The sequence below is a fragment of the Homalodisca vitripennis genome, chromosome 2 (genome assembly GCF_021130785.1).
Source record: "Homalodisca vitripennis isolate AUS2020 chromosome 2, UT_GWSS_2.1, whole genome shotgun sequence".
Taxonomy (NCBI): Eukaryota; Metazoa; Arthropoda; class Insecta; order Hemiptera; family Cicadellidae; genus Homalodisca; species Homalodisca vitripennis.
In genome coordinates this window covers 81737134-81851167 of record NC_060208.1, presented here as the reverse complement: position 1 = coordinate 81851167, position 114034 = coordinate 81737134, and the positions used below count along the sequence as shown (strand labels likewise).

General features: G+C 33.9%; 3 protein-coding genes across 6 annotated transcripts; 1 reads left to right on the top strand and 2 right to left on the bottom strand.

Annotated features, from left to right (window-relative positions):
• Positions 1–9300: 9300 nt before the first annotated feature.
• LOC124354266 (NHP2-like protein 1 homolog) lies at positions 9301–15810 on the bottom strand. The gene is given in 5 exon segments (XM_046804596.1): positions 9301–9466; positions 9468–9487; positions 10129–10266; positions 12931–13048; positions 15520–15810. Coding segments are annotated over 5 exon segments (387 nt in total). The 5' UTR covers positions 15523–15810; the 3' UTR covers positions 9301–9358.
• A 16474-nt stretch (positions 15811–32284) lies between these two features.
• On the top strand, positions 32285–113458 carry LOC124354263 (ATP-binding cassette sub-family C member 3-like). Of its 4 annotated transcripts, XM_046804591.1 has the most exons (31): positions 32285–32488; positions 60260–60436; positions 65499–65624; positions 66766–66903; positions 69145–69270; positions 70365–70558; positions 71738–71923; positions 74159–74333; positions 75554–75722; positions 76419–76570; positions 77022–77159; positions 78786–78932; positions 83395–83479; positions 84028–84227; positions 84895–85071; positions 90272–90439; positions 92537–92717; positions 94887–94995; positions 95834–95921; positions 97240–97459; positions 100218–100438; positions 100932–101021; positions 102021–102111; positions 102223–102331; positions 105892–106018; positions 107558–107656; positions 108206–108352; positions 108844–109002; positions 110742–110908; positions 111480–111674; positions 113296–113458. In XM_046804591.1, the coding sequence occupies exons 1-31, from the start codon at positions 32444–32446 to the stop codon at positions 113405–113407; spliced, it is 4518 nt and encodes a 1505-aa protein (XP_046660547.1). In that variant the 5' UTR covers positions 32285–32443; the 3' UTR covers positions 113408–113458. The 4 variants fall into 4 exon arrangements, with proteins under 4 accessions (XP_046660547.1, XP_046660548.1, XP_046660550.1 ...); XM_046804592.1 differs by lacking the exons at positions 32285–32488; positions 60260–60436 and adding an exon at positions 60466–60539; XM_046804594.1 differs by lacking the exons at positions 32285–32488; positions 60260–60436 and adding an exon at positions 60799–60854.
• LOC124354265 lies at positions 34398–45005 on the bottom strand. Its single transcript, XM_046804595.1, has 2 exons — positions 44646–45005; positions 34398–35081 (listed from the first exon to the last, which is right to left on the bottom strand). Exons 1-2 carry the CDS (start codon positions 44970–44972, stop codon positions 34599–34601), a joined length of 810 nt encoding a protein of 269 aa, XP_046660551.1. The 5' UTR covers positions 44973–45005; the 3' UTR covers positions 34398–34598.
• Positions 113459–114034: the final 576 nt, after the last annotated feature.

Here is a 114034-nt window from a genome sequence, read left to right as displayed (position 1 = left end):
CTCGTTTTAGTTCAAATAAATCATACAAATTACCTTCATTACAACTCGTAAAAGTTATTTCTCAAATATGAGAATCAACTTATATACATATGCCGATCTTCAACATTTTGCAATAATGTAAGATCATCAAAACTCAAATTATACAAGTAACTTGCTTTTTTGAAGATTGGTGTTTGTTCCCATTTACAAAGGGAGCAATAAACAATGTACAGGGTGTATCAAAAAGAATCATCCAATTTGGCATGTCTATATTTCAAACAGTAGTAAACATATACAATTACTAATTTTTTTGGCTGAAAGGGAAACTCACTAAGTTTTTTTTCATACCTTTTCAAAGGTGTTCAATATGTCCACCTTTAGATACACGGCAAATGTCTATGCAGTATTCAAATTAATCCCACACTGCAGCGAGTATGTCCTAAGTTACTGATTCCACTGCTGTTGTAATGCGATTCCTCAGCTCATCCATTGTTGTTGGTAGCGGAGGCACATATACAGAGTCTTTGATGAAACCCCACAAGAAAAAAATCACATACAGTAAGGTCCGGTGACCTTGGAGGCCAGAAATGTAAGGATGCGTCATTTTGTCTAGTGCGGCCGATCCACCGGTCACGAATTCTTTGATTTAAAAATTGCCGGACTGCCAGATGCCAATGTGGCGGTGCCCTGTCCTGTTGGTAAATGAAGTCGTTCGAATCAGTCTCCAATTGGGGGAAAAGATAATTCTCAAGCATATCGAGATATGTTATTCCTGTAACAGTGTTCTCAGCAAAGAAAAATGGGCCGTTTTGTGGGTTTTTCTGTGCCCCATATTCTAACGTTATGGCAGTTTACCTTTCCATTGAAATGATATGTTGCCTCGTTACTAAACACTATGCTTGATACAAAATGTTCATCGGCCATCGTCTTATCAAGAACGAAGCTACAAAACTCCACACGTCGTTCTTTATCACCCTCACGAAGAGCTTGCAGTATCTGAAGTCTGTATCCTTTCATGCGACGCAACATACGTCAGAAGGATATAGGAGGCATGTTGAGCTGTCGAGCAGCGTGGCGAACAGAAGATTTCCGAGGGCTGCATGTGAAACAATGGCGGACGTGCTCCACGTCTTCATCGGACACTCTGGGACGACCCGGTGACTTGCCTTTACACAGACCTGTTTCTAGAAATTGTGCTTACCATCGTCTAATGCTCTGTGATGAGAGAGAATAAAGGAACAGGTTTTGAACTGACAAGCTCTATAATGTGGTGTCTAATATAAGTAATTATATAAAATTGTAGTTTTCCATTGGTCTATAATTCTGTGTTTTTGTGAATATTTCACTATATGACATCCTTGAAGACATGGATTTGGACTGTAAGACTATTTTTAATTGAAGTTTTAAAATTGTATAATCTTCTCACTCTTATTATTAAAAAACTTAATTGTATTGACTTAATCACATAATCTCAATAGTTTGAAAGATTAACAGTGGCATTTGAAGTTTGACAGATATTAACCTAACAATAACATTTTGGAAAGCCCAGTGACTGTTTTAAGACAAGAAAACTCTTTTCTCTCTTGCCAGTTGGATAAACTGAACTATCAGTGTTTAGTTCTGATAACTGATTATCAATATCAAATAGCTCATTTGATAAGGTGACTGACTCCTAATGTGACAGATCTGGGTTCAAATCCCACTGGTGGCATATACTTTTTTGCAACCTCAATTCTTAAATTTTATTATTAATCTTGTCTGAACGTAATAAACATTTTATATAAGGTTTTTTAAAGTTTTTTAAAATTTTAATTTAATTTTAATCTTTTATCTGACTGCTATTTGACTTTATTTAACTAATTGTTATATTTGTGTATTTTTATTATTATTTTAATGTTTAAATGTTTTGTATGTATGCATTGTAATTATTATTGTTGTAATTGTTATTGTCACCTTTTATGCTTATAACTTATCTGGCTTACAACTTTTTGTATTTTAATATTTGTAATTTATTCACAATTTACTTTTTATTGTTATAATAACTATTTATAAGAGTCTTAATTACTTTTTTTTTTAACCAGTCTTAATTATTTTTAACCTGTCCTGAACGTTGGCTTGTTCAATGCCTTTGTTTCGTATGAGTATAGCCCTGGGGTTCTGGAAATCAGTGAAATACAGTAGCTATACCGGACATACGCTCAAGTGGCCAAACTCAATTTCTTGAACTTAAAAATTTTCATTAATTATTACCATTTTAATTATATATATGATGGAGGAAATTATTTATGAAACTCCATTGCACGATGATAACCAGGAAGAAATTCTACTTTCTCTGTCGGGAGAATTGAATATTCTTGCTGCCAAACAATCCTGACGTTGATTTTGAAGCATTATTTGTACATATTACCAGTTTGCTTCGTTTGTTGGACCTTTTTAAATGTGGAGTGAAAAAATAAACAGGATGATCTCCAGGCTCTAAGTGCGGAAGTGAAAGTGCTAGAGTCAAAACTCAATTTAGAGAAGGACGTAAGACAGGAGGAAAAGGATACGTCTTTCAGAATCCAGGACCAAGCAGCGTCAGAAAATGCGTTCACTGAGCCAGCGCATTGAGACACTGCAGGCTTCTCTGAGACCAGCGGGATCTGCACATCTCATCTATCACTGCCGAAAAAGACTCTTACAAGCTTAAGTTAGATGACACGTCTAATAGTATTAAGACTCTTAAGTTTGAAAATGAAAATAAATGTATAGAGAATCTGAACCTAAAGTTTGATTTAGCAAAGAAAGAAATTTCTAATCTTAAACAAATGACAAACTGATAAATGGTTAGATGATAATATCATCCATGATTATTTCTCATCTATGCAAAGTAGTGTAGGTGATATGGGGCAGTGCTTATTTGTCAGTCCCTCCGTGTCACATCTGATTAAAAAAGACAGTAACACTGCTTTGGATCTTTTAAAATCTCCATCTTATCAGGCATGCAATTTATGTGTTTGTTGCTGTCAGTGATATCCTGGGTGAGGCTAATGGGGGGGAATGGTTCTCACTGGTCTCTTGTTTTTATTGACAAATCTAGACCACCAGGCTTATCATCTAGATTCTCTAGTAACATTTAAATGACCTTCCTGCTCTTACAACTGTTACCAACTTGAAAATCCCACCTGAAAATTTGATTTCTGTTAGTTGCACTCAGCAAAAACAATAGTTTATGAATGTGGGATAAATGTAATCCTAAATGCAAAGTTCATTTTCAACTATTTTTGTTGTTCTCATGTACAAAAACCATTTCTCGAATGGTTCCATGATGGGTTGAGTTTGCTTGATGACTCTGTAAATAAAACTGATGTAGTTGATCTTCCTGTAAATAGGAAATCGATCTGTCAAAGAGCTGATAGCTTTAGTGACAATGCCGAACAAATTGTAAGTCCTGTAATACTCAAGAAATCAGCAGAAAATTGCTGGAAGTTAGTTAAAACAAAAAAAACTAAAACTAAACGGAACGAAATAAAACTCATGCCGGTTGCAAAGCAGTCAGGCTCGCTTTGAATGTAGTAATAAGTTTAGTAGTTTAGGTTCACAAGAACCACTTTGATGTACAAGTGTCTTACATAAGAAATGTATCTGGAACATGGAAACAAAAATCTCAAAGTTCAATGTCAAAGCATAAAAACATTTCAAGAAAAGACCATGTTAAATTAATGCACCACACTAAAACTCAGTCTGTGACTGAGAAAGAACAGGTAATGACTCCTATTACAATGACTAAAAATCAGTCTACTCTTCAAAGTGAGTTGTTGGGTCGAAGATGTGAGTAACGGAAGTAACAACTCTAGATTTAATGAAAATGTGTTATTGATAGGTGACTCAATTATTCGATATGCAAGTGAAAATAAGCTTTTAAGAAGGGAGCAATAGTGGAACTTTGTCCGGGTGGCAAAATTAAGGATATAAAAGAGAAATTGTTAAAGTACACTGGTGAAAAAATTTCTGTCATATATTTTCATGTGGGAACAAACAATCTTAAAAGATGGTATAATGGAGGGGCTGGCTATAACGGTGGCCATGGAAAGCGTGAGGCCCTCCATGACATGGCCGACCTTTTGTTCACCACCAAAAACCCATTTTCCTAATACTATGGTTTTTGTTAATAGCATATTAGTAAGGTCTGATATAACATATAGAGCTTTGTTTGATTTTAATGATCAGCTGGATGTCATGTGCAACAATTTTTGGTGTAATGTTTGTTGAGGCAAATTGTTGGGTGAAAGAAGCAACATCTTGCCAGAGATGGTAGGCATCTGAATAGAAAAGGTAGCCATCAGCTAGGAACTCTGTTTTCAGAAGTGTTTTCTGTTGCCTTCGGTCTTAAAAAAGGGATATGACACTGTTAGTGTAATTCCTGGCTTGGAGGAAAATGCCTCAAAAGAGCCAATTCTGCCCGAGGAGGTTCCTTGCAGTCCATCTGATATCACCCAAGGAGAAAATTTTTTAGAGGATCTGTCTCAAATGACCCTACCACTGTAGCTGAGCACAGTTCACCTTGCAAACTAAAGATAGTTCACCATAATGTTCAGGGTCTTTCAAGTAAGTTTGACCATTTTCAAAATGTTCATTGAATCTGAAGATCCAGACATAATTTGCCTTTCGGAACACACATTTAAGAGACTTTGAATTTGAAGTTGAATCTTTCTACGGATATAAATGGCATCACAGCCTACTGTCGAAAAACTCTTCATAAGGGAGGTGTATGTATTTATGGTAAGTCTTCAATCAATCTGAGGTAATAGATGTCTCACGTTTTTGTCTGGAAGGCAGGTGCGAGCTTGCTGCTGCCAGGTTTCACCTTAGTAACACCTCATTTTTGATAATCACTGCTTATAAGCCACAGCCTTTTTCCTCCTCAATACAGGAGCCACGAGACATTTTACAGGTGTTTATCAGAATGTCTGGAAAAAAATTATAAGTCCAGATATCAGAACCATTGTTGTGGGCGACTTCAATGTCGACTTGTCCTGTGTCTGATGGTAAAGTTGATGACTTGATTTACACCATGGCTTCTCATGACCTTGAAAATAAGGTAAAATCTTATACCAGGGAATTTAAAAAAACTCCAAGTCCCTGATTGACCATGTTTACACCGATCTCCCTGATGACGTTTGTAGTTGTTTCCGTTTTAATTACTGCATTGTCCGATCACCATGCACTGGTGATCAGTGTCAAACTACCCACTTCAAGTGACTCAAGTCATCCTAAGTATTATCTCAAGCGATCGTTTCTGATGATAATATCCGTATTTTCAAATATCTAATTGGCAAAGAAACGTGGTCTAATGTTTACGAGGCTGGAACTATAATGATAAAATGCGTCTATTCCAATCTTCAATCTCCTTTTATTTTGAACAGGCTTTTCCTGAAAAGAAAAGAAGAGTTTGCAAAGGTTGCCTCACGCAGCAAAGTGTCCTTGAGTATCACCAATTGAAACTTAGAGATATGGTTCTCCAGTGGTATTGCTTCACTAAAGATTTGGATTCTTCTGATCTGAAGAGAAAGCATTATTTATCATTGAAGAGAGAATACAGGTCTTGTATTAGGCTTGCTAAGTCATCTAAGGTGCTTGATGTTATACAAAAAATCTTCTAATAAAGTCAAAACTATGTGGGAGATCGTTAATGAAAGTAGAGGGAAGAATCAGTCTCCATGTAATGTCCCCCGCACCGTCAAAGATGACAAGGGAGTTGATATCAGTGATCCAAAACTGGTCTCAAACATGTTTAACAAATTCTTTATTGATGTGTCTAGTAGTGCATCAACCTCATCCAGTATTCCTCATTCTTTATGTGCAGCCTGGATTGTGTAACATCTTCATTTTTCTTATCACCAGTTACTAGGAGAGAGATAACAGATATCATCAGGTCTTTTGAAGCCAAAGACGTCTTCTGGCTGCGACAGGATATCATCTAAATTGCTTATGTCATGTAGTGAATGTTTTGTTGACCCACTCGTTCACCTTATTAACTGTTCATATCGAAGGTGGAGTTTTCCCAGATTTGTCGAAGCTTTCTGTTGTGAAGCCCTTGCTTAAAAAAGGAAGAGAGGATGAACTCGATAATTTTAGACCAATATCTATCACATCAACGTTTTCAAAGATATTTGAAAGGGCATTCTTAAATAGATTATGGTCTTTTATTAATCACAACAGTATTTTGTTTGAAAATCAGTTTGGGTTTCTTAAAGGACGGTCAACTGTCAATGCAATGTTTACGCTCATCAACAAAATAGTAAATGCCTTGGGTAGAGGTAGGTCTGCTTCCGGTGTCTTTTTCGATCTTTCGGAAGGCTTTCGATATGGTTTCCCATGACATCATGTTGGAAAAGCTCGAAGGCATTGGAGTTCGAGGAGTGGCGAACCAATGGCTTTCATTCTTATTTGAGGGATCGTCGACAGGCCGTAGAAGTGTCCTTCATCGATGCTGCAGGCACTGTGAGGCGATGCTACTCGGATGTGCTGAGCGTTAAGGCGGGGGTGCCACAGGGCTCCATACTCGGCCCTCTTCTGTTTATTATATATGTAAAAGACCTCAGGAGTTGTATTGCGGAGGCCCAATTGTGTTTGTTTGCAGACGGACACGTCCATCGTAATGGAAAACCAATGTCGTGAGGCCATGGAGGTTAGCACTTTTGTGGAGTTCTAATAAGATTGTTCAATGGTTTAGGGAAAATGGTATAGTGGTAAATGCTGCTAAAACCGCAATTGTTGAATTCGCAATCTCATCTAATAGCATTAATAATCCTCAGCGTTTGGGTCGATGATATGGAAATCCTTTCTGAACAGCATGTGAGGTTTTTGGGATTGTCTATAGACAGAAACCTGAATTTTTCATCCCTCATCGATTATGTAGCACGTAAGCTTTGTTCTGGAATCTTTGTGCTTCGTAAGACTGGCACCTTTTACAAACGCTGCGATCCTCTTAACAACCTACTACGCTCTAATTTTCCCTTATCTTTCCTATGCGGTGACAATCTGGGGATCGGAAAGTTGTCGCACAAAACGGCTTTTTGTCTTGCAGAAGAAGGCAGTGAGAATAGTAGCTGGCATCCGTCGAATGGAGACTTTGCAAGCCTGTTTTTTAAGGAACTTAAATTACTTTACCTTCCCAAGCATTTATGTTTTTCACACCTTGATTTTCTTACAGCAGAACCAGGGTGTTTTCCGGTCCCTTGTTCCTCAGTCGGGATACAGTCATCGACAAAAACATAAACTGAATATTCCATACCATTCCACTACTTTTTTTAAACATCACACCTTTTTACAATGCCACGTCCCTTTTTAACGCTCTTTTCCTGATGCTCTTAGAGCTGAAAAGGATTTATTTTGTTTTAAAAGAATGCTTAAAGCTTATCTTATTGAACACTGTTTCTATTCTGTAGATGACTACATTAATAGCAATACGTAATTTATTTAGTCCTTCCTATGTATTTTGTTCCTATGTAAATTGTTCTATACACATGATTGTACTAAGTTGACGCAAACCAATGCATTGTAATTAATGTTATATGGAATAAAGGATGTTTTTGATTTGATTTGATGCAGGAGGATCAACACCATACTTATTAAGAAAGTCACGCTGAACAGTTATTACAGACTCACACTGCGAAAAACGTAAAACACAAAACGCTTTTTGTGATGCAGATGCCATTTTCACTAGAAATGAAGTAGGTGTTCACTCAAGCGCGCTGCTGCTACCCAGGGCCTAGTAACAGCAGCGGGAACCATGTAAAACTTTAAAAGATACTCTTTTCAACAATACGTTGTTGGCGCATTTAGCTCAACAAACAGAAGTGTAAAACACTTATATCCATGAAATAACTTTCTCTGCGACATTCAATATATTTGATTGAATAGATTTGAGTTAAGTAACATATTGGAATATTTTAAGCTAGTGTGAAGGAATGATAAAATCAGTCTGTAGCTTTTCAGCCAAAGCACTTATGATGAGACTGTCATGATGAAATGGAAGTAGGCGTATTTTAGGTACATATTATTTTAATGCCCATACTTAAGAGCTTCAAATGGCAAAACTGCAACTGGCTCATATTTTAGGCTTTGCACGTGAATAAGCTCTTGTGATTTGAATGAATATTTTCAGCATCATGGTTGTTTGCTTTGTTGCCTTGAAAAGAAAAGGCATATGAGGGCTTGAGGAGCTTAAAAACAGGGTCAAAACATGTATACTTGTTTCCATTATAATCTACTCTAAAGTAAGTCTGATGAGAGGCCTATTTCGGTCAAATAAAAATGTCTACTTCTGGCCATTGTTAATTTATTTCGGGTCGAAGGTATTTATTTATGCCATAGTTGAGTTTGCTTTGTGACCCTGATCAAGAAAATATATACATACGCAGGTATGTGAAGCCTACCAAGTTTTTCAATAGCATTTCCAATGCATTACTGGTCAAAATTCGTCACTGCTAACATCATTTAACAGTAGTAATTCATGGTTAATAGTGATGTAAACAATGAAAATTTTTCTGTGCATTAAACAGTTAAAAGATTACATCTACATTATTTCTTGGTATGTTTTAGGTGTCTAATGTTTGTAATTAGACTAACTTTTTTATTCCTTAACGATTTTCACAATCTTAGTTTGTACAGTATTTTAGCTCTAAAAACAACCAATGCTAATGTAAGATTAATTATCTCTTGAATTGAGACTACAAGAAAAACCCCAAATCTGAGTTTTATATCTTTACTGGTTTCTGAAATAAGACACATGTACAAAGACGGACCACAATTTGAATTTGGTTCTTGGCTCCTCTTGGTCCATAGAAAGAAATCCTCAAGTTTTTGTAAAGAGTTGTTACACCCTGTATACACAGAGCCTCACAAACTTCTGTGGCTGATGGAGTTTATCATTTCAAACAAAAAATGTCATACGAGTATAAACATAGGTTAAGAAATTACTTGTTTAGCCGCCGTTTTGTATAAAAAATTCTTGTCTCTAAATCTAATTAAAATAAAGAAACCAAATTTAGCACATGAGTTTGAATAGTTAAGAGGAAAGATTGATAAGAATCGGCAGATCTGTATGCCAATTTTGGTTTCTTTAGCTAACTAGGTTCAGAAATAAAAAAAATACAAAGTAGCGGCTGGCGGCTAAACAAGACATTTTCGACTTATGTTTATATGACATTTTTTGTTTTAATTGATGAATACTATCACCCACACAAGTTTATGACATCCTGTATAGGCACAATACAAATCACATACTTAATTTAGTCACAAGAAAATTGTTAGCAATGGGAAATTAATCACACAATATAGTTTAAAAACTTATGTTTATTAAAAATTATACTTAAATGGAACGTCTATTTAGTATTTACACAAGAAGTCTTTCTATCTCATGTTTGATAGATTCAATCTGAGGCTTGAGTTGGGAGCCCTCGTTCATTGTAACTGAGCATGACACAACCGGCCTAGACACACACACCGCAAGCTCGACCAAGTGCTGTAACAGAACAAAAATATTAACAATAATTCTCCCCTATTTTCTTATGACAAGTATTTCCTAGCTAATTGATTTTATAATCCAACAGTTACCATGAAATAATTAATTACAAAAACAGTTAAAATTAGAGCTGAGTGATATAGTATGGAAATATAATCTCTTAACTGAATTGTGCATTTAGTATAAAAAGGGTTCTCAGCCAGAAAAACTAAATATTGAAGGGAACGAGGAAGATTTATGGTTGGCCTAATAATTACCTTAACCTAAACATGTGTAATAACAATGCCTATTCCCTTAATCTAAATAATAAAAGCAGAATTTCTTCTCTTAAATTTATGGAAATTTTGATAGAAATACTTGTTAAACCCTTTGAGAACAGACTACAAAATTGTAAGTAAAAAGCTATTAATTTCCATCCGGTTTTGGAATTGCTAATATTAGTATTATTCTTTTGTATGGCTTGAAGCAATTCGTGAAGTTGTATATTCACGTAATGTGTTTCTCACTATTACAGCATTGTCAAATAACTTTATAATCCTGGAAACATTACCTATGAAAAATTTTGTCATAAGAAAGTAGTAGTTTGTCTCAAAACAGTTTCATCACATAGTGTATGCTAGAAGAATATGTTTACTACAAACCTTGCTTGGATCTGACAAAGACGTAAGGCACGTTCTTGTCCTCACACAACAAAGGCAAGTGCAGAAGAATCTCCAAGGGAACTGCGTCTGCTGCCATCACAATGAATTCAGCTTGTCCTCTATTCAGTGTCTTTGTGGCTGTAAAACAATTTGTAATTTTATAAAAAGAGTTAACAAATCAGTCTAGCCCTCAGTGTTGCGTTAATGATTTGTCGCAAAACTAAATTTATGGAAAACATTTGTTTGAATAAATGTTTTGAAATAACTCAAAAGAAAGAATCTAAAAACAATTAGTAAAATTTGAACAACCTACATTAAAAGTGCATTGAGGATAAGACCATGACTTTCAGATTTGATATGAGAAAATAAACACATTTGTTATTATTTTCTGAGGGAAATTGAAGAAAAGCTGTGAGTAGAAAAAGCTACAGAATCCTTACGAGAGCAGCTGCATAGTCTCATTCATGTGATTTTGTTCAGATTTCTGTATCATTATGGACTACCATCGGGTCATTCCATTTCAAATCAATCAAGGAAAAAATAATTTTGGATCTTGACTCTCAGAGTTCAATGATTTTTTTGTATAGAAGCTGTACCAAGCTGCTTACACCGAACCGGTGTGTACTCGAGTAACAAATTTTAAAAAAAGAACCCATTTGTCTCATTCTAAAATTTTGCATATATGCAAGTCAGTTATAGTACAGGGAGCGGCAAAATGATCTGACGGTTTTATAATGTAAACAACTCAAACGTTTTAAAGTGGTACAAAGTGTTTTATTGTAGATTTCAGATTGGTATTTATGAACATTTATAAAAATAACCAAAAAAGGGCGAGTTGATCCGTTTAAGATTTGAATATATCGTCTTTCAAATGATGTCCGTCTTTGGCGATGCATTCTTCCAATCTTGCACTGAAATTGTCAAACACTTTCCCTAACATTTCAGGAGAGAGGTTGGCTATTTCTTGGCGTATGGTTTCCTTCAGTTCATCCAATGTGCGGGGTTTGTTTGTGTATACTCTAGATTTCAGCAGTCCCCACAAGAAGAAGTCACAGATGCTGAGATCCGGGGAGCGAGGTGGCCACGCAATGTCCCCGAAACGCGAGATGACTCGGCCACGAAACTTGCTTCTTAAGAAGTTTATTACCACATTGGCTGTGTGGGCAGTTGCTCCATCCTGCTGGAACCAAATTCTGTGGAGGTTGAAGCGATTTATGCGTATTTCGGGGATCAGGAAGTTTTTCAACATAGTCAGGTATCGTTGTGAATTGACGATTACAGTTAGACCGTTCTCTTCAAAAAAGTATCGGCCTATAACACAATTTTTTGTTACGCCACACCACACAGTGACCTTGGGACTGTGAAGAGGTCGTTCATGCAGTTCTTCTGGATTGTTTTCTGACCAATATCGGAAATTCTGTTTATTAACATAACCATTCAAATGAAAATGAGCTTCGTCGCTCATAATGAGAATTTTTTTCATCTGTAAGCAAATCAATCATTTGCTCTGAAAATTCAATGCGTTTTGCATAATCACTGGGCTTCAACTGTTGCACGATAGCCATTTTGTACGGATGAAAGTGCAGGTCGTACCTTAATATTCTTCTTACCGAGCGGTCAGACATCTGCAGCTTGTTTACGTGCAGGCCGCCGAGGACTGGCTTCCACAGCTCCTCTCACTCTCTCGACGTTCTCTAGCGTCCGGGCTGACCTTGGACGGCCTGTTGATTTTCATTTTAAAGCTGAACCGGTAGCTCTAAAGTTACCCACCCACAGCAAAATGGTGTTTCGAGTTGGCACTTTCCCTCTTGGAGCCACATTAAAACGTCTGCGGAACTGCCGCTGAACAGCAACAACACTATCGCCACTTTTAAAAAAATGCTTCCACAACGAACGCACGGTGCTCAGCCGTCCACCGCTCCATGGCCACTAAAAATGTCCGCACGTAGGCTCTGCCACGCCCCTATCCCCACCACTCACTCGCTTGACAGTGCGGCAGCGAAAACCGTCAGATCATTTTGCCGCTCCCTGTATAAACAACATATATTTTGCTAAAGAATTGAAGGGAACGTATTTTGCGTTTTTCAAAAAGTTATTGGAAGGATAAAAAAAAACATCAAAATATACATAGTCATGAGGGGATATTAAATTAAAGTGCATTTCAAATGGAAAAGAATACCACAAATTTGAGCTTTTTAGCTTTAATACTTTTTTAGCTATGTTGTTTAGAAAACACTAAGACATGCCTTTTAGTGGCTTTTTAAAAGCCTGTCACTCAAAAACCAAAACAGAAAAATGTAAAATTTTGTATTTTATCTAATCTTGTTAAGTACAATTTCCATAAAATAAAATCATACAAATCTGAGATCAATTTAGAAAAATTGGTTGATTTGACATGGAATTACCCTATCCAGACTTCCATATTTAGATAGTCTTACATTTAAATATAAATAACACATTACTAAAATTACTGAGAAGACATAATTACACGTACATCCAGAGAGTGAGTCTCGAGTGTCAGCGGTTAGTCAAACAATACTATACACTACCTGATCATACAGAAAGTGTAACTGTGGGGAGAAACGGATTTTCAAATGTCTGAAGATTGTATCCTGATACGCAACGGCGTGGCCTAAGAAATATTCCTCAATGATAGCTTGACAAACTATTTGACCAGTAATGTACAGCTCAGAATGTCTGGTAAGATAAGTTAGTGTATAGAGATTTCATACAATTTGTTTTAACTATCACTATTCTATTGGTACTGCAAATTACAATCACAAGATAATAAGCTATACATACCTTCATTAGCGCCTTTCCTCAGTTGTTGGTAATTCAATGCTTGTTGGATCAAATTTAATATTTTAGACGTAAGAGTTGGATCAGCAAGAGGGTAAGCCTTCGGGTTCACTTCTTCCGTCTGAAACAATGACAGCAATAATAATATTTTGCATTTTGCGTTCATTTGGTTGCACCTCATACATCCACACTAACTTAATTAATCTTCTATTCCCTTTAGTTACAGTTTCTATTAATCGTAACACCCAAATTCCTTTAACTAATCGCTCACGGTTGTACTTTCTTTTGCCTATGAATTTTTTTTACATTCATGAATTTCTACTGCAACCCCAGGGCCCCCAACTTTTCCTTCCTGTCAAACATCATCTAGCCGAATGAACTATACAGAAAGAAAGCTAGTCACAAATGGATTTGCTAAACACATTATACTTTTCGTCACTGAATTCTAACATCAAAAAGTCATAGTTTGTCTGGTTCACAGAGAAATAGTACATGAGAGTAACTACCTTAATTTTACCATGCCAAACTTAGAACCTTGAAAGAAAGTGTTACCAAAAGCGGTTTTCGTAGTATGAGCATTTTTTTATTTAAATACCACCATGTTTGCACCTCTGACATGATCCTTCATTTCACTTTTGCAGATATCACAAGATGGGTTTCCAGGAGCTAAACCCACATCTTGCAACCACTTAAAACAAATATTGTCACTTTGTAATGACATCTTACACAATTTTTTCATACTAATTGTTATTTTCAAGTTGTTCAAATTCTTAGAAAGATACTTATTGTTGTTTATTTTTTTCATTAAAAGTTATTAATCAATAAGGTAAACCATATGTTAAATTTAATTAATTGCAGTATCAAATTATTCTTAACCCTTTCCGGGCCAGGAGGCAATATATTGCCGCCATCATAGATCATGCCTGAAAAGTGCCAGGCGGCAATATATTGTCTCCTTGATATTCACAGTTTTCTTAAATAAATATGACGTCAAATGATTAGTTTTGTTTTTTTATTTCCTGGTATATTTGTAGATAGTTAATATGAATATAATTTTTATTTTGGAGGTCTATGCATTTTTATTTCGTAATTGTCACATGACACTTATAAAATGTTGCGAAGTACAATTATGCGTATTTCTAAAAAATAAGAAGTGCTCTAAGGCATTGTAGCAACTCATAATAAAATAGAAAATACACACACACAAGAAGCAAGAATCTATCGCACAGTGAATAATAACACAAATCAAAATAATGTCGCGGCCGAACGATAACTAACCTAGACGAAAACTACAACAAAGTACAGCGTGGCGAGTGTGGCAACAGATGACAAAATCAGCTGACTGTTATTTTTCATTCTACTCAAAGGCTTACAAAATAGAGCCAGTAGGTAGAGAAATCTATCCTACGTGGTACTATGAAAATTACGGAATAATTAAATGAACCGTTTTACGGCAATTTAACAAAAACGAACATATTGCATAGTGCGATAGTAGCACTTTAAAGTGGTTCGAACATATCACACTCTCACAGTTACTTCTTTCCCATAAATTTCACATAACGGGGTTTTCGGTACGAGTCCAACATATTGAAGCCACGAAAAACAGGTATTTTCATCTTTCAAAGCAATGTTGTGTAGTTTTCTAAAATTGACTGCCATTTTTAATAATCAAATGCTACTTATGTAAAATTGAAATATTACCTTACATGTATTATTTGAAAGTGTTTACAGCTCTTGATAAACATTAAGTTAATTGTTAAAAATAATTAATCAGTAGGTACATCGATGGTTATGATTAAGTAACATTGTTTACCAATTTCAATATAAAAAACCGGGTCCGCTTATTGTACCCTACCCAAAATGTATGCTGTAGGAATAAAATTATTATTTATTTTAAATTTTTTCCTTGAGTAGTGTCCTCTTGAAAACTAACAGTTACTTGTGAATAGCTGTGGGCAATTCAGATCGTTATGAATCTAGGGTTAATCGTAGCCGACACCTGATTGATGTAGGCTAATGCACAAACCGGAAAAAGTAAGCCACAAGAAGATTATGTCAACCCTGCCCTTGACGTGTTGTTATAAACTTGAAAGTTATCAAATGTGGATTTAGGCCTATGTTAGCATAAGCATACAAAATTAATTCTGTAGGCTACAGAATTAGTCTATGAAACCTTTTATGATTGAAAATTTAAAGAGATGGTTATAACAATGTGTTCACTCTGGGGTTTGTCGGTAGGCTACAGAATTAGTCTATGAAACCTTTTATGATTGAAAATTTAAAGAGATGGTTATAACAATGTGTTCACTCTGGGGTTTGTTAGCTAACTATTAATAACTTAAACATAAGAGGTATGTCAGTGAAAGGGTTATGGTACAAAGAGCCTGGACAACATACAAACATCATTCCAAGACATGGTAGCATGTGTGCAGACTATAGACTAAGACTAGAATAAACAATTTGGAAAATGTTAAATGTCTCACTTCCCATGATTTGTGTCCGGACTTGAAAATTACAAGAAGTATATTTAATGACTAAAATATTTGTTATTTGATTACTAAATCTTCAAGAAACATTGAAATTGTTACTTACCATTCTGATGAATTGTATTTCTGTGCAGAGCAAATATCAAGACCTCTCGGCGAAAATCGCTTCACTGAGGGGCAATTTCGAATTAAGTACGAACAATGATATATATCGGCGTTTATGATCCCTCGAAGAACGTATCTTCTAATATCTGTTTTGAACGAATTGCAAATTAAAACCACGAACTATACGATAAATCTCCTTTCAACCTTTGAACGTTTAACTAACGTTACTGCTGTTTGAGGTTAGACTGAGACTGAACCCAGACCCAGCGTCTTGTCTTGTGTTTTCTATCCGGCTTGCCTTATTTCCGCTTCACATGTACTCCGCATGGGAAACCGGATATTAAACACATCTCGGTGTGTTTTATATTTAGTTTACTGGCAGTCCTATAATTTGTTCATTCAACTTTAGAGGCGATCTGTATAGAAAAAACTTAATTAATTATAATTTGATACAGTACTACTATTGTCCAAAAAAGTTCGAAGAGAAAAACAACAAATTATTATTGAAGTATTAATACTGAAACATTATAGACATTAAATTGGTTAGCCCTTATTAATACGAATGTATTATGTATAGTCTTCCCGTACTTGAACACCTAACGACAAAAGTACTGAACATGCAAACAATATAATTTTGAATCTTCTTAGTGTGCTTAGTTCAAGGTTGTAATAAATTGTATGTTGATTTTAAATAAATGTATAATGAACATTTGTTTCCGATAAATACCAGCAAAACATATTACTCCCTTTTTTAAAACTGTTCAAACACTTGTCAACTGGTATTTTAATAGTTGTGATTTGAACTGTGGACTCTTCTACAGTAAATCGTGTTCTAAAATAAGGAACAAAAATAAATTATTTATGACGAATTTATTATATCTACTTTTATAGAGATTTCGAACTTAATATATATATATATATATACATTACATTTAAATGTATTTTAACCATTGTATTTATTGACGAAAATATTCTTTAAAATTCGTATTTTTACTAAACTATTTAATAATCTCACATTTTAACTACAGCTCATTTTGTTTAAATAAGAAAACAAATCGTCATCTGTTGAATAAACAAAAAAATGGAAAACCCTCATATTATTGATAATAATTATAAGTACAGCGAAAGCCATGTTTTGAAGAACGGTGAAAAAGCTTGGCGATGCCTTGGAAGGAGTTGTGGAGCAACATTGAGGACCAGTATTAATAGTACACAAATTTGATTTTGAAACTAAAACCATTATAATGGACCTCATCCTGTGACCATGAGAACACTAACCTTGACACCTACTTAGCGATCTTCACCAACTGGACACCTGTGGATGAGAGTGATGCAGCTGACGCATTATATTTAGTTCTGTCGCACCACCCACGCATGTCGGTGGCGCTCCGTTGTCGACTGCGTCCCAGGACATTGTCGAGCTGCACTGTCGAACTCCACGAGAGCGGCTCTTGCAGTAGATATGGAGAATAAGGAGTTACTCAGCTAACATGTCCTCCTCAAGCCGTGGTGTAACCATCAACAAAGTCCTGGAGTTTTGTAAACCAGGAGCTGGCCTGCTAACGTTTGGATCCGGCGATACCCTATCTTCAGGCCATGTGTTATAGTAATCGCCGGCACCGACGACGTGGCAGACAGAGATGATAAAATCCTCTATGAGCCTCTTGAAAGACACGTTAACCTCCTGGCCTCTTCTTCTAGAGTTATTATCGCTTTCCTTCCACACCGCCATGACTTGCCATCATCCCACCCGATAAACCGGCAAATTCTCCTGGTAAATGCATATATCGAGGAGATTTGCGAGAAACATCCCTGTGTTGACTTTTCAATTTCGTCGACATCCCATGACAGCATTTCACAAACCATGGGATGCATCTTACGTCTCGTGTATCTGCAGTTGACGCCTTCAATCCGACGGAGGAAATAAATTGACTCAAGCGTCACGTTCGCTGCCGCCATAAGTAGACATGCAGAGACAAAGGCCTCTTAGTTTTCTAACCCCTCCATCGGAGTTTCCATCCACTCGCACCATTAAGACAACAGACCGACTCTCTGATGACGAAGTTCCTCATGTTTTTTTAGGGTTCCCACTTCAAGGTTACGAGCAAATTTGATATACTCATATCAAATTGGCAAAACAAATTTAAAATTTCATAATTAATTTGTATTAAGGCTGCTCCATTAAAACAAAATTTTCAAAATTTTAATTTGGCTGTCATATTGCCGTCATTATTCTAAAGGTGGGGTGTTTTGATCTTATAATATTAATCAAAACCCCACAAGAATAGCAGCAACGACACAATTGGCATTCAATAATATCATAGTCAACTTTCCAAATGCTGCAGTGTCTGAGATTAATACAGAAATTTCAGATCACTGTGGTCAAGAAGTTATAATCAGTGGAGAAAGATTCAAACGCGAGCCCGAAATTGTTAAAACAGTAAAAGACACAAGGCCAGAAAATATCTTCATACTCAATCTTTCATTTGCAAAGAAAAGTGGGACTTCTAAAATTCTTCTCAATATTTGGAGCAGCAGTTCAAAATTTTCATGTGTATTCATTTTCATTTAAATCTCTGCTGGGCTACAAAAACTGCCAAAGTTGGCCAGAAAAACATAAACCATAAATGGATCAAAGGAACCCTGATCTCGAGAGAAAAAACAGCATATAAAGTACCCCATTGAAAGACAAAGTTATGTAACCGTAATAGTCCTGACACCCGTCATTGAGGAAGAGGTGGATAGAATCATAGCTTCCATCGAAAATGTGCAATAATACTAATTTAATGTCAATGTGGCTCATCAAGCAATGCTCCTATTATATTGTAAGGATTTTGACTGTATTAGTTAATCTGTCACAGGAGTTTCCCCCTCACTCTTAAAAAGAATATATTTTAAATTTTCAAAAAAGACGACCCTACACTCATCAGTAATTAATTGCCTGTTTCAATTTTGTCAGTATCAAGAAAAATATTCGAAAAGCCTTTTTTTAAATACGAATGCTTGAGTTAACGCTCGACAGACTGTGAATATGGCCATCATGTTGAACGAGGCCATACTAGAAGAGGTCTGTTCCTTGAAATCCATTGGAATCTACCATGATCCACGTTTGACATGGAATGTACATATGGCATACGTTTGCTCCAAATTAGCCTCAGGCATTTATGTTTTGAGGTCTCTAGCTAAATATTGCCCTATTCAGGTTATGATGACGGCTTATTGAAGCTTGATCAATCCACATCTCACCTACGGACTAGTGCTGTGGGACGCAAGTGCAAGTAACCAATTTATGAGAGCGTTCAAGCATAAAAAATGAGCGATACGCATCATTGCAAAATTAAAATTAATAGAGCCGTGCAGGCAGTTTTCAAAAGATGGCAACTGTTGACATTGCCAAGTCACTACATTCTAGAAAGAACGTCATATTGTTTGTTTAAATGTATCTTGACTAACGGATGGAATTTTCACTCGTACGAGACAAGATGCATAGAACAGTACCGAACTGGGAGACACAGGACGTTAGTTCATGAACGTTGCCCTCATAGACAGGGGTTCCTCTCATCAACAGCTTGCCAAATGAAATTAAAAATTTGCCTATGCTTTTAAAACTGGTTTGAAACGCTGTTTAGTTTTGAACGCGTTTTATGGCCTGAACGAGTTTATGGCGTATAACTGGTAGACCACATAACAGAAGACTTACTCCCGAATTGAGATGGGAAAAAAGTGGCGATGAACGGAGCAGAGTGAGTGTAAAGATGTATGTATAAATGAGAGTTCGATGTGGCACATGTGTCAAAATTAATAAACACCTGACGTTTGCTATACAAATATACATTTTATCTCCGCAATAAATATTTTTTTATTGATCATTTACGATAGTCACTAAATCTGGCTAGAACTGTATCAACAGTTACCGAGTTTTGGTGTTGTTAAAGAGTCCCTCAAAATTCGATAAGACACCCAAAGCCGCTATCTTTATGCTATAAACGCTTTCTTATCTTTCAAAACAAAATATATAGGAGATACACAAATTTTCATCTAACATATAAATTCACATGTACAATGCGCACTAAAAGAGTACATCACTTATAAACATTGCGATAAGTTTCTGAAAAGACAAATACAGAAACTTATTATAAAGTCTCTCTGTATAGCTTTCTTAGAAACTTGAAACAAAATTTGATCTTATAAATGTCTTACCTAAGTTCGTTGGCCGTTTTTAACTTTAACACATTGAATACGGAGCCCGAGTATAGGTCGGGCTAGCACGAACGCCGTTGAATACGGAGCCCGACCTATACTCGGGCCCCGGTACTTAATTCAATACGGTAAAAAATCGGGTTTAGTTGTTTCACACTACTTCCTATGTTATATTGTTTATATTTATACGTCTTTTTATGACAAGTAACAGTTGTGCAGCTGTAAAAATAGTATTTTCAACTATTGCACAACTGCTTAGTTATGTAACCGACTGACGACGCAGTGATGCGAGCATTGTTATTTATAAACAAAGTTCTACTGTTACTGAATAAAGTGATAAATGTTGGTTTAGTGATGGTTTAGTTTATTTTGATTGGTTACTTAGTGATACAAGTTTTATTTTTCTTGATCATTGTGTAAAATGAGTAATCATTTAGACAAAATAACGATACGCATGATATGTGATATGATGTCAGATTCTGCTTATTCTGATCAGTAATTTTTAATGAAAATAAAAGATCATCTGCGATTCAGTTTGAAAGAATCTTGGGTCAAATATACGGTTCTGGATCATAGGGTGAGTTTCTCAATGACATTGATCCTGATCCAGATTTTGAGGTTAGGCCTAATGATCAAGACGTGAATGACGCTGAGTATGATTATGATAGGCCTTCCATTACTACTAACAGGAATACTTTCTTTCTTTTATGTTAATTTTATATCAAAAACACATTTGTTGAACATTAGGTGGTTAAAAAACGTTTATACAACATTAGGGGGTTGAAAAATAAAACGTTTATAATAAGTTACAATTTTTCAAATTTTATTTTTTTCCATAATGTTATTTACTTTATAATTTTGTTCAAATAATTATTTTATCATAAAAATGCACATTTTCTAAAACTGCGTGTTCTTCTCTTTAATTTGATACATAATATGTTAGGTTAAAACAATGTCTTCATAATTTAAAAATTTTTCACAAAAAAACGGTCTGTATACTAAGTAAATTCCATGTTATAGGCTTAGGGTTCAATGTGTTAAAAATCAAAACTCTGTTATTTATGAACCTAGAGAAAAGTTGATTACAAGATTTATTATATTGAATATTTACGAATGGTTTTCAAGATATTGGTTACATGTAACTCCTATAAGAACCTTTCTAAAACCAAGAACTGGTGATATGAATGCTGAAACAATTTCGAACTTGGTATACAAATTTACCTTTTAAATAACTTGAGGAAGTTCATTTTCCAGCTCGATACGTCTTTTCTTTCCATTAGGCCTGCTGTTGAAATGTGTTTTAATTCAAAACTCCGTTATTTATGAACCCAGAGGAAAAACTAAAACTGTTCTGTAATGTTTATTACATTTATTAAACCTGTTTATATAAAAAGTTTTTGTATCTCGAACGGTTTTCGAGATATTGAGTAGATACCTACTTCTTCCGACTGGGACAGAAGTACTACTATATGTAGTTCAGAATAGTATTACATACAAACATTACGTTCATAAATTTGGAAACAGTCTTTATTCTCTATTTTAATTTGTATATTGCACACGAAGCAATGGGTAAAAAAATAAACGAAGCTCATGTTAATGAGGTAAATGAAACGTATTTTAAATACTACTGTTGAAATCAGTGCATACCGCCACGTTAGATATAGAGGAAAGTACCCAAATACGGACCCCTGCCTTAATGTGGACCCCCATGGTTATTGTCTCTGATGAGTGCTGAAACCTAGCAACAAACAGTTTAAATACTAGTGCAAGGTTCCACCACAAAGTAGAAGAGCGCTAGCGTCACCTTGCTACTCCAGTTGCTTTCTTGACAGTCGGCCATTACGTGTTTTTGCAATACTAAAAGTTTTTGTGAGTGCTCAGTTTTTTTTTAGTTGGACGCGATAAGTGACAGGTAAAGCCTTACAACCCTTATATATTCTTAAATGGTAATGTTGAAGGAATCACGTAACCATGTAATTATTTTCCATGGGATATTTTTTTAATTAAATATGGCGGTTTTTTAAAAATTCAGAAATGAGGTGCCTAAAACGGACCCCCAACAGTTGCCTAAACTGGACCCCCTGCATAACGTGTGATATTTTATTTAAAAATAGGCCTAAGTTATTTTTTTCCAGATTATATTCCTTATTGTATTGTTTTCAGATTAAAAAGAAGAATGGGGAAAATAGCCCCAGCGAAAATGGAATGAATCTGACATGATAAAAAGCAATAGACGCAGTTCGTAAAAAAATATATGGGATGGAAAAAGGCTAGTAAACACTTCAATGTGCCCAAAAAACTACTCTTATAAGATTATCTAATGTTAAGTACGGCACATCTGAAGAGGCAGTAAAAGTAAAGAGGGGTAGGCCAACTGTTTTTGAGTAAAGATATTGAAGAGGAGCTAGTTAACTTACTGTCTTGCGATGGAGGCATCATTTTTTTGGTCTTACTCGTGCTGATCTCCGAAGAATCGCTGTCCAATTGGCAGAAAGAAATCAAATCGCACACCCTTTCAAAAAATGAAATTGCAGGGAAAAAATGGGTACGTCTTTTCTTACAAAGGCACAAGTCTAAGTTATCAGAAAGAAAGCCAACTGGGACTTCTTATAGCAGGGCTCTTGGGTTTAGCAAGGAAAATGTTGAGATGTTTTTTGGCCTTTTGGATGAAGTTTATGAGAAGGAAAAATTTACTCCTGATAGAAATTTATAATGTTGACGAGAGCGGAATAAACCGTTGTTCAATCAAAAGTAGCAAAGGTTGTAGGTCTAAGGGGAAAAAAACAGGTTGCTTCCTTGACTTCAGGAGAGCGTGGAGCCCTAATCACTGTTGTAGCTTGCATGAGTGCTAGTGGTTCTTTTGTGCCCCCGTTGGTAGTTTTCCCTAGAAAAAACATGAGTATGAACAACTTACAAAAGGAGCTCCAGCTGGAACTATCTTTTCCACACATCCTTCAGGATGGATTCAGACAAATTCTTTCACAGAGTGGTTTCGACATTTCATTAAGTTCTCCAATCCCACCAAAGAAAAAAAACCTGTGCTCCTTTGTTGCTGGATGGGCACTTTAGCCACACACCCAAAACATAGATTTAATTGACCTGGCAAAAGAAAATCATGTGACCATTCTTTCTCTGCCTCCCCACTGCTCTCATAAACTCCAGCCGTTGGACAAGACCTTCATGGGTCCTCTGAAAATCCATTACAGTGATGAAATAAGACAGTGGCTCAGAATTAACCAACGTCCTGTCACCGCGTTTGATGTGATGGAGTTATTTGGTAAAGCTTACATCAAATGTCAGAGAGCTGAAGTAGCGATCAATGGTTTTAAAGTAACTGGGATATGGCCATTGAACAAAACAATATTCTCGGACGCTGAATACATAGAAGAAGCTAACAAACAAAGAGATTCCTCTTTTTATGAAGCTGTAATTGAAGAAAAATAAACCTAAAGGCACAAACCTAAGCCCACCAATAAATCAGAACCAAAGTACTTCGAATGAACAAGGTGGTTTTCAAGAGATCGATTTAAATAGGCCATCAAGCATCAACAAGTTCAGTAGTTGGTTATCTTCCTTTGCCGGGATGAAGAACTCGAGATGAGCCCTGCCACATCTTGTCAGATCAGCCCATTTGACATAACCCCACTTCCACAAGTCAAGAAAAGAACGTCAAATAGAGGACGAAAAGCCTGCAAGTCTACAGTCATTACTTCTACTCCTTATAAAACTCAATTAGAGGAGGCCAAAAAAGCTAAAGAAGAGAAGGAAGCACAGCAAAAGGCAAAGAACCGTATTACTGGAGGATGTCGGGGGAACCGGAAAGAAAGGAAAACAACTGGTTAAGAAACGTCTTTCTTTTGATGAACGGGATGAAAAAAGTATCCGGCAGTGAAGCAGATGAGAGTGTCTCATCCGGAAATTCAGAACTCGAGGTACCTCCTGGTGTAATTCCAGCCAAAGAAGACGACGCGGCTTGTATGTTTTGCGACAGAAAGTTTTCAGAGGACAATAAAGGAGAACTCTGGGTAATGTGTATCATGTGTTCTATGTGGGCCCATGTAGATTGCGCAGGAGCTGATAAGGACATTTATATCTGTGATTTTTGCCTTGCCTTTAATAATCTACAACCTATTCACTGAACCCAATGTACATTTTCCCAACCTTGAATTTTCACATTTTCAATTTTCTACGTTAAAAAAATGTTCAAATAAAAAAACTTTTCTGTCAAACCGTTTTGCAATTGATTTTCAGTTTTATTCCCTTTCCTAGTTCAGTAAATTAAGTTTTTTTGTCATTTTACCCAGGGGTCCAGTTTAGGCAACCTTTTTGAAATTCACTGAAGTGTAAGGTTTACAAATTTTTGTATTTACTCCTGTAACTTATATATATTTTTGGCATAAATAAATTACAAATAGTACACGACATAGTAAAGTAAATATTACATAGTTTTAAAACAGGTTTTTTTCAATAATTTATATATTTTATAATATAAAAACAAAATGGGGGTCCGAATTTGGGCACTTTCCTCTATCAATGTTTATATGCTATATGACTGTATTTGATCAAACCTGGAAATCAAAACTGTTCTAAATGCATTGTTATTTTAAGCAGCAATGAAATATAACATTCATTATTTGGGCTAAAACTGATTTCCACCGAGTAATTAGATTTTCTGTGTTCAGCTTCGTCTCGCACGTAAGATATTATTGGATACCGGAAAAAGAGTACTTTCGGGCCCATCGATGCGATATAACTACTATTTTTGAATTCATTGTTTTCGAGAGTAACATTCAAAACTTGCGTACCATGTACGAAAATCTGCATTACTCAGTTCATATAATTTTATTGTATCTATATATAGATGAATGCATAATTACCTCTTATTGTATAAAGATGCAGCCGTAAGATTCAAATGTTGTGTGTAGATTGCGTATTAACTGCTTAAAACTTCAATACGGTTAGATTCACGCAATGTGAATTGTAAATGTTTCATACTCTCCAATATGTAACAATTACTGAATCTCGTAGCTTGTGTACATACGTGTACAGTCTGAGAGATTTTATGTGGTTCTCGGCTCGACGATGCGCAGTAGCCTACTATCTATAAGGAGTAGAGGGGGAATTCGCGAGCCCAGTCTCCGAGCCGTCTCCCCTCCACTGCTGCCCCCCTCCTTGCCAGCCGCAGTTCTCCTCTTGCGCATCTAGGAGACCACAAGGAATCTCTCGGCCTGTACCCTTAAGCATGTATGTGAATTGCGCACAATTTAATGTTGCATTGATCCGTAACAGATACATATTGATAGCTCAACACTGCTCTGAATCTTATAACCTCTTGGTCCTGCTTACCTTGATTAACATCTCCTAAGAATTCTTTTATTTAATAATTGAAACCTTCTTTGAGCTAGCTACTAATAGTGTGTATTAAATTAATACTTTAGATAAATATCTTTGTTTGTGTGTTTAATGTAGATTATCATTAGGTATATGGAGGAAAAAGAGATAAATTGTTTAATATTTCTTTGGTATTATATTCTGAAAAGAAATAAAATTTGTCACTCACTTTTTGTTCCACTATTATATCTAAAGCTGGAAACCAGGTCCGTTCTGTGAGAAGGAAGTAGCTTCTCACAAACCTGAGTGTCCCTCCCGTACTGAATTGCTAAACTTTATATTAAAGATACCGAAATCTTCTGATCACAATTATAAATAACTAAAGAAGGCATTTGCCTTATTTGTGTTATTGAACATTATTTAACAGACATTATTTAACAGACAACATTATTTAAAGAAGACGTGAAATATCTCGTTGTGCCTGGTTAAAAATAACTTGGCATGATAGTAAACAACGTACAGCTTCATTAATTATAAAGTTTGCTTAAATTTCAATAACATATCTTAAACGTCTGTGTAATACAGGATGTATTGAAAAGTAGACTGAAGGGTTAAAACACCTGGTCAGTAAATGATAGAATAGTTGTAATTCTGTAGTTGAAGTATAAGACTTTTAGTTTTGCAGTTGCAGTTTTCAAATTTTTATACAATTTATAAAAAGGCTTGTGAATCGATAATGATGAAACAACCATCGAACAGATACATTTGTAAAATCTTTCACATTTTGCTGGAAAGCTCTAATGGTTGATACAAAATGCGAGAAGCACTCAATCAGTCCAGTTTAGCATCTACAAGGAATACAGGGAATTGAAAACTGAAAGGAATTCTTAAAGGGAGGGTTTTAACAGCTTCTTTTTTAGGCCCTTTTAAAATAATTCTCGTAAAGTTGCTTGATCCGATGATGAATTCGGAATAAACCGTTCTCGTTAAGCTACAGTCACTAGAGGAAGTTGGTCTTCTAATGCGATTTTGGATTCTGAAAGTGACAGAGAGTTTACTTGTATCGCGCCTAAATCAAATGCTGAAAACTCCAAGGCTACTATCCAAAGATAACTATGAACTTAGTAGGAAACTAACAAAACTTTACCGAAGAGCAGTCCAACTTCGGTAAGATTGAATCAATGTCATAGTTGACAATAGTAGGCTAACATTCATCACGGGAAAATAAGATGGAGGGCATAAGTATTTCAAGATACAAGGATGTAACACCACAAACCATAGTTTGTATGTAAAGTCGCAATACACCAATTAACTGCAATAATTAGTTATTCATCAGTGGTCAAAAGGTTACTTTCTTGAAATACAGCTTTGTTGACCATCCTTATATCCACTCATAATTTAAACACTCCAGAATTGTTCTCCTTAGTCTGCAAGTACAGGTGACAATAAAAGTGAAGATAATGAGCAGAGTTTATTATATGTTGTTTTGAAGACCGTTAAGCTCTTCCAGCTTGATAGACTTTAAATGGAATATAATATGTATTTGTAAAATAAGAGCTGTTGGACATTGATTTAACTATATTTTGACTTACAGCAATCTTTTATTTCAGCATCAGCATACAAGATTACTTGATCGTCATAAATTGTATTGTATACTAGCTGTTACCCACGGCTTCGCACGCAATCTTTAGAACCTTTATTACTTATTAATTATTTATATAATATAATATATATATATATATATATATATATATATATATATATATTATATATATTATTTATATATTAATTATTTATTACTTAGTAAAAGCAATTATGATGTAATATGATGGCAGTCCTATAAAATTCTTAAAACGTAAGTAGGCATACATCAGGTAAATATTATTTAAGTTCATGGTAAATAGTATGAGAGTTTAACTTAATTATTACATCATGTTTGGCACGTATAGGAGCATTTCTCGTTCTAATTAATTATATACATAACGTCACAGCTGAATCTGCCTTGTCATCCCGATCAAGAAAACACAAATCTCTGAAAATCTCTGATCACACAGGTCTCGAAAACTTAGTTCGGCCGAAAAGCGTATATTTCCAGTCCTTGTCATATATTTCAAGTCTAAGGTATTTCCATAGTAGAGTTTGCCTAGTTGTTCTGACGAAGAAAAAAAAATATATATTTACGTAGGACCGAGATGCCTCCTTCGGTTACAAAGTGCCTACTTAAGACCGTTTAAATTCACTTACCTATGTCACAGTTTAGCTTGCCATATTGCCTCGATCAAAATACTATATACGTTCGATTATCTAGTTCTCAGAAATCTATTTTGGTCAAAATCGTGTTGACATAGTTGAGTTTACCTTGTCCTGATGAAGAAAATATACACATAAGTAGGACTGAAAAGCCTATTACGACCTAGGGGGGAGTCCTACCTACTTCTTTTGTTCTTTCGGTATAAGAGGAAAATCCTTATTAAAGGTTATGCAACATTCCAAAATAATCGTTATTAAAGTTTTGCGTTACACTTGTTTTTTGACTGTAGCCAGGGAAAGAATGAATAGTTGAGGCATGTTAGTATTTATTTCTCTATTTTTCCATAAGCCATTGTTAAAATGTAATATCATAATAATGTCAAGGAAGCCCACCAGTTTAAAGTAACTTATGAGAAAACATTCATAACTTTGTTCATTAAGGTTAGTTTTATAACAGTATTTAATGCATTAGATGATTTAAATTCGTCACTGGCGCAATCTGGAGTAAAATTTATATATTAATGTTTTATTTACTATCTGCATTACACTACCGATCAAGCACTGTTTACTGTTTAGCCTATAGTGCAGTCATTGAAGCATTATTGCTCCGAATTTTTTTTTACTGTTGAACCGAATTGCATACAATTTTGGAATTAGGTTTCATCCTACCCTTAACTTCAAAAGTGAAAAAGATTTGAACTCCGCAACCGCACCCTGGGAGTGGTTGCCACCCCTTCTCAGGGTTGAATTTTTTCTTTTTTAAAATAACCCTCGGATATCGATAGAAGGTCTAATTTTAAGCATAAAATCATCTACAAAGTTTTTTTCGAAAAATTTAGTACTTTTCAAGTTATTGGCAATTGAAAATTCGCAATTTTTTCACGTTTTTCATCGGTTTTTTTGCAAATATCTCCAAAAATAAACGTTTTATCGAAAATTTTATAAAGAAACAAAAGTTTGTAGGTTAAAAAATAAACAATTTGGTTTTTTATAAAGATTTCTAAGTGCAATATTAAGCTAGATATTAAAGATCAAAGCCGATTTTTATTTGTCTGAAATTTAATTGATGTGGTCAATGCCATCTAGCGGCGAGCAGATGCATTTTAGGCATTCTAATAAAAAAAAAGGGTTTTGTAGTGCTTGAAATAAGCTTTAAAATGAGCACTATTAAAAGTCTTTTGCACGTAAAATAAGTGAGCTGTATTGCGAATAAGAGGAGCATCTAATGTGTTTTCTTTTAAATCAATGGGTTTTCATAAGTGCAATTTCCGCCAAAATTAAAAGTAATCGTATTCCGCCTAGAATTAACTTTATTATGAAGAGTTTGATGGATTTTATCAGTTTGGCTGCTTCAGGACACATATTTTTCAAAAAAAGTCATGATTAAAAAAAAAATTCAAGTTTAAAAAAACGACCTTTTTTTCATAATATCTAAAAAATGACGACAGATACGTATAAAAGTGTAGGGGTGACAAATTTAGGCATGTTTCTGACAAACAATTTGGTCTTTTTGTTTTTTATGTCAAACAAAATTGACGGAGATATGATTGTTTAAAGAGCGCGTGGCAGCGCAATCACAGCCTCTCTTAAGCCTTTTAACCCTTCAACCGTTTTAGAAAAAGGTTTTTTATATTATATATTGCAATAAAGAATGTTGTAGCTCTCTTAATTACCTTTACAATGGTTTTTTTGTAAATTGTGATAGCATGAAAATTGAAGGAGTTATGGTCCAAAAAACTTATATTTTTTTCTACTTAGTAACTGAACATTTCGGAGTGTGAATATTTGGAGCAATGTGAAAGTACGCAGTATAATAGAGACCCAAATACTATTGTAATGTGTATCTATATACATAATATGGCTCATATATTTTGGAAACCTAGGCATGAATACGTACCAACGTTATATATGTAGGCTATATATAACACATTTGAGTGAATTTTATATAATTTATAAATATTTTATTCAACAAATGGCAATTTTTTACTCTAAATTAATTATTTTTAAATATGTAATCATATATATTTACTGTTTTAATTTAGGGGTAGTTTTAATGGGTAGAAAAACTTAAAAATATGATATCATATTCGAGAGTGTGGGATAATATTTATATCCTTTTCATTTTATCAAAAACATTTTTTAACAATTTTTTATCAAGGGGTAGTTTTTCAAGGGTTGAAAGGGGGCTAAAAATTTGATAATTATTATAGAGAATATAAAATATTATTTACTCTATACTTACAATCTTTTTGTGTCATACCAAAGTATTGTTTTGTGATTTTTTCAATTTAGGGGTTGTTTGCAAGGGTTTTAAGATTTTCAAAGGGGGTTGAAAATTATTTAAATATGAGGTAATTGTGTTAGAAAACACTTTACAATTTCACCACTTACTATTAGACATGTTTTTCTAGCGATAAAATGACTCAATGTCAATTTTTCCATTAAGGGTTGTTTACACCCTTAAAAATAATAGGCGGAGTTCAGATCATTTTCACTTTTGAAGTTAAGGGTAAGATGAGCTTAATTCCAAAATTTCAATGCAAATCGGTTCACAGTAAAATAATTTCGGAGGTAAGACCGTATTTTTCGCTTCAATGACTGCACTATGAATGTAAAAAGACGTCTCACCGCTATATTTTTTCATCAGCTATATTTTTATGCATGAACTATTCATACACATCTTAACTGGTCTTATTTCATGAAGACACGAAATTAGAAAAACATTAACTGTATTTTCTTGTTTTCATAATGCAAGGGCTATTTTAAAAAGATATGACTAAAGAAATAAAAATATAATAACCTAATGGAAACCTGCCTAAAGCACCTTAATGGGTAGGTGGTATGAGCGAATTATCGTAACAATGCAGGATCAGTTTTTACTGCGCTATGAGTAATATTATCAAGATTCAAACATCTTAACGCTATAAAGATAACGGGCTTTAAGAGAACCTGATCAGCCTGGCTTGAAATTGCAAGCATAATCCGTTCCTGATTCGAAGCGCTCACTTGATCTGCCTTTTACGATTCATAAATCATCGTGCTTATAATATTGTATATAATAGGCAGATGATCTCTAAGGAGGCGCACCCCAAATCAAAAATTTCAAAAACGGCAAAACCTAACTCATGTGACATATTGTTGGAAATTAGATTAAAAAATATTGAAGTGTAAACCGGAAGTCGCTATCTATCACCTTTCCAAGATGGCGCCAAGTGTGAGTCAAAAATCACCTACTTCATTAGTTTTACGAATTGCCTCTTCTTTTCCTAGAAGGTGGCATCAAACAAAGGGCGCGGGATGGTTATACTTCGACCCCCGATCATTTGTTGGCGGATTTGAATGAAAATCGGTATCTGGAGGGTTATCCAAAGTTCCACAGCACAAATGTTTAATTGGTTTTCAAGAATAGCTACGTGTTTCCAAGGCGGTAGCATAAATAGATCATCTCATGTGGGGGTCGCCATTTAAAAATTTTTGGTTAGGGGTGCGCCCTCGCATGGGGGCTACCTCAAACATTTTTTGATACTACAAAAAATAGGTTTGATTGACCTACAAATATACGATGAAACTTTCTAGGAATTACAAGGGTAACCACTGATTTTTTATGACGCTGTATAATCACTGCAATAAATAATTCTAATAATCTTTCAATATTCTGGGTTATATTCTGTAATATTACGTTTTTCCATTCGTGGCATTCAGTAAAAAGCTTTTCACGTCTTAGTATATTTAATTCATACTACTAGTATCTTTTATTATTTTAAATTTTATCAATATTCGAACTCTAGCAAAACATAAATGCCATAATGCGATGAGAATAAATAAAAAAACGTGAAATATCTCAAATTTAAGAATGAATGTAAGTATATGTATTATCGTGTTTGTTGTGATTTTTTCAATTTAGGGGTTGTTTGCAAGGGTTTTAAAGATTTTCAAGGGGTTGAAAATGATTTAAATATGAGGTAATTGTGTTAGAAAACACTTTACAATTTCACCACTTACTATTAGACATGTTTTCTAGCGATAAAATGGCTCAATGTCAATTTTTCCATTAAGGGGTTGTTTACACACCCTTAAAAAATAATAGGCGGAGTTCAGATCATTTTCACTTTTGAAGTTAAGGGTAAGATGAGGCTAATTCCAAAATTTCATGCAAATCGGTTCACAGTAAAAATAATTCGGAGGTAAGACCGTATTTTTCGCTTCAATGACTGCACTACTACTTATTATTGATAAAATTCAAATGTAAGCAGATGTTTCAGAAAATTTTTCGAACTATAGCTGTCAACAGCTGTTTAGTGCCGGTTTAGGCCTAATTTGAATAATGAAACGTAAAAACTACAATTTTTTCTGAATACCAAAATATTCCAGGTGACTTTTATTAACTTTTTTTCATAAAAACCTTCCTCGGATTTCAATGGACATTTTACTAAAAGAATGAACCGCATTGGTCCAGCCGTTCTCGAGATTTGCGCTTACCAACACATTTTGCGATTCATTTTTATTTATAAGATTATTAGCTGAAGCTAATAAAATTATGTTTTACATGAGTGTCACTTGGATTTAAGCCTATCAAGCTTTAAAGTATGGCCTGTAAAAAATGTGTCATTTGATATTTTTAATCCCGTTGTTACTCCACTGTCGATCTTTTACTTGCTTAGGAGAAATTCCTCCATCAATTTTACGAAACATTAGGCAATGTTCTTGTACGACTCAAAGTGGTTTTCGTCTTCGAAGCTAAGCGCTCTACGAATAGCAATGCAGAAACTTAGATTCACGGGCTTGGTACAATGAGTTTTTATCATAATCAATTTACAAATTTGCCGGGTGTATTAATTACTCATTAAATGACGACGTCGGAGAAAGTTATTGTATATGTTGTGCAATGACAGATGGTGAGATGACAGATGTGCGGATTACAACGATGGTGTTATCTGTGGATAGCTTATCTCTTCTCTCGATATGAGAGGTAGTTGTTGTAAGCTCGCCATTCGTGAACACTGGATTGTTCAGTTCGGGCGGGTGTCCGGCTCAGTTTGAATCTGTTTTCTCTCTGCTTAAGCGTTCCTTATTTCAGTTTGTAAGTTTGTCTGTTTGGTTGTATATATCATAACGATTCAGTTTATTATATTGAATTTAGCAACATGTCATCAGCAAGTGAGGTTGGATTTTGTAAGTCATCATTCTGGGTGAGTTTGTTGTTAGTGAATAGTCATAAAAATTGAGAAAGTAAATTTTGACCTAATATCTGTTTTACATTGTTATAATAAATGGAATAAGTTTGTAGCTTAAGTGCATTGAACATTCAAGCAGATTTATATTTTTATTCAAATCAGACGATCGTTTTGCTTTGGCATCAGAAGTTGACGATCAAATTCCATTTCACATTTAAGATAAAATGACTAAGTATGAATACGTAGAACGAATAAATGTGAATGCGTGACGGTATTTTAGGAACGTGGGTTATAGATTATTGCGCAATCGCGATTGACCGATGGTTTATTGAGATCCATGAATTAAATTTCACATCTCGTAAGATAAAACGTGACTATATTTAAGTAATGTGGGTTATGTAATAGACTGACCAGGATTACTTTTAGAAAAATCATACATATAACTTCTGTATAGATTCATGTGCAATCGCGATTGACCGATGGTTCATTAAGATCCATACATTAAATTTCACATAAAACGTGACTACATTTAAATAAATCACTGTTAGTTTTGCCATAGTTATTCATGTGACCTCTCCTTCAATTCTTTTACTTTTTATATAAATTGAGCGTTTATTGAGATCCATAAATTCAGTTAATTATCTTTGTTACGGTAGTTTTATGACATCTATGAGCACGAAGTGACACCAATTCTTTGGTCCGAATTTAAAAAAAGATATTTTTCAGTGTAGTAATAGTCAGTAGGTACCTTAGTGTTTTGCAACAGTGTGGTACACCTTAGAATTTGAATTGCGGAGAGTTTGCACATCATCTGTTTTTGTGCGTGCTATTAAAACTTATAGGCTTTAAAGGTATATTGTAGTGTACAATTTTGTAATTTCTCACACATAAACATTGAAGGAAAAATTATTTTACTGTAAAGAATAATTTGGATTTTAATAGAAAATATTAATTTTGGAATCCCTGAGTAAAAAGGGGGTTACGCAAAATTGTCCGTCCATATGTGTACGTGTACGTAAGCATCAGCCTTAAAAACAATCCAAGCACAAGAGTAATCTAGATGTTACATACCTTAGTATATCTTACCGTTATAACGTGAACGTATAGATTAATGATATTATACCGATATAGTATCGTTACTCTATGGTGAGAGCGTGCCACACAGCACACAACATTAATACTCATGTATGTAATGCCGTGACAAAATAGCTAAATAGGCTGCATGCGTAAACAATAGGTGCACGTCTAGAAACTCCTCTTCAAAGGTATAAAAGTTAAATTTCTATTTTTGGTACAATAAAAAAAAAACAGTCTCAGTATTCTTTCAGATAGTCTGATTTCAGTGGAATTTGGGAAGAAAGTTCACTCATAATATATTGAAAATATATTTAAATAGAGTTTTGACTTTAAGAGTCTTGTACAAAACTCTTGTAAGTTGTGGTCCTTACTATTGTAAAGCCATATTATTTTATTTAAAAGCATATATTAAAAGCGATTGGCGATTTTGATTACACTTTTCCATGTACAACATATTAAGTAGTAAAATGCCCTAAGCCACACCTGCAAAGGCTTTAAATTATTTAAATTTTATTTTGGAAAAATAAGTAAAACAACGGGGATTCAAATTACGCCCCGAATTTTTCCCCATCTTACAGATTATGCATTGAAGTGATAATGCTGCTTCTGAATGGTCGATTAATACGCTATCCGCAGATAGTATAATCAGTATTTTGATATTATTTTTTTTGTTTCAAGTTGCAGTAAGCTCTCATTAGTTGAGTTTTATAGACTTATCACATCGCCATCTCATACCCAGAGGCTGCCAATGTTTATCATTACTTAAACATAGAGATTCTACCAGTAAATTTCTGAAATGTTCACATATCCAGTAAAAGAATTATGGAAAAATTAAAGGAAGTAGAAGTATAGTTCGACAAAAAAACATTATTCAAGAAAAATACTGTAAAATACAAAGGCTGTTCTTAAGTAAATTAATAAATTAAATAACTGTTTAATTGTAAATTAAAAAGGTTTGTAGGGATTTGACTGGTTTCAAAAATTGTTAAGTTACTAATTAGTATCATAAATATATGCTTGTTTTATACGTTGTACAAATAATAAAAAACTAAGAATTAAAGTAACAGTACTCAATCGAAAACACAAGAGAAGAAAATGACAGTCCAATAAGGAGTAAATAAAACACAGGATGTAGTTTCGCCAAAGTCAGTCGCTCTGGTTGATTGAACTCCTGGACATCTTTTTCTGCTAGAAGTTGCTTCCTGGTGTAGTCCTCTCCAGTAAATTTACGCACCCAAAAGGCCCACAAACCGTGATCAAGAAATTGTTGAATGGTTCTAGTAAACAGTTTGTTGAATGAAAAGCGTTTCCTGAAGGAGAATGATGTGTACGCATACCTCGTAGATCCACGCATAACTCTGAAGTTCCCCAACAATTGCTTTTCATTACGCAAGTCGACATTTTGCAAAATGACCCAATCCCCCCATCGCTGGCTAAGAAACACCAGGTTATGGTTTTTATTGAGCTGTTCCTCAATTTGTTGCTGTTCTATATAGGTGTACCTATTTTCAAACTGTTGATGCCAGGTATTCTGAAACATATTGTAGTTCTATTGTTACAATTTAATATGAGTAATCAATATTTGTAATGCTTAATTCGAGATAAATAGTGGTATTCATTAACGTAAGTAAACAATAATTTATTGTCATCTGAATGTGTAAATATAACAAGCTTTGACTACGTAATATTCTATGAGAAGGTTTTTCATCCAATGCTAAAATCTATTGCTGCCTTGAAACATTATTATGAATACAATCTAACAGTAAACCAAAGAAACAAATTATTTATAGGCTAAATACATTACATAATAGTGCTACACATTTAATGCAACTCCGCTAATGATAACAAGATAAATTATGTTTAAGTTCTATTCATAAAATGATTAAAATGCAATTTTCAAATATGTTACGCAATAGTCCTCCGAACGTACAGATTTAACATGGTAACACTATCTAAGCACGTTGCAAATATACATATAACATAACATATGTTGCAATATACTATGCACTGCTTAGATTAATATTTTGTCACATAATTCTTAAATGGATGCAAGGTCTAGTATTTTGTAATATATGTGTGCACGGATTTAACAATTTTTCTTCATGGTTAATAAACTATTGTCTTTTACTTTAGTTAGATATGTTTGATATTATAATGTAAACATATACTTTTTGATACAATTTCTCAGTATTGTAATATTATATACATGTGAAGAGCATAATGTATCAAAGAAAAACATGTACAAATGCAATTATGAGGTTGAAATAGAATGCCAAGTTTGTGTCTTAACGCTTTGTCTAAACCACACGAACACTACGAATTAAGAAAAAGTTTAATTCTAGTAAAATTGGAGCTGTTGTGTAAGAATCGAGCAAAAGGCAGATTGCAAGAATGGTATGCTGTAAGACAACTCTATTTTAAGTTTACGTAGCACACAAATATAGGTACATAGATAATGGGCAATGTGGTTATAATGTTTGCATACGCTACAGTATCGGCTACATTCAAAATATAGATTAAAATTTATTTTGTTTTCAAATAATGCTTTTTACGAAATATTTTTATTGATACAACAAATCTTCAAGCAGTTTGACTCAGGAAAACTAGGAGCACATAACGAGCATTTATCAGTTTTTCTGCAGGCATGATTTTAAATGCAATTTTCACCACAATTCATGTCAATGTCAACAACTCTTTATACAATTGTCAAAATACAATAATTTATATTTTTTACAATTTAAGAAAATATATTTTAAAAGGTTATAACTATTTTGTTGATTTAAAACTCAACTTAAAATCGATTTCACCATCTTATTTAAAGGAGAAACGATGGATATAAGATTACCTTTACAATGATCTAGTAATGAACTTGAACCAAGATAAGGGAACGTAACAAAACCATGACCTCGGCAATGAGTTGACAATCTGATGACCTTTATTGAACGTCCGTGCAGATTAAAACAGATGGTGTATCGTTACCCTATGTCCGTAACTATTATGTTCGTATGTCTCTGTGTGTCTGTGTGGCGTAACGTGCAGCACAATGGAGCGGTATTATTTTTCATAACAACTATTTAACCATATACTACTTCAAGTAACAATCAACATGCAACCAACGCGTTGGCAAGCGACAGTGCCTTGTACAGTTTTGAAACTGGTATACAATAAAATCTACAATTGTATTTATCGAGTAACATTAGTTTGAGCAATAGTTAAAAACAATTCTTTTTGAGGAGGTAATAAGTCTCAGATGTCACAGAAAAAGGCTTTCTTTACTCTACGTTGGTACGCAAAGCTTAGCTTATATAAGTAAAATCGTAATAAAAATTGCTCAACTGTTTTTGACCTTACTTTATACCAATCGACCTAATATAGAACAAAACTTTATTGCTGCAAATAATTTCTTAGACCGAGTTCGTTTGTTGGTATAGTATTTTACTTTAAACATGTCCATGTTAATTATTATAATTATTTATTATTACATAATTAATATGGACATAATTACTTTGGAAATTAGATGCAGCAATGAAGTTTTGTGTGTGTACATATGAGTTGCACAATTTCGCACAAACACGTTCACACAGAGATGACGTCATAATAGGTACGTTGTGTCCGTTAAACGACGATAACGATAAAGCACCTGTATTAGTCTGCACGGACATACAGCGTAGGTCGACAGATTATCAACTCACTGTCGAGGTCAGGGTTTTATTATTTTCTCTTATCTTGGCTCAAGTTGTTTACTAGATAACTGTAAGTTTACAGGTGTATATATCTATCAGTCAGTTCACCTTTAAGTTAAGATGGTGGAATCGATTTTAAGTTGAGGTTTTAAGAAAAAAGTTATATACAATTTATTAAAAAAATATAGTCTTAAATCTTAAAACTGTAAAAATTAAATTATTGTATTTTGATTATGCTATGAAGGGTTGTAGACACTTAAAGAGTGTACGGGGGAGATAGCATAGTATTAAAATCAAGCCCGTAGAAAAATAGCTTAAGCTACATATTATATACGAGAGTCGTTTGAGAATTCCATGCAAAAATAAGAACGGCTTAATTTTGTATTAGACTTTTTTCATGTTTAACATAGTCTCTTTTTAAGCTTATAAACTTCGTCCATCGCTGTTCTAGCTTGTTGGTTTCTTCCGAATAATATGATTTCTCCAAGTCTGCAAAATAGCTATTTGTTTCTGCTATAACCTCCTCGTTTGAATGAGGTCTTCTTCCCGCAAGCCATTTCTTCATTTTAGAGAACAAATAATGGTCCGACAGAGCCAGGTCTGGAGAATAGGATGGATATGGAATGACTTGGAACCCTAATTACAATAGTTTTGCAACCGCAACTGCTGAAATATGAACTGGTGCATTGTCATGATGGAAAAGGACTTTTTTGTGGGACAGTCGTGGACGTTTTTGTTGCAACTCGGTTTTCAAACGATCCAATAACAATGAATAATACTCACCTATAATGGGTTTACTTTTTTGTAGATATTCGATGGAAATTATTCCTTGCGCATCCCAAAAGACGGTTGCCATAACCTTCCGCCGAAGGAAAGGTCTTTGCCTTTCTTGGTGCAGATTCCCATTTGGTAACCAATTGTTTAGATTGCTCTTTTGTCTCAGAAGTATAGTGATGTATCCATGTTTTATCAACAGTGACAAAACAGGTCCTCCAGCTTGTGCTGGAGCAGCTGATAACCGTGGTTACAACACCACACGTTGTCGTTTTTGGTTAACCGTGAGAAATCGCAACACCCATCTTGCGGATAGTTTCCTCAAATCCAAATATTGGTGCAAAATATTATTTACCTGCTCACTCGAGATGCCCAAGCACTAACAATCTCATGCACCTGCACTCTTCTATCATCCATCACTGTATTATAATGTTTTTAATGATTTCTGGAGTTGTGACCTCAACAGGGCGTACAGAACGTGGAGTGTCTTTTGTACTCAAAATGGCCAGTCCGAAAATGTTAAAATTACTTATAAACTGTTCTTATCGAAGGTTAACAGTCTCACCATAATATTTATCAAGCTTCTGTTTAATCTTCTCAGGCGTTTTGCCTTTCATGAAAGTAATGTTTAATCAACACACGAAATTCTTCTCCGTTCAATTCTGAAAAATCACTTGACTTCCTCAATTCTAACGAATGTCTACAGATACCGATCAGGCTGAAACTTGGTGTGCATTCTTCCAAAAGATGCTACCAACTGAAAATAACCCCATTATTACGCACCGGTAGCACACACACACACACACACACACACACACACACACACACACACACACACACACACACACACACACACACACACACACACACACACACACACACACAGTTGTCTGGCCAGCTGGCGTAGTGGAAGGTTGTTTTCCTTGTAGCTACTGCACTGTGTTTCGTTATGAGTGATAGCTGTATTATTTGTAGTGATCCAGTTCCATCTGATGATGAATTTGCACTTTGCTCCATCAATAAATGTAAGTTACACTTTGATTGTGCTGGCATATCAGAAAATACATGGGTTACTATGGGAACTGCTAGACAGAAAAGCTGGAAATGTTAAAGTTTGTAGAAGTAAAACCTGTGGGCTTCTGAAGCAATGAGTAAAATGCATGAGGAATTTTTGCAAAAAAATGCAAGAAACAATTAAGGAACAATTCAGTATCCACAGTGAAAAATTTAATGAAAAGATAAATGAACTTACTAAATCTGTTGAATTTGTTTCTGAGAAAATTCATGAATTTGAACAACACATTCTTTGTTTATGATAGTAGAGTAAAAAGATTTAGAAAAATCGAATGAATCTCTTATTGCTCAAAATCGGGAACTGCAAAATAAGTTTACATTGTTGCAAGAGCAGTTTGATGGTCTTGATCAGTATAATCGTAACCGAAACATTCAGATTGACGGTGTGCCTTATGATGACAGAGAGGCGGTTTCTAGTATTATCTCGAAAACTGGGTGATATTATCGGAGAACCTGTTAATCATGAGGTAGAATATTCAAGCGGCTCATCGGATTCCAACTCACAGAAAAAAACTGGAATAAAACCTATTGTCGTGCAGTTCTCGAGTAGGCAAAAGAGAGAGACAGTTTTTTGAAGAGCGCAAAGCAAAAGAAATTAAGTCCACCCAATTATATAAACTCAGCCCCTGACGCATATATCTATATAAATGAACACCTTACCCCACGCAACAAGGAGTTACTTTACAAGGCAAAGCAATTAAAGGAGAAAGGATTTAGGTACGTATGGCCCCAAAGATGGGGAAAAATTTTTGCCAGAAAAATCTGATTACCCCGAATCACAAAACTATTTGGATAAAATCTAATATTGAGCTGGAAAAAAATCCTAAAGACATTGGAGGGTTAAAATGACTGTTTTAAATATTTTTCTTAGTACAAATGTTTGTCTGTGTGTATGTCAAGTAATGTAAGTTTCAAGGGAACCAAGTTACATATTTTCCATTTAAACATTAGAAGTTTGAGGAAACATTATGATGAGTTTTGTGTATATTTATTAAATCAAGAAAAAAGCAATATGATATAATAATATTATCTGAAATATGGATTAAACATGGTGAAGAGGAACAATACCAACTACCAGGATATGACATGCTGGTTCAGCCAGACCAGACAACCAGGCTGGTGGCATTGCTGTGTACCTGACCTCTGGACTGCAACACTCTCTTATCAGTTGCTATTGCTTGCCCACTGCTGAAATTATTCACATTTCCTTCAAAGTTGAAAATGAAGATAAACTTTCTTACAAAATATCGCTATATGCTATTTATAGGTGTTGTAAATTTACCTACAATGCATTTAAAGTAGATTTTGAAAATATACTGCAGAATTCATGTGATCCAACCTTAATTATTGGAGACTTAAAACATATGTACAATAAAAAATATAGGGTCTGGAAAAAATTATTTAAGTTTAGTTTCTGCTTATGGATTTAAAAATTGTATTACCCTTCCGACAAGAATTTAGTAATAACTCTGTAAGCTGCCTTGATCATATTTTAATTAGAAATTCTAAGAACATACGTTTTGATTGTAGTGTTCTAAATCTGAATATAAGTGATTCATTTTGCTGTAACTGTTGAGTTATCTGCTCACACTAATATCCATAAGGAAGCCAATAATGATACTGTTCCGTATTATAGAATTGTTGATGAGGGAGTAATGCGCAGACAGCTATGCACGGCTGATTGGGAAACAGTTTATTCTACTGATGATGTAAACGAATGTGTAAAGAATTTTTATGGCATTTATAACTCTTGTCTTGAAAAATCATATAGATTGAAAAAGATAAACAGTAAAAATAGAAAGCGTAAACCGTGGGTAAACTAATGCATTAGTTTCACTAATAAATAGGAAGAACACATTGTTTAAAATGTTTTCTATGAATAGATTGGATCAGAATATTAAAGTAGAGTATACTAGTTTATCTAAGCTTGTAACAAAAAGAATCAGGGGGAGGCAAAAATAAATTATTATTCTTCCATCATAGAGAGAATATGGTGATAGTAAAAAGTACTGGTCTGTTGTAAGGGACATAATGAAAAAAAGAAAGCATGAAATGAAAAAAAAGTCAATGTTAACAATGTAATTTTGCCTGTTCATGAAAATGAGATTCTTATTAGCAATTATTTTAACAATTATTTTGTAAATATAGTGAATGATTTAAGATATGAGTCTTTTGGGTGTGACATGTTTATTGGAGAGTCATTTAGATAGTGTTGTTTACTTTGATAAGTTCACCATAGGTATTAACGATGTGCTTAGGATAGTCTCCAGTATGAAAATACAAAAAGTTCTGGTCTCGATGGTATAAATATTTTATCAATAAAGAATAATATTGATACATTTGCACCAAGTCCTTTCAACCATTTATGAAAAATCATTGAAAACAGGGTGTCTTTCCCACAAGCTTCAAGGACGCAGTTGTGGTGCCTGTTTTTAAGTCGGGTGATGATATGCTCGTCTCCTCATATCGGCCAATCTCCCTTATAAACACTATTGCTAAAATATTTGAGGTATTTATTAAGGAGGAAACTTTTAAAATATTTTTTAAACAAAAGCATTTTTTCACCACAGCAATATGGGTTTTTGCCAAATCGTGGTACTGATTTGGCAATTGAAGAACATATATGTGAAATAGCATCACTAGTTGATCGCAGTAGGTGTACTTTAGCTGTATATTTGGATTTTAAGAAAGCGTTTGACGTTGTAGATATTGATATATTATTAGACAAAATTAAGGGATATGGAATAGGTGGCCTTGCATATAAATTACTAGAATCCTTTTGCAAAAACAGAAGACAAACAGTCAAAATAAACAATACATATAGTGAGTTATTGCACATTAGGTACGGTGTTGCTCAAGGTGGGGTGGCAGGTCCGTTAATGTTTTTGATCTATATCAATGGATTTATTGAGTATTCCATTGAATTCGTCCATATTTGCCTATGCAGACGACACTGCTATTGTGTGTTCAGCTGTGAAACCGATATGCCCTTAAAGCTAAAATAAATAGAGATCTAGAGGTTATTTCAAATTGGTTAATATTAAACAGGCTTTTGATAAATAATTCAAAGTCTAAATGTATTTTGTTCACTGGTTCTTCATGCGATGTAGATAATCTCACGTTAGAATTTCAATTGGTCTGTCACAATCATCAATGCTTATATGAATGTACATGTGAAAATATTGGTTTTGTTGACTCAGTTAAGTATTTAGGCGTTTTTATTGATAGTAAGTTAAAGTGGAATAAAACATGTGGAGTACTTAGAATCAAAACTCAAAAAAATCAATTATGCTTTATATTATATAAGGAACTTTTTAAGGAAGGAGCATTTAAATTCCCTTTACAGATCTTGGTTCGAAAGTACAGCTCGTTATGGCATCATTCATTATGGGGGGACTTACCCTACAGTATTAAAATCAAATTGTAATGATACAAAGGTTTGCAATAAGAACTATACATTTTATTAAAAAATCAGAGAGTATGTCTTATTTATTTTCGAAGAATGATTATTCTTACAATTGATCAGTTGTATTTGTTGACTGGTTTGTTGCATACATATAAGTTTTTTGGCAAATATAGCTTGAAACAATTTAATGCTCCTACGCGAACTTCGCAAATTTATTACTATTTCAACGCCGAATTTCAGAAAAGAATTTTGTAGAAGACAGTTTTGTTTTGTTGGAAAAGAAAAATTTCAATAAGATTATTGTACACTTTGGTAACGACATTTTAAATGAGGGGAAACCTCGTTTTAAAATGAAAGTTAAGAGCGCAATTCTCAAAAACGAAATTAATATATAGTAATGGTATTAGTCTGCATCTCAGAAGCATAGCTTATATATTTTGTGTATTTTGTGTATTGAAAAAAATATCATAATTAGTAAATCGTTTTAAACTTTGTTTCGTATTAAAAATATATTTATTGAATTGTTAATTATATATGGTTTATTGTTGATATTTCTGTTAGAATTTATTGTATATTGTTGTTGATCTGTTAGTTGTTTTCTGTATATTATTGTTGGTTTGTATTTGTTTATTTATTGCAGATGTTTTTGTTAGATGTAGCTTTATAAAATTTATTTTTGATTTTTTTAATAGTAGTTTATTTATTTATTGTTGATATTTTTTGTGAAAATTGGTAGTTAAATAATTTGGCACGGAATTTACTGTTCAGATGCGTGTTCTGTTAAATATAGAAAAATGCATGTTGTTACTTGAAGTTAATAGTGTTGATATAATGATGAACTAATAATTGTTACAAGACTGGCTGATAACTAATAAAGTATGCTGTAATTAATTTTGTTTCGTATGTTAATAGTATTTCCGCACGAGCTCTGTGAGCTCTTGGAATGTTTAAAAAGTATTGTGAACTTTCTTGAAATAAAGCATTTGTCTACTGTCTACTGTCTACACACACACACACACACACACACACACACCACACACACACACACACACACACACACACACACACACACACACACACACACACACACACACACACACACACACACACACACACACACACACCACACACCACACACACACACACACACACACACGCACACACACACACACACACACACACACACACACACAACACACACACACACACACACACACACACACACACACACACACACACACACACACACACACACACACACACACACACACACACACACACACACACACACACACACACACACACACACACACACACAACACACACACACACACACACACACACACACACACACACACACACACACACACACACACACACACACACACACACACACACACACACACACACACACACACACACACACACACACACACACACACACACACACACACACACACACACACACACACACACACACACACACACACACACGCACACACACACACGCGCACACACACACACACACACACACACACACACACACACACACACACACACACACACACACACACACACACACACACATCACACACACACACACACACACACACACACACACACACACACACACACACACACACACACACACACACACCACACACACACACACACACACACACACACACACACACACACACACACACACACACACACACACACACACAGCCAACTGATTGTTTCTTAAGTATGTTTTAGTATAAAAATTATTCCGCGCGAGTTCAACAGAACTCATGGAATATGTATGTCTTTCTATATTACAAGAAAATAAACGTTTTTGAACTTGAACTTGAACTTGAACACACACACACACACACACACACACACACACAACAGTAAATAGTCTTATCTTCAGCCGTTTATCATTGGTAACGTTAACAAATTCTTCCAAATTTATAAAATAGGTTTGTACATATAACCAAATCAGTTTATATATGTTTTCTGTATTTATCCTCAATAAAATGAGGCCGTGTTCCATGTTTTGGCATCTACAATGCCACATAGCCAACAGGTTAGTATTTTATAATATATTAAATATACTTACAAATTACGTAATTTGATTTTGATTTCAAAAGCCACAAGTTCCTTCTTAACTTACGTGCAAGTCAAAGTAGAACTCAGAGAGAGTAGCTCGTCGGTTGTGGTAGTCAGGTTGTGTCCAGTAGTAACCACCCTCAACCAGCTGCTGTACAGAGTCCACCCTCCGAGTGTAGAGGGGGAGGGTAAGGCGGGTCACGATGGAGCTGGTCAGAGCCGTTGTGAACAGCAGTGTGAACAGGAACCAGCAAATAATGACCAGTCTCAGTTGGAATGTGGAGGCGTTCTGGTACGAGGTCGAGATTGTCAGTATCCCGAACATTATGAGAGCACTCCCGATCAGACCTGTTTGAAAAGGAAGAACCTTTCTTAAAAGTGAATTCTTCATTAAACAGGAACTGGAACATAATTGCCGGTTTTAGCTGGAATATGGAGGCGTCCTGGTTGGAGGTCATGATTATCAATATTTCGAACATTATGAAAACACTCCCAACCAAACCCTTTTTGAAAAGGAAGAAAACCTTACTCGAACGTAGATTTTTCAATGAAACCGTCTCTAACGTAACTTAAGTAACGTAATTCTACGTGACTTGTCTCCAACCGTCTGCAAACTTCGGTTATTCCGTTTAAAACATGAAAACTGCACTCTTTTGATATTAAAAATGTAATTGACGTTCTACCTGTTTAACCGAGAACTATATTTTCCACATCGCAAGGAACCTCATCTACGAAGGATGAACCATATGTAGCACTTTCTGTTTGCAAAATTATTTGCAATGAGAAAGTTTATACTTCATAAAAAGTTTAAGTCGTCTGAGGTTAATAGTAGGTGGAGTGGCTGTCAAAAGTGGTTTTAAACGTTAAAGTAACTGAACCAGGCCTTCTCTCAAATAAAATTACTGTGTTGAGGTTAATAAAATTACTGTTACAATACGCATAATCCTCTAACAAAGAATTTTAACGTCTCAGAGTGTTGAATTCAAAATAAGTATGGTTCATACACCGCATTTATTCAAAGATATCACAACTAGAGAACCCTAAACTGATCATGGAAATTTAAGTTAGAGCAAAGTAATCGTCTACAGAAAGCATTACCTACTTCGTTTACCTCTTTCACTTGTGGGAGTAAAGAGAATATGAAGGTATTAGAATTTTGGATTCCAATGCCCTTCCTTTGAATTATTTTCTCTCATATTGTTATGATTTTATTTCTGAATGCTACTAATCCTCTTTGTATCAAAGTTGAAATAGGAATACGACACCTGAGCCTGAAGCCCAATCTTGAGATTTATACGCACCAAATGTAAAACTTTTCTTATAAGAAACATCGTAGAGTCCTTTTATCATCTCTCCTCAATGGCCTTAAAATATAAGAAAAGGGAAAACTTCGAATATTTATAATATTCCAAACCTAAAACTTTACTTTTGTTCCAAATTTTACTCTAATTGCCCATTAGAGAAAGACTCATTTAGTGAATAAATCTTGTCAGCCTTAAATTTAAATTAACTCTGGGTTCTCTATTACCTTAGTCATCAACCTTAGAAAATACGTCAGCTTGCCTAACTCACTATCTTTTTGGGAATAGTACTACATGATATGTTTGGTATCATTAGTTGATTTTTTGGTAGAAGTAAACTGGGGCATATACTAAATAGTATATGTTGTATATGTTGATTGTTGTGGAGATATGTTGAAATAAATTGATATAATTTAAAACTTTACTCTAGTATTATTAATTTAAATAAAAATGTCAAGGAATACCATGCATTTTGTTACTTTTAAGAGAGTTTAGGCCAACTTACTAAACTAAGTTTTTCCAAAACTTTGTCATATTTATTTTTTGAGATGATAAGATTTTCATACAGATTTAGATTATTTTTTTAAACAAATATTCTTTTCGTACCTCACAATATCTCAAAAACAGGATATCTTTAACTCGACAAATCATTCTAGTACTTTTCGGAAGTTGGAATATTTAAAAGAAATTAAAGATTTTGAATCTTGTTGGAGACTACATATTTTACACTATGACAACCTTTGTATATTTTAGGATACAAATAAATCTGTTCAATTTGGCACGCCCCAGAGGTACGTATTGGAGAAATAAATTTTTGAGGACCTGTTAACTATTTTAACCATTTCCACAATTTTATTCCTTAAAGGCTAGTTTAACACTCTTCTAGGCCGACTAATGTATGTAGTAAAAGTGTTAACAGTTTTGTTGCAGGAGTCAAATTTGGAGTTTTAAAATCGAGAGTATTTTAGAATTCTAAAGAGAAGAACCTTTATTTTGGGACCTTACTCGACTATATCAGTTAAGTGTTTAAGACTTTCCCGCGTTCTATATGTGTTTTCTCAACATCCATCACAATTAAGTATTACGAATACTATGGCAACGCATATTTACACGCTTAGTAAATATAACTTGAATAGTTTAGAAGTTTCGAGAATACCGCATTTCCGGTCCAGTTATATTACAATAAGAAGCACATAGAAACGATTTGGCTCAAACAGCGCATTCAAAATTAAAGAACGATTATTTGGAGACCTATTAGCAGAAATGACATCTACAAGTGGGCAAGCATTAGCTACTTATAAGTTTCAGATGAAGCTAGTAATTTATCGTATATTTTGGGTATTTAATTTGCCTTTAAAGTTTGTTTATGTATTGGAGTATAAGTACTACAAATCCTTTGAATATATTAATTACATATAAACTGATTGGATGTTTAGTTTAGAATAATACGTTTATTTGAATTTTGATATTCTTCCTTTTTTCTTTACCAAGGTTAAAATAGAGGCCATGGTATTATTGACTTTGTCCGTGACTACTTCTCAGAACAGTAAACTGTACCCAAACAAACATCTGTTGACCGTTAGGTAGTTTACACGTAATGACTTCAACACAATTTATGCCTGGAGCTAATAGACACGCCAACAGCTATCATGTTCTCATAGGATAGAACAGTTTTACAAACCGCTATTTTTGCTAGAGCAAATAATAGGCTGCATTTTTATGGAGTAATTTACATACTTTTCACGCGCAAACATAAATAACAATCTATTACTTGATATTAAACCACGTTAACACATACATGTTGATGTCGATTTGTCATGTGCATGTTGCATGGGTAGTTAAAGCCCATCACACTCATTGAAGCCTAGATGTGCACAGTGTTTTTAAAATGCAGCCATTGTATAAAAATTTCCTTCTTAAGTTTTTGATCTGTTTGTAACTGTTTTGAATTATTCTCTTACCCCTATAGCTCCCTTCTACTCTCCATAGAGAATCGGCGCTTTAGAATATTGTAGGTAGTGTTTTTACTACAGCAACCAACACGAAAATAATCCGATGGTGGTTGGCGAGTTTTAACTCCCCCTCCTCCCCCCACTACTACACACAGTGCCCAACACTGTTGCGAGTTTTAGTCTATAGCAAATTACTGATTTGTCTCAAAAGATCAGTTTAAAACAGATTAAATTTAAAAAATAAACTTTAGCAACAACGAATATTTGCCAAACAGTAAATTTTACTGAACCCGAAGAAAGAATTAAATTAGGATTCTTTATCTGAAAATAAGTTAAACTAGATTTGTTTATAAAAAAGTTAAATTTTCAGTTCCTTATTTTTAAACTTAGTTCATGTTAAGAAGAGCCGGTATCCCCAGTATATAAACTTGTAAGAGGTTGTTGTAACGTTGCTAATAATATTACCCATTTATTGAGTTCAACTGGTTGCTAGATAAACTGCTTATTGATTTATAATTATATAACACAAAACAGTATGAAATTAATTTTAGATTTCAAGGACCTTTTGACTATTATTATTAGAAGTACCTGGAACAGTATTAGGAATTTATTTTATAACAATTAAAAGCATAAATACATCCTTAAATAGTTCAGACTGTATATTATTTAGTAGTACTTATTTATAAAATTACATTCAACAATTAATTCTTGTTATGTCTAATGGTACAATTGTAAGCAGTGCAACTCGAAACCAAAACAGAGATATAATGTAACATTATCAACCGCAAAATTAATCAGTGAAACAATAGCGAGTGCTTGAATAGATTAGTGAACAGCAAGAACAGTGATAGTCGTCCAGTCAATGACGGTAAAAAAGTGTAAACTGAATATTTATTACATACAGCACAGATTTTCATGACAGTTGGGGTTTAGGTTCTACTTGTGCTCTATTTCAAAGTCTACTCTGCGCCGGGGTTTGCTTTTTCCCTTCCCTGGAGGTGGACGCCACCCTTTCTATTTCGAAATTTTTATTGAAAATAAGCGCTAAAATAGATAAATTAACTTATTATAAACAACTTTTTTCTATGAAGTTTCTTCTGAACGTCATTAATTTCCGACTTATTCGCGAGTGAAATTCTCAGTTTTCAGGAAAAAACCACGTTTCCAGACGACTTTAACTGAAAGATATGCATTTTATCGATAAACCTGTGAAGAGCAAAATTATAGCTTATTAAAATATAAAAAAAATTGTGTTAATGATATGTATTTAATGTTTTTGCGCCGTTTCTGCGCCTACAGCCAGCGATCTAGTTCTGTTTTACATCGATGGTCTCAACATCTGTTGCAATAATTAATTAAACACCACTGGTTTTTTGCCGAGAATACATGCACGTACACATTTGATATCATTCATATGTTTTGCACACAACGTGTAAATCAAGCAAACATTTTTTAACCACAGCTACGTCATAGCGGGATGATCAGAAATGATATACTAATACAGTTTCAAATCATCAGACTCTTTTTGTATGGATTGCATTAGCAACAAATAATTCCACATATAACTATATGAATTATTTGTATCTCGGTTTGATGTGTTAGAGTACGCTGTGGACTTCTAATGTCACGAAAATAGAAGCTTACATACTTACATTAGTAAATTTTAAATTAGCTGCAACATTAGTGTTTTTTAAATACTTTCATAACAATTATCTTAAATATCATAAGAATAATGATGAAATTATTTTATGTACATTTTAACTAGACCTTTGATGTTGAGTATAAATAATCAAATAATAATTGTGTAACGTGTGATAATAAAAATTCCTTACAGAAAGAATGTTCCGTATTGGAATTGATAGAAATCAAAAACATTAGTAGCCTTAAAAACATTAGTAAACAACTAAAGCAAAACAGTATCTTCATTAAGGAATTGATTTAATATGTTGACAATTCTACGACAGCCCAGCTTTTTATTTCATCCAGACAGGCGTTACTGATAATAATACACATTTACTGTAAAATATAACTGATTTGTTAATGGTGAGCAACCTGATGTTTTCACGATAGAGAATATATTGTACTACCCCACTTCCCGTCAGTCAATCACATAACTCTTAGAGCAGTGTGCAGTAGCAAAGTCCTCCTAGCCCAATCTAAGCAAGATCACGTTATCTCGATTGCGGTGTTCTCCCATATGAGAAGAGTCTTTCTTCCAGTTTAATTTTCATAAATTTTTCAGTAAATATACCTTTTTTCTCTCTAATGATTACTTTAAAAAACAAAAAATTTATACTAAATTCTACATATTGATGCAATTCAGTTAACTTACTCGGTCTACTCTCAGCGTGCGATGCAAGGCTACGTCCTGCCCAAAATACAACACTAACTGTCACTAACGTTATGGAGGTGGCCAACCAAACTTCATTCATGAAGATTCCGATGAGGCTCTGCCATCGCCTCCCCAGTTGGTAGGGCCGTCTAACGATGAAAGTTACGAAAATCTGCAATCACCAGTATTTTTTTTAGTGCAACGGAGAAAGTGTTGGTCTAACACTTCTACGTTTGTAATTTAGTCCGCATTTCAGTTTCGAAATGATTAAGATATTTTTGTTATTTAAGTTAAACAACTGAATGTTTGTGGAGTTGGTATACCTGCTCTAGAGGAGGACCAAAGTCCATGTCCTGGAAAGCGAGGTCACGCTGCCAGATGTTGCAGAATGCTACGTCAGCAGCACCTTCTCGCAGAACTTGGGAGATGCCTCCTACAATAGTCCCGTTACTCAACTTCGTGCCATAACCTCCTGGCCTGGGCAAGTGTACCAAACTCCATGTAAAGTTTAGGTACCTTGAAATTTCTTGGAACAGATTCATTTCCAACCCGTCGTATTCAACTGAAAATACCAACTTCATATTGAGGTTATATTTATATCCCTCTGCATGTCCATGAAATATCATAGACTATGGATGGCTATTTGCCATCTTTATTTTGCCCAAAAACAAAAACACTATATTTAGACAATTGGTAACTGTCATATTTTATTTAGGTGTAAAACCCTAAACTATAAGGTTATGCTTGCAGTTATTTACGCAAATAGTACAAATATGATGAACAAAGTGTGATTTTGACGCAGCTTTGGTATCGCGATTTTTCGGCCATTCGCCTTCGTCCAGTGTTAAAACATAATCAGTAAAACTACGTTTAGAGATCTATAATCTTATTTATTCCTCAGTTGGATAGCTAACGTAATACTTAATTACAGCTTATTTTGAAATTTAAAAGATCACATCGCTTTATTATGATAAGATGAGAATCAACACAAAGGTTATTTGAAGCGTAAGGATCGAGTACTTTAAACTGGCAAAGCGTTTTTTTGAATTCTATGTGTGAAGAACTTTCTAAAATGTATGTTATTTGAAATACACTTCATAGTAAAGATACAAATATTTCCTACTTCAATTGTATCTGAAATATGTACTTAAGACTGCATAAAAAGTAAAACTAGCTATGTAAGTTGAAGAACAGCAATTAAAGAAGCTAGATTACCTGAAGTTTTTGTTTTCCGAACGATTGAAAACGGAGGACAATGGAATGTAGCAACATTGATCAGTTTATTTCCAAAATTGTGACTTAAAAATTCATTATTTGTTTGCTCCAAATTTCCATATTGTGAAGTAGTAGTTAAATGCGGTGATTCGATTACCTGAACCACATTTTTACTTTTTAAAGAAATATACACCACGTTTACACGGTACATATGAGAGGCACAATTTTTCACTGTAACCAAGTTTATTTTTAACTCTAAATTCACTAAAAAGACAGTTAAAGGTTGTTTTGGAAAATTCGTATCATATCCGGCAAACACTTCACAAACACCAGTTTCATTCATATCTAAAACTATATAACCAGTAAAGTCGTTTGGAAACGATTTTGAACTCACGTGGATGGATGTTGTCTTATTTAAATCTCTGCACTTATTTAAAATCAAGTCTAACAATTCATAAGGTTCCGTGGAAGTACATATAAAAATAGAACATGCAGGTTCCAGCATTGGGAAAAAGCGTTCCTTCTAGAAATATTTCATCTATTTTATTCTTACTGGACGCATTTAATTTTAACAGATAAAATTCTTTCGGAAATATAATTGCGAAAAATATATACTTGGTAGAAAAAGTCATAATTAATCTAAAATAAAACTATTTGTATGTCTTGAAGCAAAATGAGAGGAAGATTTAGAGTTGACCACTGAACCTTTTACAACTGACACAGCAGCAGCTACAGGTGGTGAAAAGTGCACAGAAATCAATATCAACCGAAATATGAATTTTTTATCAACTCATACAGATAACAATCAGTTAACATGAAACGTGATGTGGGTTGTCACGCACTCGTACATTGCTTTCACTTTACTTCTTATTAGGGGGTGTATTCATTACTGACCACGCCATTTATCAATCTTTCACTGAGCCAAATGTATAAACTAACATTACGTGCAACTGGGCCACAAAGTTACACAGACATACGATTAAATGTATTGGTTTATATAATATCGAGTTTACCGAGTTTTACAAGCCATTGTCATTTACAGTAATTATTTGTTTTGCGATGTCAACACCATTATCCCCCCTTTTTATTGAACAATATTTTGTTTATCTAAACCGTAATTTAATTATAATGCATTATCTGAAAATAAATTAGTTTGTTTCATGAAATATTAATTGATACACAAAACACAAACTTTGACGTGTATTTTATGTCTGTGGTTTTGTACAGGAGCAATTGAAGGACAAAAATACGAGCGTAGATGATTCAGTAATTTTTATTTACATGAGTCTTAAAAAAGTAACTGGAAATTTTAGGTTTCGTGGATTTGGAGTGTCGGATAGTCAAAATTTATTTTTTATTATGTTGGTACTCGCGCTCCTGAATACAATTCCCAGTCGTATCCATTGCCACTTTTTCAGTGGCAAGTTTAGACGTGTTTTATGAACTCAGCGATGTTCGCTTAAAAATTGATAAAAGAATTTGTATCAAAGTTTTTGTTAAAAACGAAATAAAGTATAACAAAGTGAAATGTAAAAACAAGGCTTATTTTGAGTCTGCTATGAGTAAAATGAGTAGTAGAAACATTTAAAGAATGGCCGTGAAGACATTAAAGATGACGCCGTAACATATCAACAACTGATGAAAACGTGGAAGAAATGGTTATGAACGATCGCTGTATTGAAGTAAGAGAAATCCCTGATGATCTTAGCATGTTAAGTGGCTCATGCCATGAAATTGTGACGTATGTTTTAGTATGATACGTGTGGCAGCAAAATTCGATCTAAAATTGATGAATTGTGACCAAAAAGAGCAGCGGATGGAAGTTGCTCAAGAGCCACTAAATGAAGTCAACGACGATGCAGAATTACTAAAACATGTTACAACAGGTGACGAAACATAGGTTTATGGATGTGACGTCGAAACTAAGGCTCAATTATCCAAGTGGAGGCATTCAGAATCGCCAAGACGCGCGTGAAGCAATCCGAAAAATATTCCCGGGTTTGTGGCAAAATAATTCATGGCTTTTTTGAACCATGAAAATGCACCTGCTCACACTTCATTGCGGTTCGTGGTTTTTTGGTCAAAAAAGTACTGTAAGATTGGACTACCCTCAATATTCTCCAGACATGGCTCCGTGTGACTTTTTTATTTCCAAAATTAAAGAAAACCTTAAAACACCGTCGTTATTCAAGCATATATGATATTATTAAAAGTACATCGCTAGAAGAGCTAAAGGCTATCCCAAAAATCAAGTTTGAGAAGTGTTTGAACCACAATAAACGTTTGAACCTGTTATGTAAACGTAAAGAAACTACAAGGAAACAATATAGTAGAAATTCTAAATTAAAGCCATGGATTGCCGATGAAACATGTAAACTAATTAAAAATCGAAACCTATTGTTAAAAGTAATTTTAAAATATCCAGAAAACACGGATTTGGTTCCTTATTTTAAATTATTTAGAAACAAGTTGAAGACAGACATTGAAAATATTAAAAATAGTTATTATACTAATTTGTTTAAAGAAAGAAAAAGGTAATTCTAAAGAAACTTATAAAGTTTTAAAAGAGATAAGGGGTTAACAAACGAAACCGAATTGTTCTATTTCTTTGAAAGAAGATGATAGGATTATCAATGAACCCCTTGAAGTTGCTGAAGAGTTTAATAAGTATTTTCTAATTATTTCTGAAAATTTAATATGTAAGACATAACACAGTAAATCTTGATTTGCTGGAATATAAGGATTGTTTTACCAACAAATCACTATCAAACTCAATGTTTTTAGTTCCTGTACTAGAGAATGATTTAGAAAAGTCAATAAATTTATAAAAAAAATGGAACATGCCCGGGTCTGGATGGAATAAACTCAATGATAATAAAAAGACATTATAAGAAAATTAGGACAGTACTTTTGTATATATTGTATATATTTGTATACATATATAGCATATATTTAATCTGAGTTTTCAGATAGGTGTTTTTCCTGAAAGGCTTAAAATGCCTTTATATATAAATATATGTCTACTTTGAAAACAATACTCACAGCTCAAAAACATTTTATGATAATAATAATTGAAAGCCCTCGTTTTGACCATTCGTTTCCAATTTTTTGCCCATTAAAAGAACTTCCATTGAGATATATTTAAAAGGTGCTCAAGATCTTTTATTTGAGAAGTAGGAATTGTAGAGAAAATAGTGTTTATATTAACAAGTTACGTAGTAGTACGAATGTCTTTGTACCGAAGCAAACCAATACTTATTTTGCAAAGACTTTTAATATTCTAGCGCCTTATCGGTATAACAAAACTCAAACTTTTGGATTTACATAATATATAAACATCTTTCTAAAAAATTGGCAGTGGGTTTTTAATGTTCAGAATATTGAGGATCTTTTGTTTTATATTAGTGTTTAATATATACTTACAATTATATATCTTTTTTAAATTTGTTCCACATCTGTTTAAAATATAATTTATTTTGTTTTATAAGTGCTATTGAAATGTTCTTAGTATGAATTGTTTTCTATTGTTTATTATCTTTTGTTTGTATTGTAAAAGGTTCTGGAGATGAGTAAATGTTATGATTAGCGATCTACTATGTACAAAATATATTTATTCATATTATTTGTCAACTATAGCTGCAATTTGAAAAAAAAAACACAATTGTCAAATATTAGCAAAGCCTCCAAACAGGCTGTGCCTTGGAGGAATCAAATGGTTTCTCAACTGCATATTGTTCACGGGTATTGCATATTGTTCATAAGTTGTGTAAAAGTATCTATGTGTTTATTTTCATTAATAACTATAGTAGTTGTACTATATGTACTTTGAGAAATAAATTTCTTTCTTTCTTCTTTCGAGGACTGGAAGAAGCGCTGGTACAAGCCACAAATAGATAATATGTAATGGGGACAATTTTGAAGGTGATAACATTAATGTAGAAATAATTAAATACTTTTTTCAAAAAATGAAATTTATCTTGAATTTTTAAACACAGCAAAATCCAAAAACAACAAAATATTGAAATGAAACAGATAGATGCACAACATCTAGGTTTTGAGGTACGCGATGAAAAGTACACCACAATTCAAATCTTGATTTTGCTTTGATTTGATGTAGAGAGCCATCAACAACCAACATGATAAACCAAAATTGGGATGACCGGTCATGCACTTGAGTGAATGCAACTAGTCATGCGATTTTTAATTTAACTTTTAACTTAAGATGGTCATCTATAACGAGACCCAAATATTTCAATATATTCCATCTATTTTAGTTTGATAATTTATAAATTCTCGCATTTATAAAGTCAATATTTTGGACCAAATACTGTAATTTTTCGTCAGTGTTCTCTGAATGGCCACTTGTAATTTGTTCAGTGAGCAAGATAATCTCCTCGGACTTCCTTGTTCGAATCCTCGTTCATGTATTAACACATGAATTTATTATTATTATGCCCACTTACAAATACGAGTCTGTAAAAATACAAATTAATGTGATGAAATAGAGGAAATAGCGGCGATTAAAAAAAGACTCAGAAATGATGCCTCGTTGATAAAATATCGTTGATAGTCATACAAATTCGCTGGAAAGAGCGTTGGAAGGAGGAAAAGGTATTCTGTTAAGGCTACTGGAATATTATTGATAAATGCATACAATGGAAGACGTACAAGGACACACAGTACATGACGCTTATGATTTTGGAGCGGATAGACGCACAATCACACATAACGTAGCTATAGTAGGAAGGGTTGATTAAATTGAATTTTGAGTTTAGCTCCAGTTCACCTATCTTTTATTGCAGCGTCTGGTATCTGGCGCTGGTATCAATTTTGTACCTGATGAGACAATGAGACTATCACTTCATTTATAGGTGTCTCAAATGTCGAAACGATTTAGATTTTCGTTTTGAGCTTCTTTGGCCTCGATTTTCTTTGGATCTCTTTAGAAGAACATGACTCAAGATTTCAGGAGTCAAGTCTGAGACAGCGTTAGATACCAGACGCTGCAATAAAAGGAAGGTGAACTGAAGTTACATTGTTCATAACCTTTAAGAGGAGAGGAATGATCAAGGTAAATGTTTTCTACCAGAAAGCTTGGATACAGTAATTATTGTGACATGAAGTGCAATTGTTGTATTTACCTTCAGAATATATTATACTTAAATAATAATTAATAACTTACAACTTTGGGTTTATTCAAGATAAAACATCACATTATGTAATACAATCACAACAAAAGAAACAAAAAAGGCCAAATAATCAATCCTTTTGTAATACCGTGCTGTATTGTTTGCATCAGTGGAAAAAATTCCATCAATAAAAACATACTTACTTGAGAAATCACAGATGGTATAATCAGCGTATTTTGTCTCTTTCAAAAGACTAAAAATATATGAGTATAGAAGGTTCCAGTTCCCCAAATAATGGCAATGTCAATGTTTATAAACTTGTTATGCTATCATTAGATAGCATATATTATAGGCAATGATCGCTCAGTCATTAATTGAGTTAAATCTATATTTATTTCAAAGACTCTAGATAAACTTTCTTAAATAATTTGTTCGATGGTATTGTAAAATGATATCAAAAATTCTTTTCTGTAACTATCTTGCTAACAAATTAAAAACTTTTCATTGCAATTTAAATACAAGTAAAACATATATCTATAACGCCAATAGTTAACTCAATTTAGTTTTTGGAGTATAATGTAATGGGTGGTTAGAAATGAAAGTTTAAACTTTTTAGTAAAGAGGCGATTGGAACTAGCCAACTCAATTCAATTCAATTCTTTATTCACACATATGATTTGTACAATTTTACAAAAAATATATACAAATATTGTAATTTGTCAATTAAAATAATTTAGTAAAGTATAAACAATGCAAGGAAAAGCAAGAACGAGATGTCTTAACTTTCTAAGTAAACATTGAAGGGAATTTTACAATTCAAAAATTAAACTCGAGGAACTCCTTGAGGGAATAGAACTCTGAACTCTTTAGGAGGTTCCTCAGCAACCTCTTAAACCCAGAAAAGGAAGTCGCTTTAAAACCCAGAAAACACTCAACAAAAAAGTGAGTGTTGTGAACAATTTGATCTAAAATGACACTCTAGTTCTCCATTACTATGTCGGATGTTTACAGTGTGTCAATTTCGAATAATTAGTCCGATTATTCTGCTAAATAAAACTGTAAGGAAATTGAATTACTCATATACCTGAAATTTGCCGTAATTTTGATCCAGCTAAACAATTTGCAATATAGAATTTTTCGAATGAACACCAAGTGATAAGCAAATGATCATAATGAAATGTAATATTAAATCATAAAACCCGCCAGGAGTAATAAATGTTAACATTTCATGAAAGTTAATAGGTATCGATACTTTCCATATGGCTAAATAAAACTTGCATAGCCTGGCTGTAAATTTGGAAACCGTGCTGCCGACTCACGAGTCAATATTTCAAAGCCTCAGCGCTATTCTCGGTCTAGTATTTACCAATCAAACAATCAACTTGCGAAGTGGTGGGTTGTGCAGTTTAGTGCCGTGACGAGCAAGATCTGTCGAGAGTTCTCTAAATTGGGTTTGTTACGTAGCAGAGTGTTACACACCATTGTGAAATATCTGATAACATCTTGTCAAGCAACGTAGATGCAGTCTTAAGGTGATGAAAATAGTTGAATTTGGAAAAAATACAACGATGTACATAGTTAATTTTAAGAGCTTTCAACTAAACTATAACTTTAATAGAATAGTTAGTCATCGCAATTCCAACATTCGTCCGCCGCAGTAGTCTAGCTAGACCTATCGATCTACCCTTGCACCCCTATGCTGCTACTGTCATCCATGTAAGGTTGCCCAGATTTAAGTAACACATCGGTTTTTGCTGTACCCAGGGCAGGTTAAACTGGAATGTATAGACCAACCAGGGGTAAATCCTCATAGGCACGGTGTTACAGTTTGTACTAGAGATGTTATTGTTAATACAGGCGCGCCGAGGATTTCGTCCGGGATGTGCTTACTTGATGAGTCTGGAAGATCATATATCAAGGGCCACTACAGAAAATGTTTAAGAAACGTAAATTTAACACAATACTAACATTTATAAATTGTTTCCAGGTTCGAAATTAAGGGTAGATTAAGACTTGGTTTAAAGTTGACTGGCGGTGGATGGTTTGGAAGATTAGCAGGGCTTCGAGCTTTTGTCATAGTTACGAACACACACCAATCGATGGCAAAGATCAATAACTTTGCCATCCTCTGAAACTAAGTTGTCATATTGGTCACAAACTAAGTTATCATGACCAAATTCGTCGAGGTTATTCAATAACAACTTGCAACGAGTATGCACATTATGTCTATTGCACATATTAAATAATAATTACTGGAATAATAATTAAAAGGATAATATTGTTTAATGTATCTTAGTCTTCTAGTCGGGGGGAGGGAGGATGCTTAGCAACCAAAGTACCCCTCGAGGCACGCCTAACTGTAAATGATATTGCATTGTAATAAAGGTATATTGGAGAAGCTTTAATAACGTATGTAATTTAGTATTAGACTAAATACTAATTTAGTCTTCGGACGCAATTTTTAAAATCGAAGTAATCTGATATTAATGAGAGCACATATTATGTAATACGACAAAGACCTATGGTACTCTCCAACGAAAGTATGCATTTATCACACACATATTATTACAGTATTCAAGATTAAAAATGATCGGATGTTAAATTTAATATAATTGAAACTGACTATTATATTAAATTTTGTGCACGAACATTTCTGGTACGAATAAATTATATTTCCAACACCGCAATTGAGTTTAATTGCACTATGTAACTCTATAGATAGGATGCAAGAGTTTTTCAAGTATATAAAAACGTATTTAAAAACAACGTTTGTATGTTTCGCTGTAGAATTTATTGGAAGGCCAATAGGTGTAATCTTTTAACAAACTTAGACTCTTTTAATGAAAGCTATCAGTAATTTTAGGTCATAAAAGTTGAGTTAATCTAACCAGCTATCTGTACGTCTCAGGGTCGTTCGCGGGCTGGTAGCGGTTATTTTGATAGATTGAGGCATGGTTCGAGATGCAATGGTTGGAAGCTTGAATATCACTGTCTCCAGTGTTGTAGCTAGAGAGTTATTGTAAATAGTTTAAATAATTGCCACTTTACTTATTAAAAATATTGAAACAATGAATCTCAAAAGATAAATCACCGTTATAGTTGGATTATAATGCTGAAGAATTCCACACATATTCTGTCGTGTGCTCTAAATTAGTTTGTGTTTAATGCCATCGATACAGTGGGATGAATAACTGTCAGGTATACATTCCCCGAAAGAAAAAAAAGAATAAATACAAATATATGTACTACCTAAAACAACACTACACTTCTACACCACTGCATTTCTAAATTTTACTTTTTAAACTCTTTTTAGTTTTCTTGAAAGCAAGCTATTGTTAGTGATAAAAGGGGTTTGTTATTACTTAATTAGAAAAGAATTGTCTTTGTATTGTCTAACTTTTGTTTTTCAATAATAAGTATAATGAGGCATAATGAGCATAATGAGTACAAGTAGCCAATAGCCAATAGGACTAATCTAATTCCATTATAGGCTACTCTTCATCCAATTTTCATGATTCCAAACGATATAAAATAATTAAGTGGTATTAATAGACGGATGGTTGGGGAATCTTACGTATACTTAAGTCTCTTACGTAATCTTAAGTATACTGTATATGAAGGTGGGTTTAATTGCAATTAAAAAATAGCACAATATCACAATGAATTGTTTCTAAAATCACATATGCCTTATAATAAAAATACATATTATTTTTATAAATCTACGATCATTAAATTATGCTTTGTTTCAGGGTTTCACATCGTCTTGGGATACTTCGAATCCGGACTTTTCCTTGTGTTTCGAGAAGACTGTGCTGGTGTGGACGCCTTGCCTGGTGTTATGGCTGATATCTCCTCTAGAGTTATGGCTCATATACACCAGCAAATGTCGAGATATACCATGGGGACTGACAAACATAGCCAAGTTGGTAAGTAGTGATGTTGTGTCTGCTGTCTCCTCTAGAGTTAAGGCTCATGTACACCAGCAAATGTCGAGATATACCATGGGGACTGACAAACATAGTCAAACTGGTAAGTACTGATGTTGTGGCTGCTCTATCTTCTCTAGAGTTATAGCTCGTATCCATCAGCAAGTGTCGAAATATACCATGGGGGCTGACAAACATAGTCAAACTGGTAAGTCCTGATGTTGTGGCTGCTCTATCTTCTCTAGAGTTATAGCTCGTATCCACCAGCAAGTGTCGAAATATACCATGGGGACTGACAAACATAGTCAAACTGGTAAGTCCTGATGTTGTGGCTGCTCTCTCTTCTCTAGAGTTATAGCTCGTATCCACCAGCAAGTGTCGAGATATACCATGGGGACTGACAAACATAGTCAAACTGGTAAGTACTGATGTTGTGGCTGCTCTATCTTCTCTAGAGTTATAGCTCGTATCCACCAGCAAATGTCGAGATATACCGTGGGGACTGACAAACATAGTCAAACTAGTAAGTACTGATGTTGTGGCTGCTCTATCTTCTCTAGAGTTATAGCTCGTATCCACCAGCAAATGTCGAGATATACCATGGGGACTGACAAATATAATCAAATTGGTAAGTACTTATGTTGTGGCTGCTCTATCTTCTCTAGAGTTATAGCTCGTATCCATCAGCAAGTGTCGAGATATACCATGGGGACTGACAAATATAATCAAACTGGTAAGTACTGATATTGTGGCTGCTCTCTCTTCTCTAGAGTTATAGCTCGTATCCACCAGCAAGTGTCGAGATATACCCTGGGGACTGACAAACATATTCAAACTGGTAAGTACTGATGTTGTGGCTGCTCTCTCTTCTCTAGAGTTATAGCTCGTATCCACCAGCAAGTGTCGAGATATACCCTGGGGACTGACAAACATATTCAAACTGGTAAGTACTGATGTTGTGGCTGTTTTCTCTCCTTTTGAGTTATAGCTCGTATCCACCAGCAAGTGTATACCATGATGGTGAGATATACCATGGGGACTTACTAATATCAAATACATCCAAACTGGTAAATACTGACGTTTTTAGTTGTTTAATGTTTTTGTACTTTTTAAATATAAAAAAAGGGAAGGAAATTCACTAACATGTTGCCTTGTAAAGCAAAGTATAATCAGACATTCTTGCCAGAACCTATTATAGCAGTAGTATGTAATTTTTTAACCACTCGGTTATAACGTTTACGATGTATTTGTAAGTTGTCAAAAGAAAAATACAGAGTTAAGGCAAATTTAAAAAGTGTATTAGAAAAATATGAGACATACACTAATTGTACAAATATGAACAGTTTTTTATACACATGTGCACAATATAAGTTAAGCCTAACAAAACTTTTAAAGTATGAAACATAATGTAAATGTACGGTTAAAAAATGAATATAATATAACAAAAAGTACAAAAAATAAATCTGATGGAAACTGTTATTACCAAACAACGCTGGGTACAACATTATTGGAACAAAGTTTTTAATTTAAAAATAATAGAATATACAAGAATATACAATAATAATATGTTATTACCATATGTGTTTTCATTTTAAACGTGAATATAATGTTTATAACTCAATTAATAACATGACAATTGATTCGACAAATTGAATTGAAAATTGATGGGATGGTACGTTTTCATGCTTACAGTAGAATCGGTGACTAATTCCCAAATTCGAAGAATACCTACTAAACTGTTTTTATTTTTATTAATACAACAGTTATGGAACTACAAGAGATGTGTGATGCTGTACATGAAGTAGTAGATTAAGTTATGTGCAGTCCTACTGATTCATTTATATTTGTATTTGTACCAGTATGTTGATTTGTTCAAAAGGCTTGGGCAAGGGAGGATCGGAATATTTTTAATTCTTTATTGGATCCGAGATTACTCATCTTGACGGATACCCTGATCGGGTCAATAACATGTCCACCCGGAACACTAAGCATAGGTCTACTGCAAACAAACAGATCAAGGCTAACAAAGTCTCTAATTTGGATTCAAAATATATAAATATTAACTATAGAAGATTATTAATTTAAAAATATAAAATTTGGAAAATTTACTCAATAAAGAGATTTGCCGGTAGTTTAATGTATTTTTAAGACAGCCATTTGAAAATTTGCGTTTAATATTCTCAGTTCCAGACTAGAACATGTGACCTTGGAAATGATCTACCTTAGAATACAATAAGGCCGACAAGATTAAGCATCAATAATGAATTTAATATAGGAGAATTTATACTTAAGTGTAACCTTATAATTAAATTTATTTTTTAAGACTTCTGTACCATAACAATTTCTATTTCGTTAAAATTACTGTTAATAATTAATGAAGTGTTTAACATGTGAAATATCCCGTTTATAACCTGTTGTTTGTTATAGTATGGTTTTTTCAGAGATCAACATAACACAAAACTTCAGAACATTCGTGATCACTTTACCTGACCTAACACTGCAGCTTGCTATTCAAATATTTATTGCGTGTCTAGACTATGTAACAAATAATTTAATTGTTGTAAATACCTCTCCAATTTTGTAGCCTGTTACCAAGTTTTACTGATTTTGAAAAATTGTAGAGAGTAAAGATTCTATGAAATTGTTTTTGTAAAAGAGAGGATAAGGTTAAACAAATAAAACACATTAATAATACAGGCTTTGCCGGGGTTGTACTTAAAGTTTCAAATCTATAGTTCATTACATTCTCGGGATGTCCTGCGGAGAAATATGCAAACGGACATACAGAAAAGAAAGTTCTACATCCAATGACAGACAAAAGAGATATTATGTCTGCTTACTGAGTAATAGGATTCAATAACGCTCAGCCTATTGAAAGTGATGGACATGTACCACCACAGAACTCATTCTTTTACATCCATAATTTTAAGTCTACAGATAAAATACTTCTCGAGATACTTTGCCACATGATACATTTACATTTTTATTAAATAAGCTGAGTTTCATAGCAGTGTTTAAATTAAAATTGCACACACCACGTCACGAAATGATGATTAAGTGAGGAATGAGTGAGGACCCTCTGTGTAGACTCATAACTAAATAATCTGAGATCTTCATTAGCAGCTAAGCGATAAGGTAAGAAAGGAAACTATGGTTTAATTTGCGAGCCAAACCTCTAAGTTATTGACTGACATATAGTATGACGAAACCAATAGTCACGTTGGCAGACATCAGATTAATGTCACGTTGTCCACCTGGAGATTCTGTCCTCTTCCATAAACTAGTAGATAATATCTCTCTGTAACTAAGAGAGCATAGGTTCAAATTCCGTGGAAGTCAACAACAAAATTTTACCAGGACAGCCGCTCACTTACTAACTTATTATCAAATTTGGCTCATATATGCCTCATAATTTAAATAGTAAAAGTAAAGCATAGGTTGTACCGACTGATGATAACACATGGGGGTGGTGACTTCTGAGGTCGTAGTAATAAATACTCAAATTGCAAAGTTTGCTTATAAGTTAATTTTTAATTAATGATACTTACAAGCACCACTTTTAGTTGGTAAATTAAGTGTATGCCTTGCCACGTTGCTGCCAATTAGAGTACAAGAACTAAAAATGTATATCCGATAGGTGGGCCTAAAATATCCAATGTTCTATGGAATTATGCCTACGATATTTTACCTTATAAAACTTTAAGATTTTACTTCCCTTCGCAATATGTAGACTCACAACCCGGGCGTCGGCGTCTTGACACGAGACATTGAAGCTGTAGTCTAAGAAGGGTTATTTCTAGTCGGTAATTACTAGAAGAGGAGTAGAAGTTATGAGAGTGGTAGCCATATACTCAAATAATACGTGAGTTCGCCTAAAACAAATTCGCGACGGTATTAGCCATTTAATGAGACAAAAAACTTATTACAACAACGTGCTCGTCAGAACGACGACGCCACAACTTGTATCCATTTCAATCAAGCAAATAAAAGATCTTCAAGGGTAAGTTACTTTACTATTTACAACTTTACTTTAAGTTACATTCATTTTTATATGTTTGGCATCAAAGGGCTAATTTAATAATACGAAAATATAAATTTTACTTACGGACATGGCGCGCGAGGTGAAATCGGTCACGCAGTTGGGCTGCTACAAAAGGTTACAATAAAATATTCATACGCGAGCCAATTAGGTAGTTAGTCCGCCGATAATTTAGTTCCGGAACATTGGATAAAAGAAATAATATTAAGTTGTACTGGCTAAATAGGTTGAGAAATGTTGCATTATATAACAAGGAACTAACTAACGGTACAAGGTAAGATCAAACACCCGTAGAGATTGAAATGAAATGGGGTGCAACCCCTGGAAGAACTGTATTGTGTTTTTCAACTCCTGAAGTCCTAGAAATACTCGTATGAAATATTACACATGTGTATTGTGCCCTCAGCAGACAATTTAGAGATTGTTTATGAAGATAAATCACTCATCGAGCCTAAATGGGGTTGCGACCCCTAAAAGACCCATATTTTAGTTTTTCAGCATCCAGATGGGATTTAACGATGGATGGAATTTGAAATACACGTTCTTTATAATCTCAATAGACAAGGTAAAGATTTTTGATAAAGATCAACCCCCCATAGGTATTTAATGGGGTTGCAACCCGTCGAATAACTAAATTATCTTTTCTACTTTTCGATGTCGAAGAAAGATGAAATTTTACACACACCTGTCTTATGCCCTCAAGAGACAATTTAGAGATTGCTCATGAAAATAAAATATCCATAGTGGTTGAAATTTAGTTGCAACCCCTAGAAGAGTCATATTATGTTTTTAAACTTCCCACAGCTCTAGAAATGCAGAGTTTCATACACAAGTTCCTAATCTCCGAAATAAAAAAATATTTTTGATGACGATCGGAATAAATATTATATTTGTTCATAGAGAACATACACATACATTCATGAATCCCTGAAGTGAGAAACATACTTGTAAGGGCCGTTTATTGAAATTGTTTAAATGAGTTAAAAAAATAAATTGTTATTCTTATTTTTTTATTTTCCACAGTTGTTGAATCTGGTGCTGATCGCTATCAGTGCTGTAAGTCTGATTTCGTCTGCAGCTCAACACTTCCAAGGTGAGCCTGTGTTCGGAGTGGATTTGTGGACACCAGCGATACAAACTTTGACATTTGTAAGTAAGCGGTTCAGAAGCAGCATAGTTATTTGTGATTTTAAAAACATTTTGCACCAACAAACAATGTCATTATAACTATATGTTTGTGTACTGTATTTATCATATTATACACGTAACTATAATTCTAAGCGTTAACCCTTTAAGGACCAATTGTGAGTCTTATCGCCGGTTGGACTTAAGCGAGAGGACAGCCAAGCGATCTGTCGCCATCCGACTTTTCCGATCATTTTTCGTAACATATATTCATGATTTACAAGTCACAACGATATTATTTTTTTCTTCTATATGTATCAGTTTATTTTATCTGAAAGGCAGTCTCATATTAATGCAGTTTTTGTAGGCTATACAGTTTAAAAAACAATAAACACAACCATGATAATCCCATGATGATGATGATGATGATGATGTTTATAATCATGATAAAAATTATGTTTTAGCAAGTTTTGGGTTATGTATTCAAATATTATTTATTTGGAATAGTAGAGCTTAAAAATTTGGTTTAGTTATACAAAATTCTATGTTTGAAGTTTGTTTTCCATCAAAATATAAAAAATTACATGTAAAACCAAAATATAACATTTACCACGCATTTAAAAATTCAACGGGTTTTTGTAATCAAATAAATTTTCAGACAACAAAAATTAATTTTTCTACATATAATATAGATCCATGTATATATGATTGTTATAGGGCTAAATATATATGTTCCAGTAAAGTATATTACAGGTTAAAAATAATTAAGGCTAAATTAAGTATTGTTGGATCCCTTCAGATTCCAGGAGTCTAGCCTGTAACAGTGTCAGATCTCGGCCGCTGCACCGAGGGGAAGGTGAAGTGGAACTAGACTCAACATTGGAATTCTATGTTGGTTGAGAACGTATTATTCAATATATTCATAATAAATGGTTGGTACTCTTTTATCTTTTTGGAATAATATTTCCATTTTATATATTTAAATAGAGTAAGGTGTATTTATGTGAACTTGAATAGTCACTTCGTGTATTTGAATCTTGAAAATAAACCATTAAATATTGAACTTAGTTGTAAAATTAATCCATACCCCTAAAACAGTCGTTAGGGGTATGGATTAAGTTTCTGGATCGAGATAGAAAAATTAATGTTGGTAGTCTTGCTTCAGATGTTGGCAGCTGTGCTCTTGCTGTTGGACAAGGTGCGTGGACTTCACACTTCCGGAGTGTTGTTCTGGTTCTGGCTGTTGTCAAGTATGGCTGGAGTTGCACAATTTCGCACGGAAATCTTACGAGAAGACACAACGGTGAGGCCAAGTACTTTATGTCCTGAGTTATTTTTATTATAACATGTATTCGTAAGCTATCCCAATAGCCCCAGGAAGGTTCTCTTCTGGATGGGTTATTCTTTCCAGCCTATCATACACTGAGTACAGCACAAACCGATGGGTCACTTATATGTGGGTAACTACAGGAATGGCACAGGAGTGGATCGATGTTTAGTCTACTGCAGTGGATTATTGGACAGGATGGAGCTACGAGTGTAAAGGCAGTAGTGTGCAAAGGGATAATAGGTCTAGGTAACTGCGGAGGAAAACGGTTGGGATAGCGGGGCTCCCTTAATTTTATTGGTTTTTAAAGCCTAAATATGAGCGAGTAGGGTTTCCACTGCTCGCTGTGACTGGAGACGCTCTAACAGAGCTGGCCTGCCCTTCTTTCAAGACGACATGGCTAAAATATAGCCCTCGGTATCCTACCTAATGGGGTCTCGACAGAATGTAGCCCCAACCCGCAACGGTATCCAATTTCGAATATCTTGTCATTTGGAAGCAACAGCAAAGGTCCTTTTAGGACTGAGTGCAATGAGAGGTTTCTCACATTCTTGTCCTGAGGAAAAAATGCTCTACCAGTTGACAGAAAACCTAGATAAACATTTAATTCATAAAAGACCTGTGAAATATGTAAACACAATTGTGGTATTAATAGATAAAAAAGCAATATATTTCCATTAGAAAGCACATAATTTCTTCTGTCTTTCTGAATAGTCGCAACGAAAGACAAAGTTCTCACTGCGTTTAGTACTAGAAGGAGTTAAATGAACTCGGAAGTGTTACGCTAGATCTAATAAATGGTAGTTTCTAGATCTGGCCTTAGGATTGCCCTGTGGACTGTGATCCATTCAAATTTATATGTTTTATATTTTTTGTGTTTGCTACTTTCGTTCAGTTATTTTTTTTACATAACTTAGGTTAAAAACTAAGAAAGACTCTTTCAAATAAATTATTAAAATTCTGCTGCTGAAAATATTATTAATATTATTATCGTTCTCATAACGCTGACCTCTTGATATCAATTCAGCTAGTGCCTGCTATGTTGTTTGATTTAATCATTTATGTTTCTATTACCTTGATCACTGTTAAATTAATAGAATATATTGCTAGATTTAACAAAGTTGTATAGTTGTGTTTTATACCAAAAACAGTTACAGTACAGCAGTAGGAAACAACAGGTATCTATTTTTAAACCGACACCTAAACCTTTGTAGTTTAACCGATACTTTCTATAAGAAATGTAAAATGTCAATTGTTTTGACATTCTACAGGGTGTACATAAAGTCCTGCACTGGTGTAATATTTTCTAAACGATAACAGATAAATGAACAAGATTTGGTACATCAATAGTACACCTAAAAATCTACTTTTTGAAGGAACTATCAGTTTTCTGTAATATCATGGGGACGTCCCGCAAGGGGTCAGAAGGAAATCTTAAATAGGAGCATATATTACAAATGTATAGGACCATCTCTTTTGTACTAAAGTGCACTGATAGAAAGGTTGGACAGCACTACTAAAACAAGAAAACTAGAATAGCCTACTATGAATAGACTGGCTAATTGGAAAGTCCAAACTGCGACCCAAAGATAAGAGCTTTCTAATTGTTACTGTTATCAGGTTTTCCCCGTTATCAATATATTAGGACCAAATTTGTATCCCTTGAGGATAACCTCATAATTCACTTCTGTACAACTGACAATCATAATGTAGTATTTATCTGCAGTATTCGTTTGGTTGCAGTTTTACTTTACCGGGGTTATGGCTACTAATAAAATGTAACCAAGTAAAACCTTTGAACAGCCGCCATTTTATACCGGATCAATCTTTTTGAGTGCGGTTTGCGGCATTAAACTCTGCTAGATAAGCCCTTTAAAATGATGTGCATATTGACCTATGCTCCTATTTAAGATTTCCTTCTGACTCCTTGCGGGACGTCCCCATGATATTTAAAAAAACTGATAGTTCCTTCAAAAAGTAGATTTTTAGGTGTAGTGTTGATGTACCAAATCTTGTTTATTTATCTGTTATCGTTTAGAAAATATAATACCAGTGCAGGACTTTATGTACACCCTGTATATTATTTCATTAAAATACTAGCTATAAGGTCAATTCTTCTCTGTTTACCCACAGTGTTTACAAAAGCTTAGCAGACAATGTTGCGCTTCCAATTTTCATTTTAGTTCATGAAATTAAAAGCATTATTATTCTTTTCAGATGTCAGAAGAAAGTAACCTCAAGCATATCCTGTACATGATCTACTACCCAGGGATTCTACTGATGCTAGTGCTGAACTTATTTGCTGATCCTCCGCCCAGAAGTACGGATTATCCAAAATATCAGGTAGAGCATTATTTAATCTACAATTGAATCATTTCATAAGCGGTAATTGTTTTTATATAAGATATTAGCACTCACGCTGCTTCAAATTATTATGTAGTGTACAGCAATAAACCGATGTAACGGAGTATCGAATACTCGACAGAACGCAACGAAAGAATTTTTGCAAACGAATTGTTTCTTTACCTTTTAACCCAACAATCAAAAGAGTTCGTCTTTTTATCAAGAGATAAATATGTACCAAGTTTCATCTCTCTAGGGCCTTACTGTCAACAGTTAACGGATGGACAAAGACACGATTTTAAGAGAGCCTGTCGATTTCTTAATTATGTCCTGTTAAAGATTTATACTTTAAAGAATAGCATAGTGTGTATTATCGGAATAACTGTGTTGTACATTGACTTTACTTAATCGCAATTTGTGACATAGCCAAAACAAAATTCTTTTAGTGTCTTGTTTCAATATTTAAAAATACAAACCATTATGTGGTTTGAACCAATCTTTGATATTGGGTAACACATTTATTTGGTCGTAACATAATTTGTAATGTATATACTTTTAACTATACATTTTAATTAATTATGATTAAATTAACTTTACTTAAGATTATGCTTTGTATGTGACGATCGTAAGTTAAGCGAATGCATGTGATGGTTTATTCTTATGGAGAATGGGCGGGGTGCTGACAAGGAATCAAATCCATGAGTGAAATAGTGAATGCAAAAATGCTTTATGGTTCTTTGTGCAAAGAAGAGTGTTTTTAAATTTTAAATATCATTGTTAAGTTGTGTTATACTTAGATTGGTTTTCGCCAATATGAAGAGTCATTCTTATTTTTGATTCAACATTGATTCTCTAAATAACCAAGATATTTTTAAGGCATACAATGTGTACAGTACGTGACACGAGCTAAAACGATGTTATCGCTGGTGTCTAAAGTATTTTGATTTTCTAGAAAGTATAGTACCTATTTTTGCTAAGATCGAGTTCTTTATACTTAAACTAAAAATTCATATTTCAATGATAATTTAATGACCAAATTAATTTACTACTGTGAACCCCTTAGTAACTATGGACCTATTGTTTTAAAATTGCAGAAGCTATGCCCAGAGATCCAAGCATCTTTTGTGTCTCAAGTGCTGTACGCCTGGTTTGATCCGATGATTTTCAAAGGATATCGAAAACCGCTGACAGTGGCTGACCTGTGGGAACTCAGGTATCGAGATACTTCTTCTCAGATAGTTCCTCGCTTTCAAGAGTATTGGAGAAGGAACCAGGAAATTGCTTCTGGGTAAGATTGTACTGTAACTGGATACTTGTTAAATATGGATAAGCTAATTGGCCAGCTCTTGTAGCGTAGTGTTGAGTCATTCAGACTCAAAGGTCGGGAAGTGTAAGGCTATAGTTTATACCATTATACTCCTAATCGGACCGGTCACCTACACGTGTATTTTATTATTACTGTCAGCGAGAAATACGTTTTCCATATTATGAAACATCATAACGAGTCATTAAAGGATAATTAACAAAAACAAAATATGAGAAAATTATTAAATATGACATATCATATGCTTCATAATATAAACAAAAACACACCACTGGTTTTTTAAATAAATCCTTTGCATAAAGTTATTTCTTCAAAAGATACATAATATATTACTTATGCTCTGCAATAGAATTAAGTTACAGTAACATTCAATCGAATTATTAAACATGACGACTACCAAATCAAAATTAAGTTTGAAATCACTCACTAGTCCATCGTTGAGAGTTTTCTATGCAGATATGGGAAGAGATTAATCCAACTATCCTGAACAGTTTCGATAATGATTTCGCACTACGTGGGTGCAGAATTAATGACGGCACGTTTCATCATAATTGTCTGAGTGATGAAGGGCAAGGGGAGGAAACAATACACAGCTAATAGAACAAAGTGACTGTGAAGCCAGAATTATTGCACTGAACATAAATAAGAATTTTCATCCTAATACTTTACAATAAATATTCTAGTTAATGCAAGTAGTATTATTGAACTAGTTAAGTCTGTCAGTACAATAGTTTTTAATATCGTTGTATTGATAGAACATAATTTGAAGGAATAAGAAATATGCCAAATAGTTCTGATATTGAGAATTTAATTATTTGTAATTCTTTAAAAATCAACCAATAACGAGGGTGTCATTTTAAGCCGATAAATCTATTTAGATCGAGGTGGATAAATCTACCTAGATTTCTGATTATTCAGTTTATAAAGGAAACAAAAAAAATAGACTAGTTTAAAATTATTGCAACTAACATTTTGAAATTTTCTATTACAAAAATCCTTCCGTTTAGTACTCGTAGTAGGCTAGTAAACGGTAATACTGTAAATAATTATCACCTCACTAATAAAGAGTTGCAATAATACTTCTAATAGTAAAAAAACATAAGTTAATTAAATACACTGCAGATTTTCGTATTGTGTTTTCAGATCCTCCAACTTTGACACAAAAACCACGCAGAATGGAAAGACTAAGCCCAGTGCTAGAGTGGGACCACCCAAGAAGTTTTCCGTGGTTCCTCCATTATTTAAAATGTTTTGGGTAACAATTGTTGCTTCAGTGCTCACCAAACTTTCAGCCGACGCATTGTCATTTATAAATCCACAGGTTTTGAAGTGAGTATTATTTAAGAGACTTAAGAATATCATTTTAAGATTTCTAATTGACAGTTTCTCAAGGTTTAGAAGGCTAAACTATTATACACCAACTAAACAGAATAATATAAAAATACAGTCTTGTTCTATTTTCTGGTACAGTACGCGCGCTGAAGGTTCGGCTCCGAGTCAACCGAGCAGACTATGGCGGGGGACGGGTGGATTGCCCGATATAACAACTGTTCTGCAGACATCCGCCAATGTTTGGCCCGCTGCAGTCTGAATATTTATTGTCCCTGTTCTCAGGATTCTTTATACATCAGTGTTTCGGTGTTTCGTATTCATTCATCAGTCATAAAATTAGTGTATAAACAATACACCCCAAAACACTTTCTATTCAAATATAATACAATGAAATTCAACATAATTTCATTAAAGTTTAAACTTTTAGTTTATCACAGATCACCACTATAGCCTAAAGTGTTTTTTTTTTCAGAAATAAACTATTGCAAAGTGATTCAATGTTAAACTTTCAAATGGTATTGCCGTGTTGCATTTACGTGAATGGGCTATAAACTGTAGGGCAGCGGTGTCGGTGATACATTCCACTTCAGACTAAGTTACGGCTAACCTAAACTATGTATCTGAAAAAAAGTTAAATCTAAAATTAACTTCAGTTCATTCAGAAAAACTTTCCCGCTGGTGAAAGTTTCCTGACCAAATAATAAAAAAAATCCTCACATACAAACTTTTTTGTATCACAATTTTGGCACAGTTAATTTTAAAATATATTTTATTGAAGAAAAGTAATAAAACATTGAAACTTAATATATCCATTAGCATTGGCATAAACAGAAAAATAGATCTGCGAAGTTTCAGAATTTTATTTGTACAGGAAGTTGGTCTAACCATAAGTTGATTGTCGAGCGAGAATTAAACATTACCGTCCGTGACGGATCATTGTACAGTCAATGTTTTTATTTGGTTAGTAGGGCAACGACAGGGCCGAACCTTCAGCGCGCGTACTGTACTGTAGTATTTACAGCTTGAGAATAATTTTACAGAGTAAGGCCAGACTATAATACAGGCCAGAGTCGTGATACTGTGACGTCAAAAAACTCATAAAACCGCTCCGCTTCATTCAGTGGAAGCGCGCGCTCAGTCTCATAATTTATAAATTTTTGTTGAATTACTAGAATATCCGGTTACACAACAAGTATCCGGCATTCATAAAACAAAAACAAAATTAACTATTCAATAACACAGTTTGTATCAGAGAAAAGATGATTTGCCTGCTTCTAATTAAATCAGCAGCTGTGATAGTAGTAGAGGGGTATACAGCCGACCGGACGGATAATGTGACATAGGTAGTGTCTGTTAGTGGGGGGTTGGGGAGGGGAGGGCAGCACTCCGGTCTGTATACAGGGTGCGCATTTGAATTGGTGTTCATTTGAAAACTTCAAACTCGTATTAAAAGACTTATAGTCTAAGTATCAAAATTCTGTCATCGGGAGTGTATACAGTGTATACCTGAAGTACTAATTGGAGGAACAAAGAAATATTTAAAAAATGGGGGTTCTCACCCCCATGCCGTACCCAAAGCCAAAAGTTTGAAATGGCAACTAATACCTTGTGAAACCTCAAATTGAAGCTCATAAAATGCTGTATTTTGTTAAAAAAATTTAAATAGGCCAAGCCGTTTGGTATCAACAGCCAATAATATAATTTCTTACACAACAATTATTAGTCTATAAACTACTGTACTACTGATATTATGTTACTGATACTTTAGTATTATCATAAACTGATGTTTGTAAAGCCTAAAGCGCAATAGAATAATCATATAATGCATGGAACGTAGTCAATATTACAACATTAATTATAAGGATAATAGTTTTCAAATTTCAAAATATGTTTCAAAGATTTCCTTTTGTGTTTGTCTTTACATCATTGGTAAGCTGGAATAAAGTACAGAATCATGGTTTATAATCCAAATATGACAATTCTTTAATTACTAATGGTAATCGGACTGTAATAATTAATGTCATTTGCTTATCATAATAGTTTATTTTAGCTTGTACGAAGGTTGCACCTTTCTCACGCACTACTACTGTTATTCGCTTGAGTTACTGTAAACTTATGATAATTAGTTTGCTGCTTTGTATTGATACTTGAGAGAGCTCCCCAACTCAACTGGTTGGGGAAGTTGAAATCGTTCAACCGTGTAAGAAGTTGATGATTGTCTCTGTTGGGTAGTTTGATGATCAGCTTTGTGGCTGGGAAGGAGCAGATGTGGAAGGGATTCGTGTACGCTGGCACGATGCTTGTGGTGGCAGAACTGCAGACGGTGTTCATACACAGGACGCTCATGAACATGTTTGCTGTGGGGGTCAACTGGAGGACGGCACTCATGTCGGCAATCTACAGAAAGGTACATTCCACATGGTGGAGGGCAGTGTGACAAAGTTATACACCTTCCATTCCGTCAGGATTGAATAGAAATAATTCTTGCAAGTTTAAAAGATATATTTTGGATTTCACAGCTTACGATGCAATGTGTGTCTCTGACAATGCTTACGCCTTCAAATGTAAGGAATTTAGATTTGTTATGTAAGAATTTCTTACTTTAAAACACGTTGTCTGATTATATTGTAGCTTGTTATACTGCAAAATTCACGTTTGAAGTAAGAAGCAAAACAATTCCTAGTAAAATAATTTATTGTTTTGGACGGTGGTAATTAAGAGAGTCTTTCCGAATTGCTATAGTATTACAAAATATGATATTATTACGGTAGGAAATTTTCAGAGTTGTAGACAAATTTATTTCTTCAAGAGGGTTGTCTACTTTTAGAACTAAAATTGGAATTTAAATGTACATACTAACTTGTACAAACAGTGATATTATGGAATGATGTTAATAACTTGATATTATCTCACACCATTATTTTATATTACAAACAAGTAAGTTTTAAAAGCTAATAATGTTTGATCCAACTTGAAAATTTCAGAGGTATGCTTTAATTTAAAAATATTTCCACACCTAAAAAACTAAGTTGGATAACAGTATCAAATCACATAGCTTGTCTGTAAGGCAAACGACGTAACAATAATATCATAAAGAATAAAATTTAAACATTTTTTATTATTCACAAAAAATGTATTCAAGCCATAAACCTTGAAAAGAATATGGCTGCCAAGTCTTTACAAATACACGTAATGATTTTTCATTATATCCTTGAATACGATATGGGCTTTCGTTACAATGATTTTGCCTATCAGTGACCCTATAGATTTTTATTATGGATTTAATTTTTCAAAAAAGTAAGAATGAGGAATAAGGACCATAAACAAAAATACATTTTTATCATTATTAATTTTCGTTGTAATAAAATTATTACAGTTTAATTTAACAATAGAAGTTTCATATTAATCCTACAAGATTAAATTAATTACATAATAGAATGGTTTATGTTCTCAGAAGTTTTCCCAGTACCAGGAACGAAACGATGACATTTGTGTCAGCACACTGACACCAAATTACACAAATTGTAATGATGCTCGGTAACGAAAACAGGAGTCTACCCCTTATTAAAAAAAAAAAAAAAAAAAAAAAAATACGAGTAAAAATCAATAACATCTCTTGTGTCCAAGGCTCTACGAATATCCAGTGCTGCACGCAAGACCTCTACAGTGGGAGAGGTGGTAAACCTGATGGCAGTGGACGCCCAGCGGTGTGCAGACTTTGCTCCTTTTATGCATTTTCTCTGGACAGCTCCCATAATCATAATCGTAGCCTTGTACTTCCTCTGGCAAATTCTAGGTAAATTTGTCTATATTGAAACCTGAATATAAAGCTTTTTTGTAATGAACATGTTGGCAGTATTATAAAGAACGAATAAGACGATTTCTTGGATAGCTTGTAATGATCCTGAACAATGAGAAACATTGATACTGATCTGGAAATCTTGATTCAACCATTAAGGATAAAATTCCATCCCGATTTTTATTATTTGCTTGCAAATCGCCTTCTTCTACATTATCTTTCTCATACTACACTTTTCCATAGCTCTTACTCTTCATAACACATTCTCACATATGTAGATAGTCCCAAGTACCTTTCATCTTGAGATTCCCACTTTCCTCCGCAAATACCTATAGCAAAAGTCCTACAAAGTTTCCCATAATCCTTAACATAATCTTCCCCAAAATAAAAAAAATGTATATGATGTGGTTGTCAGTTTGTGAGAGTCAAGGTATAAATTACAATAGAATCTTTCATATTTGGACTGCAAATAATACAGATCTTTCCTCTGCAGTGATTTATAAAAGACAATTTTAATGAATTTTATTGTTACTATTTATTATGGACGTAAAAAGGTAATTTTTGAAACAAAATTTAAAATTGTTAAATCGATGATGTTAACCAATTTATAAATGGTATTCCTAAATCCAAAGATTATACACCAAAATAACATAGTAAATTTGTGTTAATGACATTCTGTGTGGCTAATTTCAGGAGTTGCTACATTAGCTGGTCTGGTAGTCATGCTCATTATAGTTCCTTTCAACGGTTTTGTCGCCAACAAAATGAAAAAGTTCCAAACACAGCAAATGAAATTAAAGGATGAGAGAGTAAAGATCATCAATGAAATTTTATCAGGAATCAAGGTACTGTAAGAACCAGTGTTTTACTTTCGTAATAAAATTTATCATTAACATATGAAGTTTTATTACTCTGCATAATTGAAAATATGCCTATACTCTGTATTCAACCATCATATTGAATATTGTTTATTTCAATTCAATTTCAGATTAGTGTATCACAGAATAACGTTATTACTGTTTATTATAAATGTTTAAAAATCAACTCAGTCATTTAATTAATAGTGTGAGTAATACCTTTTTTATCCTAATGTTCATAAGCAACTGGTCATAAACAATTAAAACTAACATAAAAGATCAAAGTGAATCACTTGAAAATTGACTTGATAGTTAAATTTATTACTACAATTTTATAACGAAACTATTTACATTACATGATTTTTGTCACTGCTTAATAAACATTAGTAGTTAGAAAGTGTTAACTTGCATCGCTAAAGGATAGAATGTTTTTTTACAGGTTTTAAAACTGTATGCTTGGGAGCCCAGCTTCAAGGATTATGTTTTGAAGATCAGAGATAAAGAACTAAAAAAGTTAAGAGCCTCTGCTCTCTGGGGCGCTTCCATCTCATTCTTCTGGCTAAGTTCGTCCTTTCTTGTAAGTAAGATGCTAGAAAAAGACCAACTGAGTTTTTAATTGTATAGCATCCTACTGATTTGACATGGTAAAACAAGGTCATTACTATGTAGTTACCTAAATATACAATGTCCAATTTGCGTTATTTTTAAATACCAAAAGCTTTATTCATTTATCGTACACCAAATCTAAAATTTTGTCATTATTTTGTGTTAAAACTATTACATTTATTTGCATTATAACTATATCCCTCCTTTGTACAAGAAATAAAAAGTTCTATTCAAGGTATACTAATTTTTAGTTTGAACATTTTTAACTTAGCTAAAATTCAAACTATTGACATAAAACATTGACTTTTTTACTCGTCTCCTTGGATTTTTAGATAAAACGATTAAGAAGCCAACTGGTTGTTGTTAAAGTTAAATAAGTCTATACCTTCGATTTAATATGTCTGAATTGTAGAAAGTTTACATAAAGTTTAGTGAACAGCAAAATAATAAAAATCCCTAAATCTTAAACAGTAAATAAAACCTTACATGAATAATCTTATGAATAACATGAATATTACAATTTTTACATATTCAGGAAAATAAAACTTTTTGCTATGGGGAAAATACCAAAGTAACGTTAAAAAATAATTGTAAAAGATTAGCATAACTTAACTATAATTTAGTTGAAATAAATCCTCTATAAATTTTATAAGATACCATCCTACTTACTTCAGGTACCGTACCTAAGATTAGTAACAGTCCTTAAAAAAATAAACTTACAGTTTATCCTGTTTTTTGTATAGATTGAATACTTGTGTAATCCAACAAAGTATTATGAGACACATTAATGAGGCAATCGTAGGTATTTCTGATGTGAGTAATGATAGTCGGGATGAAACCCAATGTTTACACCACGATCTATCTCACTGCCGCACACTAGGCACTTCTAACGTTCACACACCACTGACTTTATCTGGATGCCGAAATATCCAGAGGTATTAAAACCACATTTATTGGAGTCAGTAAGACAAAGAAGTCAGAAATGATTACTGGAAGAAATGACGAATGGGACTCAAACTAAAACTATATTTAAACTAAAATATGTTCACAACTCCAGTTGTCAAAGCCGTCACATATATTACCAATGAAACATAAAATTAAATACGAATCATAAACCATCAAAAAGACACAAATATGATTTCGGAATGATGCAAAGAATTAATTTTGAGCTTCTTATTTCGTGGATCTCTTCAGACGTATGTGAAAGCCTCAAATTCCAGACGCTAAACTAAGAAAAAGGTGAACTGGAGCTTAACTCATCATTCACAAATTATAAAGCTGCACAGGTCATTAGACAATGTTGTGCTTACACCGGCATGCTAGAATACCTTTTAGGGAGTAAAATAAAACTGATAATCTGTTATTGCTTTTTAGTTTCAGGTGGAGGGCGTGACTTGCGTCATATTAAGTGGTTTAATAAGTTAAAAATATTCTTTAACTTATGTTCTAGAGCTTTAAAACTGAAGAAGAGAACAGTACAAGCTCTTGAAACTTCGTCATGTTTTAGTTTATTTGTAACACTTAATAACAAAGACTATAATCCTGATAGTAATAGTATGCTAGATGAAGTACTTCTAAGAATCTCATGATTTTTCAGGTCTCATTTGCAACATTCGGCACATTTGTGCTCATTGACGAACGCAATGTGCTGACAGCTGAGATCGCGTTCGTTGCCACAGCTCTCTTCAATGTGATGAGAATTCCGATTGCCATGCTTCCAATGACGGTACAACTTTTACTCCAGGTTTGTTGAAGTTTGGGGGCACTAACAGATTAGTTTAAATTGTTAAAATGTTCTTACTTTCACGTGACACGCTTCGAGAATGTGACCATAAAATAAGTGGTCAACAATTATACCTAAAAGTTATACAAGCAATAAGTAACTTATTGGTTTCTGAAAATACATCACAATGAAGACACAATTAGAAAGTGTAATGGATTTTATCAAATCGTTCATCAAATTATCAGCAATTATCAATTATCAAATTATCAATCGTTAACAGCAAAGAAAGTTTTCTGTTTCTTTAAAGTGTGAACCACCAAATAATTATTCTCGTACATGTAAAAACGCATACAAATTTATAGGAACGATCAACGTGGTTCTATACTTCTGCACCAATGAAATTAATATAACTCATAGAAATTCTGCTGAAAGAATTTACTAAATCACTCCGTGCTATACACTTTAAGAATTAAAATTACTGTAACGAATTGTAATTTCTGCCAAAAGGGATGACACTGTAATACAACTTTATTTTAAGCTATAAGAATAAAGATTGCCAAAACTCAATTGATATTTCTGAGAAATAAATATTATCTGTTAGGTATATAGCAATGTAGGAACTCTAAGGAGATTTGGGCAGAGCTATGTTTCGTATGTGCAAAGATCTGTTTTTCTCAGAAATTGTTAAAGATATAGATCTAAATTTTGTGTTGCAAAAATGTTTATCGCAATTACATACCAACGTATGTTTTGTATGCTTTGTAATTTTTATCCTACTTTGTGAAAATACAATCTGTAATAAAACTGTAAAATCTTTAATAGTTATTATATATTATATTATTACGGGAAATACTTGATATAAAGTTTTATAACTGTCAATATAGGTTAGTATTTGAATGTAAAAAATGAGTTTTGTTGCTTTGGAAGACTCTAAGAAATATGTGCGTTAAACTACAAAAATTATGAAATCAACAAACACATTCATAAATGAATAGTCACAGACACATCAGCTAATCTTCTGTAAAGTGTCACTTACGAGTAGCCTATATCACGCGTTTTATTGTAAGGTTGGAACTGCCGTATAAGGGGGTTCACGGGTTGAAAAATTTAAAATTTTGATTTTTTTGGGTTATTAGTGTAAAAAATTATTTGTTTCTTCCTTAATAAATAAAAAAAAACACTCATGTATATACCTAATATACTTTTTTTTCTATGATTTTTTAAACAAGTTGCTACACAACATTTTGTTCCGATTTGTGCACCAAAATATCAGTTACAGTACATCATTGTTTAGTGTTGTGTTTTTACCTTACTCTATGTAGGCTATAAGGCAAAAATGTGCAGCCATATGTTCAGCAGACAGCTGTAGTTTGTTTATGTTGTGCTTTTATTATATTAGTCAGTTCTGCTACAATATTGTGCACATATTGAAAGTTAGTGACATATTTTTCTTTTAGTTCATTAGAATATACTGTGCTGGTTTTGTGATAAAATAATGACTAAATCCAAAGGTGTATTTAAAAAGGTTAAGTTTAGGGGTAATCAATATACTAAGAAAACTGTTCAAAATATTGATTTGACTAGTGTACGCCTACAACCAACTACATCAACGCTTAGGTCTAATACTCCTAATTCCAGCAAGTCTATCCCTACTACAAGTACTAGTGCTTCAACAAAGAAACTGTCACCTGGGTTAGGAAACTATGACAACTATATAAATACTGGCAATGATGGAAATATAATTGTAAGTGTAAATATTTTATCTGTAGCAATTAGTTCTTTTGTAAAATGTAAAAACTGTGATTCCACCGAAAGCATTGTTATCGAAGAAGATGTTACAAAGAGAAATGGTCTAGCTTGCAAACTACTTGTGAAATGTAAAACATGTTTGTTCACTACTTCTTTTATGACTTCTAATAGGCCTAGCCCATTAAAACCATATGAGATCAACACCAGAATGGCTTATGGATTGCGTGTAGTAGGAAAAGGGGTAACCGCAGGTCGAATGTTATGCGGTGTTTTGAATTTACCTGAACCTGTTACAGAATTTATTCCAATATATAAATATATATTACCAGCAATAATTCAGGTTAGTCAAGACAGTATGAAGTTAGCAGCTTCAGAAGCCGTTCAAGAAAACAATGGATGCACAGATTTGGCCATAGCTTGTGATGGGAGTTGGCAAAGAAGAGGACATACGTCATTGAATGGAGTCATAAGTGCTAGTAGCATAGATACTGGAAAAATTATTGATGTAGAAATACTAACAAAGTTCTGCTTTGCCTGCAAGAAAAATAAGAACAAGGCCCATGACTGTAAAAAAAACTTTGTAGGATCCAGTGGCAGCATGGAAGTTGCAGGAGTAAAAAAAATATTTGAACGATCGGTGGAAGATCGAGGAGTGCGTTACCTCACTTACTTGGGTGATGGCGATAGTAAAGGCTTCATGAGTGTTCTTGAATCTAAACCATATGGTGAAGATGTGATCATATCTAAGTGGGAATGTGTTGCTCATGTTCAGAAGCGCTTAGGTACACGATTGCGAGGTCTGACAAAAACTATGAAAGGCGTTCGACTTGAGGACAATAAATTGTTATATGGTAAGGGTAGACTTTCCAAAATAGAAATAGATACCCTTCAAAATTACTATGGGGAGGCTATAAGAAGAAACAAAGGAAATCTTGAAAACATGAGGCAGGACATATGGGCCATTTTCTTTCACAAGCTCTCAACAGATGAGGATCCACATCACGGTCTTTGCCCCAAAGGTATCAAGTCCTGGTGCAAATACAACCGTTCTCAGGTCACCAAGGAAAAGTATTTGCATAAACACTCACTTCCAAAGCCAGTTCTTGATGCTGTAAAACCAATCTTTAGGGATCTGTCATCTCCAGATTTATTGAAGAAATGTTTACATGGACTTACTCAGAATCCTAACGAGTCTTTTAATAGTGTCGTTTGGAATAGGATTCCTAAGACAGTTTTTGTAGGATTAGATACTCTCACTTTAGGTGTTCAGGATGCTGTGATCTCGTTCAATGAGGGAAACATTGGAAAATGTAAAGTGTTGGCTAAATTAGGTATAAGTCCAGGCTCCAATATGATATCAACAATGAAAAAACTTGATGCTTTGAGAATTAAGAGGGCAGAAAAAGCGGTGACCGAAGTTACCAAAAAAGCTCGACAGGCTCGAAGAGGTGCCAAGTTAAGAGAAGAGGATAGGCTAGAGGATCCTGACAACCCAGAGTATGGAGCAGGAATGTTCTAAGGGAGTAATATTGTGAAATTTATTAAATTATATACATATATTAATAGTTTTGTGTTTATTCGCGAATTTCCGAAAACCCAATTTTCAAGTACATATGACCCATTATCTCAGGAACCTTAAAATCAATTTACTTGAAATTTTAAGCCTATATTATGTACCTATACTGCTTTGTATACTAGCAATTTGAAGCATTTAAAAAAATAATTAAGCCTAGTACAAATTTTTTTGTTACAAATTTTTAGAAAAAAATTACGAAAATCTAGAAAATGTAATAAAAAAAAACTATAAAGGCCATATTATTAAAAGTGCTTGGAAAGGTTAGACATGATGTAGTCTCCATACAGTAAAAAAATCAAGCTTGTACCTACTACTGTTTCTGAGATAACGGGTCATGTTTTTACCTAATTTTAACATTGTTAGTATAGGCACCCGTGAACCCCCATTTAGTTTTTATGGTTAGTATTATAATAATTCATGATAACATTATTTTTTAACTCAGCTTATTTTTGGAATGCATGTGTAAGTAGGAAGATACAATTTGAAGTTTATTAAATTCCACAAAAACAGAAGAAGGAGAAAAACTAATTAAACAAAGAAATTGTTTTAAACGCATGATAAATAATATAAAGTATGATTAATTATAACAGTATTAAAAATATTAGCTTTTTCCACAAATATGTCCTGCTTAAGTTTAGTGTTATATTTAAAAGAAGCAATTTACAAAATTTTTCTAACATGTGAATACAATAGGTTGAAAAAAGATTTTACTTCTTTCTGGACCTACTCATTTTCATGAGACACATGTATTCCAAATGTTGACTTTCTGCTTCCCGTGGTCTGATATATAGAATCTATAGAAGTTCAAATATTTTAACATCTGTATTAATGCTCACAACTATAATGTTTTATAGTTTTCACTGAAATCGATTGATTATTGGTCAGTCGTTCATACCTGAGAGGTGTTATTATCTGATAGTATTCGTAAAATAAGTTAAACAATTATTTAGAATTTAGAGATATCAATAAAACAATCAATATTAAGACGTTATCATTTAAAGAAATACAAAAATAATTTAGAATCGAAACATTTATATGTTATGTATAAATATTATTTATACGAATTTAAACATTTTACGAGAAAGTAACAATGTGTAATGTTTCAAAAATGATATTTTTTAGCGTTATTAACTGTGGATGCTTTATATTTTGTTTCAGTTTTTAGTGGCTGTAAAAAGAATAAACAAGTTCATGAATGCAGAAGAGTTGGACTTGGAATCCGTTTCACACGATAAGAGTAGAAGTAAGAATGTTTATTTGTTTTGTATATTCTAAATATTATACAGTAAAACTATTATCTGCATATGCAATTGATCTTTTTGTAAAAAATTCTGTTAAACAGAATTTTTGGTCCGATTTCTATGTTTTACTTCTAAGTACTTAAACAATGTAATATATATGTACATATAAACATTAAAAAGACTCTAATGTTCAGAAAATACTGTATTTTTTATTCTATACTTTTTATTTAAAAAAATTAAAGTATTTTTAATACTATAATTGTTTTAATCTCTGTACTAAAAGATAGTTGTTTTTAATTTAAAAAAAATTATGGTTTGATTGTCACTCACCTTTTACAGAGGAATTGTGCTTGACATAATCATATAAACTGTGGATAGTATATAATTGAAATATAGCTTTTTTCAATGAATTAGCTAGCGGCAATGCAAATCTTTTGCGGTGGAAGCTGAATTCAACTTAGGTTCTTTTTAGAAGGGATTAATTATGATAATAAGAATATTTTGTCACTACTTGCCAAATTGAGTACCGTTTCGTATACTTTTCTTACAGAGGAACCTCTTATTATCGAGGACGGAACATTCTCCTGGGATTCAAAGCATGCTGAGGGAGCAGTTCTACGCAACATCACACTCAAAATTGAGCCAGGAAAGTTGGTAGCAGTGGTTGGGGCAGTTGGCTCTGGGAAGAGTTCTCTCATTTCTGCCTTTCTGGGGGAGATGGATAAAATCTCAGGATATGTCAATACAACAGTAAGTACAAACAGAAGAGTTGTTAGCGGTGGGGGGGGGGGGAAGAAGGGAAGGTAGCCATTTCTGGCAACTGAACTAACTCTAATTTCCCCGAGGGGCAAGGGCAAGATTACTTTGATATGTTAATACTACAATAGCTATAGACAGGAAAGTTGGTAGCAGTGTAGGAGGCCTGTCACTTCTGGGAATAATTCTCACTTTCTTTTTTCTTAGAGGGATGAATAGAGCCTCCGAACACATGAATACCAAAGATAGTACGACCGGGAAAGCTGACAGCAGTGGTATCAACAAAGTTTCTAATTTCCGATTTTCTGAATGAGATGAGCAAGATACCTGAAAATCCAGCAATGCAATAAAAATAGTCTGCTGAACAAAAGAGTGATTTTAGTAAACAAAGACACTTTGCATGTTCACACAGCGTTTTCTCCAGTGCAAATATCTTTTTTTCAATATTTGCAATATTTTTTAAAGTATGTACACTAAATAGAGTATGAGGTGAAATAAGTGAGTATTACATTTTTTACGCACAAAACCCCTATTACTTAACTACTACTATTTTTAATAAGTAGTAGTTATTTGTATTTTGATCACAATTGTGATCAAAATACTGATTTGATTGAAGCACAACTTTAAAATAATATTATCAAATTAAAAATTGTACCTCCAGGGGAAGATAGCGTACGTGCCTCAGCAGGCCTGGATACAGAACGCCACAGTCCGAGATAACATCCTATTTGGTGTCAGCTATGACAGCAAGAGATACCACAGGACTGTGGAGAACTGCTCCTTGAAGTCAGACTTTGATATGCTGCCCGGAGGGGATTCCACGGAGATCGGTGAAAAGGTAATGATATCAAAGTAAAGCTTTAAATGAAATGTAAATAAGCACAATAGATTACATTAAAATTTGTATAAAGTAGTTTACATTACTTAAACAATTAAATGAAAAATGCCTTTATTAAAGAGGTGGACCTAGGGCTATCAATACCTCTCTACAATTCGACCCCATATCAGTACAGAAAAGTAACAAGAGTACATATCTACACCTTGTTTTATTTATTAAATGTTACTATTATTATATGTTTTCAAGTGTATTTTAACAGGTTGACTGCCATGAGTACCATATTGGTACTCACTCCACCTTTTTGTGGAGCCATGAGTACCAATATGGTACTCAGTAAATTGGAAAATTACAGCTGATTAAAGATTGAGTTATTTTATTAATATTGTAAACTATAAACCTTGAAATAATGTTTATGTTTTTAATAAAGGGTAATTTAACTAATAAATATCTTAGCAAGGGAAAATTTGATTTTGAAACAAGATCAAGTTGGCAATTGTTACAAATCATGTTTTCATTAGCTAGTCACCAAACTTGACGTGTGTTAGCATTTCTGCTCAAGTTATTTCTAGTAAATATGGAAGACGATAATGACGAATACATACTTCAGTTATTAGATGAAAGTTTTAGAAGTGGTGAAGGTGATGAATTAGGTTACAACAGTGACAATTTAGTTGAGATTTTTGATGATGATTCCGATGCTGACCCAGATTTTGTTGTGAGTGAACATGATAGTGTTAGTGATGGCGATATCGAAAATCAGTCAGCCCGGTCCAAAGCACATCTACAAAGCGTAAGATATTTTCAAGTACACCAAAGAAACATTTATCTCATAAGAAACCTAGGTTATGTGTTTCATAACCAACAGGACAAAACAATTACTTTGGATTCTCAAAATACATCAGATAATCAATCATGGAAATAACCTGTAGACTCAACTTTTAATGTTTATCCCTATAATCCAGAAAATGAGGCTGTAGGAATCAATCCGGATATTATTGATTCTATGTCTAATTGTTCGCCTATTGATTTTTTTCAGCTGTTTTTGGACGAGGAAGTGTTGTCATTACTAGTAACAGAAACAAATCGATATGCCCAACAGTGTTTAAAAATAGCTTTTAGTCCTCATTCCAGATTGGCAAAGTGGACAGATTGTACAGTGGAAGAAATGAAAACTTTATATGCATCTTGATAATGATGGGTCTGCAACAATTTATTGCCGAGCCTAGCCCATTACTGGCGACAAGACGACATGTACATCAGCCGCATTCCTGAAATAATGTCAAGGAATAGGTTTGAGCTCCTTTTGAGGATGTTTCATTTTTGGACAATGAAACAGTGCAGCAAGGTGATAGGCTGAGTAAAGTATCTAATTTAGTCACAATTTTGAATGAAAAATTTAAAATGTATCTTTCACCGAAAGATAAGATTTGTATTGATGAATCTGTAGTTCCATTTCTAGAGCGGCTAATATTTCGTCAATATTTAAAAAACAAACGCCACAGATATGGTGTTAAAATTTTCAAACTTTGTGTTGAAGGAGGCTACACTCTCCAATACAAAATATATTCCGGTAAGGAAAAAGAACCTACAAAGGACGTTTCATCAAAGGTTGTCATGGAACTAATGGAGCCTTACCTAAATTTTGGCCGAACTGTGTATACGGACAATTGGTATACTAGTGTCCCACTGGCAAGAACACTACGAGAAAACAAAACTCACCTAGTTGGAACTCTCAGGAAAAATAGAAAAGAAATTCCGAAAGACGTAGTGAAAGCAAAATTGAAAAAAAGGGGAGATTTTAGCTAAAAAAGAATGAGGACAATATTGCTGTCCTAAAATGGAAAGACAAAAGAGACGTTTTAATGCTCTCTACAAAACATGGAGCTGACATGCAAGAGGTTGATGTGAGAGGTGGCAAAAAAGAAAAACAAACCTGTTGTAACAATTGACTACAATAACGCAAAATCTTATATTGATTACTCAGATCAAATGGGCTCTTATGGAACTCCACTCAGACGATCAGTGAAGTGGTATAGAAAAATTGCCATAGATCTTTTGCTGACAACTTCTGTTATAAATGCTTTGTATTTATTCAAAACTGTAACAGGTATACCAATTGAAAATTACTGAGTTCAAAGAAAGTTTATGTAAAGAACTGAAGAAAAAATCAGCCTTAGTTTTAGTGGAACCTCAGTAGCGGCAACATACTTTGACTAAACAAAACACACGAAGTAAATGCACCAAATGCTATCAAATGAACTGCAAAGAAGGAGGTAGGGAGTTAGCGCAGAAGAAAACAAAAAAGGTGTATACTAAATGCCAACAATGTGAAATCTTCCTGTGCAAAGACTGCTTTTACATTCAGCTCACACCAAAAAGTAAAATAAAGGACCATAACTTCATAAACCAATTATAACATTTTGTGAACTTTACTCTTTGTTTGTCTGTTTGCTAAATAGTAATAAAAGATTGTATTTTATCCATAGATTGACCTAAAAATTGTATTATAATTTTTTTAGAATTTTAATATTGCGTCATTTTAATTATCCTACCTCAAGTAACACATTTTTATTTATATTTATATATATTCAAAATATAGTTAAAACAATTCAGTAAAATTCAAGACTGCAGCAGAAGGCCACGAGTACCACTTTGGTACTCATGGCACAACGAGAGGCCGTGAGTACCACTTTGGTACTCACATATTTTTTATTTAAAATTTGTAAAATGATTAATGAAACTTCATTATTATGTGTTTTTTAAAGCCAAATATACAAAAATATTAAAAAATTTAACAATAAAAAATTTTGGCCCCAGTGGTCAGATACCTTAAATCAGTATGGCAGTCAACCTGTTAAATATAAAATCTTGGTTTTAGGGGTACGTTTACATTTATACTGCTTATACTCAATTTATAGACCATAAAACTGGGATTAGTACACGTATCTGGACTTTTTTATGTACACCAAACACTGCATTTTTGAAAAATAAAATTTTGCTTTTAACTGAAAAACAAATAATAATATTTTTTAGTACATATCCAAAACAATTCAGCAATAAATATAAACCCAACACAGACCGATTCTTTTTATTCGGATCAATAACACTTTTAATAATACATCATTGACTTCTCAAATTGGCTCCTACGGAAGGAGAAGAACGTAAATAATAATACGAACACGCTGTACCCAATTTTAAAATTTATTTAACTAATTATGAGTTTATCAAGGATAAAATCTTTGTCCTTATTTTTAAATTTACTTATTAAAGCTAAAACTAGAGATTTCAAATATCTAATCTCTGTGGAAGACTGAAATATTTAGCAAAATTAGAGAAAAAGTTGAGAGTGCTCTCCTGCGAAATTTTATGTTAAAATCATTTAGGAAATGGTGTTCTCAATTTGAATTTCTAATTTGGATTTGTTATCTTCCTTAAGTAATATGTAAATTGTTAAAATACTAGTAATTTTAATAATGTATTAAACGTGACAATCTTAAATAATAAAAAATCAAACATTAAATTTAAATGATGCATATTTTCTCAAGAATGTGTAGATCCTTCTTTAGCACTTGATAATTATCAAAATGTAATGAATAAAATGAAAGTTTGATATGAAATGAAGGGAAAAATTAAACTCCAAAATTTCTACTCTTTTTTCAAAATCTTTCCTTCTTGATTTGTGTTAAGAGTTGTTATTATTTTTTTTTACATTTTAAGTATCTTTTTACGAGTAATCAGTTTTGGAAATACACCTTTGTCGATATAAACTTAGCATTAGCTCTTTTTCTAAAATCCTGAATCCCGGGTATATTTGCATGCATATTGCTATCACGCAAGGCTTAAGTATCACTAATGTAGACTGCCTGAATCTTTAGAACATCTTCACATAAGAAGACATATAATTGACCTCGTATTCCCTCAAAAATTCTTGGCAATTTCCTCCAAGGCTCTCAATGGTTTACTCAAAATATCTCGCAACATCCATCGATATCGTAGTATGCTGCCAACAATTTTAAAATAGCGCAGTTAGAATAAGTGGGTAGATTTTATGATATCTGAAATAGTTTGTCACAATAGTTCTGAGTTTATTTTAGAAATACAAAATTCCACCTAAATTTTTATAGAATTTTTTTATATATATGAATATTTATGTACGCGTACGTTGTAAATGTTTCGAAAATTTAAACGGCCGCCATATTAGAACAAAATGGCGTACCAACTGGCAAGTGAACTTAGCCGAGATGTCTGGTAAATAAATTATTGTAAACTGCACAATTTCAATTGAAACTCTATGTCAAATGCAATATGAAATAATAATAAATAAATGACTTTTCACTCAATATCAGACTTATAAGAAACAATTGATAACAGACTACATTGTAGACTATTTGTTTGGATGATACTCTCAGTGCTGTGTATCAAAGTTTCAATGCTGTCTAGGGTATCAACCTGAGTGGTGGCCAGAAGCAGAGAGTGAGCCTGGCAAGGGCTGTATACAATGATGCAGACACATACTTGTTTGGATGACCCTCTCAGTGCTGTGTATCAAAGTGTCAATGCTGTCTAGGGTATCAACCTGAGTGGTGGCCAGAAGCAGAGAGTGAGCCTGGCAAGGGCTGTATACAATGATGCAGACACATACTTGTTTGGATGATCCTCTCAGTGCTGTGTATCAAAGTGTCAATGCTGTCTAGGGTATCAACCTGAGTGGTGGCCAGAAGCAGAGAGTGAGCCTGGCAAGGGCTGTATACAATGATGCAGACACATACTTGTTTGGATGACCCTCTCAGTGCTGTGTATCAAAGTGTCAATGCTGTCTAGGGTATCAACCTGAGTGGTGGCCAGAAGCAGAGAGTGAGCCTGGCAAGGGCTGTATACAATGATGCAGACACATACTTGTTTGGATGACCCTCTCAGTGCTGTGTATCAAAGTGTCAATGCTGTCTATGGTATTAACCTGAGTAGTGGCCAGAAGCAGAGAGTGAGCCCGGCAAGGAATGTATACAATGACGCAGACACATACTTGTTGGATGACCCTCTCAGTGCTGTGTATCAAAGTGTCAATGCTGTCTAGGGTATCAACCTCAGTGGTGGCCAGAAGCAGAGAGTGAGCCTGGCAAGGGCTGTATACAATGATGCGGACACATACTTGTTGGATGACCCTCTCAGTGATTTGTATTAAAGTATCAATGTTGTGTAGGGTATCAACCTGAGTGGTGGCCAGAAGCAGAGAGTGAGCCTGGCAAGGGCTGTATACAATGATGCGGACACATACTTGCTGGATGACCCTCTTAGTGCTGTCGATTCTCATGTGGGGAGACACATCTTTGATAACGTCATCGGTCCTAGAGGTCAGCTCCACAAGAAGGTAATCGCTGTGTATGATTGTTAATTCAGTATTTTTATATACAGGCCTTTAAATAAGTACTAAACCTACATTTAAATTTAGAGAAAAATGTTTTCATTATAGGGTACTTTGATTTTATAAGGAGGCTCATATATCCCTATCCACTACTTATTATTACGGGATATAAGTAGGTAAATGCATACTTACTTAAGTGTTATAGATAAAAACAATTAAATCTTTATGAATTCTCACGTAGTTTGAGCTTGATTTGGGTACTATCATCTTGAGGGATGTATTTCTTTTCCCGCCAGAAATGCGAGGTGGCGCCAAAGTTGTCATCGAAGCCCGCATTAAGAGATTTGGGTATTTATGATCGGTAATTTTCCGACGTCAGATCTTATTGGACGATCTGGCTTGTGATCTGAGGTCGGGAAAGTTCTTGGCCATAAGTGGCGAAACAGTTTTGGCGAAAAAAGGAAAGCATTCCTCTAGATAGTTCTTAGATTTAAGCTCTGTTCACGTGAGCGCTCTTTAAGGTTTTGACAAGATTATCATAAAACTAATATAATATCATAAATCTTAATTATCATAAATCTAAACATAATTATATCGCGTAATAACAATTAGTAGTTAGGGAGAGAGCTGCCTCCTTATAACATCATAGTACCCATTATAGTTTAAAGTAAACTGTATAGATTTAAACAAACTTATATTTTTAATTTTAACTTATTTAATATTTATTTAACTTATGTATTTAAACGTTCAAGTAGGCTGATGAATCAACAAAATGTAGATTGTAACTCGTAACGACAGCAGAATTTGGATGAACTTTGTTTTCAAGCACAAACGTTATTAGAGAGCGGAACAATTTAGTGAAGCCTTTCAGTTATTGACAATTGAATTGTCATTGGGAGATATAATAAAAATGAGGGGATACTGTGTGATCTTTGTGTCTAGATGATCTTACTACTGGCTGTAATATTTGTTGATTTAGAATTAAAATCTGTTAAAAATTATCTAATTCAAAAATAATTAATTTAATTTTCTATAATTATTATCTTTATAGTTCTCACCAGGGCCGCATTTACAAATTCGGCGCCCCTAGGCCTACAGACCAAAGAGCGCCCCCCTCCCCCCCCCCCAGAGGACTCTGATTACACTGACGTAGAAATCCAGTAAATTTCTTAATTACGTAATTTTGATGAACGATAATTACAATAGTATATATAGGAGTGTTTTGAATAAATAAAAGCAATGAAACAATGAATGAGTCAACGTCGCACCCCGGTCCTAGTTGACCTTGGCCACCCGCCCCGCCGAGCGCCAACGCCACCCGCCGCCGCAACTTTTTTCTTTTGTGTACTTTAAAATTTATGCGCCCCCTAAAATTTTGCGCCCTAGGCCTGGGCCTAGTGGGCCTATAGGGAAATGCGGCACTGGTTCTCACATCATTTTCTTTTCAATATTCATTTCGTATAACATCAATAGCAAATGGAATGACGTTCTAATATAAAAACATCCCTAAAACAGTGATTTTAAATAATAAATATTTAAAGTTTATAAACATTTTGAAAGAGATTTATTTATAGTTTATTTTGAACTACTATGACGACTCACAGTGGGTTTTGTAAGGGTAACTTTGTAAGGATCCTAATTTCTCATCCTTCTCATCCACAGTACGAACCTCAAAATTAATTTTAAAGCTTGTTCAGAAAAGAACTATGAATACTTGAAGAAAAGACATTATTTAAGCCATTGGTTGTTTTACCCTTTCCACAGATGCATTCTAATAACTTTACAAGTGATGTTCACAATTGTGTACACAATTATTTTTAGTGATTTGGAATAAGAATATTGAGAATAGAGCCCGTATCGGGCTTTAATATTGAGGCTCCTGCTCAATATTAATTTGCTCTTACCTAATCAACATGCAAAAGTAAATTTGTTCTAAGTTCTAGGTCCAAATATCCAATAAACGAAACAAGGATATTTAAAAGTTTAAAAATACATAAAGAAAGTTTGAAAATAAAAATCCTGTACTTACTAACCGATTCTGATTGCCAGTGTCATTAGAATAATGGGGTTAAACAGTATTTTTATTTACTTTTCATTCGGCAGACCCGTGTGTTGGTGACTCATGGAGTGACATTCCTACACCAAGTGGACGTCATTGTGGTGATGAAGGCAGGAGAGATCTCGGAGATGGGGACATTCAAGGAGTTGTTGGCTAAGAGAGGGGAGTTCTCCGACTTTCTGGTGCACCACATCGCAGAAAGTGAACACGGCGAACTGGACGCAGGTGATTGGCTAACACAGCTCTATCGTTTATGTCATATTCTTAGACCGCACGTTAATTTAGAATATTGTCATTTATTCGATTTACTCTTACAAGCAATTTCAGATCTTGCGTTATGACTGCGCTTCCACTGAATGTGGAAAGTGAAGTGTGAATGTGTCCTACCTCTCGTACACGTGCCGTTCACTAGTAGTTGGTAACTAACTGCTTACTGTGTCAGGGACTTCTTCTCACATTGATTTCCAATTTTGTATGTTTTCCTTTGAAGGTATAAAATATTATATTACCAGTAAGGATTTCGCAAGTAATATAATATTTTTAAAGGATATTGGGAGTCACATCTAGACACATTTTTTCTAATTTATGTACCAATTGTTGGTGAAGTAGCAGTACTGTCAGTACTTATGATGGGGATCTGTTTGAAAGATATAGTTCCATATTTACTTATATATGTAGTCCTATAATATAACGATCTATACTGTGGATAGGTATCAAAATCCTAATTTGAGTCTATCTATTTTACAAAGGCTTGCATCTATTTTACTAGACAAGAAAAAACTGGGCTTGAATTCTGTATCAGTGATAATGAACAAGACATAACCTTTCTCGTTGTCGTTAGTGACAGGTCTTCCCTGGTGGTAGTCACCATTGTTTCCTTTACAGTTTCTCACCCATAGAAAACGCGGATTTTAGGTTAATATAAATGTTTTACTAGAATGCCCTAAAGGCATTGAGATAATGTTGCAATTTCATATTTTGATTTTCTGTCATAATGGCTTTAAGTAGGTTAAATAATTTTTTTATTAACATCGATTCTATGTCAGAAAAAGATCCCTTCGCGTAGTGATGATGTAGTTGATTGTCAGCAGTGTACATAGTTGTTTTAACATTCACTTACACCTGGGTTTTCCGGTTTAAACCGCACTGAACAAAATTTCTTACAATGATTTTGTATAACTTGAATACGTATAATACAGCGGTGCTGATTTCTGTCTGGCAGTTTTCAAGAACTTTATTATATAAGCAATATTTAAACGCGGTGTGAACAATAAAACTCTGTATGATAGTAATACCACCGACCGCATGAGGCTACAAATCGTGTTTGATTTATGAAAGGCTTTTAATTTGTTGATCAGAGAAAAAAAGTAAAATTCTATTTATCATCAGTAATATAGAGAGTGGCAGTATTTGCATGCGCGGATCTTCCAACATATCAATTGTATTTGGTGTTTCAAGGAGATTAGTTGTACTATAATTTACCCCTTTATTTTAATCTTTGTTAATGGCACTGAATCAGCAATTTTACATTATAAGTACAATATTTGCAGCTCTTGGTGCGAGGACTTACTCTTACTGTATTAAAAATAATGTTCTAACAAGCTGTTATACAGTGGAGTAAATAGATGAATTTAGCGGAACTGTGGGGATAAAGGATTAGATTAGAAGACAAATAAGGGATCACAATGAACTTGTTAATTAACAATAAAATAAATTTTGAGACTGATGTGCATTTTAGCCAATTCAAAATAACATGCCAGATTATAATCGCACGTTATTTTTAAAGTAGAAAACATAATCGCCATATGGACTGTAAATTAATATTTAACAATGTACGTAAAAAACAAGGTTACTGTTTGTTAACGTTCACTTTTGTAAAATCAGACCATTATCAGTACTACTTTCTTAAAAAACTCTAATAATCATACACACAGTTGTGTCAAGAAGCTAAAAAACTCTAAACATCTGTTTGTTGTATAAAAAGGCTATGCATCGTTAGAATTTGTATGTTTATACGCTTCACACTGCTATGACAACAAATTCAAAATTCAAAAAAGAATGTTTAAAAATGCCTAGTGCAAAATTAGGGCTAAGGAGCCCTCTCTAACACTTCACCTGGGGATCAATGACTTCCGAACCACCACCAATGGTGGTGGCATGCAGCTTGCTTGCAAAGATATGATTGCTCAGCAGCGGTCACCTATCCAAGCAGCAGCCACGCTCGACGTTGCTTGATTCGGTTATTTCGCGATAACCGCGTATCCACTACACTGAGCCATTGACAAAATTTAGTGTGTGGAGTAAATAACATGATTGTCAAAGTTGCGCCACTACTGAAAACTTCAGGATATTATTTTAAGATTTCAAACACATTAATTTAACATTTGTTAACAGAAATGGAGGAGTTGATTGAAGAAGATAAGGTTTTAAAACAGAAGATTCAAAGACAAATCAGCAGGAGAAGCGTTACTGACTCTGTTAAATCCAACTCCTCGGCAGGAAGGTACGATAACAGATATAACTCTTAAATACCAAAAACTAATATAGAAAAAGTGCAATTAAGCTTCATGGTAGCTAGTAGCATCCCAGTAGTAAATAAGCTAAGCAAAATCACGTACAGTAAGCGAATAAACTTTGCATAAGTACTGGGCCGATCCTGGGATGCATATAAATTGATTGATATAAATGCAAGTAAATATTAATACATTTTTCAAAAAATATAATTGCATTGGTTTTTAAGGTGAAAGACATCACTTGTCTCTTTAATAAATGTTAATTTGAAGGTGGGCGTTGAATCTGGTATATCTCAATACCCATACTAGTATAATGAGTAAATAATTGCATAATACAGATTCGATTTCGTTGTATTCATGTAATCTGCTTTTGTTTTATAAACTATGTTTTCAATATACATTTTTAATACAGTTTTTTTATTTTTGAATATAGCTTTTTAATTATAATTTAGATATGATTAAATACTACACTTTTACAAAAGTGAGCTCTCTGACGGCCATCTGTGAAGTGAGAGGCACAAATAACTTAGGTAGTAAATATTTGGACAGTAACAATCAAAGTTACGTGGCGCTGCCCTAGTGTCGGACCTCAGAACTAACTGAAATAATCCCCCAGACCTCACTCAGCACATCTTGTCCGTATGAAAGATTTATGTAACAAACACAATCAAAGATGATATACAATACTAAAAATAGAGCGGCTTGTGGATATGAAATAGAACTTATTTTTCGTAATGTGCACACTAAGTTACAATTTACTATAATAAGTAATTATTTTGTCAAATACATTGATATGCGTCTATGTATCATATATGCATTTATTTTCAGTCGCAGAGATTCAGTCAAGTTTGATGTCCAGCCAATCACGAACCAGATTGATAAGTTGATTCAAGCGGAAAAAGCGGAAACTGGCAGTGTTAGTATGAGATGGATACAAAAGTAGAAGTATAGATTTTAGTTATTTTTATTAATTAGTATTACTTTTCTCAGTTGCTTTGTGGTTTGTCCGGTAACATAGTTATTATTTTATATCTTTATCGATTTCTGATAATCGTGACTTGGAATGTTTTCCTTGTGGTTACAGCCAAGAACCGCAGAAATAGTCAAGAACCAACAAAGTATACAGTTGGCAGTGACTTGATAAAATGGTTACATTCCTCGTACATTAAAAAGTATGCTGTCATAATATAAGTATTATTGTCGATCAGCTTTTTTAAAGTTTTTAATAACGTTTAAAACACAATAATGGATTTCGTGTGAATACTTACCTCTCTATTCCGAATATAGGACTTCTGAGCTTATCACAGTGGAGAGATTTTTGTAAATAGCATTTTATAGTATATTACGAGGTTATAATACATATTTCACTAAATTACATTGTAGTTTCACTAATTGCTATTTCAAATTACTAAGAATAATGCTTGTTCAAATAACGTGTAAGTTATAAAGAAAGCTTAAAATTAAAATATGTTTCTTTTTTAATTACCTTTAGTTTAATATGAAGCATGGCTTATACTATAATTTCTAAGTTTTTTGACATTGGGCTTCAGTTTTTAAAATTTGAAAATATTAGTGCTGTAAGAAAAACTTGAAAAAACGTTCAAACGATATTCCGTTCAAAAGCGTAACTCGTGCTTTTTAACGTAAAAAAATATATTACCAAATTATAATACAAAAATATCACAGTAAAAATTAAAAAAACTCAAAGAAATAATTTGGTCATTTGGACAAGACTTAAGATATATCGGAATGTTTGTAACAAATTTTCAGAGCTTAAAGACCTTTAAAATGATGTACAACATTACTTATAATGCTATTTGAAATTTTGAAAATTTGAAACTATGACCCTAATTTTGGGCTAAAAAAGGATGGTGTATATTAATGCATTCATGTTGTAAAAAGGATTAAATTCCTACTAAGATTGTTTAAACCTTTAACATTTTATACAATAAAATATTTCCATTGAAAGTTTTTACATGGGTTCAAATGAGACTTTAATAATATATATTTTTTAAGCATGTTCATGGAATAACCACGTTTTCTTAATGAGTTTCATAAAGATACTTTGTACAGCTTTGATTTTTTATTGTAGTTTTATATAATATTTTGTCTTTCTGTTTTATTTATAGTACATAAGAAGTTTTAAAAATTGTATGAAACCTGATACAATCTAAAGATGTTAGCTGATAAAATATATCCACGCGAAGTTTAAAATACGTTTTTTCTATGCATAGGTGAAGTGGAGCGTGTACATTCACTATTTGAAGGCTGTAGGGCTATTCCTCGGCCTGACCTCCATATCCTTCCAGTTGCTCTCCCAGGTCGCCAACATCATGGCCAGCATCTGGCTCTCTGAGTGGACGTCGGACGACTCGGCGGCTGTCGATGGAGTCCAGGTTATCGACAAGCGTAATTCTTACCTTGGGATCTATGCTGCTGTTGGTTTCAGCCAAGGTGAGCAACTCGTCTAACTGGTATTTTAAGAATAGGAATGTAAGTGTTGTATCCCTAATTAATCTCAGCCAAAGCTCTTCGAATAGTGACAATGTATAGAAAGCAAGACTCTCAAGCTTTATTCAATACTTTGTAGCCTAATAAAGCCTCATACTAACAATTTGTATAAAGAAATACACCGTTTGTTGTTTAATTTACGCAGATGTATACAGGTGTTCACAAACTTCTGTGGGAGATATTAATCATTTCAAGAAAAACATATCCTATAAATATAGGTCATGAAATGTGTCGTTTAGCCACTAGCCGCTATTTTTATAAAGAAATAAATATATCTGGAGATATTTAAACTATGGCATCTAAATTGGTACATAGGTTTGAGTAGATAAGAGGAAAAAAAATAATTGTGTTATTTTCTTTAATATTAAAACCATTACATCTGTTGAAAATATGTAAGGTCAAATAACAGAAAATCCCTGTATAGTTATCAAAATGTAGACATATAATAACATTTCGCAGTTGTTATATAGTTATTTTAGGCAGAAACACGGTTTTAGTCGTAGATAAATAGTTACAGGATTAATTATTCATTCCGAATGGAATATTATTTAAGGTGATTTAAAACTAATTTTTAAGTTTTATTACATATTTTTTATCTCGGACTAATTTTAAGAGTGTCTTTGATAAAATTATAATTTATTATACAATTATATATTTGACCAAAATCTAACTTAACTTTGACTTGAATTATAATATAGAGGGTGTTCACAAAAGGGTGTCACAAACTTCTGTGCGTGATATTATTCATCATTTAAGGAAAAAAAAGTTCTATAAATATAGGTCGAAAAATGTTTCGTTTAACCGCTATTATCTATTGTATATTGAATGAATATTAAATCCTGTAACTATTTATCTACGACTAAAACAGTGTTCCTACCTAACAACATAAGTATATTACAACTGCGAAGTGTTACTTTATATATAACGATTACAACAAAATACAAAGCCAATTGTTCATTCATTAGCCTATATGAACAAAATAAAATACTGCAATCAACGAGAAAAAAAATCACTTTTGTTTCTGAAGAAACAGTCAGTAGTTGAAGGCATACTCCTGCCGGTGATGAGGTACAGCGTCAGGCATTATTCACTGTGACTTGTAAACAACCTAGTACATGCATATGCGGCTCGCCTGGAACGGTGTGGTAAGGGGTAAAAGTAACGACATTGTATTATGGTTTCACTACATTACAGCCTTTCATCAAGCGACGCAATGATATCGGGTCTAAAAAATACAACAGCATTCCTAGTGACAATCTATTGAACAAAACTTTGTACAGTCGGCCAGTTCCTGTCAGCACCTTAACTACGTTAGACATGTCCTTTTGTAAATTGTTAACGCGTGTGGATTACTATGCAGTGGAAGATTACACAGTGTGAGCTTGCATATACTTATTGGATGTGTGTTTCATTTTCAGTTGCATCTACACGTCACAGTATACAGCATCTTCGTAATACATAGTTGTACAAGCTTTGAAGCATTGTTATATCGCAATAGTGTAATGTAGTACTTGTTAATATAGGATGTATAAAAAAACTTAAATTTCATTAAAAAAAGATTTGTGTTACGTATCCTGTATGAGAGCAAAATGTACTGTGACATGTGCGTCTGACTTTGATACATGACATTGTAATAGTATATTGCATAGCTCCACATTTCCATGGAACAAAATTCTGTAAGCTCTGATATTTCAGTGATACTTTTACTATTTGTGTCCTGTGCTGTGGTATTTGGCAGTGTAATGGCATCTCGTAATATACACCTCTGCATGTTAAATAACATTCCACGAGTTTCGATGTTTCAGTGATCCTGGTAATATTGGTGTCCTTTACTCTGACATTTAACAGTGTAATGGCATCTCGTAATCTACACCTCTGCATGTTAAATAACATTTCACGAGTTTCGATGTTTCAGTGATCCTGGTAATATTGGTGTCATTTACTCTGACATTTGACAGTCTAATGGAATCTCGTAATCTACACCTCTGCATGTTAAATAACATTCCACGAGTTTCGATGGATGTTTCAGTGATCCTAGTAATATTTGGGATCCTGGGCTCTGACATTTGACAGTGTAAGGCATCTCGTAATCTACACCTCAGCATGTTAAATAACAATCCGCGAGTTTCGACGGATGTTTCAGTGATCCTGGTAATATTTGGGATCCTGGGCTCTGACATTTGACAGTGTAAGGCATCTCGTAATCTACACCTCTGCATGTTAAATAACATTCCGCGAGTTTCGATGGATGTTTCAGTGATCCTGGTAATATTTGGGATCCTGGGCTCTGACATTTGACAGTGTAAGGCATCTCGTAATCTACACCTCTGCATGTTAAAAAACATTCCGCGAGTTTCGATGTTTCAGTGATCCTGGTAATATTTGGGATCCTGAGCTCTGACATTTGACAGTGTAAGGCATCTCTTAATCTAGACCTCTCCATGTTAAATAACATTCCGCGAGTTTCGATGGATGTTTCAGTGATCCTGGTAATATTGGGATCCTTGGCTCTGACATTTGACAGTGTAATGGCATCTCGTAATCTAAACCTCTCCATGTTAAATAACATTTTACGAACTCTAATGTTTCAGTGATCCTGGTAATATTGGGGTCCTTTGCTCTGGAATTTGGCAGTGTAATGGCATCTCGCAATCTACACCTCTCTATGTTAAATAACATTTTACGAACTCTAATGTTTCAGTGATCCTAGTAATATTGGGGTCCTTTGCTCTGGCATTTGGCAGTGTAATGGCATCTCGCAATCTACACCTCTCCATGTTAAGTAACATTCTGCGAGCTCCGATGAGTTTCTTTGATACTACTCCGAATGGAAGACTTGTCAACCGTTTTGGCAAAGATGTCGACTTGGTTGATAGTGTACTGCCATTAACCATAACACAAACAATGACAGGATTTTGTACGGTAAGATACTATCAATATACGATTCTATTGTTAGTGATCTACTATCGTTTAACTGATTTTCTGTATTCTAATGACTATATCGGGAATAGTTCAATAATCTTTCTTAAGTTTATATTTGTCTTGTTAACGTATACTATATTTCTATTTTTTTTAAACGTTTATACCTTATGTTTTTCTAAAGTAGAACGTTAAGAAATACGAAAATTCACAAGAGTTTAAAAACATTTTTTTAATATTTTTGTTTTAGGAGAATGAATTAATTTATATACATCTTCCATTACATTGTTTTATGACAGAAAATGGTTTATATGAAAATGCCATTCACTTAAACGTTTAATATACTATGAGCATAATTATTTTATTTCTGTATATCAATATATTGTTAATTGCAAATTGCTAATACTTCACTACAGTTTGGACATTGGAACTAAATGAGCAGTTAGTAGAAGAAAACATAATAACGATACAAATAAAAGTTTGAACTGATTTACAGGTTATAGGAACCATAGCAGTAATTGTTTGGTCTACTCCAATATTTGCCGCAGTCATCCTACCTATTGGGCTGCTTTACTATTTTGTTCAGGTCAGTGAAGAATATTATGCATTTGCATGAAACATTTATTTGCTATTGAACTAATGGCAGAATTTATTTCTGATATATTCACTATTAGAAATGTGAAGTACCAGATCAATCTGGAAACATATAAATAAGCAAACTATTAGCAATAGCATTAAAATTAAATTTTCCACTAGTAAAAGTATGGTGTCCCCCAGAGATCTATTTTAGGTCCATACATGTATCTCATTTATAATCATAAATGCAAATTGTTAATACAATACAAGCACGGTATTATTTTTTTTTTATAATTCCATAATGGAATAGTTGAAATCTAAATGAATGGATAAAACCGACAGATAAAGGGGTTGAATTTCTAAAAAGATTATTTTTCTTTCTAGATTGGAATTTGGTATAAATTAGATGCCAATGTCGATCACATCAACATGCACATGTGTAACCTCTGTAATTGTACTTTTTATGTTTAAAAATTGCGAAGAAGAGTAATAAATTATGAATTACACACAGTAATCATATCTGCAATAAAATATATTGATGAATACTGAATGACTTTTTGTAAAATATATTACTAAGAAATGACTGTCAGGACAAAAACAGGAACTTGCAGAAACATTCACTATATCCCTTTTTTTTACCAATAAATGTTTTGCTAGTCTATTTAGTATTTGTAATTCATTGCTTATTATACATAATCTACATGACCTTGAAGTCAGACTTCATTTTACTGTTATTTTGCACTGTTATTTGCAATTGTATTGTGTTAGTAATTACGTCAGTGTAGTTTTATTTTTGAAGCATTTTCAATGGTGTAACTATATCTGTAGTTTTTAACATATTTTTACAGATATTGGATATGTTTTGTTTGAGGTAAAGTTCACTCGTAAAGATTCAAGATGGAGTTAGTAAAATAATTTTCTTTAAAATAATAAGATGATGAAATTTAAGGCACAAGATTAAAAAAAAATTAAACTGCAATAAAACTAACAATGATATGTTCGATTACAGAGTTTGTATCTAACAACATCCCGGCAGCTGAAGAGAGTGGAAGCGGTTTCCCGATCTCCGATATATTCCCACTTCAGTGAAACCGTGTCTGGTACGTATTTATATAGGGTGATAATTTTCTTTCTTTTCGTATATGCTTCAGCGCAGTTACTATACTATAATAAGTTATTACGTGTAATAAGAGGTTTTCTTAATATTGCAGGCGCCTCTTCAATAAGAGCATACGGAGTGGAGAACAGATTCATGCAAACCTTGGAGGAAAGAGTTGACGTGAACACTGTGTGTCTATATCCCAGCTTAATCGCGAACAGGTAATTTTATCACGTACAGCTTGTGGGGAAGGAAAGTGAAAAATAAAATTGTTAAGAAAATAGTGCCAGAAAAACGGGTTAACAAATATAAAATTGAATATAAATTTAGAATGTTTCTTCATCATTAACCAAGATCATTAAATTCCAGATAATTGCGTAAACCTTAAAACTAATATGTTGTAATCTTCATAATATTAGTCAATGGCATGTCGTCAGTTGCTGTTGTTCGTGGCTTATTTGAAAATCACACAAACCATTTCCTCATTAATAATCCATTAGTAGTAGTATTTTACAGGGTGAGTGGCTCTTGGTGTGACAAAATTTTTTGGGTTATAATGCAATGTAAATGTGATACAATGGCGGTTATAAAAAAGTCTAACTCCAAAAATTAGGTCTGAAAAAAATTATTTTCAGTTTTTCTAAAAAAACCCGTGTTTTTGTACGTAAATCTGATATTTATCAGCAATGTATAGACATATGTGAGCAAACTACACAATTTTTAGAATCTCCGTTAAATTTTCGATTTGAAAAAGTTACCGGTTCAAACGGCAAGAAAACAAAATTTAGCTTCAGGTCGATTTAAATGGCAAAGTTGCTAAGTTTCAGAAAAACTGAAATATCATTGAACCCCATATTTTTACCACACCCTGTACACAAGAATGTGTCAAGTGATGTTAAAGACTTTGCAATTTAAATAAAACTTTTAAAATGGTATGCAATATGACCATAGTTAAGTATTCGGTTACCTTACTTTTATTGGTTTGAATATTAAAAATACGCAAGCTACAAAAAGATTAAAACAATTTAATATCATCTGTACGTAATTTTTATGTTTTATAAAACTGCCTTATAAAACAAGGAATTGAAGATTTAAAAAAAAATTAAAGCAGTTTAAACATTAAAACATTAACACAGTCAAATTATTGCAGTTCATTCTCAAAATGGCGACCTTCTTTTCTCACACAAGCTCTTGCTCGCTTTCTCATTGCTCCTGCGGTCATTTCAAAAGACAGTTATTTTCCGAAGCCTTTGAGCAGCCAGACCCATTCTCCCTCGTATTTTTTTTCTGAGTTTACTGGGGTGGAATAAACTTCCTGCTTAAAAAAAACCCTCTCTCTTTCAACATTGTTTCAAATTGTTCTAGAAGGTTAGGTAGGTCATGTTGCAACAAAATCTAAGTAGATTGTTCCATTTACAGTTCCATCAAATATGTGAGGGCCAATCAGTTGGTCGCCTAAGACTCCAAACCAAACATTAATACTAAAACGCGTTTGAAAGGATTGTTCCCATTGTAAGGTGTGGGTATTGTTGATCCCAGTGGTGCATATTATGACAATTGAAAATTCCTGCTCTTGTAAACAATGAACTTAGCAGTCCAAAGGATTTTTTTCGATAAAAATGACGCTGCTCTACGTCTCTGATTAGCAACCAACGACAGATTTGTAGTCTAGGAGCATAATCAGTTGCTTTCAGACCTTGAAACAGGCGTAAAATGGTATGGATGGAACTTATTCTTATGCAAAATGTACAAATCCTACGTCTCTAGCAAGTTACCTACTACTAACTTCTGGATCATTCCGTACTGAATTTAGAACTACTTCATCTAATCCTACATCATGAACAATGTCTCCTACTTCGTTTAGGTCTTTTGTGAAACTGTACTCCCTCCTCAAGACGTTGATGGAGTCTTGAGAACACAGAATGACTGGGAAGTCGGCGATCAGGATAGCAAGCTTGATAACTCTCTTTGGGCAGCACGCGCATTTCCATCACAAAACCCGTAAATAAAGTGCATATCAGCGTATTCTCGAGTAGTGAACTCCATGGCAGCCTACACTTGACTAAATTGAGTAGAAAAATAGTTTATTGGAGATAGAAGTAATTTATGTGGACACTGGTTCTTACAAACCATTTTACGCCTGTTCAAGGTCTGAAAGCAACTGATTATGCTCCTAGACTACAAATCTGTCGTTGGTTGTAGCTTGTGTGTTTTTTAATATTCAAAACCAATAACAGTAGGTAACCGAATACTTAAACTAGGGTCATATGGCATACCATTTTAAAGCCTATTAAATGGCAAAGTTTTTAATATCACTTGACACATTCTTGTGTACAGGGTGTGGTAAAATATATGGGGTTCAATGATATTTCAGTTTTTCTGAAACTTAGTACCTTTGCCATTTTAAAATCGACCTGAAGCTAAATTTTCTTTTCTTACCGTTTTGAACCGATAACTTATTCAAATCTTAAATTTAACGGAGAATTTAAAAATTGTGTAGTTTGCTCACATATGTCTATACATTGCTGATAAATATCAGATTTTTACGTACAAAAACACGGGTTTTTTAGAAAAACTGAAAATAATTTATTTCAGACCTAAATTTTTGGAGTTAGACTTTTTTATAACCGCCATTGTATCACATTTACATTGCATTATAAACCCAAAAAAAAAAAATTTGTCACACCAAGAGCCATTCACCCTGTATTTTGTTGTAGCCCAAATTTTGATACCACCTCGTCATAAGAAGTAAAATTTATGCTGCAGCGTTGAAAATGTAGTATGAGTTACGTAGAGTCTCAAATGCAGCATGGTGTGCTGGTACAGGCAAATTCGTACATCTGTGTTTCAGACTGATCATATAATCCCGGCTTTCAGACTGATCTAGAAGATGAAGGAGGAGGAGCTCTTCTTATTGGAATATAAATTGTCTATTATTTCACAAAAGAAAACTCACAATTATCCAATAATTAGTGTATTTTTCACGAGGCCTTTCGACATCGAAGATGTCATCATCAGGTGTGAATCAACAATTTAAAAACAAATATCAGCTGAGTAAAACTAACAAGATTTATATGGTTAAAATTAAAATAAAATGAAATAAATATTAGTATATGTATAAAAGTTTGGGTCAAAAAAGAATTTAGTTATATTTTAAGGAATGGTGAATTTTGAATCGGTCCAAAATTTGATCTAGAAGAGTTTTAATAATGGCTTTGAGTACGTGACTTTACTTTCTTTATAAAAAATGAAGAAATAATAATTAACTATTTTACTGTAAAATTTAACATTTTGTGTCTGTGAAATGTGTAATAATTTCACAGAATGAAGACTCCTGGTGAGATTGGTTTAAAAATGCTTTAATTACTGTTTTAGCATGTTATTAACAGGCGAAAGAAGAATGATACCATAAAGATTTATTTTTAGCATCAACTTACATATTTGTTCATCTATGGTTTTTTTCAATTTTGTTTTTAGTACTCGATGTTTATAGTAATTGTAAATGTTCTGGATTTTAGCAAAGTTTGAAGAAAGAGTTGTATCAGAAATGAAATATTTTACTAGAAAATGTAAATTTATGCGTGATACTTCACCAGGCAAGTACCTGAATATATTACACTGTAACATTCAGATAAACCTGAAACAAATATATTAATAGAGTATTTAAGTAAGTGTAATTTTGTCATTGAAAACTTGAACATTATATGTAAAATTATAAATTTACTCAGGTGTTTTGTTTACTTTACAAATTTAATGTTTTTATGGACCTTTATTGTTTCAGGTGGCTTGGAATTCGCCTAGAAACGGTCGGTAATATTTTAATTTTCTTTGCTGCTCTCTTCGCTGTGTTAGGAAGAGATTCATTGGACTCTGGCATTGTGGGTCTCTCCGTTAGTTATGCTCTACAGGTTTGTGGAAACAAATCATAATAAACATGTTCAATTATGCTTTAAAATCTGGTATAAAAGAACAGTGTACAGTCTCATAATAATATTGGTTGATTGAGAATACTTCCGCATCCTTTAAAATATATTTTGTATCAAATCATTCAGCGATACATAACATAAATAATAATTAGTGGTAAGTCCTAAATAATAATTTCTCTTTCGGAATAGAAAACATTCATATCTTCTTACTGTACACGGTTTTAAAAGAACTTGGATTAAAATGAAAGAAACAACTTTTTAGAAAAGAATTGATAACAACGGAGTGTCGAAGGACTCGACAGATCATAACTAAAGACTGCATGCACAGATGAACAAACAGACAGACGGATTGACTGCCGTTTTACATTTTGGGACTAAAATCAACAAAGTTTTTCATTGCACCAAGAGGAACCTGTCTAAGTACAACCGTTGATTATGGAACCTTCTGAGAAGATAAACTTTCGAGTTGATGCCGTTTTATATTGCTCGACGTATGTGCGTGCCATCCAGCGGCTACCGCTAGAAACACACGCCATTAGTGACCGGTGAGTAGCGCCGAGCGGAGTGTCGTACAACTAGCGCGCCCAGCTTAGAACTGTTAAAAACGGTTGAGTGATGCAACATACCCATGCGCACACTTGATATAGTTTAGAAGGTTTCGTAACTAACGGTCCAAATTCCTAGGACCTTCTATCATGAATTACCGCGTATACTGACAGACTCTCACGTACACGACCTACGTGCTAGTCTTTAATAGTATTAGTTTAATTTAGTCATATTTTGAATAAAATTCGATAGAATAATAATTCATTTCAAATTGTCTGATCATCAGTTATGACAAATGTATTACATGATATGATATGTTGTTGATATCACTAAATTTATTTAGATAGTCTCTTTGATCCGCGTCCATCATTCCAAGTACTCATCCCAAGTAAATAAAACCCACGCTCAGACAGCTTTTAACTTACCAATGATTCATTTACCCTGCAGTGACCACGCACATGTTTTAAGCAAATAAGTGTGTTAGACTGCTAAATGCGATTTACTATATAATACAGAAACAAGTTCATCCTGTTTTGAAAAAAGGCCATTGAGTAAAATAAGTCTCTCTCTCCCTCTCTCCCCCTCGCTCTTCTCTCCCACCTCTCCTCTTCCCCTCTCCCTTCTCTCCCCCTCATCGTCTTCCCCCTCACCCTCTCGCCCCCCTCCACTCCTTCTCCATCACTCCACCTGTCTCCCTCTCCCTCTTTTCCCCTCTCTCCCCATCCCTCCACCTCTCTCCCTCCTCTCTTCGCCCCTCCCCATCTCTCTCTCTCTCTCTCTCTCTCTCTCTCTCTCTGCATAATTAGCTGTTCAAACATCCCTTTTGCTGAACTAAATTAAAATTTCTTATCTCGTTTCAGATTACAGTGTTCTAATCATGAAATCAAAATGATTTACGTCGATTAAATTTCTTAAACATTTTTAGTATTAAATAATTACCCTGCGAAGTTCGTAATATGGTTGTTCTTGTATCAGATTACTGCTATGCTGAACGTGGCCGTAAGGTTTGCAGCTGAAGTTGAAACAAATATAGTTTCAGTTGAGAGGATAAAGGAGTACGCCGAAGTCCCACAGGTAGGTTTGTACATAACGCACTTCTATTGTTTCGTAACGTTATATAATTATGATTAGGACGAAATTAAAATTTATTACTGCTTGTAGCCAAAAGCTTAGGAAGGAGAGTAATAAACTAGCAACCAAAATTCCGTCATGGATTAACCAAAAGTACAGACTTGAACAACGCATAAGTGACTCCAGCAAGGTTTACTGCTAGTTAATTTATACCCACTCTTGGGACCTATACTGGGTACAGCAAAACAGATGTCCCTACATTTTGCACAAATCAATAGATGATCAAGAACAGGGTGTTTGGGGTGTTGTAGTTTTGAAAGTCTTAAACTGTATTAAAATGTATTGCATTGTAGTCAATTCAAGTAACTTTGAATCATTGACTAGAATACATAACTACTCTTGACCTGTTAGTGTGGCTCTAGATACACTGTATTAAGCAGTCTGGCAAACATTTTAGTACCTAACTCCAATCATAACCCACATATTGCAACTATAGAAGTTTCTACAACACGATAGTTGTAAACTAGATTACAGATTATACTTGTTTCATAGGAAGCAGCCTGGGAAGTACAGCCCAGACCGAATCCTGAGTGGCCCAACCAGGGTGTGGTACAGTTCCAGGACTATCAGGTCAGGTACAGAGAAGGTCTAGAGCTGGTGTTGAAGGGAATATCCTTCACTGTCTCCGGCGGCGAAAAGGTAACAAACTTTTAAAATTTAGGATTGATTTCGCTATACTTTAAAATGTATGATTAAATTTTCAAGTCTTGTATAAAAATTTTGTAAATTTTAATATACTTCTGGGATTTTTAGTGCAATTACATTTACTTATTGCAATCTATCAGATTAATATGATGTATCTTAAGAAATGTGTTTTTGACAATGTAGCACAAACGTGTTGGAGATATATGAACCAGTTAATTTACCTATCTTGGGGCTACCAGAGAACGTGAATGTTATATTACCATGACACCAAAAACATAGATATTTTTGTTCGGAATGATGATTGTGGCTCAGAATGATGATTGGGGCTTGGAATGATGATTTGGGCTCGGAACGATGACTGTGGCTCGGAATGATGATTTAGGCTCGGAACAATGATTGTGGCTCGGAGTGATATTAGGCACGTTCTCTAAGGTTCAGATGGTGATTTATTCCACAAGCATGTTAAGAAAGATTTCTTTCTCCAGATTGGGATAGTTGGCCGCACTGGAGCCGGCAAGTCGTCTCTGACCCTCTGTCTGTTCCGTATAATCGAGGCTGCAGGAGGACACATCCTCATCGATGGACTCGACATCTCCAAGATTGGGTTGGGCGATCTCCGTTCCAGATTGACAATCATTCCTCAGGTAGGTTTTATAATTCGTTAACGTTCACATTTCTGTGATCTAGGCTTAGTCGGTTAATATGCCGAGGATTAATGTCAATATTCAGTACCTAACTTATTTTTTTATTGTACATTGGCTGATATTTAAAATTATGTCACATATAAAATTAACAATAAGATATCAACTAAACTTTCTCTATTACAAGGCCCTCATCCTGTTAGGAAAAAATTAAAAATATTTTGCTGATTCAATTATTTTATTATTATAAAATACATATTTAAATTAAAATTTGAGTAGAAATATACAATTTAGCAGGTTTAAAACTTGTGAGTTGTTTAACGACATACAATATAATTACAGTGATATCATAGTTTAACACAATGACTGCGATAGACGCAAATCACCAATATTCTGCGTGCCCTAACGTCGGTGCATGTCTCATATCACAGGGAAGGTATTAGCTGGAGAGTTATATTTAGTAGTTGTAGTGAGCTCTATCATTCAAATATCATCCTAACACTATAATATGTTTTATACTATACAGACTGAGTTTTATGTCCTGGCACACCTGGATATAATTTAAACGATCCGAGATATCTATGTGAAACCTTGACCCTACCTATTATAACATATTTTTTCAATTTTTCAAGTTGTTGAACATTTTTCCTCCCTTTTCTAAAGAGGCGTAAAGGGGGGCAACTAAAAATTGTCAAATACAAACCCCTATCATGTGATCCCTCATTTTAAAGGGAATAAAAAAAGAAATCAAATAATGCAAACTAGAGGTCTCTACGTTTATTTGAACAGATTTTATGACAAATTTACAATAATAAAATCAGTAACTGTCTTGTCTTGTTTATTGTAACATGAGTCAACACTAACGCAAATTCTAAAACCAGTTAACTGTTTTAATGTAGCAGGTGTTCAAACTGTTCAACTTCGGCTGTTTGACAGTGTGCTAGACGTGTGTAAAAACTTGAGACATGATAGGGGTTTGTATTTGAAAATGTTTAGTTGTCCCCCTTTACTCAATTGTAAATTTGTCATAAAATCTGTTAAAATAAACGTAGAGACCTCTAGTTTGCATTATTGGATCTCTTTTTTTATTCCCTTTAAAATGAGGGTTCACATGATAGGGGTTTGTATTTGAAAGTTTTTAGTTGCCCCCCTTTACCCCCCTTTAGAAAAGGGGGGGAAATTTTCAACAACTTGAAAAATTGAAAAAATATGTTATAATAGGTGGGGTCAAGGTTTCACATAGATATCTCGGACCGTTTAAATTATATCCAGTCGTGCCAGGACATAAAACTCACTCTGTATATTATAATATTGTTATGAGATTATAAACAAAAGTTACCAGCAAAACCTTTACACTGGAAATTTTTAATAACACAACTGTTTGCATGGACCCAAACATTTTTAATAGCCTCCAGAAAAAAATCAAAACTCATCAAAACATTAAGTCATAGTCAACAATAAATAAAAATGTCATTACGCTCAGAAGACTTAATCGTTGGGTCTTTTTTATATCTGGTTACTTTAAACACTTATTTACTCTCTTTGAGAGGCACTGAATGAGAGGAATCTGTCTGATTATTTGTTAGTACTTTGTTGTGTTTTTAAGTAATTAGATGCATAAGAATTATTGTTATCAACTGTGTTTATATGACTGCGCCTAAAAATTTATAGCTTCTAAGTGTGCAATAAAGGAATGCTATTCTATACCAAATATAAAGAATAGTTTTGGTACTGAATTCCAGGATCCCATGCTGTTTTCTGGAACACTCCGCATGAACCTGGACCCGTTTGAGATGTACAGTGACTCAGACGTATGGCGAGCTCTGGAGTTGGCTCATCTCAGCGAATTTACTAAAACACTGAGTCTGGGCTTGCAGCACACCATCTCCGAGAGTGGGGAAAACTTGAGGTGAAAAATAAACTTGTTGTATTTTTATGTTTTGGATTAACCAGAAGTTCTATTAAAAAGCATAATGTTTAGAAATTTGGAAATTTGCCTAGGGATAGTAACAGAAAAATAATGTACAGGTGATATGTAAAATAAATAAATATTCCCATAACTTCAATTGGCTTGATTAATATTTTCAGTAGTCCTACGTGTATAGGCATTGCATGTAAATCGATCATCCTACTGATAATATAATAATAATAATAATAATTATTATTATTATTATAATTTTAATTAACCATATGCCATGGTGTAGAATTACTGTATATATAATGTCTATAGTTTTTGTTCTTAGTTATTGTATCCCATAAAAATAAGCAAGATTTTAATGAAAAAAAAATTGATATCCTACAAGCTTTACTACCATTAAAATCGTAGCAGGTGAAATAGTTCAGTATGTAAGATTATCTATTTTACTAAAGAACTGTCAAGGTAGTTCTTAACAAACATTAAGTAACTGCCTGTATTTTATTATAATCATTCTTCGAAAAGGCTTGTATTATTCGCTTTGACTATCAACGTGATGTTGCAGTGTTGGACAGCGACAGTTGATTTGTCTAGCTAGAGCCGTTCTGCGCAAGACGAAAGTTCTGATTCTGGACGAGGCAACAGCAGCAATAGACCTGGAGACTGATGACCTGATCCAGGCAACAATCCGCAAAGAATTCCGGGACTGCACTGTGCTGACTATCGCACATAGGCTCAACACCATCATGGATTCCGACAGGTGAGTAGGAGGTTAATGCATCTGGATACGTATTATCTATTCCGTGCTGTCATGTCCTAAATATAACTCACAGGTTTATTACTATCATCAATTCTCGTATATGAGTTGGAGGTCTCTTTACTCTTAATGTTTAGTGCTGACTATCATCAGCAAAGTTCTGGAACTGGACAGTATTGGCTCTAGAGCACATAATGATTAGATCTGTAATATCTTGATAGGTGAGGTGAAAAGTATCTTGCAAACTGTTGATCTGGTCCAGTCTTTCATCAGCAAAAATCCAGGGCTGTAAATTTGCTGAAAGTCACAGGTTGAATGATATCTTATACTGCAACAGAAGAATTGGAGGTTACTATATTTGGAGATTTAATGTGTAGTCCAAGCCATTAATTAGTTCACAAAAAGTCCAAGAATTCAACGTGATAACTTTAGCTCACGGACTGGATGATAGGAGGCCTCTCTATTCCGAAAGATTGGTCAAGTCCATTACCCGTAATGACGAGACTTTGCGTGCATACAGATTTCAATTATGAAATATGAAAAGATGAGTTCTTTATCCCACAGACTGGAGTTCTTGAGCCGACCTTCACCAGAGAGATTTAGGACTGTGAACTAAAGACTAAAGAGCAGATTAAATACCATCATAAAGGAAACAGGAAATTTTTCCGAACTTTTGCTATCGTTCAATGATAAAATTCAATCAGTAACACTACTTTTCGAGATCTGCAATCTGATCTCTTCTTCAGGTGAATGACTAACCTAATACATAACTACAATCTAGGTTAATGTTGTAAAACTAGTACAACATACCAGAGCGTTGTGATACGTATAAGTCAGGAATCACAACAGTCATGTTGTGTGTTTATTTCCATGCGCACGCACTAGTTCTAAAAGATGCACTTAATAAAAACTAAACACTAATTATTGAGACTGGACTACAGAATACAGATCACACTAGATCTGCAATAATCCAACTAAAGAGAACTCCGGATAAATTTCCGGAAAGCCCCTGTTTCATTTACATTCCTTCCATCGTCAAAAACAAACTTCAACCAAACGAACTTAATGAAACCTTGAGAGGTAAGTTGGAACTTACTTGACCTGGAAGATGGTGTTGTGATATTGATCTTGACCATCACCTCTGGCCACCTTCCGATACTTGATTATGCGATAATTTGGGGGTTGACCCCGTGTCCAAGTATAGTGGTAAGGCCAGTTACAAAGTTTGGTTTATGGCTTGGTTCTCAATAAGATCTCTCAGGTAGAGTTTTTGGCTTGGAAGTTTGATCTCACAACTCGTTTGTTTAAAAGAACAAACATAAGAGCTTGTCTATGAACTTTAATAAGTTTAACAGGATTACCACAAGATCTCCAGTAGCTGTGTGGATCTGGGTAATTTGCCCAACCTACATACGGAGTTAGGGAGTCTTTCCAGAAGTATCTCATAAAAAGAACATAAAAATATATTATTAATAGTTAAAGCTATTCAAAACATTATTCTGTCTGTGCAAATCAAAGATTTATCAATTAAATGACCACGTATTACAACCTGTTGTAATAATCTGGCAGATTTGATTTGTTTACTTAATTATTTGTAGACTGATAATCTCTCACTTTGTTACAGAGTTTTGGTGCTGGATAAAGGTCTAATTAAAGAATTCGATTCACCAAAGAATCTTCTGAATTCACCGTCAACGATATTCTACGGAATGGCAAAGGACGCTGGCCTTGTGTAACATAACAGACTGAAGTTTATAGAGTGTTAAATAAAATGTGATATACTATGATGTGAAGTGTTTTTATTATATTAGAAATAGGAGACTATAGGCTACCTCTGAATGTACGCGAGAAAGGCACGACGTTTGTAGTCTCGGGTGTTTTTTTTAAATAACACACACTATAATCGATTTCATTTTGTAAAATCTTATTGCATTTGGATTCAATGTTGTCAAGTATGTTTTAATGCATGTGTTACAATTAGTATTGTGAACAGTGTGTAAATATTAGTTAAGTTAGGTTAGTTACAAGCAGTTAAACCCGCAGTACTGGTCAAAGTCGGAGATAAAGGTGTTAAGGTGCGGTGCCAGGGCACTCCCATTTTTGAGTAACTTTTTTATTGTTAGTTAATTTTGATAGTTTTATATTGTATTATATTCCAGGTAACCAATAGTAAGTGATTAGTTTAATTTTCATAAAAAACTATTCAATTTCAATACTTTTATATAGTTTTAAGGAAGTTTTTGAAAATATTCTGAAGTTAAATTATATACGTGTAATAAATGCCCGAAAGCTTCACATAACAACAGTATTTATCTAATATTACTAAAATATTTTACATTATTAATAATAAAACACAGCTTGAC

Coding starts and splice junctions, on each gene's coding strand:
- LOC124354263 (XM_046804591.1), top strand. CDS start 32,444: ATGTCATCAGCAAGTGAGGTTGGATTTTGTAAGTCATCATTCTGG. Junction 102,332..105,891: donor CCCAGCTTAATCGCGAACAG/GTAATTTTATCA, acceptor TTATTGTTTCAG/GTGGCTTGGAATTCGCCTAG. Junction 109,003..110,741: donor GATTGACAATCATTCCTCAG/GTAGGTTTTATA, acceptor ACTGAATTCCAG/GATCCCATGCTGTTTTCTGG.
- LOC124354265 (XM_046804595.1), bottom strand. CDS start 44,972: ATGAAGAATTCACTTTTAAGAAAGGTTCTTCCTTTTCAAACAGGTCTG. Junction 35,082..44,645: donor AGTTCTACTTTGACTTGCAC/GTAAGTTAAGAA, acceptor AATATGTTTCAG/AATACCTGGCATCAACAGTT.